Source organism: Pinus tabuliformis, chromosome 3_2, assembly GCF_031772625.1.
Source record: "Pinus tabuliformis cultivar Carrire ecotype Pingquan chromosome 3_2, CPIR1, whole genome shotgun sequence".
Classification (NCBI taxonomy): domain Eukaryota; kingdom Viridiplantae; phylum Streptophyta; class Pinopsida; order Pinales; family Pinaceae; genus Pinus; species Pinus tabuliformis.
The window spans coordinates 493,072,339-493,216,517 of NC_142302.1; the positions used below are offsets into that span (position 1 = coordinate 493,072,339).

The window sequence follows — 144,179 nt, forward strand, 5'->3', positions numbered from 1 at the left end:
CTGGACCTTGATGAGATGATTATTCTTTCTCATATATGTGGGTTGAAGTCAGACTTGGAGAATTGCTACCTTGAATTGAAGGTTCTTTATGTGAATGTGTTGAATTATCAACCATAAAAAGGTTGCCATCCTAGTGTCAGAATGTTGACAGTGTTGAAAACTACCAACATACATGGGGTCTCCTCGATATGAAGTCCCAACTAGACCTCACACCACTTGGGATATGAGTCCCATTTAGGAAATAGGCTCGATTGGCATTATTATGTTCTTAAATATTTGCCTTGGCTGCAATTTATAACATAAGAGAGCATGCATATACTTTTGAGATAAGAAAGTAAGTAATATTTTGTGATACAAACGGTTGTAATGTGCACAAAATACTTTCACGGAGGAGAAACGAAAGAGTGATCGTTTAGAAGAAAATTAATAGTACTATCTTAATAAAGACAAATGCATACATGTACAAAGAATCTTTGATTAATCTACGAAATAGTTCACAAGGTAACAACAATAATGAAAGAAAATAAGAATGCATGATTCAAATATGTGTACCAAAGCCAATGAAATAGTTCAATTTCTTTAGAACATATAAAGCACAAACATACATCACAAACATGAAAGAATAGTCTTACAACATTAACGATACAATCATGTATGTGCACCGACTCTGAGAGCTTCAAAACATTAAGTGAAAGTTCCAAGATACACAATTACAATGTTGCATCACTAGCTCCAATATTGGAACATTAAGCCACCCCTTGCTCCTGAAAAGAATGATCTTCTCTCCTATGCCTAGCTTGAGAAGCCAAGGTTAAAATTCCTTTGCTTGAGCTATGGGGATTTATTTATCACAAATGAGGTGACCTTTCACCTCCCATTTGACTTTTGACCCCCCTCATGACTCTTGATCTCGCATGTGACTTTTGAGTTCCTACATGACTCTTGGAATTCCTAATCACTCTTTACATTCCATGTGAGACCCTTGGGCTTCCACACATTTTAAATTTTCCAATTTTCAAAATTACGTAATTAATTCTACGAATGATGTGGCAAAAATACACGAGAGAAAACATCACTTTTTTGTTGACACTTTGAAGAGATATAATTTGGCGATTGTGACATGAGACTTTATTGTAATGCATTAATGCCTAGTTCTTCTCTTTGCTGTTATGTCTTTAATCCTTCATGATAGATCTTTCTTGGACTTTGTCTTTACCCTCCAAAGGGTCTGGTTATAACATTGGAGTCTTCCAAGTCATCTTGGTTCCAATCTATTTGTCGTAGTCTAAAGTTCCTTTATCTCCATATATGATGGTCTTTTTGTGTCTCACATCCACAAGTGTCTTCTTGCAACCTCTCCTTGATGACCTCCTTAAACATTATTTTCCATGTTAAGATGGTAGTGTTATCACTCAGATTTTCCTTAGAAGTTATGGCAAGAAGGAAAGGGGTCCGAGGTAAACACAAACCAATATTTTAAGTGCAGAATCTAGCCAATTTGTACTCAGAGAGGGCTCTCTCTTTAAAATTTGGCTTTGTTTTTTGGGACATTAGGCTAGTTATGATAGCATGGGGGGTTGTGATTTTGTTTGGTGGTGGAATTCAGGAGCAGATGGATAGAGCAAGGTATTTCAGGCCATTGGGCTATGGAGTCAACTGAATGATGGCTTAACTGGATCAGGTTGATTTAACAAAGGAGAGTTTCACAGGGCAAGATAGCTAAACAAAAGACAAATGATAGCTTCAAATGGGTGAAATGGTCTTGAATAGGGAGGAAGGGCAACTGAGAATCCTTCAACAGGGTTCAAGATGATGGAAAGGGGGTGCTCATTAAGAAAAAGCAATTAAGTATTCTTTGTTAAATGGTCACAGTGATAAACTATGAAAGCAGGGAGCAATTAAGAATTCCCTACCTATAACAGCCTAGAAGAAAACATTAAGAAAAATAAACGATTTTAAGATAGAATGCAATAAAGCTATTTCTGAAATATAACTTTTCGTTTATCATTCAAATATGAAACACATATGAATATTGATTAAACCAGAAAAACTGTAAAAACACAAGATATAGAATACTTATTTGTTTCTCATTTGACACAGGTATCCTGTAAAAGTCCTTTGCTTTATTACTTTGCTCCAGCCAGCCATACAAAAGTTGTTCAACAACACTTCAATTCCAAAAGTAAATTGTCTACAAAAATGTCTAAGAATCCACCTCTAATACTTTGAATGAGGAAGTATTTATACAAATGTTTGCGTTAAAATATCTCCTAACTAAGAGAGATTTATTCTAGGAAAATATCTTCTACATGAATATAGAGACAGATGGTCTCGAATGTAGAAACAGAATGTGAACTGATTGTTGCTGTCCCTGTTTTTGTTGAAGGAGCTGGAGGCAGGTCCTATGAATGTGCATCTTGCTGTCGTGCTAGCAACTCTGTGCTGGACATTGGCTTTTATCTTTTCACTGATATTCTTTACCTGTGTCTGATACTCTTTACATGTTCACCATTGTTTATCCTTTTTACCAAAATTTACTGTGGTGAATATTTCTATTTACCTCACTATTTACCATGGTAATTTATAGGATGTCTGTCATGTTGGTCCACCAATCATCCTTTGGTATATTCATCCTTGTCAATTTTCTGTAAATTTCATCAGCCTCAGTATATTTCAAAAAATTGGGTTGCACTGGGAATAAGTGTTTCACTTCATGCTCAATGTAAAAAAGGTTCTCCAAACCATCATAGAGAACTTTCCCTGTGGGCAATGCCTTGACTGTAGATGAACTAGCCTGACTGTCAACCTGCTGATGTAATTTGTTGATGTATTCTATCTGAACCATTAGCCTATCATTGATGACTAAAGGGCTTGGGAGTCCCTTATTCCTTAAGATGTAAATTTTTTTCATGAACTCATCTATATCTTCCTGCATATTTAGACATCTGCGTTCCAGGCCTTGCATCATATTATTTTTAGTCAACACTTTCTTTATTTCGAGGATGGTAGCAGTACTATCCTCAATGTCTAATTGCTCTAACTGTTGCCTATTTTTTTTTTTTTTTAGACAAAGTTCGGTTGCTGTTCATTAACTGAAAAAAGATGAGGCTAGAGCCTTACATAGGTTGCTTCTGGAGCATTGTTGGGCCAAGGAATTACAAAAAGGGATTTTTCCTTGGTCCTTGCCTTAACTAGACTGCTACTAGTGCTACTTAAGCTACTATAGATATTAACATACTGCTGTCCCCAAAATTTACATTTACAAAGCATGATTAGTCGATCTCAATATGACTCATTTTTCTTGCTGTTGATCCTTCTGGGTCCAGATCGACTTCAATGGGCTTGACACTTGAGGAGGAGGTGGCTTCTTTCTTTTCCAGCATTTTCTTGAGTGCATCAATCTTTTCTTCAGCATGGATGCATCTTTCTTCAGCATGGATGCATCTGTTGTGCAGATCACTGTATTGTTCATGGAGGGTGTGGACCCTGTGCAGAAAGAGATTCATTTCTGCTCTATATTTGTCATGGAGGATCTTGACTTGTTCCTCCAGCCTATTCTCCAGAATGCGGACTTTGTCCTCCATTCTGTTCTCCATGCTGCGGACCAGGTCCTCCAGTGCTCTTTGCTGGGCTCGAACTTCATTGAACTCCATGTTCAGATCGCGGCAGTGAAAGCAATCCTCTGGGCGCTCCATATTTTCCTTTGGCTGAGTGTTTACTGTATTCTCTTGCTTTTTCCCTTGGCTGTGTCGATTCTCTTGGTTACTGATATGGTTTCTGCTGAGACTCTCTGCGGCGATGGGAGCTCTTAAGAGACCGCACGAAGGGTGCCTGAGACTGCCACTGATACCCTTTGAGTTTTGATGAATATCAACGACGCTCCCACTGTGTAACAGAGTGAGAGCAGAGTTTCTAAAACGCTCTCCAATCTTGCTTATATTCTTCTTACTTAGATGGCCTTCATAACCGGCTTCACTCTCGAAGTTGCAATGGGATTTTCCAGATGTGAGTTGGAGCGTATGTGCTGAAGGGGTACTTAAGGAGTTTCTCCGGCTATACTGGCGGGAGAGGGGTCTCCTCATCCCGATGCTCCTTTGAATTCTTCTGCGCATATCTTGGTTGGGATCCCCTGCCCTGTGACAAGGACGATTTCCTGGGCTGCGGATCTTAATTCCTCTGCGTTGGATTGTGCTTCTATGCTGTCTGCTGATACCATTGCTGTCATTCTTATCTGCTCTGACCTGTGATCCTTTGAATTGGTTGCTGTGGCAGGTTCTGCTGGATGGGATACCGCACATTTCGATTAGATATTTGTGTTTCATGGCAGCGATTGGGTGGATACGCCATCATTGCAGCGGAGCTGACCTTTGGGTTGGTTACATGCTTGGTTGGCGTGGTGGTCCGCCTTTTTATTGAGACCCCTTAAGATGTGAAAATAGTGGGCTTCTTCCAACATTTTGTGTAAATTTTGATTTCTATTGTTGATTTGTTGCAGTAGAGTATTTGGTGAAGTTCGCTTTTGCTCCATAAGCCGAATGATAATTGCTGAGTCACCAAAGACATTCACTTTCTTTATGCCCAGTTTGATGACCTGATTTAATCCTTGGTATAAAGCCAGCCCTTCAGCCCGATTGTTGGATAGGTCACCCAATCCCCATTCAAAATACAAAATAGTTTTGCCATTTGCATTGCATATAACACCTCCGGCGCCTGCGAGACCAGGATTGGATTTTGAAGCCCCATCGAAGAAGAGACAATATTTGTTGCAGTTGCTCAGCCAGAGGGCGAATTCCTCTTCCTTAGGTCTCAGCTTCCATGCTGTAGCTGTCTCTTTTGATTTTGAGTTGTCCTTTTCTTGTTCATAGGTACTGATTAGGCAGCCATAATTGATCAGGTTTCTCTCTTCAGCACTGAAGCTGCTGAGATTGATTTTGCTGTGGGAGCGAATGGTCACTGCTTCTACAGCTAAACTTATAGCTTTGTGACACATATATCTAGAGTTGTGGTTTTTATCTTGGAACACCTTCTTGTTTCTGGCTATCCAAATGCTCCAGAGCAGTGTTAAAGGTAAAGTGCTCCATATTCTCTGAGATAATTTGATCTTCTTACTCTTCCATGGGCAAAGTTTCTTCCAATTTTTGATTGCCTCTGCTATGTTTGGGTTAGGATTCCATTCTGCTCCTCCTACAGAAGCAAGATCTTTCCAACAATTTGCCGCCACTTGACAGTCCATAAACAGATGCTGTATAGTCTCTTCTGCTTGAAGACAGATTGGACACCTGGAAGGGCCTAGGATGCCCCTCTTTTTGAGGTTTTCAGCTGTTAAAATCTTTCCTTTCAGGAGGAGCCAGCAAAAGAATTTAACTTTAGGAGGGGCTTCTGCTTTCCAAACCAGTCTCCAATAGCTCCATGTGTCCTGTGGAAAGGTATTGGCGCATAGATGATGGTATCCTACTTTGGTTGTGTATTCAGTGCCTGAGGGGTCCCATCGAAAGCTGTCTCTGACACCCTTCTGAATAGGGGCCTTGCTGTGCAATTGGTCTTTAAGAGCGATGAAACTTGATTCCAGATCCCTTGGGTAGTTCGGCAAATCCCAGCCAGTCCATGCTTGGGAGGAACTTCCCCACTTGGAGATTTGAGCTAGATTCCAGATTCCTTTGTTTTGTAACCAGTTTAAAGCTGGGATTACTTCTGTTTTGGATTCTATGGGGCTCTGGCCAAGGATTCTATCTTTAGAAATGCTGATGTTGCTTCCTTCTCCAGGTACTTTGGAGACGTGCTGGGCCATGATTGGGATAATTTTCTTGCACAACTTCCAGATATTGGAGCTGTCTCTATTGGGTATGTTTACCTCCAGGAGCTTGTGCCTAGAAGTGCTGAGATACTTGGCTTCTAAGACCGATTTCCACCAGGCAGAGTTCCCCGTGATTAATCTCCAAACAATTTTAGCCCCGAGAGCTAAATTCAAGAGATATGGAGACCTTATTCCGAGACCTCCTTTTTCTTGGGGCTGAATGACACTTTTCCAACCAACCAGATTGAATTTTTTTTTCTCAGATTTCCCTCCTTGCCAGAGGAAAAATCGAAGGGCCTTTTCCAATTTGTGATGGAAGTTCATTGGCGCTTGTAACAAAGTAAAACGATAGATGGGGAGAGAGGTCAAACCTGATTTGAGAAGAACAAGACGGCCTGCTGGGTTCAGCCACATGGTTCCCCAATGTTGAATTTTCCTTTTGATTTTATCAAGAATTGTGTTCCAAGTTTCGATCTTCAGAGGGCCTTTGCTCACTGGCATTCCTAGATAAGTGAAATGATTCCAATCGACCTTGTAAGAGACCTCTAAGATATTTGCAATACTTTGAATGGTGTGAGCCGATGTATTCCATCCGTATATGCAGCTTTTGTCTTGGCTTACTCTTCCTCCAGAACAGTCCATAAATTGATCCAGGATCCTTTTGAAGCGCCTAGCAATGATAGTCGAAGCACCACCCATCAGAAGGGTGTCATCAGCAAATTGGGAGTGGTTGATGTTCTTTGTGCCCTGCTCGAATTTGATACCTGTTATTAGTCCTGCTCTTCGATTGTAATCCAGTGCTTTGCTGAGGGATTCGGCTATGAGAATGAAAAGGTAGGGGGAGAGGGGGCAACCTTGCCTAAGTCCTCGGGAGGATTGAAAGGCTGTGCAGGGTCTTCCATTCACAAGAGGCGAGATCCAAGGATTAGAGATACAGGCTTTGACCATGTTAATGAAGGTAGCATTGAATCCTAGTTTGCTCAAAACAGCATAAAGGAAGGAGTGTCGGACTCTATCGAAAGCATTTGCTAGATCAAGTTTAAGGATAAAGCCCTTTTCCTTTCGGCTAAGGCTAGAGTGAATAGCTTCTTGTACCAGAAGGATAGAGTCCGAGATGTGCCTGTTTGCTAAAAAACCACCCTGATTTTCCGAAATTAAGGAAGGGAGGAGAGGCTTAAGTCTTGTGGATAGGATTTTTGTGATTATTTTGTAAGCAGAGTTGCACAGGGATATTGGCCGGAATCTAGAGAAGGAGGTTGGCCGATTCTCTTTTGGGATTAGGGCTAAAAAGGTTGAATTGGTATAGCCGCCTAGTTTGCCTTTCCTGAGGACCCAGCGTATCATCTTGAGAATGTCCTTTTTAATCAATGACCAAAATTCTCTATAGAAGCTGATTGGGAACCCATCTGGGCCTGGGGCCTTATCCGGATGAAGGCTCCATATCGCCTTTTTAACTTCCTCCTCATCGACTTCTTGTGTGAGACTGATATTCATTTCTTGAGTGACTTCTCTGCTCATGTGTTGGAGGAAGTTTGAGAAGTCCTCCTCATTGTTGTCCTCGGTCAAGAGAAATTTGAAGTGGGCGGTTGCAGCATCCTTGATAGAGTCTTGAGTTTCATGTATGTTCCCTTCTCCGTCTCTGATTGTATTCACTGTGTTTCTTGTCTTTCTGATTGTGGCTTGTTTGTGAAAGTAAGAGGTGTTTTTGTCACCTTCACGCAACCAGGTCTGCCGAGATTTTAATCTCCATTTGATTTCTTCGGCTCTAACAGTTTGGGTTAACGCTGCATACAATCTGATCTCGTTTTGCCTTGCTTGCTGAGTGAGTCCTTCCGCTTCAATACTTTGCTGTAGTTTTTCAAGGTTCTGTTTGATTTCTTTTTTAGCTGTCTCGGGTTCCTTGTAATTGGTTTTTGCCCATGCCTTCAGCGCCTGCCTTGTTTGCTTCAGTTTTGATTCCCAAATGAATATGGGGGAGCCTTCCACGTGCTGTGACCATGCCTGCTTGACTATGTCACGGGCTGCTGATATTTGATTCCAAAGGGAGGAGAATCTGAAAGGGAGGGCGCCAAGATGGCTTTGACTTTGCAGGGTAAGAGTGATGGGGAAGTGATCCGAGGCGGATGAGTTGAGGATGTCAGACTGCCCGTTAGAGAAAGAGGAAAGAAAGGCGATATTGACAAGGAAGCGGTCAAGACGCTCCATAATATTACCTGCCCCCAACCGCCTATTGCTCCATGTATATTTGCGGTTCTTGGGCTTTAAATCCACCAAATCTTTTTCTTGCATAATGCGTTCCAGCCGGTTTCGACAGTGGTCAGCAGTGAAGTTTCCTCCCCTTTTTTCATTTGAGTGCAAGATCAGATTTAGGTCCCCTGCTAGGATGAGGTTGTTATCACTATCTCCATCTAGTTCTTCCTCTAAGGTGGTCCAGCAGACTTCTTTTTCCCTGAAGTGGTTGGGAGAATAGATGTTGTAGATTTTTACTTCTGTGCCATTGTCCTTGTTTTCCAGTTTAATGCTTATCCAATGCTGCTTTGTTTTGACCACACTACAGCTCCATTTGTTGACATTCCACATTGTTAGTATACCCCCTGAAGCTCCTCTAGCTTCACTGGTACAACCCTCGTACTGCTTTTGTTGATCAATAAGCCTACTGATTTCCGGCTGACTTAGTTTTGTTTCTTGTACAAGTAAGATATCTGGCTTTTCGCTGTGGATTAACTCCATGAGGGCAGCTTTTTTGGAGGGGTGCCCTAGTCCCCTGCTGTTCCAAGACAGCACTTTCATCATTATTTACCTGTGGTATGCAGAGGTGCTCGCCTCTCTTTGCCTTTGAGGTTGTTTTCCTTGTCCGAAATTCCTAGTATGAAGGTTTCAATCGGTGTCTGTGATCCCATTGCTATGTCCTTTTGCGCACTTTCTTCTCTATGTTGTTTTGCCGACTTCCTTCCTGGTCCATGTTTTTTCTGAATCTCACTAGATACTCCTAGATCCTTTGATAGGCTTCTTGTGATTCTGGTTGAAGTGTTATCCGGGGAAGGCTGAGAGGTATGAGGGGGTGAAGTGATATGTTGCTCAGGTTCTTGAATGGGGTCTTCCTCGGATAGGGTTGCAAAAGGGTTTGAGGATGGGGGGATGGAGGGGTCAGAGGACCGTGGAGGGGAAGGGGGAGAGGGAGGAGTTACTTGCTGAGAGGAGGGGGGTGGAGGTCCCGAACTGGATGGGTGCATGGAGGAGGAGGGTGTTTTCGATGAGGGCTCAGCTGGATCTTGCGGAGGGTTTGCTTTTTTTTTTTTTCCGGACTATTTCCCATGCTTCCTCAGGAGCTTCTTTGCTGCTATTGTCTTCTGTTCTAGATTTGCTGCATCTGTTAGCAAAATGACCATATTCATGACATACCTTGCATTTGAAAGGGAGCTGCTCGTAGTCCACTTGCTGAATGTGCGTCCACTGGTCTACTTTGAGTTTGACTGCCTCTGGTAAGCCTTTGCCTAGGTCCACTTCTACGCATATCCTCGCACAAGCATACATATTCTCCTTTGGTTCCGATCTGTCTACATATTTCCCAACTGCGTTTCCGATAGCGCGAACGGATTCATCTCCCCAGCAATGGAGAGGGAGATGTGGCAGACGAACCCATACCGGGACCGCGTTAGGGACATCCATTTCTGGATCGAAGTCAGGAGTCCATCGATTGAGATAAAGTCCTCTGGTGTCCATGAAGTAGGGTCCGTTTCTAAATATGAGATTGCGATCTTCCACTGATTCAAATAGGAAGGTATAGAATCCCCTTCCACAAAATCTTATAGCGATTTTCCCTTGGACCATCGCATTCCAGTTTCTTTCCACCCATCTTTGCACCGTGCGAGGGGAAGGCCATAACCCTGTGAACTGTCCGACTAATCCACGATCTGCCAGAGCTACAGCAGCTCTTCTTGGAAGTGCTGAAGGAAGAGGGATCTCCGGGATTTCATCCAACTTTTTAATAAACTTTGAAGCTGTGGGACGGATCCTTTCCTTATTGGTCTCAGGAATGAGCGAGGCGAAGGCTTTCTCCATTTCAGCTTGCTCTTGAGAAGGCTGAGCCATGATTCCACTCAGTGGCGCAAGAGGGCAGCTGGGGGAACTGGCGGTTCGAAGGAGAAGATGGCGGAATGTCTTGAGAAGGCGAAAGGTTAACAGGGGGCGCAGACAGCCACTGGGCTGCCGCGGGGAGGGCAGGAGGCTCAACAAGATCGAAAGCCCGAAGCTCGGGGGAGTAGGAGGCTCAGGCCGAAACCAGAGCAGGGGCTGCGGCCCAGCAGCAAGGCTGCCAGGCGCGGCGAGCTCAAGAGATCAGGGGCGAAACCAGGGGGGGCTGCTATCCATCTTCTCAGAGCGCATTTTTCATCCCTTAGTGATTGGATTTCTTCCCTCAGATGTCCTTTAACTGTTGCCTATTTTTACTGTTTATAAAATTTATTAATTGGATTGCCTCTTCAGGCTTCCTACCCAATTCCTCTCTGGTCTTCTGAACTTCTTCAAGAGCTGGCTTAACCAAATCAATCTGTTCAAAAACAATTTGAATGGATGGCCACATATCATTGATGGAATCAATGATATTGGTCCACAATATTTTCCTGATTTCTGTCAAAGGCCTATCAAATGTCAGGTCCTTCTCCAATGCTTTAATTTGTTGGGCCATGCCTTTGTTTTTCCTCATTTCTTCTGCATAATTAATCTTTGATATATCATATTTCTGCTCCAAAGTAATGAATTTCTCTTTCACTTTCTATAGCTCTGTGACTTGGAGTTTCATTTCCTCCATGGACTTAATCAAGTCCTCTGTGCTCTGTGTTGATGTACCTGTCTGTGTTGTACCTGTTGTTTCCACTGGTGTGGCTGTTGCCAAAGGAATGTTTGGTGCTAAAGCAGGTGCCAGTGTGGAAGGGACTGCTGTTGAAACTATTGGCACTACAGTTTGAGGCTGTGTGGTTGACTCACTCTGCCTTGACTGTACTACTTTTTCCAATTCCTGCTCTGTCTCTTTTAATTGCTCATTTAGCTTAAGGACCAAGTCCATAAGCTCTTCTTCATTTTTCTTCTCAATCACTTCAACAGTTTGAGGGTGAATGAGTGGTGGAAACTTCAACTGTTTTCTGAGTGCAGCTATATCTTCATTCTTCTTCTTTATTAGGCTCTCTGTTGCCTTGACATCCTTTGGGTCATGGCCCAACTCAATAATTAACTCCTCCAATGATTTGATTCTATTGTCCTTTGCCTGTGAGGAGGCCTTCTCCAGTTGCAATTGGGCAGTAGTGTTGCTCAGTGAATTTTGCAACCTATGTGCCATCATTGCCTTGCTAGTCAGTGTAGAATAGACCATCTCCCCTGTTTGCTTGTGTAATTCGATTTGGTCTATTGGGTGGATGTCTTTAGCCATGACTTCAAAGTCAGTTTTGAGATAATCTGCCAAAGATTTTGGCTGCAGCACTGTGGGCTTTAGAAAGCTCATTTTCATTTTGCCTTCTTTGATGTCAAAAGCTGACATCAATCTGGTCTAGTTTGTAGGGGCCATCTTTAAGTACTGAGCATAGGCTTGGGCCTTCAGTTGCTCATTCTTTGTCTTTATCTCCTTGAACTTCCCCTTTATGTCTATAATCTTCTTAGAAGAAGACCTAAGGGATGAAACTTCTATGCTTTGTTGCCTTTCCAGTTCTTGTCTCTGTGAGCTTGAAGGTGTCCCACCTGTTGGGAATGTATGTGGACTGTCTGCTCCTTCCTTCCTTATGCTTTCTGTGGTTTCTCCAATGAATTCCTCCTCTGAATATGGGTTCATCCTTTGCCTCTTAGCAAAGGTTTGATCTGCAGGTTTGCTAGAAGGGGTAGCTACTTCCCTATCTCTTTTCAAGTTCTTTTCCTCATTCAAAGGAGTTTGCACAACTGGGGGATTTCCCATGTTTGTTGGAGTTGGATGTGGCTGGGGTGGAGCTTGTTCTTCAGAGATTTCAGGCTGCTCTGATACTTCTGGCTGTTCTGATGTAGATGGGCTTGTTTCCTGAGTTTGTCTCTGTGAAGTCTCTGTTGTGGGAGCACTGGTTTCCTGGGCTGGCCTTTGGGAAGACTCTGCATGCACCTATACAAAGGAGTCTAGGTCAAGTCTCTTCTCCAAATCTTTCATTACATTTTCAACTTCAACTTTGTCACTATCTGGTTCTATCAGTGTTCCTTCCCTCCATTCATTCAAATTTGCATACTGTTCTATCTCAGGGATTCTGTGATGGATATAGGGTGACAACTTATGTTTGGTCCTTCTATCACAGATGAAACTATGAGGATCATATGTCCAAGCAAAGCTCTTCTTCAAACACATATTCTCTAAAATCTCTTCTGCTTCTTTCCCTGCTTGTCTATTGTTGCACACAAATGGGCCTAAGTGGTCTTTGATCCTCAATTGGGCTTTTTTCTTTGCCTTGGTGAAATGAATTTGGTTAGAGTTTATCATTTGCCTGTAATATTCCAAGGCAAACAATCTCATAGGGACATACTTAGGTAGCTTGAAAGGAGGGAGCTCACAACCATAGATTCGGATCTCAGTGTGATTCTGGTACAAGTACCAGTCACCTATCTTGTACTGCTTTGACAGTTGCAGGATTCTCTTGATATCATCACTGATTCTTGGGGGAGAATGTCCTGTCAGCATGGTGGTTACAGGATAGACAAATTGATCTATGAATTCATTGTATGAATAGGGAGAAGTGTATGAGTAGTGGAAGATGGAAGTCCAGAAAATGACTGATCTGGGATTACCTCTGGTATCAAGCTTATTCACAGAGAATGGGAATTTGTCAGTTTGATAATACAAGAAGAGGTGATACAAGACTGTGGAATACTTGAACACTCTCTCATTTTCCAATCTCATGAACTGATCATGGATTTTGTTAGCTATGAATGTAGCATAGTCATACTTGGCAACAGGGGGCTGGCCAGGGGTGAAGATAGTCATATAAGCAAAGGTCATTTCATCCACATATTCATTGGTTGTGAAACCAAGAATACAGGCAATCATGGTGATAATATCCCTCCCTAAGCTTGTAAAAGCACCTGTCATGTAGGGTGGAGGGTTTTCTAAAATGTATTGTTCTAACATGAACATTTGGCAAACTCTGGAAATTTCTGAGCTGGATAGTTTGGAAGATTTGTCAAGTAAATCAACAATAGACAGAGGGGTGAGGTTCTGACTAGGTTGCAACTGCAATATTTCATTGATGGAGTCTGCTGTAATGGTAAAAAGGATTTGCTGGTCGGGGGACATTACAGCTCTGAGATTAGGGTTGTAATTGGCATGGCACTGGTGGACAATGTCTGGGAAAATGTGCACAGAAGGGAATTGATACTTTGGGAGATTTGATTCCCATAGACCAATATTGTCAGCACCATTGAGGTAAAGGTCTCGATATTTACAATGCAGTCTCAAGGGGGAGTCATCAAATGTGAGGTCTTTGATTTGGAAGTCCCTATCAGTAAGGGAAGGTGGTCCAAATCTTTATGGGGAGCATTGATTGGAGCTACGTTGAGGGCCACGGGGGTTTCCATTTCTGGTTCTTGTGGATTCATAAATGAAAATGGGGCTTTTTTGAGTGAGATAGGTGAAACAGGGGTCCTGGGAGTTCTTTACTGTAAGTTTCGTAACTAAATTACACTGGAAATTTGGGTTTCAACTTAATTGTAGCGGAATTCTAGTATTTAACAGGGTTTCTGGGAAAAACTGGTAAATACCTGTATTTGAGTGACTGGAAATAGTGTACTGGTTGACTGGAAGCACTTCGTGGACTGGAGCGACGTCGGGCAGCAATTTTCAGGGTGGTTGATGATTTTGGTATGAGTTGGTTGATTTCTACGTACTGGCTGCATGCATAAGTTTTTCAGAATAACGGATGAAAATGGATTAAGCTCTATTTTTTAATGCAAAGTCAATCTTTTGGCGGGTTTTGTGAAACGGACAGGTTGTGTCAGCGTGGTGATTTGACATTTTTTGTCGTTTGTGGGGAGGCAGTAAGCGAGTTTCATCGCACCGCTTATAGGTGGGAAGTGGTTTTTAGGAGGTTCTGAGCGATTCCACACATCTTTCGACACGTAGCATCGACACTATTTGGGAAAACTCTCTCATTGCACGCTAAATGTCGACCCAAAGGTTCGTGCGACATGCACGATGGCCATCGGATCTGAGGGATCAGATCGGATGGTGGTCGGGGTGCTGAGGTGACTGATGGATAACGGAGGGCGGGCCCGATATTAATTAAAGGATTTATTCATATCGGGGGCATTTTGATTGGTCACTGAGTTATTAATTAGTCCAGGTGACTAATTAATCCTCATTAGTAGGGCGGGGAGGTTGGGTTCTTAATTAACTACAAATTAGCTAATTAATCCCGTTTATTATTTGATTTACGGTTATATTTAACCATCGGGGCGGGATATATAAAAATTTGGGGTTTTAATAATAATATGGGCGCGGGTAGTGTTGTTGTTGTTTTTTTTAGGAATTACATAATAATAACATTAGTGGTTAATATGACCAAATGAATGGGAAAGCGCTAAGTCTAATGTTTTCCGAAAATATTTCATCATAGAACATATTAACTTAGGCTAAAATGCATAAAAGGGTTTTTATGAGGAATTATTTCAATTTCCCTAAGTAAAATAAGATTTTACTTAGGAAAAGTTTTATCAAAGGAATGAGTGATTTTATGGGGGGTAATGTTGATGAAGGGGACTTAAGTACTTTAGGCATTTCCAATTATTGGGCCGAGGGTCCGGTCCCTCCAAAAGTCAGAGAAATGCTCTGAGCCCCTCTAACTATGGTAATACCTTTAGTATTTGGGGTAATTAGTGAAAATTTAGGGGAAATGAGTAGGGAAGTTAATTATTGTGACTTTGAATGTTGATATGCCTTCCATGTGCTACATGCTCTTGTCAGTGATGAAAATTACAATTTTTAAGCTTTGTACTTAACCATTTCATCACAAATTTATTTTTGCAACCATCATCTACTTACCCTACCTACTTAACCTAGCATTTTCACTTCTTTATTAGGGTGCACTTAGATTGGCAAACCCTTTTCAAACTTTCTTTTCTTTTACATAGTGATATCTATCTAAATCTACACTTATTACATCCAAGGGCTCAGATTAAACTGTTGAGCTCCTTTTATTCACTCTACCTATCTATTTATCTGCCAAGATTACATTGTTTGGTCAGATATTTATTCTCTATTTCTATAAACATGAAATTCAAAACATGGAATAACCAAGTTTAAACTGTTTGGTTACCATGGATTGTGGCATAGATGACAAATTGCACACAATCTTTATTATACAAAAAGTAAAAAAGCAGTGGCATTTGGACTTGCACACTTTCATGGTCTTTTCTTTTTGTTGGGGTTCATTTTCTTTCATTTTTTCTGACCTTTTTTTTATTCTTTTTACCCTTTTATTATTTTTCTAGGTATACCCTCTTTACATTTTTTAATTTTTTATTTTTCATAAATATGGAAAACCTTTGCAACAAGTAAAGGTATGAACATATTTCAGAACTAGGCCAAGTCAATCATGATATATGACACCTATTGGTATAGGGGCATAACAGTGGCTCCACTTGGGGATGTCTTTTCCTGGTGGAAAGTCAAGAACAGTAGATCAGTGGCCTCCGAATGACTCTGACTGTGCTCTGCAATCTTCCTTTTGCCTGCTGCTTTATGTATATGTATGATAGTAATGCTTCTGAAGCTTAGGGCCTTCTCTTCAGGCTTCAACTCCACAATCTTACCATCCAATCAACACTGGACATTACAAAGGATATAATATGTACAATTAGGAACATGGTAGTATTAGTAGCTAGGATCAAAGTAATGCTTTAACATTCGACCATTGATTTGTCCTCCTTCAATTTATGTACCATCTAACTCTTTAAGAAAATATGCATTGTTTCCTTTGAAAGCATAGATGATATATGGTCCTTTCCACATGAAGTCAAACTTCTCATGTTTTCCTTTGTCCTCTCTTCTTTAATCCCATCTTAACACTTTGTCTCCCAGATAGAAGTCTTATGCTTTGGTCCTTTTGTCAAATATCTTCTTGAGTTTCTCCTGCATTACTTGGGATCTTTGGTAGACTTCCTCTCTGGTCTGCTGTAAATGGATAGTCTGATTAATCCTCCTCTATATGTCATTGGGTTCCACTTGGGATTCTTGCAACAATTTCATGACTGGAACTCCTAGATATGAAGGAAAAACAACTTCCATGCCATAGACTAGTTCATAAGGACTGGTTCCAATTGATTTTTTAGTTGTAAGTCTGTCTGCCCACAAAGCATTGGTAAACTTCTTATTCCAAGTTTTCTTATTTTCCTCCAACAATTTTTTGATGATATTAATTAGACTCTTGTTGGAAGATTCTGCAAGTCCATTCCCTTGGGGGTAGTAGGCTGTGGAATGACCTAATGTGATATGGTACTTGTTACAGAAACTAATCATTTTCTTTGATTTGAAGGCTGCAACATTATCAGTAATGATTTTAGTGGGACAACCAAATCTAGAAAAAATATTGGCCTCTAGAAATCCTTCTTCCGTTGCCTTCTTGGTCCAAAAATCCAAGTATGCCACACCCTCCAAGAGTGCTCCAAAAAAACTCTAAGTATCCAAGAGTATGAGAGAGAGAGAGAGAGAATAATGGGAGAGCTCCAAAACTGAACTGACAAAAGGTTACCAACTGATCCTCATAAGCCTTTTTACGAGTGAGGCCTCTATTTTCTTCATTTTCCATTATTTTCCTTCAATTTCCTCCTCACATGCAACCTGTGACCTTTCACCTCCATTTTCTCCTAATTTCCATTATTTTCATAAATAAATGTGCCAAAAATGCCATTTTTCCTTTCCAAAGCCTTAGTCATTTCCTTTGCCCATCTCCTTAGCCATAAACAATCACAAGTGATCCCCATCATTAGGATTCTGCCCAACATTCAACTTGGAATAAGTGTCTCATCATCCATGGTTATTATTTTTCCTTTATTTACTTTTATTACATGGAATTTTCACTAGGGTTGTTACAGGCTCTAGGGATTGCATAGGTTTCCACTGTAGGGGTCAAGAGATGGCCCTATTGTCTAGTGAGAGTGCACAGTGGGCAATACATAGTAAGATTTGTAGGTTTTAACCCCGTATAGAAATTACTTGTATACAAATTCTAAAAATAGAAAATAAACAATGACGAGAGCATAACACATAAAACAAATATACACAGAGATTTTCCCCAAGATCCCAAAACTAGGACTACCAGATTGATTTTTCATTATGTTCCTTTCAATGTTACAATACATACATATATATATATATATATATATATATATATATATATATATATATATATATATATATATATATATATATATATATATATATATATATATATATATATATATATATATATATATATATATATATATACATGCCGAAGCATCCATAACCCCAATCCATTAACCCTGGATTAGAACATAACCGTAGTTCCCTTGACTGGATCTACAAAATACCGTGGCCCAAAAACCATTATGCCCAAAACCATGTGCGATGCACAAAACCATCGGTAGGTCTAGCCACCTAATATAGGGTCTAATTTTTTTTTTCCCGGGGAGTTGCCCCAGACCCCATGCAGGGGGCTACCGCCCCCTTGCTTACCCCTCGACAATGCCCAACACAACGTACAGTGCCAGCTAACTCCCCCCTGTAACCCCCCATGCGCGTGGGCTAGTTTTAAAAAGAATATCACACAACCCAACAAGCCTGATCAAGGCTTGAATAATGGGAAAAATGTAAGCAACAAGGTTGAGTGATTGTGCTCTAAAGTTGCTTAGTGCACAATGAAGGAGCCTACCCTGTAGATGGGCATAGTGCGCAAGTCCAAAAGGTAAGGGTCTCATCACTAAGGCTTAGGAATGCGCAATGTGGTCATAACTTGGCTAGAGGTTGAATGTACTCTTGACTTATGCAAGATGAGAGGACAAGGATGAACTCCAAAATTGACTAAGTATGGGATCAATGGGACAAGAGAATGATAGTAAGAGAATTTGACATGAACTAAACATGATAACACACACATATACAACAAAGAACATGACAAGAAGATGAAAAATACCCAAAACCAACATGCATATAGTGAAATGACAATAAAGCGACACTTATCTCCAAGTGCAATAGTTAGGGTGTATATCTTTATGCCACAAGTGTCAACTGTAGTCAAAAGGTGCGCTATGCCATGGGAATGTGTCCATCTCATGTTCTAATGACAAGAAAGATCAACTAATGCAAGAGAGTGTGTTGGAGCTGCCTCTTAAAGGTGTGTCAGGTTTGCTTCTAACAAAAGATGACATTTTAGAATTCTTTAGAAAGGAACTTGAACACTTAGAAAAACTTAGAGAGAAAGTATATAACAACTTTAACGACTTGAAACGACAGTTCACACGATCAATGGGAGGCTGCAAAATGTGAATGTAGGCAAAATTTGGAGGGTTTTGTAGCAACTACAACACCACACCACTAAACATGTCTAAAAAATGCCTATATGAATCATAAGCAAAGGATTCCCCACTTTTGGCAGCCAAAGCAATTACAACCTCATCATTAAGCTCAAGTTCAACACAATATCTATCATACCAGGCATTAAAATTTATACACAAAAGTACACAACATATTTTTAATGACAAAGGAGGATAACCTGCAAATGAAACTAGCTCTTTACTCATGAAGTTGTTATTTGTCTACCTCTAAATCACATTGTTTTGAACAAAGAAAAATTTCATGTTATCCAATTATGTAAAAGATATTGAATTTTTTTTCTATGTTGTTTGTGTGACTAAATTCCTTGAAAAATTAGAATATAAAATAATTCTTTGACAAAGGAAGTGTGGTAGTAGTTAAGCAGGTTACGGGCTCTCCATCTGCTATAACTATGAAACACTCAAAATCAACTTTAATCTTAGGAGTTGCACTATTCAATTTCATGTCCAATTTGGTCAAGCTACAAATGTTTTGAATTACTTCAGCTCTCTTTCTGAGTCCATATCCTTTTTCAACTCTAGCTTCTTTTACAACCTTTCTTATGAAGGCAATTGAACAAGAGCTTCCAACTTTTTCAAATGCTCTAGACATAGGTCTCATTAACACTGGTTTAGTTGTTGAGATGCTTGCATTGGGATCTACCATTTGGGCTAGGAAATTACACCACCTTTAATAATCATTTCGGGGTTTGCACCAAAGAACCTAGGGTTCCATAAAACAAGATATATTATCTTTCCAACATCAATTGAACCAAGAATTTGAGAGATACCATGAGAAATAGCTGAATTGATAGTGCACTTTGCTATACATCTCTTAATTCAAAGATTGTCATTCATATCAAACACAACCTATGGGATTTGTCCCATTTATAACTTCATTTTATTAGTAATTTACCATGTGTGAGTTATAACCTATCCTCTATGACCCATAGCTTGAGAATTAGAAGAGATCATATTAATAACTCCCATATAATGTAAAATTTCCTTAACAACTATTATTCCTTCTCATATGCGTGACTCGACAAACTTTACATCTTCTTCATTGTCTTTGTCTAAGTGATGACATACCATCAAAATCTCAAGGTGTTCATCAATAATTTTGTGTGTGAATGAATTTGTAAGATTAGTTGAGGATGGAAGAACATTCATAGAACCACAAAATTTGATCATATCTAGAACATGGCCATCACCTGCACCTTTACTGTGGTAGGTGTGTATTGTTTTATCGCGAAGTGAACCAATCAAATGCTCAACACAACCAACCTAATTCAATGTATTTGTGTGAATGGTCACCTATACATTATACATATCAACCACATTAAGACATGTGTTAATAAAAGTAGGACAGATTCCCCAATATTCATGAAGTTTTAAGCCTATAACTCCATCCTTTATAATTTCATCTAAAATTCTGCACTAGAAGTATTTCCCATAGCTTCAGACTGGGCAGACAACAATAGAGACTTAAATGGATCACTAAGAGTAGCATTCATATCATTTTACATTGTCCCGAGGCCCTCCAATACCTCTTCCCATAGACCTTTTGGAAGCTCATTTCCAGTATCTAGATATTCTTGTCATGCCTCTATTGAGATTGTGAAGCCTAGAGGTATACAAAGGCCAATGCTGACTATTTTTGCCAGGTTTACACCTTTTCTTTCCAATAAATACTTCATATTCTGACTACCCTTTCTTTGATTCTTCACGAATTGGAATACCCTTTGTTTGGTCTTTGGATTCAGAGTTGTAATTGCTTGGAAATGACAAACACCAAGAATTGAAACCAAGCTAGAGTATCTCCTTCCTTTCAAATGCATAGAATTTGCGTTCAATGGTTCTAATGTTCCCATAATCCCAATTTTCTCAATCTAAAAGTGGATACTTTCTGATTGGTCCAAGGTAGAAATCCAACATAAGGATCTACACAAGAGAATGTATGATATGATTTTTGCTCGAACTTGAATTCCCATCATTTTCAGAGTTTAGCCAGCTTCCCATTGTTTCTAAAATGCGATGCAATGTAAAGGGGAAGTTGCAATCTAAGGAAGTAAGTTGTGATATGAAAGGAAGATGAATTGAAGTATGGGGAGACAATTTGCGATGACGAGAAGGTGAATCACAATGTGGTGTGGAAAATTGTGATATTTGCTGGAAAAATCATGGCGTATTGAGTGAGGATGCTATTAAAGAAAGGTCACATATTATCTTCCCTACTTGTGATTCAACATTATTTGCCTCTTTAATTTACAATTAATCATGATGATTGTGAGTTTAGCGGTGGTGGAAAACATGGGTCACAAGAAAATGTGGTTTAATTATGTTATTATCATAGAATTGGGCATGATGCCTACTGTTGAAGGCTGCGTCAAGGACTCATTCACCTCCTTGCTTTGTGACTATATCACACTTTGTCTTGTTTCCTTATGATTGAGTCACATTCTTGCACAATTATTTGTGCTATGTTCATATTCCTGATCGATGATTCACGTTAGAGTTGCATCCATACTTAAATACTTGTGATGTATCGCATCTTAATCTGAATTGGATCATTATATTGTTTTTCATCCATCTCAATGCATTTGGAGAGGAAAAAGTGGAGGAATCAGCTCACGTGACCGTTTTTACTAGCGGGACCGAGTTTGGCGAAACAAGGTCTGAAACCTTCTAGGAGTGTTTTGAGGCATAAAATGACGTTTTTGGGGGTAAAACTTTGCCACTTTAATGCAACACCTTTTCATGATATTCTACACACAAAGGCCTTTCCAAAACCATAAGAAGCACGCCAATCAAAGTCTATATGCAAAATTTAAGCCACTCAAAAGTTGACCATCCTGTTTTCACATCTATAATTCGGGAGGATGTCATGTCTGCCCCCATTATTTATGGAAAAGGGGCTAGCCACATGATTATGATGCAAAAGACTCTAGAAGATTCTATTTTGTAACTCTAGTTAAGAGTTGATGTCGTCAAACTTAACCACTAATAGACTATCAGGCTGTGTTATAACCGAGCCACTAGGAGGAAGAGGCATTCCATTCTTTCGAGATAATTTTGTTCCATAGTTGAGCAAAGATAGCCAAGAGAGATAGGAGGTAGAGCACACAGAGAGGATCTATGCACTGTAGCAGCCCACGGGCGACATACATTACTTCTTTGTACCTGCAACCATATTTCTAGACAGAGAAAGAGAGCAAAGTGACCTCACCTTCCAGCTAGTTTTTTCTCTCGAAAGAGTTTCCAAGAGAGCATATCTCATGTATTGTGTGTGTGTGTTCTTATTTGTCATTCTCTACTTTTCTACATCATTTATATTCACATGCATGCACTAATTACAATTAAATCCATAGATCTTAAAGTTTAATAAACTGTAATAGTGTAAAATTTCAGTTTTTTTAATATATTATTATTAGATCTATTGTGACGAATTGTCTAGTGGAATATCCATGATAGTTCATGGATAATTTGGTATCAGAGCAAGTTTCTTTGGGTATTTGTGGATATTTGTAGGGGATCTAGGTCAGTGGGGTTGAAAACCGTAAAACCCTAATCATGGTTGACGAATCTGTGAATGAACCTCATGATCCTGTAGAGGTAAGGTTTTCGCGGCTCGAACAACAAGTTTTGGATATAAACTGCAATGTAAACCTCCTCATGGTGACCCTAAGCAATAAAATGGGGATATTTGGAGAAGATGGGGGTTCGAATATAGAGGAAAAATCAGATGGGGGATTGGGAGATCAAGAAGACATGAAGAATGAGCTGAAGAAAGAACTTGGAAAAGATCAACACAGTTCGAGTGTCGTGAACCAATCCCTATTCAAAATGGAAACAAAAGTCGATATCAAGCTGTACCATGACGATATCGATGCTCTGAGGATGAACCATTGGTTGCAGCAACTGGAAGTTTATTTCAACATCCATGAGATCGAGGAAGGGCAAAAGATCTCATTTGCGAGGCTGAAATTAGAGGGCCATGCACTAACTTGGTGGGAGAGCCACATGAAAACCCTAAGGTTGGAGGGAGAACATCCAATGACTAAGTGGGAGGATTTCAAAACCCTCATTAAGTCATAGTTTTATCCCATTGGGTACGTGGAGGACTAGTGGATCCAATGGCATTACTTCAAGGAAAAATCAGGCCAAAGCGTGTAAGAGTGCACCATAGAATTCAGAAATATGGCTATAATGTTGGGTATCTCCCCAAAGAACCCAGATGTACTCCTCAAGTATTTGGGGGGTCTACACCGCCATTTTCATGAGGAAGTGATGCTGTTCAAGCCCAAATCGGTGGATGAGGCTTGTGTACAGGTACAATACCTTGAGAACACAGGCCTGAAATAGCATAATTGAGTGGATCGAAGAAGAAGGAGCAACATAAAGCCTCTAAGGAGGGGAAGAAGAAGCAAAAATGGGGAAAATATAAAAAGACAACAACCATAACACATTAGTGCAAAGATCCTAGAAACCACTGCAACCACTGCAACATTGATGGCCATACGGAGGAGAAGTGTTGGAAGTTGCATCTAGAGCTAAACCTGAAGAACAAGAAGAAATATAATAAGAAGAAGAATCTCATGGCCACTGATTTGAGCAACCAAGTTGAAAGAAGCTTAGATGTGGATGAGAATATCGTCTGTACATTAGTGCAGAAGGAGGTGAATCTAAGTAGCCTTCAACAATAGGAAGAGAAAGAAATGACCAAACCCTTCCATATAAAGATACAGGTCAGTAATACAAAGATTGATGCTCTGTTTGACTCAGGATCGCAGGCGAATCTCATTGCAGGAGAGCTGGTCAAGAAGTTGGAGTTGGAAGTTCGTGATTATTCGAACCCATATCCACTGGGATGGGTAAATAAGGATGCAGAGCTGAAGGTAACAAAACAATGCAAAATTAGATTTGCTATCAATGTTGATTTTATTGATGAAGTAGATCTGGATGTGGTTCCCCTTGATGTATGTGGAGTTGTGTTTGGGAGTCCATACATGTACATGCATGATGAAATATTCATGAGGAGATCTAACTAGTACCGACTCATCAAGGATGGAAAATCATTCATCATCAACGCACACAAAGGCAAGTCGAAAATTTCACTGGTAAGTGCCAACCAAGCCAAGAAATTGATTAGTTCCAACAAGAAGTATGTTTTATTGTTTTTAAGAGAAAGTCAGTTTGAAGAGGAGTCAATAAGAGGCAAAGCATCCCTGGAGGGGTGTACTAAGAAACAAAAACAATAATTGGAGGAGTTTTTACAGGCATAAAAGGATGTGTTCCGAGAGCCTAAAGGGTTACCACCTAATAGAGAAGTGAAGCACAAGATCCAACTATTTCCAAACTCCCCATTTCCAAATATTGGGCTATACAAACAGTCTGTTATAGAAGCAAGTGAGGTGAAGAAACAGTTGGAACAAATGGTGGAAGAGGGTGTCATTCGACTAAGTATATCACCATGTGGGTCACCCATCATCATTTTTCCAAAGAGGGAACGGACTTAGCGGATGTGTATAGATTACAGGGCGTTGAATAAAATCACGCTCAAGAAAATATACCCCCTACCTAGGATAGATGATCTGCTAGATTAATTGTAGAAAGCAAAGTATTTCACCAAGTTGGACTTGAATTCTGGATATCACTGGGTTCGAATCAAAGAAGAAGATACATGAAAGATCGCCTTCAAAACTAGGTAAGGTTTGTATGAGTGGTTAGTTATGCCATTTGGCTTACGTAATGCACCGACTACATTTATGAGATTAATGAATGATATGCTGTGCCCTTTTATATATTCATTTGTTATTGTATATCTAGATGATATACTAGTACATAGTGCTACTTAGGAGGAGCATATTTCACATTTGACGCAGGTGATGGAAACATTGAAGAAGCACTAATTGTTAGAAAATCTCAAGAAATGGGAGTTTGCGCAACAGCCTTTGGTGTATCTGGGGTATGTGATCGGTGGAGGAGATATGAAGATAGATCCTTCCAAGATGGAGGCCATCATGAAATGGTCAGTGCCTACTAATGTTTCTGGGGTCAGGAGTTTCATTGGGGAAACACAGTACTTAAGGAAGTTCATAACCTCATTTTTGACGGTAGCAGCACCGCTCCATGCCATAACAACAAGTGGCAAGAGTTTCCAGTGGGGAAAACGTTAGTAGAAGGATTTCAAGGAGCTAAAGATGAAGATCATTCAAGCACCAGTTCTGGCATTACCAAACTTGCAACGACCCTTTGAAATGGAGACAGATGTAAGTGGGTATGCTATAGGAGCTATCTTGATGCAAGGAGGAAGGCCCACTTGCTACCATTCTGAAGTATTTCATGGGGAAGTTCTTAACTACCCCACTTATGATAAGGATCTCTATGCCATGGTGTAAACTATGAAGAAGTGGAATTACTATCTGATGGGAAAGAAAACAATAATCCACACAGATCACCATCCATTACAATACTTGAGCCAGCAAGGTACAACAGACCAGGAATTGCAAGTGGATGGGGTTTTTACAACAGTTTCATTTGGTGATCAAGTATAAGAAGGGAAACACAAACAAGTTAGCCGATATGCTTTCAAGGCCACACACATAAAATAATACAGTCTTGGGGACTCTTATGCACATGGAGCCATTCACCCATGATGCACATTTAGAAGCCGAGGACTTCAAGGAGGTGTATCAATAGATGCAGTGTTAGAGTCATGTGCACAATGGCAACAATACCGTTGACTACCATCTCCAGGGTGGGTTACTCTATAGTCTAGATAAGCTATGTGTTCCTAAAGGTGAACATTTGCATCTGATTAGAGAGGCTCACACCTCCAAGGTTGCAGGGCACTTTGGTGTAGGGAAGACTGTGGCTAACTTGCAGATGTATTGGCCCAAGATGTAAGAGCAGGTAGATAGGTTCATAAGAGGATGCATGCTTTATTGTAACATGCGTAGCAACATGAAACAAGGTCTATGTCATCCCCTACCTGTACCTACTCGTCCTTGGGAAAGAATTTCCATGGATTTTATGGGAGGCTTACCGAAAATCAAGAAGGGACATGACTACCTATTCATGGTAGTTAACAGGTTCAAAAATATGTATGTTCTGATGCCCTGTAAAAAGACCATCAGTGGACAAGAAGCAACAAAATTGTTCTTTGGACAGGTCTGGGTGCACTTTGGGATACCAAGGAGCATCATTTCAGACAGGGACACAAGATTTCTCAGTGCATTCTAGACTACATTGTGGGAGAAGATGGACACAAAGTTGAAGAGATCTACAACATTCCATCCACAGACAAATGGGCAGACAGAAGCAGTCAACATGAATTTGGTGCAGCTTCTAAGGGAATACAACTAGAAGCATTCAAATACCTAGGATGAAAATATGGTATATATACAACATTATTATAACAGAGCAGTCCACACTTCTATAGGAAAGTCCCCATTTGAGACTTGTTTTGGATATTTTCCACCTTCACCTTTGGATATTGCATATGGGTAGCAAGGAGGAGTGAGGGAAGATCTTACAGGAGATGCTTTGAGGGCTGAAAAATTTATAGAGAAGATTAGGAAGATCCATCTACAGGTACAAGAAATATTGTAGAAGTCGTAGGAGAAGTATAAGGCTAGGCATGATCAACACATAATAGAGAAATCATTCAAGGTGGGAGGCAGAGTATGTCTATAGTTGAACAAGGAGAGGCTGCATGGGCTTGGTAAGAAAATCAAGGATTTAAGGTATGGTCCCTTTGAGATACCAGAAAAGGTGGGTGATAATTCCTATCGACTCATTTTATGACCATATATGCGCATTTACTTTGTTGTGAATGTAGAGAATTTGAAACTCTATGAGCCTTCTAGGCTAGATCAGGAAGAGGAACATGTCCTACCTGCTATGGAGGATTTTCCACCAAATTATCAAGCAGAGTTGACAGAAGATACAATTTTGCAGAAGAGGTCTAGAACTATAAGACAAGGGCAACATGACCTTTGGTAGATTGGGTTGAAGGGACAACTTCCAGGCAAAGCTAAATGGTCCGCTAGAGAGAAGGTGGAGGAAAACTTTCCTCACCTCATTCAATAAAAGCTTTTAGGGACCAAAAGCCTCCAAAAATGGGAGGTGTGATCTGAATTATATCATTATATTGTTTGTCATCCACATCGATGAATTTCGAGTGGAAAAAGTGGAGGAATAAGCTCACGAGACCGTTTTTACCGGCAGGGCCCAGTTTGGCGAAACGAGGTCTGAAACCTTTCGGGAGCATTTTGAGGCATCAAATGACATTTTTTGGGGGTAAAAATTTTCCGCTTTCACTTTCACGTAGCACCTTTTATTAATGCTATTCTACACACGGAGACCTTTCCAATGGTCCAAGAAGTGCAACAATCAAATTCCGTATGCAAAAGTTATGCCACTCAGAAGTTGACCTTCCTATTTTCACACCTATAGTTCGGGAGGATGCCGCGTCAGCCCCCATTATTTATGGAAAAGGGGCTAGCCATGTGATTATGATGTAAAATACTCTAGAAGAGTCTATTTTGTAACTCTAGTTAAGAGTTTATGTAGTCAAACTTAACCACTAGTAGGTTATCAGGCTGTGTTATAACTGGGCCACTAGGGGGAAGAGGTATTCCATTCTTTTGAGAGCATTTTGTTCCATAGTTGAGGAAAGATAGCCAGGAGAGATAGGAGGTAGAGAACTCAGAGAGGATATGTGAACTGTAGTAGTGCATTGGCCACAGACCACACTTCTTTGTACCTGCAGCCATATCTTCAGATAGAGAAAGAGAGGGAAGTGACCTCACCTTCCAGCTGGGTTTTTCTCCCAAAAGGGTTTTCCAAAGAGCATATCTTTTGTCTTGTGTGTGTGTGCTTATTTATCATTCTCTACTTTTATGCATCATTTATATTCACTTGCATGCACCAATTACATTTAAATCCAAAAATCTTAAAGTTTAATAAACTGTAATAGTGTAAAATTTCAGTGTTTTTAATATATTATTATCATATATGTTGTGATGAACTATCCAGTGGAATATCCACGACAGTTAATGGATCACATATATATTCCAATCCTTACAATGTAGCGCTAAGAGTATTCACTCTTTATGATGTGTCACTAAGAGAGTTCGTTCTCTGCAATTTACCCAAGTTCTAATGGCATTGTGGTTTCATGAATTCTCAACTTCTTCAACTTCTCCCTCCTCAGTTAAAACATGAGTAAGGTGTGTTAATGGAGGAACAAGATCCAAACTATCTTAACCTTCAACACAATGAACATTTGAATGTGATCTATCAATATCCATACCCTCCATTGAGATTGGAATGAGGAACTGAATTTCATGTTCATTCTAACTAATTAGATTGTATCAATTACTAAAATCCTTGCAAAAGTAAGAGTTTTGATTGTGTATTTGACTATTTAGGTGGCGGTTGGCCATAAGATAAATGAACTCAACAAGATCTTCATTAGTGAATTGCATATAACTTCCACCTTGTAGCATTTCTTCCTCCTTTTGTTCGATGTACTCATTACTTTCATTGACAAAATAAAGCCCCAGTAGGGAAACATTATCATCATAATACTTTAGGGACAAAAGGTTCTGATGAAGCTCGAGATCTAAAGAAGGAAAATCATGTAAATAGTTATGATTTTATTTGAGCTTACTCCAATAATGTGGAAAATGTAATGTCAACCAAAATCCCTTCAAACATTGCCTTTCCAAGATTTTTGACAAGGGACTCAAAATATTGGAGATGTTTAGGATGTATTATGCTTGATGTAGGATTTTGATAGAGCATATGATTAGCAGTTTCGTTGAAAAGTCCATAATGTATATCAAAGTTTGTTTTTGTTATGTTTTTCCATAAAGTCTTTGAAAATACCACTCCTGTCAACACTGGGCTCTTCAATTCTAAATTCATTCACAAATATTAGACGAAGCATTCTCCTAAGTTCTTCTATTTTCAATCCATTTAGTTCAATGAAGGCATCCTCAACAACCTAGTTCCATCTTATCCTGGTTTGGTGCCATATAAAGGGTGTGCAAAAATTATTATTTTTTTGCTAAAACTAATTGACACTAGCATAGATACGCTTATTATTAGATCTCAAACATATTGTCATGCATAACAAAAAACCAAAATAACAAAGAAAGATCTATATATCAATATGCATGTAACATTAAACAAAGAAAGCCTTAACCAAATAAATCTAGCAAGAATCCAAGAGACAAATCCTTGTGAATCAATATTGATCACATGATTTTGCAATTTAATTGCATAGATCTTCTACCATAGGATACTAGAAAAAAAGAAAAAAACAAAAAAAAGAATCACATTTGTTGATGGTTAAGGAATTTCAAAAGGATTGGTTTAAGGCATGTAATAGGGATGACTATTAAAGCTTGTAAAAGCAAAGGGGGACCCAAAATTTTAAATGTATAAGGTGAAAATTTTGGGGGGTGTTGTAGAGGCTACATCAGTGTTGTAAAGCTTGGTCAAGGATTAGACTCTCTGTTTAGGGCAAGATCCTCCCCTCACCTCATAATAACATACCCTACAATGACTTCCACCCTTTTGTCGTGGCATAACTAACCACCTATACCCAATACTAGGACTCTTAAGGTGATGGCTAGTAGCAGGAGTGACATGATAGTAGGGAGAGTGATGAGACAGGATATAAAAGATGAAGGGAGTGGTCTAACCCAAGCACATGAAATTTTAAATGAATAGACTCAAAGTTTTGACAAAGCATAAGATAAAAGAAGGGTGTACAAGAAAATGAGGCAAAAGTAGAGGGATTACCCAACAATTACTGTTAAAATGAACCCATGCATGTTATGAATTGTATAGGAGAAAACAAACTAGAGTAGAAGTGGTGATTGCGAGTCCTAGAGGTTGCACCGAAGAGATCGACCACTTTGACAGTAGATGAGATATAATGCTAAAATTTAAAAAATGATAAATCCAAAGGAGAAATGTTAGGTCCCTATAACACTAGTGTATTCCCTCATTATTATTGTTAGTATAGCCCCTTTATTGTTATTGTTGTGCCCATGTAGTCCCCATATTGTTAGTATTGTGCCCCATAGAAGCCCACTATTGTTATTGGTGCGCCCTTACATTATTATTGTTATGTCAACTTTGATTATATTGTGACCCCTTATACTCCTAATATAGAAAGGAGGTTTTGTCATTTGAATCATCCAATAATTGTTCATTTATGTAATGTAAAGGAGGTTTCCCCCTCAAAGAGGATATTTTTTAAGTCGTTTATCTATCTATTTGTGAGCTTGTTGCATAACATTTGGTATCAGAGCTTTGGATTCTAGGGTTTCGCTGCTTCAAATGGGTCATCATGGTATGTTTGCTATAACTTGTTTTCTATGAAGCTTCAGAAGCTGAAATTAAAACCACGTGGAGACGAAATCTTGGTTAACTTCGTATCCAAATTTCAGATATTTTCTCTCTATATTTTCAGATATATTATTCAAGGAAGTTAGGGTTTTTGCAGGCTCCACAAATCTGTCTAAAACAAGTGACCTAGGGAAAATCGTCACAAATTTCATTTCAGGCATCAGATTTGAATTATATAAAAAGTGGCATAAAATGCACAAACTATAGTTTGTCGTGCAACAAATTCAGGATCGAAGGTTTAAGCAATGACACGTGGAATCGTGTACAACTTCCCTCTACTGAACTAGTCCATAATCAAGTCATCATGGGAGATTTGACATAACTCTTCCTTGGATAATCCAATCTCGATCATACTTATTGGGTTGGAAAGAGGACTCCTAGGGATACAACATGATGAAATTTCAAACCTTGGAGATCCAAAATTACAGAGATACAATAGATTCAATATCGAGCTCCTACAAAGCAAGAAAAATGTGAGTATTTTTTAAAAATTTGCATAAGTTTTGTTTGAAAAATTAGTTGGAAGTGATTCAAATATAATAATGAAGAATAAATATCATTAATTCATGACCCTAAGAAAGAAAATGGAAACACTTAGTAAGCAACTCGAAATCTCTATTATGACGCATGAAGAAGAAGAAGAAATTCAACGTGATATATCGAAATTACGAGACCAAGTGCAACACATTTCTCTCTCACAAAAAGTAACAAAATTTAAGATGGATGGTTTGAAGAATGGCATGGAAGGTATAAAAAGGGATGTGGGAGTTTTGAATGATTGTTTAAAATCAGACATGGAAGCAATTATGAATGTCAAGATAGAGGGGTTGAAGGAAGGTTTGGCAAAGTTGCTAGAAGAAAGGTGTCCTAGTGGTGACAAGGCAATCCATCAAAATCATGATGAAGACAAAAGGAATATCAATTACAATTTTAGAGACTCCAATGTGGGGTTTAAGAACCACCACATTCCAAAGATAGATATGAGGAAGTTTGATGGCAAGGATCTGGTAACTTGGATACTACAGATGGAGCAATATTTTGATCTACATGATGTTCAACCCTCACAAAAGTTACGTATTGCATATTTATATTTAGAACCCAATCAGTTTGTGTGGTATACATGGCTTTTTTCTCATAAACCACTTGTCACCTAGTCAATTTTTATGGAGGAAATGATGGAAAATTATGAATATACAAAGAGAAACGCCTTCTTTAGCCAATTGATAAATCTCAAACAAAAGGGTTCAATGTCAGAGCACATTGAAGACTTCCAAAAATTGAATATTAGGGTAACCAATATTCCAGAGGGGCATAGGATTGATGTCTTCATAGGGAATTTAAAAGATAACATCCAACACGAGGTTTTCCTTTGGGAACCTGATTCATTGGATACGACATTCAGGGTGGCAAGAAAAGTTGAAAGAAAAATTATGGCAACAAGGAAGTATACCACTCACAACTATAAAGATGGAAGTGTTGTTGCTCCTAGTCTTCCACAACCTACAATGTTGACACCACAACAATTGGAGGAAAATAGAGCAAAAGGGATTTGTTAAATTTTTGATAGCAAATACACTAAAGGTCATAAGTGTGCTGAGAAGAAATTATTCTACATAGATTGTGAAGAGGAGGAAGAAAAGGAACAAGAAACATCAAAAGAGGAGGATACACTCCAGGAAACAACCCCATAGAAAGAAGAAATGAATATGACCATATCTTGTAATGAATTGGCAGGAATTACTACTCCTCAAAATCTCAAGATATAAGGATATATCAAGAAGAAAAAGCTAATAGTGTTGATTGATTTGGGTAGTACCCATAATTTTATTCATTGTAAGATAGCCAAGGAATTGAATTAATTCCTATATCCAGCACGAGAGTGTCAAGTGATGGTTGAAAATGGAGGAACTATAAATTGCTATAAAAAGTGCCATAGTATCAAGATAACCATGGGGGAATATGTATTGAATAGTCCAATGTTTTCCATTCCAATGGGTGGTGCTGATGTTGTACTAGGAGTCCAATGGTTACGATCTTTGGGGACAATAGCTTTCAATTTTCAAGAACTTTTCTTGAATTTTTTTGGGAAAGGAAAGGAATTTGAATTAAGGGGTATCGAAGGGAAACCAATAAAGATAATTAGATCTAATAGCATGAAAAATCTTCTAAACAAATAACAAAGGGGCGCAATTGCATAATTATGCTCACTAGGGGTTCAAATATCGAAATCATCTATTTCTCCAAATCTCCAAAAAGTCCTGGACAATTATACCAAGGTGTTTGAGACTCCCAAAGGCCTCCCACCTATTTATGATCATGATCATGTGGTTCACTTGATTCCAAGAAGTGTTCCTCCAAACATAAGACCTTACAAATATCTTTATGCCCAAAAGAGTGAAATTGAATGTATGGTTGCAAAAATGCTAGAGGCTGGTATAATTCAGCCTAGTCAAAGTTCTTTCTTTGCTCCATTAGTATTGGTGCACAAGAAGGAGGGATCATGGCGCATGTGTCCAGATTATAGGGAGCTCAACAAGCTCACTATTAAAGATAATTTTCCCATTCCTGTCATTGATGAATTATTGGATGAATTACATGGAACAATTTACTTCACCAAGTTGGATCTTCGTTTAGGATATCATCAAATAAGAATGAAGACTAAAGACATTCCAAAAACAACATTTATAACTCATGAGGGTCACCATGAATTTTTGGTCATTACTTTTGGCCTTACCAATGAACCTTCTACATTTCAAGGTTTGATGAATTCCATTTTCAAACCCACCCTTAGAAAATTTGTGTTAGTATTTTTTGATGATATACTAATCTACATCAAGTCCTGGCAGGATCATGTTCAACATGTGGACAGGGTGTTCAAACTATTGAAGGAGAAACAATTATATGCAAAAACCTCCAAATTTTTCTTTGGAGTACAAGAGGTGGAATATATGGGTCATATTGTATGTCATGAGGGTGTTAAGCTAGACCCAAGAAAAATTAAAGTCATTAAGGAATAAAAAATCCCCACATCCATAAAGCATCTGTGCGGATTTCTGTGGTTGATAGGGTATTCTTGTAAGTTTGTTGAGAATTATGGGAGAATAAAAACACCTCTAACAACATTATTTAAGAAAGATGCATTTTCTTGGACTCTAGAAGCAACTAAGGCCTTTGAACATCTTAAAGAGGCAATGTGCCAATCAGCGGTCTTAGCTACGCCAGACTTCACAAAAACCTTTATATTGGAATGTGATGCCTCAGGAAATGGAATTGGTGTTGTTTTAATGCAAGAAGGAAAACCCATTGCTTTTTAAAGTTGTCCAATCGAAGGAAAGTATTTACACAAAGATATTTGTGAGAAGGAAATGTTGGCAATACTACAGGCACTTAATAAATGGCGACCTTACCTAATGGGAAGACACTTCAAGGTAAAAACAGATCATGATAGCCTCTTTTTAGAACAAATATTATCTTCATAAGAACAAAAAAAATGGGTCACAAAGATGTTGGGTTATGACTTTGAAATCATCTACAAAAAGGGAAGAAAAATGTTGTTGTAGATGCAATATCAAGAAAGGATGAGGATGTGAAAGCATTGCTTTATGCCATTTCTGTTATCCAACCAGATTGGATAACCAAAGCAAAGGACGAATGGAAGAATGACGAAGAAGTGTGGGCACTCATTCAAAAGTTGCAACAAGATCCCAATACATATGATACATTTAGTTGGAAAAATGATTCATTATGGTACAAAGATTGCTTATACCTTTGTAAGAATTCCCAACTCAAACACAATATTCTTCTGGAATTGTACACCTCTCCCTTAGGAGGGCACTTAGGTATTTTAAAAACTTACCACAGGGTTATGAAGGATTTTTTTTGGGATGGACTTAAATCTGATATTCAAAATTTTGTGGCGGAATGTTTGGTTTGCCAACAAAATAAAGTTGAGCCAATTAAGACCCCGGGTCTGTTATAACCTTTATCCATTCCAAGTCAATGATGGGAGAATGTTTCAATGGATTTTATCATAGGTTTACCCAAGTCCGAAGGAAAGAGTGTCATCATGGTGGTAGTTGATAGACTTACCAAGTATGTGCACTTTTGTGCATTATCTCATCTATTTAAAGCCAATACATTTGCTACTGCATTTATGGAAACAATTCAAAAGCTATGTGGAAACCCAAAGATCATTGTAAACGATAAAGATCCCATTTTCATTGGAAATTTTGCAAGGAATTATTTTCTTTTCTGGGTACTCAATTAGATCATAGCTCATCTTATCATCCTCAATCTGATGGGAAAACTGAGATAGTGAACAAATGTTTGGAAGGATATATTCATTGTTTTGTATCTGATAAACATACATAATGGGTCAAGTGGTTACCTCTGGTTGAATGGTGGTATAACACCTCCTTCCATAATGCAAAAAAAATTACCCCATTTATGGCACTTTATGGATATCATCCACTATCCATCACATCCTCTTTAAGAGAAAATTCTAAGGTTCAAGCAGTGGAAGATCGCATTGAGCATCAACAACAAGTTCTCCAACTCTTAAAGGATAACCTCACTTTGGCACAGAATAGAATGAAACAACAAGCATATCAACTCGTAGCGAAATAAGTTTTGATATAGGCGACTGGTTATTTTTACGGCTACAACCATAGAAACACATGTCCCTCAAGCAAGCTAAGAAGGATAATAAATTATCACCAAAGTATTATGGTCCTTACAATGTGTTGCAAAATATTGGTACTATGACATACAAATTGGAGCTTCCTACATCTTCCCAAGTGCACCCAGTTTTCCATGTTTCATGTTTAAAGAAGGTTATAGGTGACAAGCTCCCAGTTCAAACAATATTTCTAGAACTTGACGAAGAAGGAAAAATCATATTGGAACCTGAAGTCGTCACGGAAACAAGAAGTCGACAACTACGAAATCGATCAATTTAAGAGTATCTCATCAAGTGGAAGAACTTACTCACTGAAGATTCCACATGGGAGGATGATATTTTTATACAGAAGCATCCAAAACTACTCGAGCGTTGAGGACAACACTTTTTTGAAGGAGAGGGGCATTATAGGTCCCTATAATACTAGTGTTTTCCCTCATTGTTATTGTTAGTATATACCCTTTATTGTTATTGTTGTGCCCATGTAGTCCGGGCCATATTGTTATTATTGTGCCCCATAGAAGCCCACTATTGTTATTATTGTGCCCTTACATTATTATTGTTATGTTGGCTCTGATTATATTGTGACCCCTTAGACTCCTATATATAGAAAGAAGGTTTTTTCATTTGAATCATCCATGAATTGTTCATTTATGTAATGTAAAGGAGGTTTCCCCTTGAAGAGGATAGCTTTTAAGTCTTTAATCTATCTATTTGTGAGTTCGTTGCATAACAAGAAACATAACTACATGCAAATCCTACTAAAATATAATTTCCCCAACATGGAAATTATAGTTGAATGGTGATGATTCAATCTTTGAATCATGATCTAAGTTGGGAGTGTGTCTTCCACCATATGGCATAATTAACATTGGGGGGTCATGGGGGAAGAGGTGGAAGGTTGCTTCCTAACACGTCCTCTCCCATTAATGCTGAGTGGGACGACTAGCATGCTCCCTCCCACTTGTCGCATCACCTCCCACCCCATATGGGGTTAATACTTAATGTTATTTCACATGTAATATTATATTTTAAATTTTATTTTATATTCTATTTGAGGCATTAGGTGCTTGGGAAGACTGCATTTAACCCTCCCTAGGAGCTTAACAGAGTCATTAGCCATTGTAGGAGAAGGGCCACAACCATCATTTTCATATTGGGCCATTAACCATGAGGGACACCTATAAGGAGATGTTAATCGTTTGGACTGGTCAATGTCTCAATGACAACACTTGAGGGAAAAAATTCCGCCCTCGTTTTAATAGAGGTGGAACTCCTATTTTAAATTAAAAATAAAGACAAAATACAAATAGAAAATGCCTTAGATAGGACCAATATTTATTTGAAATGAGTATTAATAATGATATAATAAATAGGCCATGATAGTGGAAGGAAACTATTTCATGTTTTTGAAGAAGAAGCTAAACCCTGAGGATGAAGAGTTTTACCAAGTCCCAATCCTGGTACGGGAATTGCTAACCCTCATGCCAACACAACCAAGGAAGCAAAAGGAGCAGTAAGTCTTGCTCAAGGCTCTGGCTTGTCTGATTGTTGAAAAGGAGGGAAAAGCTATGTAGGACAAATCATGGTAAGATGTACCCCTTTTGATTATAACTTAAAAGACTAGATATGTACACTAGGCTCTTCCTAAACCATAAATAAAGAGTGCATATTTATTAGACATCATTTTTCAACATAACAAAAAGTAAAGTATCACATATTTGGATAGATGAGATAAAGATGGACCACATTTGAGAGAATTTTAAAGGATAATTACATTTAAACTCATAGGGATAAAATGAGTTACACAATTGCAATCTTAAACTTAAAACTCAAAATAAAAAAAATCACACTAACCATGAACTCCTACTAGCTCTCCGTGGAACCTTTTAAAAATACATAGATTTTTTAATAAAAGATTATAACATATGATGAATTAAAATGAATTCATCCATTTAAGGACTAGGATTGAGCTCCAAAAATCCATATAAATAGGAAAAGATAATTGGAAGAGAAAATTACCTGAAATTAGAAATTGTGCTTAACACCCAAAAGACTCCAAGGTGAAAAGGTTGAATGATTAGTACATGGGAAGAAAGAATGAAGGGAAGGAAAGACTAAAAGACCCACCATTTTTTCACTCAATAAATTTTATATGTATTATTGGTATCTCTTGAATAAAACCTAACCATTGCAACTATCTTTGAACCGTTGAAATTAGTTAGCCTTCAATGATTTTCTATATTGCACCTAACCACCGTGTGATGAATTCTAATGAAAGTGCTACAATAATTTCATCTAATTCGACACTTATTGATCATTATTCTTGTTGGCATATTCAACTAACCACTTTTTAATATCTTGTTTTGAAAATTTTGTGGTTGTTTCAAAAGTCAACCCATAAATACACATTTTATCTAACTTTTCTTTCATTCTTTCTTTTTGTTAATATGGCGTTAGTCACCATATGTGGACCATTTAATTCTTTTTCCAAAACAAGTTTAAAGAATATATCAATCCTTCTCGTACCAACATTGTCATAGTCAATAATAAACTATTTTAGAGAATTAATTCTTTCATTTTAGCAAGCCTTCATGTGTTTGAAATATGCCTTTGAGGGAAAATTCTATTATTTTCTCCACTTCACATCCATGTCGCTAACCTTGGCAATAAAAACACTAGGAGTATTTTTAATGAAATAGTCATTAGACTCCATATACCTTTGTAGAATTTCTGTATAAGAAGTGATTTTAGAGGCAATAGTAAGTGAACTCTCTCCTAATTCCCATGATTGTAGGATTACAACGTCTTTTCTTAATTTTTTAGCTATAAATTTCCTTATCTTTGCCATTAGACTTGATGCTCCTTTCATTATTTTACTTAGTTCAACAAATTGTTCTATTGGTCTCAATGTACTTAATGGTTTAGTAAATATAGGTCAGCTACATAAAACATCTTCTAGCTCATTTATTTTCTCTTTTAAGGTAATAATTTCCTTTTTGTGCTCAATTATTGGATATTCTAAAGCATTCAATATAGCCTAGTGTAGCTTGAAAACTAAAAAATCTTGGATTTCTACAATGTTGATGTCAAATTTCCATTATCCCAACACTTTCTTAGTTTTTAGACTAACCTTTCCTATTTATAGACTTTTTGAATGCTTATTAAAATTTTCATAGTGTAATGTAATTGATTCTTCCTAAAAATATTAGGGTCATGAATAGCGAGTCCTTCAACTAGATTTTTGTTTTCTAGTATTTGTTTAGGGACTTCAATAAAAACATCAAAATGGATATGTTCCTCTTGAATTTCTTTAATAGTTTTTCCTTTTTATTTCCTCTTTATTTTTGAACTAATAGAAACAATACAATTTTTTTCAATCAAATTTCTTAGAGGGTCTTCACCTCCTCCACCATTAGCACTTTCTACATTGCCTCTTTTTCCTTGAAATATATTTCCTTTATCTTGACTTCTAGAGATTGAAGAGCTCTTGCGAGAATTACCAGGGGAACTATGGTCAATACTAGTTGTAGGTCATCCCCATTTACTTTATCTTTTGTTTGTACTAACTTAAGTATCAACATGGATAGGGTTGTTTGCGTGTTCTTCTTCTCCTAGATTCTAATTGTATCTTCCAATGGCTTACTAAAACTTAAAACACACGTGATAAAAATCATATTTGTATAAGGTATTTCATGTGGGTAAAAATCTTTGTGCAAGAGTTGAGTTTACTCATTCTAAAAGTATCAAAATATGGAGAAATTTCATCCAAATAGATAATAGATTTGATCATGCAATCTCCAATTTTGAAAGGAGTACAAGTGCATTATTTTTTCCTCCTTTGATTATTGAAATGTGACCAATGCTTGTATTCTCGACATACTTCAACATGAAAGAATTTATCAGAAACATAATTCAAAAGGAGAATAGGTATTTCTTTAAAGCCATAGAGTCTAATGTAAGATTTTTTTCCTGGCTTTCAAAAATGTCCTTTCCCAAGAGAAAATATTTGGCGTCATCCATGAGCTTGCTTTTATTAGGACCAAAAATCATTTTCATGAATTGTGTAATGAAATAAGTTTGAACGTGAAGGAAATGAAAGGAAGCCTTGTGCTTAAATAATACAGTATACAATAATAGAATAGAGAGCACATTTATATTGATAGATTCCTTCATTTATTGAATGATGGAGAATGTAAAGATCATATCATGGTACATGTTTAGTAAAATCCCTACTAGCAATTCTTGTTAATAGCCATTCAAACTCTTTATAGGGGTAAATCAACATATTTACTTGAATTTGAGTAGAATCCATCAAGGCAAGAGAAGGCTTCTTTAGAAAACTTCTTTAAAGTTCATCACATCCTCCTTGGCCTTTCATAAATTCATTTACCTCAAAGACTTTAAAATCCAAATGTCGAGTGTGTAGTCTTAACATTTTTTCTGAAAAACCTTGGCTTTAAGTGCACAATATTTTTTTGATCTATTTGTTAAAGGTGAGCCACCCTTTTATGCTTATCAAACTTCATTGCACATCATGAAATGAATTTTGTGGAGTTATATACTTCAAGCATATAACCTACTTTCACTATTCCAATCACCCAAGCTTGGTTGGAACCTCCTTTATCTTCTAGTAACTCAAAATACCACTTATATGCATTAGACTAGTGATAATTATGGTTCTCTCTTGCAAGTGTATTAAGAGTATCTCTGCAATAAGGCTCTTTCCTTCTACTCACCATATTTTTTTTTCAATAGCCTCAAGGTACTTAGTATGATAAAATTATAATATTCACTTAATGAGGAGAATTAGGGTATATATTACTAACATCATCAATAATACTTGTCATAGTATCACAAAATGGTGCTTCAATGATGATATTTTTCCTAAGGTAACAACCATGTGATCACCTTCTCGAAAAACATGCATAATTGCATGTTGAGATCAAACTAAAATTAAGTCATGGTAGTAAGTTTTTAATTCAACTCAAAAGTGATGCTTTATCAGAAGTCGGGGTGCCAAGATGATGATGAGTCAGGATGGGATGAGTTGAGAGGGATAAGTAATCGGGAGTCGAGACTCATGATAATTAGGTTGGTTGGAAGTTGCGATAATTGACAATTAGAATAATTTGGAGTAGGGATGGATGAAAATGTTTGAGCAGAGTTTTGGTCATATTGGCATCCCATTTTTTGAAAAGTGGATAAGTATGAAAATTGAGAAGTCGAGATCAAGATGGATAAGTAGAGCAATAAGTCACGCCGCCATATTGAATCTTGGAAAATAGTTAAATATAGATTGTTTCTTCAAGAGAAATCTTATGTTAGGGACCAAATATATGTATAAAATAATATGGAAACCAAAGGTTCAAAATTTTTAGTGTAATTTGAAAATTTTGGTCAACAACAGACAAAGGCATTCATCTCTCTAGTTTGTCATATGCTTCTAAGAAACCAAAATCAACCTCATCCACAATGTTTTTCCAAATGATTGAAATACATACATAAGTTGGATCTCCCATTTCCAATTCCAAGAAAGAAAACCCTAATTTCTGTTTTTATATAAAAAGGTTTTGGTTGGGAAATTTATAGGCCTCTAGCCCAACCTAAACACTGTGGAATCATAGGTAACAAAGAAATGGATGCAAAGATTAATGGGTACGTAATACCATTTACCTATGGTCGGGGTTATTATATCTTTATCTTTTTTAAATAAAAAAGAGCGAGGTTTGATATTCATATCTAGGCCATAATTCATGGTTTTTTAGGGAATGTATCTCTCCCCATGGACCCTTCACTTTAAGCTAGGAAAATAAATTACAATAGCACCTTTGTGGGTTATATTACTCCACTTTTTTTAATCTTATAGGATTATTTCTATCTTATAGAGACAAGAAACAAATTGAGTCATTTTATTGATTAAGTGAAACAAAAAGGGGATTTAATATACTCTTGTGCAAGAATACGCGTGGAGGTGGACTTGGATAAGGGATTCACAAAAGCTTTATAAAACAATGCAGGTGGGTGGATCCATCATCAAGTGCTTAATTATGAGCATATCACATTGAAGTGTAATGATTTTCACACTTATGGACAATTTACTAAAAAATATCCAAAAATCATAGAAGAGTAACCACCTTCAAAATAGTAGTTAAGAACAAACTCTGAGTCCAATATGGTTCCAAACAAGTGAGGTACTTTTTAGTAGAATGGAACATCTCATTGAAATCCATCACAAGAGGGTCCATCCATGTTAAGCAACAACAAATTTGGAATTCTTGAGAGCTTAGAGGAAACAATAAATTCTAGAAATATGGATAAGGAGACTGAAGAGGAACATACAACAAATATTAATGTTTAACCAACTCATCTTGGTAATGGTACATATCCATCCCTTGAGGATCTAGTATCTAATGCTTAATAATAAGAGAAGGAAGCAAAATAAGAAGTGGAAAATGAAGAATATGGAAAAGAGTTAGAGGAAGAAGATGAGGAAGCAAAAGAAACATAGGATGAATGTAGGTTAGGAAGAGAAAAAATAAGTAGAGATGGAGTCCCATGCCAGGCCCTCTAGATTCATCTCCTTTGTTGAAGTCTTGAAGAAGGATCTAAATCCTTACCCTCCCCTTACAAGGGGAAGTAAATCCAACCAACTGTTAGATTACTCATGACACAAAAATGAATATCTATCTAGGACATTAGGCAACCCTTGAATTTTTTGTAAGAAAGTTATGCTATGTTTCTTTATTTCACTTTATAATCAGTTTTTGAGAATTTACCCATGTACCCAAGAAATAATTTGAAAAACCCAACTAGAAAAAAATGATTTCTTTACCCCCTGTTTTACGATGAAGGGAGACTAGAAATCAATAATATTACAATTATCACTACCTGTGTGATTATTGTTGACTATGCTACAACATTTTCTATAATAAATTATTAGTAATTTTGATTAAAAAATATTACTAAAGGTTATCAAAAGAAAATTGCATTTTTTTCTTTTTAACTTCATAAAAATAAATCAAATACAATTATAAATGAAATGAGTTTTCTTAAAAAACTATATATATATATATATATATATATATATATATATATATATATATATATATATATATATATATATATATATATATATATATATATTAATACTGTATAAATTTATATAAATATAAGTCAAATAACAATAAAAATATATATTTATATTTGACAAATAAAAATAAACATCATAAACCAAATCTCTTGCAAACTCCATTTACAACATAATCCAAAGCTTTTGCCAACCCTTTCATTGTAATGGAAAAATAATCAAATTTAAATATAAATATCTCATTAGCTATAACAAAGGAAGGTGATCTATTACCAAGTCATCTCATAATGTAAGGAAGAAATATGTAGGGAAGAAAGAAAATTTGGGATATAAATTTTATATTACCAAGTCATCTCATAATGTGGGGAAGCAAGAAAATTTGGAATAGAGATTTTAGATTACCAAGTCATCTCATAATATGGGGAAGCAAGAAAATTGAGATAAAGATTTTAGATTATCAAGTCATCTCATTATGTGGGGACGCAAGAAAATTTGGAACAGAGATGTAACAACCCCAGGTTAAAAGTTCATGTAATAAAGTTAATAACTGCAAAATAAGACCAAGGTCGTGGGACACGTATTCCAAGCCGAATGTTGGGCAAAATATCTTAGCACGCATCACTTGTTGTGTATTATGGATAAGGGGAAATTAGCAAATGCAATGGCAAAGGCTTTGAAAAGGAAAAGAGGCATTAATTGGCATTTTATTAATGAAAATAAAGGAAAATAGGAGAAAAGGGAGGTGAAAGGTCATAGGTTGCATGTGAGGAGAAAATTGAATGAAAATAGAGGAAAAATGAAGAAATTAGAGGCATCAATAATTAAAAGAGATAAGAGCATCAATTTGGGGATTTTTGTTAATTTTGTTTTGGAATTAGTCTCAGAGAGGAGAAGAGCACTAAGAGGAGAAGGAAAGCAAGCAAGCAAGCAAAGGAAGGATAAGGAAACAAAGGAAGGACAAGGAAAGTAAAGGGAAACAAGGATCACGCAAGGAAAGGTTGGATCAAGAAGCTTCAACGAGAATACTTGCAGGTAACAAGTTGCATGTATGATTTCCTAGCTGGTTTTGGCATGCATGGTATGTGCATGTGTGTATTTGGTTAATTTGTTGTCATTAGAATGGGTTTTATTGGGTTTCAATAGTGGTTTTAGCCTTGCCTTGCCATTTTCAGATAGCCATGGTGTGATGGGATAATTTCTTGGTTGAGATTTGGATTGTCGGAAGGTTTTGGATCCAGGTGAGGTGGTCTCAGGAAAATCCAAAGGGTTGGGGGTGGAGATGGTTTTCTCCGTGAAGCCCTCAACAGGTGGGTGGAGACAGGAAAATTCCTTAAGGGATGGTGAAGAAATTTTGAGGCATTCAAGCTTGGTTTGGTTTTGTTATCTTGGGATCAGTTTAGGTGAGATCATGATATGATGAGGGTGGAGGTGGTTTAACCTATGGATTCCATTTGTTGTTTATGGATTGATTTATCCCATGAGATCCCACATTCATGCTTGGAATATGGCACGGGGGCGATTGGTTGAAAGAAAGCTTTGGGTCAACCAATCTATGGTCAGGCGGTACATGGAAGTCCTTGACTTGGTTGGATTTTTCATATGGTTAATATGATCTAAGTTCCTCTTATATTTTATGAGTAGTTATACTTGTTATTATGTGACTTTAATGGTTGTTCTATCATTGTTATCTACCTGGTTAGATGTTGGTGATAAGCATGGTTATATGACAGATCTAAGTATGGATCTTATCACATCTTAATTAATGAATGTTTGGTTAATGAATGCATGACTTAATTGGTGTTATGAAAACTATTGTGAGAAGGCATTGCTCCTTCTTGTTAATCCTCAAACAAATTTCAGATCCCTATGTTTAGATATGAATTCATGACGTGTAGGTTACATGTTTACCATGTGTTTGACAGAATGCATGTCCTGGATTGGAGGGGTCAGGTCAAGTCCTTGCTCAAGTTCTTGGTTTAGAAGCTTCTTTTCTATGTTATTCATCATTTCTTGAATTTTCATTGAGTTCTAAGCAAAGGCTTGAGTCCTAGCCCTGAAAAAGTGTCTTAGAATTCGGGGTCATTGGCACAGAACTGACTGGAAAGGTCCACAGTTGCTGGGAAGCAGGGCTATGGGAGAAAATGGAGGCTTACAATCACTTGGAGGCCTTGTTAAGGGAGCGATTGAGAGCCTAGGTCAGTGAAAAAGAGAGTTAGCTCAGGGGTTGGACAACTAGAGGGGTTGGGTAGCTCCTGTAACACTTGAGGGAGGTCAGTGAGGTCTTAAGTTGTTGACTTCATTTCCTTAAGGTCATATAGGAGGTTGAGTCTTATCATAGTGACCCTCAGATCATGTTTACCCTAGGAAAACCGGTGAAAGTGGGTAAATGTGGGAGGAGGCGGTTACAAGAGATTTGAGATTGTGGATCTTAAGTGGTCACTTTAAGTCATCCACATTGATAAATATGAATTTATGCAATCCATTAAAGTGAAGATATAATATTTATGTCACTCTAATTCATCCATAAGGACAAGGATGAAGTCATGTAATTCACTAAGATTAATATATAACATTTATAGAGTAAAAATGATAAATGACAATTATAAAGAATAAAATTTAGATTATAAGATTTGATTGAATTTAAAGGTAATCTAGTGCATTGGTTAAAATATTACTTATTTATTTATGTTAAGAATTTATAGTTTAAGCAGTTGGGTGGATTGCTTGTTTTCTTCCTACTCGAGTTCAATTTCCACAAATAATATGTTGGCCTGTTGTAATAAGGATAGAGGGGTAGGCATCCCCTAGGATACAGGTTCCACTTCAGTGGATTTAAGGATGTCTCATAGCTTGTTAAATCACAAGTTATTGGTATATTTGATTTATATACTATTGGATATACACTTGGGTTATAGTGAGATCTAATAAATTTAATCCCAAACCTAATCTATCCCACTCCAATAAATTATTGATTCTCATAATTTGACAAAAAAAAAAAATTACTATTTATTTATATACTCCATAAACGATAATTAAAAAAGGAAATTTGATTTATTTATACATAATTATCACATGCATGTAACTTTTGACATATTTATCATCAATTTCACTTTGTAACATTTCATTTTCTCATAATACGATGGCTTCAATATCGACATGTCTAGACCTAAACATTTGCTGAATTGTAGTTTCATTATAAGTTATCTTCTATTAAATGTGTTTGAATTCATAGCATTGTAAGATGGATGTTAGGGTTGAATTGTGTTTTTTTGGTTGTTCGTAGACATAGTGTCATTTTATTTTGAAAAATTAGTGATTGGTTGGGATTATCTTTTTTTTTGTGGGGTAAATTATATTCCTTCAAAACTGGGAGGTATAAAGTAATACTAAGAGTCTGAGGTCAGTCTATCATAGGGTAGATCCGACCAAAGCCAAAAATAGATTCTCCATAGAGAGGTACATGATATTGATGTTAGAAATGTGTTGTCATTGATGGAAAATGTTAAGAGGATGAAGGCAAAAGTAGAGATGGTTTCAAGAACAATGAAGATCAACTGAAAGTACAATAAAGGAAAAGATGGTGAAGGTGCAGAGACATTAGATTCAAATCCAGTTCAGAAGACCACTTGAAGTGATTTTATAAAGTACTTAGATGGATAGAGCCCTGAAAGAGATTTCTAGTGGTACATGGAAGTCTTAAAAAACTCATCCTGTATCAAAAGTTATTGTCAGTCAAAGATTAGTGTCCCCAAGTCAAAGATTAAAGCTATAAACTTTTAGTTGGTGCTAGATTTGGTGTCTTGGCCATACTCAATGGATCCTTGGTGCAGTAGCTATACAAAAGGTTGGGAGGACGTGGCTTGCAACACAACGTTAGAGCAATTTTTTATTGGCTGATGGTGGAGCCCATATTACACAGCTCATCCCGACACAGTTTCCCCAGATAATGCAAAAGGCAACGCAAAGTTTGAGCGCCTCAGATGACTATGCACCAAGAAAACACGAAGTAGTGGATGAAGCAACATAAAAAGAACTGATTGGTGCATTGTTGCAGCATAGGACAGTCCCATAGCCTCATCACCCTGGGAGGAATTCCCCAGAAGAACCAAATTTGCATGCAAGTTTGAGCATCTGGGATGACTATGCACCGGGAAGACATGGAGTAGTGGATGTAGTAGTGGAAAAGGAGTTGATTGGTGCATTTTTGTAGGGCAGGGAGGTCCCATGACCACATCACCCTAGGAGGACTTCCTCGAAAGAACCAAAGGTGCCTGCAAGTTTGAAGTATGGGATGACATTAGATCTGGACACTAGTACAAATGGGGCAAAAATATAATGGCTATTAGTCGGATATGCAACTTCTTAGCATCGACTATTTGACACATTGGTGCTCATCAAATCATTGCTGGAATTTTTTCAAATAGTCGACAATTTAGTTCACTTCAGATATTAGATGGTACAAATGTCAATTATCTGACTCAAAAAAGGCTGAAATGGTCATAAAAAAGCCAACGTTTTGAAGTCGGTTTTTCGATGCTATAAATCGTTGGATATACGACGCACCAAACATCGAATATCTGAAAACTCTAATGACAGTTTTTCCGTCATATATTCGACACATAGTTAGTTTTCCTGACAGGAAAAACCTATGTATAAGTGTCGGGTAATCAACAGTATACGTAAATTGTGCGACATGGGTGTTATCGCTTCGATGCTCCCTTTCGTCGGTTCTGAACAACTATTTCGACGTATACGCATTGGATAACTAACATTAAGTTGAATCATTTCAACAGGAGTTTTGAATATCTGACTCGTCATTCCATCAGTTTGGGGCACATAGGCCAACTCTGATGTGTCATATATTCGACAGACGAGAGTTCTGTTAAGAAGGAGTGTAAAAAACCGACACTTCTATCCATCGGTTGTGGCGTCGATTATCCAATGAGTACGCTGAATGATAGGAGTCGAATATTCAACGAACAGCCTGTGCCATCAAATATTAATATATTAGAGATATTAATATTAATATTAATAGTTATTAATTATATATTAATAATATTATATTTAATTATAATATTAATGTTATATTTATTTTAATTATTTAAACTGATCAATGTAAAGCGGTCCCATATTAAATGTTGTCAGCGCAAAAAGACATTAATGGTGGAATTGAACATTATGCAATGGTTATTTTCCATTTGTCAAAAATTGGACAACACATTTTCATATTAGATATAGTATTGGATATACGATGGTAAAATAACTTCGGTCGGCTATTCGATGACATGAGGGATTATAGGAAAAACGTCAGATAGTAGATGGGATAGGACATTTAGTCGAATATTTGACCGTTAAAGAACTCCTGTTGGATATTCGATGGGGGTCGGGATTTTAGAGAAAAAAAAAAAAAAAAAAAAAAAAAAAAAAAAAAAAAAAAAAAAAAACATTTAACTTCCAACACTTTTTCCAATTTTATCTGTTTCATTGGATTCCGCTGTCGGAATTTATGCCTAAATGTGGTAGTGGGAGGAGTCAACAGGCGGTTAGGTGTGATGATTGGCTGAAGCATTGCAACACGGGTCCCCATGGGACAAATCACCCCGAGAGACCTTCCCTGAAAGTATGAAGTTGCACTCACATTTGAAACAACCGAGATGACACACAACTAGCAAATGTGGCGAAAGACTCAAAACTCGATGCAACAACCCATACCCTTTTAAATATTTTATAAAGGGAATAAATGAAAAACTAAGGCCTGGGAATCCCCTTTACCTTTGTACTATATAAAATAGGGATGCCACTTGGTGTGATTACATTGGATCATACAAATAATATGGAATACATAGTGGCCTGATGACATCAACATGATGTCATCCTAGGGGTGAGACGTGGCTTGCGTTTTAAGCGCTTTCAGGTGGCCAAGTGGGCCAAGCCCAGGTCACACGTGTCACCACTCAAAAGGAACCATGTGGTGATAGTGATGTAAGCATCATGTCATCTTGAACAAATCACCCCGGAATGGTTTCCACAAAAGGTTTAAAAAGTGCATAGGCTAGGGCATCTAGGTTGATTCAGCACCGGGAAATGGTGGCAGATGGCATGGTGCAACAACTCATCCTGAAATGTTTATGATTGGTTTGTGTGTTAGTGGTGGTTCCCACTAGGACACATCATCTCAAAACTAGTACCCTGGAGGTTTCAAAGTTTGAGCATGTTAAGATGCTCCAAGATCATTAAGGTCTGAGACAGGAGGAGTACACGACAACATACAAAGAGGCAACAGAGGACTGGTGATAACCATGCATGAGGAAAGAAATGGTCCCATAAGACACGTGACCTTGAAAGGGAGACCCTGGAGGTATTTAAAAAAAAATGCTGGGAAAGAAAGACTGAGGGCTAGATATTAGGCCCCGAGACTTGATGCTATATGCGGCATTGTGACAAAGGGTGCAAAGGATTATAAAATTTAAATAAATCCCTCAGAGCTAAAGAGAAACAAGTCTGATGAATTGATATTTGATAGTTTAGAGCGCTTTGGGCCTATAGTTGAAGGCTTATGTATGAACGAGTCAACAACATGAAATTGGAATTTATGCCAAATACACTGACAATGCTAAAAGTGATATAAGGAAGGCTTGACTGAGTTGGCAGTAGTATTTGGTGGCATGGACAGTTTAGAGGAAAATTTAGCATAATGGCTAAATTTAGCAATGCGCCAGATTTAGAAAAGCTCTGCTAAAGCCTGATAAAAATTCTAGAACAACAAAATTAAGTAGTTTAACTCTGAATTTCTTGCAGAGACAGGTAAGAAGGGTTTGAATACTTGAATAGCACATTCAGAAGACATGATTGAAGCAAGAAAAAGGCAAAAATAAATATTCATGCAAGCATAAACGTACAAGATGACTAAAGTTCAAATGACTAAAAATATGAGTCCCAATTCTTTAAAAGCATAATCAAATTTGTAAGATTGTGATAGTGAGTATGTGTGTTGGATTAATGTTGTTGGTGTGATTGGTGGTTTTATCAGTGATGAGCGATTGCTGAAGGTGTGTGTGGTAAGCGTTTGAAGAAAAATAAAAATTTAATTGTTTGTGTAAGGAAGTGGCCTTCATGATTTGAGTATGAAAATTGTATGAAAGACGAATCATTGAGGTTAAGAAAATGGTAGCTTGAAGATTAGGGGTTGTAGCTCCTTCTAGTATTTTTTGGTAAAAGTTAGGGGTTGGAGCTCCTTTTAGTGGTATATGATAAACTAGGGGCTATAACTTCTTTTAGTAGTAGCTGATAAATTAGGGAGTAGCAACTTCCTTTTTGTTGTAGCTAGAAAACATTGTAACAACAAGTAGTAGCTTTCCTTTGTGAAGTTGAAGAAAAGTTTGAAGTGTGCTTCTTATACTCATTCTTTTGAAGCTTATATGAATATTCATTGAAGTATTCATTGGTGTCCTAATATCTTTTGCAAGTGAAAGAAAATTTTAAAATTCCTACAATATTGATTCACCTCTCCTCTGAGTATTGTCCTGGTTTCTAACAATTGGTATCAAAGCAAAATCAGGTTACTTTAGATCAGTTTAACAGTTGGAAGAAATATCAAGGACCATGGCAAAACAAGAAGGAGGATACACCAATAAGGCACTTATGTTCAATGGAACAAACTATGTGTTTTGGAAAGTAAGGATGAAGACCTATATTCAATCACTTGGAGCTGATGTATGGCATGTAATTGAAGAAGAATATAAAAAGCCTCCAACCATGGTCACTAAAATATCAAAGTATGCAGTTTAGATATAATGCTAAAGCTATGAATTCTCTGCTTCCTGGCCTACATGAATATGAACTTATCAAGGTCATGGATTCCTCTACTGCAAAACCTATTTGGGACAAGATGAGCAGTTACTATGAAGGTGAAAACAAGGTAAAGCAAGCTAAAATTAAAGGTTTTAGAATGAAATTTGAGTCTTTGAAGATGCATGATTATGAAGATATTTCAAAATACTTCGTAAGAGTTAATGAAGTTGTGAACACTATATAGGTCTTGATGAAAAATTAAAAGATCCCAGAATGGTTCAAAAAGTGTTAAGATCTCTCCCTAAGAGATTTAATCCCAAGGTTTCAACCATTGAGAGATGACATAGGTCAAGACTCTCACTTTGGACCAATTACTTGGTACTCTCACTGCTTATGAGATGATAATTTCTAATGGTAAGCCTACAAAAAATGAGTTAACCTTCAAAGTAGATAAGAAGCCTAAGGAAGAACATGATGATTCATGTTGTGGATCAGATGAAGAGGAAGCCAAGTTCGCGAGGAAGCTCAAGAGAGGCTTAGAGAGATACAAAGGCAAGTTACATTTTAAGTACTTTAATTGTGGTAAATCTGGTCACTATTCTTCCAAGTGTCATGAAAAAAAGAAGAATGAATATGATCCTAGAGAGAGGTTCAGGAAAATTCAAAAGTAAAGAAAGAAAGATAAGAAGAAGAGCTTCTACACCCAAGATGCCATCTCCTCTGAAAGTGAAGGCAACCAATATTCAAATGAGGACAAAGATGATGAAGGTCCAAAGGAATTTATGCTCATGGCTATAGGCAATATGGAAGTAGAAGGTATTAATTCCGACGGTGAAGATACTAAAGTTGATTTAGAAAGAGAGTTGGGCAATGCACTTGAAGAGATTGAGAAGATGAGGAAGAAAAATAAAACCCAAAAGGAATTGCTGATTAAGGATAAAGATGAAGCCATTGAAGCTCTTCTCCTGCAAATTGAAGAAGGCAAGAAGATTCAAGATACTTTAAATCAACAACTCAGAGAGAAAAATAAGGCTTGTGAGAGGTTGGAAAATGAAATTATTTTTCTAAGTAAAGAGTTGGAAAAGGAAAAAATCCCATCGAGTTTTAATGCAAAATTTTGAAAGGGGACTAAAAGTTTGAATGAGATCCTTGATGCTCAAAGGGTCTCAAGGAATAGAACTAGTCTGAGGCCGAGTCTAGCTCAACAACTAATTTGAAGGAAAGAAGTCAATAACATTTGTACAAGCAACCAAAAATGGTGACAATGAAAAAATAAAAGATGGGCCAATGCAACCACAGAGAGACAAACCTATTGTGCAATCCAAAAATCAACAATATTGAATTAAAAGGAGAAATTTCACCCAACAAAATTCAAGCAACAATGGAGAAGAAAATCAAAATACATAGAGGGTAGCCCAGTCAATGTTTAGAAGTTAGTTTTCTCCAAGGTATGAAGGAATTTTTCTAGGATATTGTTTTACATGCACAAATTATGGGCACAAGTTAGCGAATTGTAGGGTGAATTTATCATACAGATAACTCAGGCCAAGGAGAAGAAATTATCAGCCAAATAATTGGTCAATCAGACAGAGGATGAGTAAATCCAGGTAAAACAATCCATTTACTCTGGATAATTTGATTCAATGCTATAACTATCATAACTTTGGGCCTAGAGCAGTTGATTGTAGACTTAAGAATAAAATGCCTAATCCAATTATTGAGAAAACAAGTTAGGAGCCCAAAGTCTGGAAAGAAAAGGAAAGCATAGAGTAACGTAATATTTTTTTATATGCTTAGAATGAAGGAAGTCATTGGTATGTTGATAGTGGTTGTTCCAGGCACATGTTAGGAGACAGAAGTAAGTTCTTATGATGGAAACTAGTTGAGAAAGGCAACATGACTTTTGGAAATAATGCACCTGGTAATATTGTTGGTAAAGGAGTCACTAGTCTATCAAATGGAAAAGGTAAAGCCAAGAATGCGTTGTATGTTGATGGGTTGAAGCATAATATACTCAGTGTGACCAAGGCTTTGATGTGATTTTCAAGGCTAAAAAGTGTCAAATCAATTTTGTAGGCATTGGAGAAGTAGTAGCTGAAGCTGTGAGAAAAGACAACAATGTTTATGTGCTAAAAGAGAAGACAAAGAGAAGTTGTTTGCCAAATATTGATGAGAGCTAGCTATGGCATATGACACTTGGACATCTGAAATTTGATCAAATAGTCAAGTTGGGAAAGAAGAACAATTTGAGATATTTGCGAAATCTTTCAAAGCCTGAGAATTCTATTTGCAAGTCTTGTTAGTTGGGAAAGCAAGTTCGAATTCCATTCAAGTCCAAGGAGAACTCATCAACCAAGACATTGCAACTAGTTCATATGGACTTATGTGGACCCTCAAGAATGAAAAAACCCACAGGTAAATTGTATTTTATGCTTATTATTGATGATTTCAGCAGGATGATGTGGGTTGCATTTTTAAGAGAAAAATCAGAGGCCTTTGAGAAGTTTAAAGACTTTAAAGCCATGGCTGAAAATGAGACTGATTGTAAAATCAAGAGAATAAGGTATGATAATGGAGGTGAGTTTACTTCAAAATAATTTGATGATTTTTGCAAGAAACATGGCATCAAAAGGTAGTTCACAATAGCAAAGACTCCATAGTAGAATGTTGTAGCAGAGATAGCCAATAGATCAATTCAACAATTATCCAAAGTTGCGATGGGAGAAATAAATTTTCAACAAAGATTTTGGGTTGAAGGAATTCACACAACAATGGTGATTCTCAACAAAGCACACTTCAAAACAAGCTGTGATAAGACCCCATATGAGATTTTGTATGGCATAATTTACACACTCAAGCATTTCAGAGTGTTTGAAAGAAAGTGCTATATTAAAAGGAATGATGACAAGATTGGTAAGTTTGATGCAAGGGTTGATGAAGGTATTTTTATTGGATACTTTCAGAATAGAAAGGAATATAGATGTTACAACAAGAACACAAAGAGGATAGTTGATTATATTGATGTTAAGGTGGATGTTCACATTTAATTTGAAATATATCAACCAGTAAATACCAACTCCAATGATCCAGTCAACAATGATGAGAAGGTTGATGATCCACTTTCAGATGAAGATAATGAAGATCCTCTCATTCCTCAATCTAAGGATCCTTCAAGGTATGTGCAAAAACACCACCTAGCCAATCAAATTATTAGCGATTTAAATTCGGGTATACAAACAAGAAGAATATTGCTAAATCCCCCTACTCAAGTGCATGTTTCTATCTTATTAATGATGGAACAAATCAATTTTGTGCAGGCCAACCAAAATGATAATTGGTTAAAAGATATGCATGGAGAGCTTGACCAAATCAAGAAATATCATACACGGGATATTTTTTCTAGACCATCAAATAAGAATGTTATTGGTACAAAATGGGTCCTCAATAATAAACTGACTGAATGTGGCGAAGTGGTAAGAAACAAGGCAAGGTTAGTTTGCAAAGGTTATGCATAGATTGAAGGGTTAAAATTTGATGAAACCTTTGTTCCTGTTACTTGATTAGAGGCTATAAGAATGTTTTTGGCATTTGCTTGTTTCGAAAAATTGAAAATATATAAGATGGATTTCAAATATGCCTTCTTGAATGGAGTTTTATTTGAAGAAGTTTACATTCAACCAAATGGTTTTCAGTTGTAAGAACAACCTGATTATTTTTGCAAGCTGAAAAAGGCCTTGCATGGTCTCATGCAAGCTCCACGGGCTTGGTATTCCAAGCTAGATCGTTACTTCCTCAAGTGTGGTTTTAAAAGAGGCGGAACTGATAGTTATTTATATGTTAAAATTTTAGATGGAAAATTAATAGTGGTAGTTGTCTATGTTGATGTTATCATTTTTATGAGTGATTTAGATCAACTAACTTGCCAGATTGTAGTTGATACGAAGGCCGAATTTGAGATGTTAATGCTTGGATAACTTTCTTATTTCCTTGATTTATAGATTGCACAATATTTCAAAGGAATATTTATCTCAAAAAGCAAGTATCTCAAGGAAGTATTGAATAAATTTGGTATGGAGGAATGTTCTTTGGTGAGACCACTAATGGTTACAGGTTGGAAGCTTAGCAATACTGATGAATCACCTGAAGTGGATATGAATTTATATAGATCTATTATTGGAAACCTCTTATATTTAACAACCTTAAGACCAGATATTATGCATGCAATTGGTATTGTTGGAATATTTCAAGCAACCCCCAGACAAATCCATCTTCTAGCAGCAAAGAGGATTCTCAAATATCTTAGAGCCATAATGGATTATGGACTTTGGTACCCAAGAGGTAAATATTTTTCACTAACTATTTATACTAATGCTGATTGGGAAGGTGATGTAGATGATCAAAAGAGCACTAAATATGGTGCTTTCTTTCTTTGAGAATGTCTTTTTTCATTGTTGAGAAAGAAACAAGCTTCAATCTCTCTCTCTCTCTCTCTCTCTCTCTCTACTACTGAAGCAAGATATATAACAAAATATTCTTATTGCACTCAACTCTTATGGATGAAGTAGACTCTACAAGATGTACAAGTATTATATGATCATCCTATTCCTATCATTTGTGATAATACAAGTGCCATCAACATGTCCAAGAATCCTATTTTTCATTCAAAGACAAAGCATATTCCAATCAAGTACCATTTCTTAAGAGAGCAAGTTGCAAATCAGATTGTCAAGTTGGAGTATGTACCTACAAAAGAGCAAGTAGCTGATATATTCACCAAACCTCTCCCAAGAGATAAATTTGAGTATTTAAGGCAAAGATTAGGAGTAGTTCCTCTTTCCTACCTCCATTAGATCTTCCTCAAAAGGAAGCTAATAAAGCACTCACCATATCAAAAGAAAGCTGTTAGGTCCACAAGATAAACAAGACAGGGGGAGATTGTTTACAGGGGGAGCCCAATAGTTTCTTTGTCATTGATGTCAAAGGGGGAGAAGGACCTCAAACAAAAAGGAGGAGAAGTATCTAAAACAAAAGAAAAAAGGGGATAGGTGCACCAAATAAGGAGAAGTACATCACTTGAGCAGAACCACAAAGTACCAGTCCATCAAAGGCAAAAGTACACCACTCACTAGAAGTGCATCAAAGGGGGAGAAACATTCACAAGAGGAGAAGAAGAGAAGAAAAGTAAACTTATCTTTGCTTGATTAATTGTGATGTTGTTTTGTTTGAATGGTGTTGCCATCAATGCCAAAGGGGGAGAATATTAGAAATGTGTTGTCATTGATGGAAAAGGTAAACAAAATGAAGGAAAAAGTAGAGATGGTTGTAGAATTTCCCACTGTAGATCAACAGATTATGCAATATACTAAATCAAAATACAAGATCTACTTCTACAACAAACTTGCGGAAGCTTAATCAATTTTGAGCAAGATAAAATAGAACACATATAACTGAGAATGCGAAAGCAATTACACATGAACACAGAAGAATACTATGGGGAAAGCCTCAGCTAAAAAACCCCGCTATCTGTATTATCATACAAGTGTAAATATTTCTATATTACACAAATGTTTAGCTCACAAGCTATCCAACTCTCAATACAATCCCTTTGCTGCTCATAGATAGTCTAAGGCTTCTCATAAACCTTCTCCTATGCCCTCCAAGCCTCATATTTCCTTCGCTGTTTCTCCTGGGGTCCAATGCTGCCACCTGTGTCAATTTACCTCTCACACTGCTCACTAAACTTAGAAGTAACTGCACAATATTGAAGGAGATAATTCCTTCTGCATGGATGAGTTTCCTATATAAGAAAAATCCTCAAACTGATTGTACACTACCCCTTCCTCTGATCTCAACTGGGTCTCTGTCTGAGTTGACATGCATGAGTTATTTATGAGAGAATATTCAGTTATCTGAAGTGTAGCAGTTACATGCATGCATGCATTAACTAACTGAACTCACAATTAGTTCCACAAATTGTTGGAGCTAATCTAACTAGACTTAACTCAGATAACTGAGCTAACTAATTACAACTCAAAGTACAACTCATCCTGATCTCCTTTTATCAAGGGATAACTTCCTCAATCAATGGAGAAAATTTTGCATGTCTTCACATAGACTTCATGTTTGATTTCCTACAACTAATTAACTTAAGATGAATTAATTAATTATTTTACAAACAGCTGCTAAGATCAAATTCGAATTTTAGTTCTCAATTTTAGTTTAGGGACTAACTAAAATTGGAATGTATCCCGAAATGCTATTTATAGTAGTGCTATTTTTAGCATTTCTATTTTATCATTCCTTGTTGCTATATCCAACACTGGTACCTGAGATGCTATTTATAGCATTTCTTGTTGCCATTTTCAACAATGGTTGCAAGAATAATGAATATTAGCTCAAATTATGGTAAAGGCAAAGATGGTGAAGGTGCAAAGAGTTTGGAGCCAATTCTAGTTCAAAAGATCACTTCAAGTGCTTTTGAAAAGTACTTATATGGATAAAGCTCTAAAATAAATTTCCAGTCGTATATCGAAGTCTTAAAAACTCCTCCCAGATAAAAAATTATTGTCATTCAAAGATCAATGTACCCAAGTCAAAGATTGCAACTATAGATGGTGTTGATATTTTAGTTGGTGTTAGATTTGGTGCCTTGGCCAAACTTATCAGAGCCTTGGTAGAGCATTTATACACAAAGTTGGGAGGATGTGGCTTACAACACAACAACAGATCAAGTTTTTATTGGCCGATAGAGAAGCCCACATTACACTGCTCATCTTGACGATTTTTCCCGAGATGGTGCAAAAAGAAGCACACGGTTTGAGAATCTGGGATGACTATGCACCAGGCATACATGGAGCAGTGGACGCAACAATGGAAAAGGAGTTGATTGGTGCATTATTCCAGCGTGGGGAGGTCCCACAACCACATCACCTTGGGAGGACTTCCCTGAAAGAAGCAAAGGTGCACGCAAGTTTGAACGTATGGGATAACTATGCACCAGGCAAACATGGAGCAGTGGACAAAACAACAAAAAATGAGTTGATTGGTGCATTGTTGCAATGTGGGGTGGTCCCACAACCACATCGCCCTGAGAGGACTTCCTCAGAATAACTAAAGGTGTGCACAAGTTTGAAGCTTGGGATGATGTTAGACTGAGATGAGTTAATAGGCGGTCAGGTGCGAAGATTGGTAGAAGCACTATAGTGAGAGGTTCACATGGGGAAACTCACCTTGGAATACCTTCCATAGTAGTATGAAGTCACACTCACAATTGAAACAATTGAGATGGAACACGCCCTGGAAACGTGGAAAAAAACTCAGCACTTGACACAACAGCCTAAACCCTTTAAATTTTTTAAAAAAGGAAATCAATGCAAAACCAAGGCCTGGAAATCCCCTCTGCCTTCGTAATCTTGACAACAAGGATGACACTTGGTTTGATTACATTGGACTGTACAGATGACAAGACTAACATAGTGTCATGATGATGAGAACATGATGTCAGCACAAGGGTGACACATGGAATTGTTTTTGATAGTTTTAGGTGGCCAAGTGGGCCAATTCTGGGTGACATGTGTCATCACTTAAAAGACATCAAGTGGTGAAAGTGACATAAGCATGACATCTTATGGTACACATCACCCTGAAAGGGATTCCTTGGAAGGTTTAAAAGGTGCACAAGCTATGGCATCCAGGTTGATTAAGTGCTAGTACATGGTGGGACAAGGCATGGTGCAACAACTCATCCCAACAGATTTATGATTGGTATGTGCGCCAGTGGTGGTTCCCATTGGAACTGGTACCATGGAGGTTTCAAATTTTGTGCATGTTAAGATTCTCCAGGCTAATTAGGATTTGAGATAGATGGAGTACATGGTGGCAAACAGAGAAGCAACAAAGGACCAATGATAATGGCGCATGAGGAAAGCAATGATCCCACAAAACACGTAACCCCGAGAGGGAGACCTTAGAGGTATTTATAAAAACGTGTCAGGAAAGAAAGTTCTACAGCTAAATATTAAGCATCAGGACTTCATGCTATGTGTGACATTATGACTGAGGGCATAAAGGATTATAAAAGTTAAATAAATCCCTCGGGGCTAAAGAGAAATGGTTCAGATGGATTGATATTTGACAATATAAATCAATTTGGGCCTATAGTCGAAGGCTTATGTATGAACTGGTCGATAGAATAAAATTTGGCATTTATGCCAAATGCACTGGCAATTCTAAAAGTGATATAAGGAAGGATTGAACAAGTTGTTAGTAGTATTTGGTGGCATGGAAAGTTTGGTGGAAAATTTAGCATAATGGCTAAATTTGGCAATGTGTCAAATTTAGAAAAGCTCTCCTAAAGCCTGCTAAAAATTACAGAACAATAAAATTAAGCAGGTTAACTCTGAATTTCTTGCAGAGACAAGTAAGAAGGGTTTGAATATTTGAAGAGCACATTCAGAAGACATGATTGAAGTAGGACACAGGAAAAAACAAAGATTCGTGCAAGCATAAAAGTACAAGATGACTAAAGTTCAAATGACTAAAAATATGAGTTCAAATTCTTTAAAAGCATAATCAAATTTGTCATATTGTGGTAGTGAGTATGTGTGTTGGATTGATGCTATTGGGTGTGATTGGTGATTTTATCAATTATCAAAGATTACTAAAGGTGTGTGTGGTGAGTGTGTGAAGAAAAATAAAAATTTAATTGTTTATGTAAGGAAGTGCCCTTCATGATTTGAGTATGAAAATTGTATGAAATATGAATCATTGAGGTCAGGAAAGTGGTAGCTTGCAGATTAGGGATTGTAGCTCTTTTCAGTAGTTGATAGTAAAAGTTAGGGGTTGGAGTTCCTTTTAGTGGTAGCTGATAAACTAGGGGGTGTAGCTCCTTTCAATAGTAGCTAATAAATTAGGGAGTAACAACTTCATTCTGGTTGTAGCAAAAAATATTGTAACAAGTAGCAGCTTGCATTTGTGAAGTATATTGAAGAAAAGTTTAAAGAATTCATGTGTGATATTTGTGCTTCTTATATTCATTATTTTGATGTTGATATGAATTGTCATTGAAGTAGTCATTGATGTCTTAATATCTTTTTCAAGTGAAAGAAAGTTTTAAAATTTCTACAATACTAATTCACCTTGTCGCTCAATATTGTCTTGGATTTTAACAATTGAAAGGAGGAATGATCAAAATAAAACATACAACATAGAGTAGTAGGCCTAATTGGCCGAAAGTGAGAAAAAAGAGAGAAAACAAGATGAAAAAACCATGACATATAATCAATCAAATGGATCTAATTCTGTGGCAACCACCTAGATAGGGTCCTTATTATCTTCAAAAATGCCCCCCATTGAGGGAGGTGTTTCAAGGTGCTACTCGATGAGGTCCATTTGTCAATCCAGGTCCTTCATGTGTCACTACGGGTGCTCAAGAGAATGGAGGATATCAGTCTTATGATCATGTCGATCCAAGAGAACCCTAGCTAGAAGAAACTTCATATGCTAGTAGAGGTTGAAAATATGCATGTACTGATTAAATCCGCCATGTGTGTGTCTAATATCTGCTACCCAATCAACCATATTGGCAAGGAATTTCATGTCCAAGATATGAAGTATATGAGAGGTTCCTTCTCCCTCAGCACGGGTGAGCTCACCTAGATGGGCTTGGGAGTGACGTCGTGATAACAAGAGGCTTCTTCTAGGTGCTCCCCTATGAACTCAAGCTCACTAATGAGGCATGGTGTTACCGGGAATAATGTCTATGCAGAACTGCTAATCCCACTAAGGCTGGTAGCTACCTTAGAAACAAACAAACTAAAACTACTTTCGTTTTCCTTTATGAGAGATAGATGAGAGAAGAATAAAGGAGACCAACCTCTATCTTGCGCTTGGTTCCTTGCTCGATTCCTCTCTCTTCTGATAGTCCTTTGCTACTTGCTTTCTTGTGTACCCAGCTTCACAAGGTACTTGTAGAACCAAAGCAGCATAACACTATACAAGAACATAGATCTATTATCATAAACAATATAGGATCAGATGTAAATTGACCATACAAATGCATAAAACATAAATCATACAAGAGTATGGAGGAAAACTTGAATAACTTTATTGATAATCAAGAAAGAGCCAAGAGAATTACAACCAATTGTTCTGACCCAGCATCATCCTCTCAGCAAGAAGCCCTTCTTCACCTCATGAAAAGATTAGATCACCCAACAATATGATGTTGCACCAAGAAACCAACAACACTTCCTTATAAGATACCAAATTCCAGCCTCTGGATCTCTGGGATGAGGGATCCATATATAGATGTCTGCAAGGGAGGTGAGTCAGCTTGAGATTTGATTAGTGTCTTCCCTCTGATAGTTCTTGATTCCACTTGGAGATTGATGATCTCTTACTCATCCCTGGTTGAATTCAGAGAGGCAAGTGTCACAGGAGAAGTTTCTGGAAGATTCCATGCTCCTCCACCTTGTGGATTGACCCTGCCATTTGTCCCTTCTCGCCCATCGCACCCCATAGAAGGGATTTTTGACATGCAACACACCTACTGTGTGTATTCAGGTGGGATGCAACGCACTTTGCCTATGGGGCAGGTGAAATGGTCCAGTTTTGACCAGTTTGAGTGGTTTTTCATGGAGAACTTCTAGGAGAAGCTGTAATCAGTTGACCTTGTTCTTTTAGGGGTTGGAACAACACCTTTAGGGACTTAGGAGCCCTTGGTTTATGGACATTTATGCTTGGGGTTGTAGTGCCCAAAAATGTCTATAAAAGTTTCCCCCTAAAGCATGAGGTCGTTAATCTTTTTGATGTCGGGTGAAATGCTTTATCATGAGGATCCGAAGTTCTTTCAAGCTGGAAGGAGACCTGTAATAAGATACAATACAATACATTATCTTCATAATATTTTCATGATCTAGCTGAGGCGGGCATTCCCATGCTCAGCTTTATAAATTCATTTTTCATGTACATGAGAGAGACAATCGTCTGAGTGTAGACTGATGATTCTGGTAGAGCCATCATCCCTTAGATTGGATGATTATCTGTGCAACAATGATGTACATTTGATGTCTTTATTTTCCTAAATATATATCGCAGCCCGGATGGATGAAACTAGATCCGGGGTCTTCAATCTCGTTCGATCTTCACTCAAAGTACAAGTCGATCCATGTGAGAGATGTTCTGGAGTCGAACATGGAAAGACATCACCTGATTACCAGCCAATGATGTAAGCCGTTAACAGGCGCGAGAGGAATCACCGATAATGATGATGACCCTCAAGGTACTACAATACAATTTACGTGGTGTGAATAAAGGACTTGGCGTCGAACACCATGCAAAATATTTCGGTCGAAGGCCATTGATGTAAACCTGTCGCCGGAAGTGAGAAACTTGCCATTGAGGCATGCAAGCTTCAAAGTACTGGAAGGGTTGTTCCTAGATTGACTTCTTGGATAATGAGCTAATGTCGACAAGAAGCGATCTGTCATAGGAGGGCCTTAGTGAATCCCACATCAATGACACGGAACAGAGCAAATGATTTTAATGGAGGTGAAAAAGATCTGGTGATATAAGGTTCAGGGTGACGGTCATGAAAGAATGGAGCGTAAATGTATTGCAGTGGGTGAGACATAGGTGAATTCTCTGAGCGACTTCTTTTGAACATATCGGCGACACTGACATGATGGATTGGTAGCATTAACCCCAAATGTGGATGGTGTGATGGAACCATGGTGATGTGACCAGTGAATGGAACAACCCAACCCGACCTGGATGCGGAGTGAAAGTGTCATGTTAAAGAGCGACTTGCTACCAACAAAGTTTCTTCAAGTTTTCTTCCCAATTTTTCCCCAGTCATTGCTGACCAGTACCTCTTTATTTTTGTCAAGCTTGAGGAGGATAACATATGCTTGTTCTATAATTTTCCCTTCGGGCAAACCCATCGCTATGTTTTAACGAGCCTAGCAATAGTGAAACTCGTTCTTGTCTGTTATAGACAAGTTTGTCGCTATTAGGTTTTAACGAGTTTAACGACAAAGATAACTCGATCCTTTTCAATTTTAGAGAGTCTGAAAAAGGACGTAAAGGAAAATCCAAAAATCCTTTTTCGTCATCTAATCCCTTAAGTCCGAAAAAGTATAAAATAATACAGAAGGGATGAATTTTCGGTACTTTTAACAAGCCGAACAAAACAAGCGCTCGATCTTTTTGTGTAATAATCCCTCAGGTCCAAAAGATTAAAATTTAAAGGAGGGATAGCACTTCCAGTCACTTTAACGAGCTGGAGAGGCCAATGGCTTGGCAATCTTTTCATATTTTACGACTCAGTTGAAAAGAGCTTAAAGGAGACTCGTCTTTGAGGAACGAGTGATAAATTCAGGTAGCAGTTGATTCCAGGTAAGGTTTGGAATTTTCCAATCACGGCAGTGTTACAAGGATGGCTAACAGGATCACTCTTCGCAGATGTTCCTCAAAAGGGGTAAACAATCAAGTGGAGGTGAATGATCGGCCACTATAGAGTGGAGGTGATGATGAGAACACGACCAAGGCTTCAAAGGCTGAAGTAATACATTCACGATGGTTATTTACCGTAAATTGGTTCATTTTTTATTTTAAAATGAGCTTAAACTCTGGAGGAACATTTGCTCATTGCTTATGTTTATTTTTTAACGAGCCTGAAGTTCGCGTTAAAACTGCTCGATACGGGTTTATTTTTTAATGAGCTTTAACCCTACGGTAACACTGCTCATGATAAGTTTACATGTCCCCAGCATAATAACGCAAATTGAGGTGCATGCCCCCCAAGCTTCATTGCATTCAACTTGGTGGCTGGAATGAAGGTTTACCTTTGATATCTTTGAAGGACTCGAGTTGGATTTTATGAGCTCGTAATCAAAGACTCGATTTGGAAAGGGAGTTGTTTCATTTTTTAACGAGGTTGATTTAGTAAAAGAACTATCCTCATAATCCACCGTATTTACAGTATTTGATAGAAAATAAAAAACTGAAGGATGATTAAGGTCGCGGGAATAATCTTCGTGGTAATTCGGAAGATGGGAATGATGGTGGTAATCTTCCCATGGTGCCTTTCCTAACATCATTGACTGAATGATTCCTTTGTCTGTAGAATGTACATGCGACCAAGGATCTGAAGAGGTACCATATTCCTTGGACCTATCTATCCAAACACTCGATGAGCGTTGATTTGGGTTTGCCCCCAAGGCCAAGAAAATTGATTGCTACAATATTTCTATTAGGGCGATGATCCATGCTGACAAAATGTTTAGGAATCTTCCGAATCCATTAGATATAGAAGATTTCATATTGCAGGTTTCCACTGTGGCTACTTCCGCTAGATTACTCGGAGGCGGTAGGGCAAAAGTACCCATTAAGACAGGGTCTTTTAGGAGACCTACTCCGATATTTTGAAGCGAATGATTGCTTCCATGGATCATTGGAATGCTTCCTGTAACTTGTGAACTGTTGGGGAGAAATGTTTGTTGGTCGACGATTGTAATTCCTCCTTGAAAGGGAAATGCAATCTTCCTGAAGTAGGTCGACACAACTATGGCCATGGTATATATCCAGGGCCTTCCCAGTAGGATGTTGTAATCGAGGTTTCCGTCGATTACTTCAACATCAATTTCTACTGTTTTTCCCCCTATTTCAACTTGCAAGTTACTTAAAATCCCGTATGGAGTGTATGATCATCCATCAAATGCTTTTAACATTGTTGACGATCGCAACAAGGGTGGTGAGCCTAAATTTTTCCAGCAACTCATCGACATAATACATGTAGATGCCCCCTCATCAATAATTGTTCGATGAATAGTTTTGTTGAGGGCTTTCACTTGAATAAGGAAAGCTAGTTGAGCTGGTAACTGAGGGTCATATCCTTTGTGATTAAAGGATACAAGATTGGAATTCGTTGGGTCAATTCCACCTATTACTGATAATAGATCCTGCTTTTGGGAGAGGCAATTTTGCGGTACCTCAAGTGTTGACATAGCGGACGGCAATTGGGCCTGGTCCTCTACTATATTATAATTTTGTGCTACTTTGGCACGAGGATTAAATGTCGATTTGTGTACTACCCCCTTTGGCGGCCTTATCATTGGTTCAGGAATGATGGGTGGCACAACTTCGGTCAAAGTTGTTGTCGAACTACTAGGTTGTTCATTAGCCTTGTTATTCGACAGCTGTGGATTCCCGTAATCTTTATTCCTTGTCAAAACATCATTTTGCTGCTTTGAGATAGACAACATAAGCACTTGGGATCGGGAAGCATTTTGATTAGCAACCAGTTTGGTTCCCGGGCTTGGAAACGGATCAGTCAATACTGCTGAGGTTTTTGAACTCTTAAAGAGTTTCTTAACTTCAACTTTATGTGGACAATCTCTTGTCTGATGATCCTCATCGCATATCTGACACCTCGCAGGGGGTTTCCTTTGCCCAGAAGGGTTTGCAGAAGGTTTTTTAGGAGATGACTCATCCTGCTTCTTTTTTCTCCCTTTCTTTTTCTTCTTGCCCCCTGGTTGCTTCAATTGTTTGCCCTTGTCGATCGACATGGCATTTACCTCTGAGGTGAGAAGTTCTTCATTTGCATTTTGATCAGAAATCTTACGGGCTTTCTTAGATGTAGCCTTTTTCGATTTCGTGCTTGTCGTACCTATCACACCATCGCTGGCATGAGATTCTTTGTTTGATTTAGGAGGGGGAGGAATGGAAAATTCCGGTCTAGGAGCATCAGGTATTTTATCGTAGAGCATGCCAGACTGAGTATAGATCAAGTCTAGATATTGTGCACGAGCAATAACTTGCTCTTCAGTGACAACTCCTCCCTTTGCCACATCTTCTGTGATAGAAGGTAATAATGACTTAATAAACCATTCAGCTAGCAGCTGATCAGGAACATATGTTTTTACCATTCTGTGACGACGTCGCCACTCATGAATATGATCAGATATGTGAGTGGCCGTTGTCTGCTTGAAATTGGTAAGAAGTTCCATTCCTGTTTCGTACCTTATCGGTAACTGAAAATGGGTTAAAAAGGTTGTGGCTAGGGTAATGAAGTTGTTAAACGAAGCTTTGGGTAATTCGATATACCATTTTGCTGCCAGACCAGTTAACGTCCTCTGAAAAAGGCGAAGCCTAATCGAATCATCGTTTAGGGTGTTCGATGAACACCACAGATGAAATGTCATCACATGATTCGACGGATCTTCACCTGGATTTCCATTAAATTTAGGAATATCTGACGGAAGTTTATGCGGAATCACCGGCCACAAAGGGGTGTAAGCAATTGGATCATTCATCAGCTGGTTTAGATCTGGTAATTCTAGAGTTGCTACAAAGGGCAACTGTTGATTTAGGTTAGGCGAAGCATACCCAGGATAAGATGGAATCGCCTGAGCAATGGGTCTTTGCATACCAGCATAATGTATTTGATGCTGGTAACTTTGATAAGGTTGATGGGCATAACCATTATAGTATGGTTGCTGATAACCGCTTTGGAAATGCAGTTGCCCATTACTTACAAAGACTTGTTGCTCAGGTCCTTGATATGATTGTTGGAATTGCGGTTGTTGAGATTGAACCAGCCATGGTTGTTGGACCATTTGCTGTTGTCCAATACTGGATGATTGACCAAGATGAGGAGTCATAGTACTTGTTTGAGCCTGGGTTGCTCCAGATAAGGAGGCACTAACTTGAGGTCGTGATTGAGTCATTGAGACAAGAGGCTGTTGTATTGCAACCTGAGAAACTTGGGGTTGACATACAACAGGTAGCGCTTGTACTTGCGACGTAGTCACCATAGCAGGTATAGTGGGAATATCCGACATAGGGTGGACTGGTTGTGTTGAATATACAACCCTTGGTTGCTAAGGCAGTATTGGTACCCAACCGCTAGATGTAATTCCAGTTTGACCTGAACTTTGTTGTAAACTCTCATATGGTTGTTCTCCGGGAGGGAACAATGAAAAAGCATACTGCCCTCCATATGGTGGCAATCCAATACTTAAAGGGTAGATTAGCCTTTGAAGACACATTGGATCAATTTGTTGAGTTTCAACATAAGAAATATCAGATGATAATCCGGATGAAGAAATAGGAACTGACCATGTCGTCGAAACAGTCCCTGATTGGACTCCGACTTGTTGTTGATAACTTGCCGAGACAGATGGTATACCGGCGAACATCGTTGGAGTAGCAGCAGGAGGCTCTGCCGCTGCTGCATCAGATGACACAGTCCTGGATGTCGACAGTTGTTCAGACATATCTAGTCTATCCAAAAGATTTCCTAGCGATTCTACAAGAACTTGCGATGAAGGGAGACTAACTTCTAAGACCAACGAGGGAACAGTGACGTTATTCCGATTAAAATAAATTTTAGACGCTTTGACACAACTTGTTTTTTCAATTTTTAAGAGTCGAGAAAAAACAAAAGATGACTCTAGTCACCTTCGATTTTTAATGAGCTTGAAGTGACAAGTGCTCAGATGGACCTTTTCCGTTAAGGAGTCTGAAAAGGAATGAAAGGGACTGCTCTGGAAATCTAGACAGAGGGATTACCAAACCAATTGCAAAACTGTAGAATACTTTTTACGGTATGGCAGTCAATCTTCCTGAATGCTGTGTTCAGTGCATTGTGATTGATAGGGTGGCAGACACGGCTTCCTATGGATAAAGGATAAAGCCTATTGTGGTCTCCCAATATATACTCGACGGTACGTGGGAGCACAAGTCCGTACTGGCACTTGTCGTCTCAAAGTGGAGGAATCACCCAACCAACAGTGAAAGCAACAATTACTAGGCTTTACGATGCCGGAATACATCTCTAGCCTAGACTTCTAGATGTTGTTCGTTAGGTTCCAAAGCGTTTTTAGATTCATTAAATTTATTTTATGGTTGATCTTGCTTAAGAAATTTGCCTTTCAGGTTCACCGCATGATGTAGATTTACAATTCCTAAAATGCAATCTAATATGATAAACAGTTGTTTAGTCTTCTTTTTGTAAATGAAAATCCTAGCTACTAAGGAAAGAGAGATGGCGTTCTTTCAACAAAGAGAAAAGAGCACACACTATATGCACTGTCCTAAATCAAACCAACAAATAGTATAAATGCAAATGCACATGCATGTATTTGTTTTCAGCCTTCTTAATGTGTAAATGATAAAAAGAAAGCTAAGCGCAAATCTGAATTATTTTTTCAAAGCGACAATTACTAACAAGTTTCTTTTCAAGACAAAATGAGGACAATGACAACACTTTGCGATTTGGAATTGAAAACTTGCTTTCGACACTAGAAAAAACTACTAATTCAGATCAAATACAAGAGTAACAGTGTAATCGAATATCAAGAATAATCAGATTCTCTTCTATGACTGAAAACGACACTTGCGACACTTTCAAATCAAGAAACGACAGTACAATTACGCTACTTCTTTATAAAGGAGAACTGAAAATGACTCAAAAAATACATAAAAAAATTTATAGTTCTTTGCACAATGGAGGCAGAATAACAACAAGGAAAGGGGTTTCAAACAGAGGTGTACTGACTACAGGCAGCAAAACTCCTAAATAGATCTAAAAAGAGTGAACACAGAAACCAAAATTTAGGAACAAGTCCTTGTCTGATCAGTGCACCTGTAACACAGTGAAACTGAAATGCAACGCACCTACTACACTCGGGAAGTGCGCTGCATTTGAAGTTCACAGAACAGACAGTGCGCTGGACCAGGGACGAGACTTTGATTGGGTTCCGGGTCACAGTTTGCAGTTCAGTTCAGGGACTTTGGCCGAGCGAGTGGTAATCAGTAAATCAATCACGGGGGTAGATCTAAGGAGGTTACTAGAGCCACCACAAGGGCAATTAGAGAGCTTGTAAATCAATTGTTTAATTCATAAAAAAAACCCGGAGATTGACTGAAGCAGCGTTGATCTACTTTGCACTTGCATAGAAAATGCAGTTCGAAGGCTAGCTGGCTTGAATTCAGGCTCCGTTTGTAAGTTTATAAAGTAAACAAAATGAAAAAACAATCTACTCGCTCCCCAGTGGGGTCGCCATTTTGTTACCGGGAATAGTGTCTATGCAGAACTGCTAATCCCACTAAGGCTGGTAGCTACCTTAGAAACAAACAAACTAAAACTACTTTCGTTTTCCTTTATGAGAGATAGATGAGAGAAGAATAAAGGAGACCAACCTCTATCTTGCGCTTGGTTCCTTGCTCGATTCCTCTCTCTTCTGATAGTCCTTTGCTACTTGCTTTCTTGTGTACCCAGCTTCACAGAGTACCTGTAGAATCAAAGCAACATAACACTATACAAGAACATAGATCTATTATCATAAACAATATAGGATCAGATGTAAATTGACCATACAAATGCATAAAACATAAATCATACAAGAGTATGGAGGAAAACTTGAATAGCTTTATTGATAATCAAGAAAGAGCCAAGAGAATTACAACCAATTGTTCTGACCCAGCATCATCCTCTCAGCAAGAAGCCCTTCTTCACCTCATGAAAAGCTTAGATCACCCAACACTATGATGTTGCACCAAGAAACCAACAACACTTCCTTACAAGATACAAAATTCCAGCCTCTGGATCTCTGGGATGAGGGATCCATATATAGATGTCTGCAAGGGAGGTGAGTCAGCTTGAGATTTGATTAGTGTCTTCCCTCTGATAGTTCTTGATTCCACTTGGAGATTGATGATCTCTTACTCATCCCTGGTCGAATTCAGAGAGGCAAGTGTCACAGGAGAAGTTTCTGGAAGATTCCATGCTCCTCCACCTTGCGGATTGACCCTGCCATTTGTCCCTTCTTGCCCATCTCACCCCATAGAAGGGCTTTCTGACATGCAACACACCTACTGTGTGTATTCAGGTGGGATGCAATGCACTTTGCCTATGGGGCAGGTGAAATGGTCCAGTTTTGACCAGTTCTGAGTGGTTTTTCATGGAGAACTTCTAGGAGAAGCTGTAATCAGTTGACCTTGTTCTTTTAGGGGTTGGAACAACACCTTTAGGGACTTAGGAGCCCTTGGTTTATGGACATTTATGCTTGGGGTTGCAGTGCCCAAAAATGCCTATAACACATGGGGGGTGGGGTAGAGAGATAAAAAGAAGTTGAAAGAAGCCTAAGAGGAGAAAGAGATTGGGGTGGTGCTAAAGGGATGCCATGTAATCATAACAGAGAGGGGAGGGATGCCACAAATAGTTTGAATGACATAGGGAGATACCAACCACACCCACCAATGGAACAGAGGAAAATGAATGGGGATTGATAACATCCAATTGCTAGAGTCTAGGGGGGAATTCATCGGCAAAGCTTTGAGAGGAGATGGGGGAAAATGAGAGAGGGTGAATAGAGTAAGGGAAAGAGATGAAAGGAAAGAGAGAGAAGGGACATTAGGAAGAGGCTTAGGGGATGAGAAGAGAGCTAGAGGAGAATTCTTGGGGGCTTGTTGTAGAGACACAAAAGAGTCCATAGGAGATAAAAGGTCTCGAGCTAAGAAACCTATAAATGTGATGGAAATCTGTAGAAGATGATAGAGTTAAAATGGGAAAGCAAGAAGCAATGGGAAACGAAGTCACCCCCCGCATTGAAATGCAACTAAGACTAAAATAGCGTACTTCTCCAAAGAGAGTTTGTGTCTAGCTGGTGGAGGTGTTGTTTCCTAAATGTGAGGACAAAGGAACCAAGTGGAAGTTGATTGTGGACATAAATTCTACGATACCCTGCTATTTTCAGAAGAGAGATACTATTAGAGAAGCTATAAAACTCGATAGTTTCTAAAGACAAATTACACTTCCCACCGAAAGAAACTGTGTAGAGAATTAACCAAGCGAGATGCCCCAAGGCCATGGATAAATGTTTCCCTTGCTAGAGAGCATGGGAAATAATTCTATTAACGTTTGAAATGTCTGAACTTCCACTAAAGGCTGATGACATGCACCTGAGTGTTATGGATGACATGCTTCAACACAAATATTTAATGATATTCAGAGGGCGTGCTACCATGTCCCCTGATCCTTTGGCAAAGTGGGTCCACAACAACCAACCCCTCTCCACCCCAACCCCCCAACGCTATTTTCAGAAGAGAGTTGCTATCATAGAATCTACAAAACTCGACAATTTCTAAAGGTAAATTATGCTCCCCATTGAGAGAAACTGTGTAGAGAATTAACCAGGCGAGAATCCCTAAGGCCATGGCTAAATGTTTACCCCCCTAGAGAGCCTAAACAATAATTTGATTGACATTTGAAATCCTTGAACTTTCGTTGAAGCTTGAAAACATGCAACTGAGTGTTGTGGATGACATGCTCCAACACAGGGATTGATGACAGTCATGGGGGCGTGTTGCCATGTCCCTTGGTCCTTTGTCTAGGTGGGTAGGCCATAACCCGACCCTCTCCCCCCACCCCCTAAGATTTATCTCAAAAATCATCCCATCTGAGGGATTGGTTTGGATTATCTTAAATTATAATGGATATTCTAATTAAATAGTAAATCTTATAGTATTTTAAAATATTTTTTTGTGCATTTTATTATCTTAAATCTTAAATCTTATATTTAATATTACTTAAGAATAATAAAATAATTGAAACTTAAATAAAAGAAATAAGTAAATGAACACACTATTCACATTAATGAATGTAAAAGGTGACTTGAGAAGCCCAATATATGAGAAAATTATCTAAAAGGTGAGGCATATGTTTTACTTGTTTATTTTTATTTTTATTTATTTATTTATTTATTTTGTTATTTTGTTATTTTGTTTTTAAAATTTAAAATTTTATTTATTTATTATTATTATTTTTAAATTTTTCGTTATGAAATGCAAGTACAAATATGGAGTTGCCATGGACACTATGGTCTAAATGGTTGTTACATAACCTTATACCTCCTCCATTATGCTTCAATACCTCGCTATTTAATGCTATGATCAACCATGGAATAATAACAATAGTAAAAGAATGGAACCCCTCCTTTCTTAGTGGCCCAATGTTTGGCATAACTTAATAACCATCTAGAGTTAGGTTTAGGGTTTTTTCATGCCTCAACCCTCAAATAGTGCTAGGGTATTGGACCCTCTGTAATCTTCTTGAAAACCCACATGTGAATAGCCTAGTGTGTATGAGTAATGGGGGCTAATGTGGCACCCGCTTAGTGCCATGGTGATCAAAAGGGTAATTCAACTTGTGGTAACCATAACTTCCATATACAAACTTTGATCAAGGTGATTTTTGCACTAGTGGAATGTTTTTAGTGTGTACAACAATGTTGAGGGTCTAGGAGCTAAGCTTGCAAAGTTTTGATCCTATAAAGTTTTATTTGATGCCTCAAATTGACTCTATAAGTTTCTAGACCCCAAATCACTAAACTAGGACCTACCCTTAAAAAGGGCCTTGTAATCCACTTTCTCCATTTTTTCCACTAGAAAATACCAAAATAAATAACAAATTATGTAATGATCCATTCTAGATGAGCTCAATAGGACCAAAATATGAGAAACTCCTTTCTAATTAGGAATCAAGTATTAGCATGTCAGAATTCCCTAATGGAATCACTTATTACATTCAATAAATTTGCACAAAATAAATGAGGAGGAAGACCAACCAAACAAATCCATAACAATTTTAAATCTTGATAAGCCATTACGGAGTCAAAATGCTCATTCTAAGCCAGCATAACCTAACATAACTTACCATATCCTCCCCAAAATAAAAAATGAAAGAATAAAATCCTCTGTTGAATTAACAAATTTTAACCTTGTTTGGGAAAATTTTTCCCCAAACATCGCTTAGCCAATACACCTCATGTTAGGGAGAGGAGGATTTTTCACATTCAATACTGCATCATCTTTGCTTCCTTGACAATCCACTTATACGAAAGATCAACAACAATTCCACTAGATCTAACCTAAAATAGCCTCTTGATGTCTAGTGATGATATTGTATATACCTTGATTCCCTTGATACATGGATTTTTCCTGAATCTTACAAAAAATTTTAGGGTTCGCACTCGACTACCATGATCATGACACATGTTTCTAACACATAGATTACCACCATCAACCATGAAAGACAAACAATCATAAAGGGGAGTAAGAAACATTACAGATGTACACACATAAACCAAAAATATTACTTTTCTGATGAATACCATTGCTTGTCGTTGAGATTGTTTCCCCACGTAATAGTGCTATTTGAAAAACTATTATTACTAGAGATGTGAATGATGCAATTGCATTGGATATGAAACCATCCTACCAAGAAAGAAGCTTGTTAGAAATTCTGTAGGAGTTCTTTCTTAGTGCAACTTCCTCTAATTGCCATCAGATGCCTTTTCAAGTGTTGAGGGCATGTTTGTCAAACAATTGAATTCTCTCTTGAATTTTTGACAATTTGTGAGTCATTATGATCTAGTTTAAAAACACATTGTTTAACCTCTTCTAATTAAGAGTTGTATATTCTTTATTGTCAAGTGATACTGTGGCAAAGTTTCTATGTAAAATAATGTTCTTGATTTTCTTTTTTAATTTTTGTTTTTGTTTGTTTGTTTGTTTTTGTTTTGTTTTTTTGTTTTCGTTTGTTTGTTTGTTTTGTTTTATTTTGTTTTGTTTTGTTTTTTGTTTTGTTTTTGTTTTTGTTTTTGTTTTTGTTTTTTGTTTTTGTTTTGTTTTTTTGTTTTTGCTTTTGTTTTTGTTTTTGTTTTTGTTTTTGTTTTTGTTTTTTTTTGTTTTTGTTTTTTGTTTTTTTTTTGTTTTTTGTTTTTTTGTTTTGTTTTGTTTTGTTTTGTTTTTTTTTTTATAAATCAAATTTTGAATTTTAATATTAAATAGAATAAAAATCTACCAGCTCAATAATAAAATACCATTTATTTTTCAAAAGTGCAAGTATATATTTTTCAAATTCCCTCAAACTATAACCGTTAGGAAATTTGATATCCACTTCCCACAGAGAAACACAAAAGGTATTAAACATTAATACACTTTGAGCAATTATCCAATTGGTTGCTGCTCAATCCATCCTATTCATGTAGTCTATGGGGGTAGTGCCATACTTGATCCTTTGTTGTTGTTTCTGTTCACGTAAATAATTATCATTGACAAATTTCAAGGAGTCATCCAATTAGATCCTATGATACCAAGATCACGAGTTAAAGGAATTGTGCCAATACTTCTTCTACCAAATATAAAAGGTGTTATCTAGTTATTATATGTTTTGGAGTTTTTGTTGGAATTGAGTGAAATAATTTTTGGTTAGATGGCAATTTTTTTGTTATTTAAAATATGTTTTTAATTATATATGAATTCATTGCCTCGAAAAACACTTAAAAAATCTTTTTATTACACAAAATTCACAATTCAAATTTGTGATTTCAACAAATCTTTATGAAATTCTAAATAAATTCAAAATAGTGATAGGTCCTTAATACATAAGGACAGGTCCTTACCATCACTCTTTGTTACATTTACTTCAGTCAATAGAATGTCTACGATTGCTAAGCATATTAAAAATAAAAACATATATTTTTAAAGTTAATATTAATATAAGGAGATATGTAACACTGTGATTAAAATAGGTTTGCTTTATGATGTTTAAAAGTTATAATTAAATTTATATATAAAATTTTAATATTTGTTTTTATTCACTTTAAAATATTAGGCTTATTGAGAGAGAGAGAAAGAGTGCTTTGAAATATTATGCTTATTGAGAGAGAGAGACATAGATCAAATTACGTGGAATGGTTGTTATCATCCCCACATAAGTTCAAGTAAGTTGACATGTTGACGCTTTGGAATAGAGTAACTTTGTTGCGCTCCTAAGTGAGTCTATACTAAGGGTTGGCTTGCCTTCTCTCTAAGAGGGAGGCTGAATTTCTTAGAGAGAGAGAAAGAGAGAGTCAATTGAGTCAACTTAGGTGGAATGGTTGTTATCGTCCCCATGCAGGTTCAAGTAAGTTGACATGTTGACGCTTTGGAATAGAGTAACTTTGTTGCACTCTTAAGTGAGTCTATACTAAGGGTTGGTTTGCCTTCTCTCTGAGAGGGATGCTAACTTTCTTTCTCGGGAAAAGATCCTAAAAAATATATAGAAAAGATAATAGTATATTGAACAAATATGTTTGTTGTTTTAATTTTTAAGCATTTTTTAAAGTAGAATTACAATGAGTATGTTTATGGTCAAAAACACATGTTTCCTCCTAAGAGGTCACAAGTTCAAATCCATAGTGGGGTTAGAGTATGTATAACATTGTAGAATTTTAATAGTCAAATTAATAAGTGGAAGCAGGTCCCTTGTTTCAAAAACAAGGGGTTATCATATATTATTATTATATTAAATTCATGGGAATCTCTACATATTGTTGTCTTTTTTTCTAAGCTAGGATTATATTAATTTCCAAGAAATAAAATTATACTTCTCAAGAAACTAGTCCATGAGAAATGGAATAAGCTTTAGTCCATATTTTCTAAGGTCACAACCAAAACACTATGAAAGTTTTTATGCTAAAAAATGCATCTAATATCCCAAAAGGAGCTAAGGGCCCTAATAATAACATATATAGGAACAAAAAACATAGAAATAGGAAGAAAATAATCTATTATACAAATGGAAATACCCGATGGGGGGGTTGAGCCACAATTAGCAAAAGTATTAGAGCATAATTGGGGGGCATAATTGCATTAACCTGGATGAGTAGAGTTTAACAACCTAGAATTGATATCATTCAACTACAACTAAAGTTCATCTAGTTGTAACAGAATTCCCCCCTTAGCCTCATCATGTTCTATTAACAAATTTGACATATGTGTCTTCATATGCTAATACAAGTCCATTGTTTTCTAGTATTTGGTGTCCTGCACCTTAGAGCTCCCTCTGTCATGGACCTAATTCCCCAATTCAACATTAATGTCCCAATCATGGATTACACCATGCTCCCCCGAGATTTCATTTTCCACAGTCTTTATCTCTTCACATGTGGGGGTAAACCTATTCCCAAAAGACATTAGTTGATTCTGTAGCTTGATTCTACACTTGCATGGAGGAATTTCCAACTTGCATACCCCATAGCTCATTGAACCGCCCTGTCCTTGGTAGCCAAAGCGTGAAGTCCAGCCATGAGGCATGGCTTCACTTGCATAGATCTCCCACCTTGCACCATAAGACCCATGTCTAATAATGAATGTTCTCTTGACCATTCTAGATGGATGAATAATGGTAAGAGGTAATATAGAGACCTTGGCTAACCTTGTATAGCCTGGTGGTGCTTTCTCTACATTGTGGTTTCCATTAATGTCCCATATATCGCTCACTTCAAACCATAACCACACAACCTAGCATTTATGTCTAAGGATACACGTCCCCATTCACCCCATCCAAGGTCTATAATATTCCTAAGCTAGAGAAAAGAATTTCTTCATCACATAGTTAGAATTGGTGGATGACCATCTTTGATTCAAAGCATTATCTATTAGCAAGACTCCCTCATTAGCTAGATTGTTCACTATTTTATTTCTAATATGCTAGACACAAGAGGGAATTACAACCAAAATTTTGGGAAGAAGATATTGAATACACTCGAGACTACTTTCTAATCTCTAGTTCTTTGATTTTTTACTTATTAGAAATCCATATTGAATTTTTTTGAGCATATGAATGATTAATTGAGAGTCCCCTTCTGCTACAAGTTGGGAGAAACCCTCCTGGGATTTAATTTGAAGACAATATTATAGGATAGTGAGCCCTGTTACATTTTTTTTTGATGTTAAGTGGATCGACATAAATCCAAATGATCTCGCATAGGTTGTTGCAGAATACTTCTCCATAACATTTTAGACTGAGGATTTATTTGGAGGCCCCATAAAAATTTAACTTAATGAAGTTAGTATGGGGAGGCTCTCAACTATGTGGGGAATTGGATTGCAACTTCTTAGAGTGCAAGGATGAAAGATCCCCACCAGGCATAATATTAAAGTTTTGTAAGATGAAAACTTATAGTGATATGTCTTGCCAATCTTGTTCAGACTAAAGATAAATCATAATTTTTTCTTTTATGCACTGCTTGACTTGGCTCAAAATATCCACTACTTCCATGAACAAGTTTTTAGTTATTATTTGATTGATTTATTTCCAGAGTTCCCATAGGATAAATTTGGGAACTAATTACCAAACACTACTGAGAATAGGATTGGAAAAATAATTTGGTCTCCAATTAGCTATTGTTTCAAACAGAGTGGCCAAATATTGATCCATTTGTCTAAGGATAATTTCTTCCTAGTCCGAGAGTATATTTGAAAATGGGCACTAGTTAAAATGATGCTATTTTGTTTCATTAACTTTCCTATAGATGTGGAAGTAAGAGGGACCTTATAAGCCTCATCTAATCAATTTCTCCCAAGTGAGGGTTTTTCCTTGAGCTAGAAGCCATAGAAAAGTGGGACTTTAGGCCACAAGCTTTGCTTCCAAATTTTATGCCAAATTTCATTATGGTTTATATGCATATGACCGATTGCTAATATATAAGCTTCCTTTATAGTGAAATCCCCCTTTGGAAAGTATCCCCATCTAAATTTAACATTTCATTCATGAATTTTTATTTTATGCTCAAACAAGGCCCTCTAAAATCTATCCCAATCAAAATCCTTTAGACTGGGAGGCTAATATTTTTGTGAAAGACATGTATGATAGATATGTTTTGGATGGGTGGGATCTCGATAGTGAGAAATTTTGGTTTTATTATGATTTTACATGGATACTTAAATTGCATGGTAGTGCAGATTGACCCTTTAGTTGGGAAGTTTCTACTAAGAACATTCTCAGAATAATGTTGTTTTCCCATTTCAGATTTGCCAAAAATTGTGCTATTGAATAAGGTGTTTGTTCTAATAGGAGACATTCCATATTGAGAATCCTATAATTATTCCCTTTAGTCTAAACTCTCACTACTATTGTTCATACCATACTTACAATGTCATATTCCCCTCCATAACTCTTGTCCACTATGGATCCAACACCACCATGCCTTTGCTCCTATTGATGCACGAAAAGTTTCTAGATCTCTTAGTCCCAACCCACTTGAAAGCTTGGAAAGAAAAAAATTCTCCTAAGCCATAAGATCTCACTTCCTTTCTTTTAGTTCTCTCCCCCAAAGGAAGATTTTCTAAATATTTCAAATTGCTTTGAAGATGTACTTTTGTGTAGCTAGGGTTGAGAATAAATAAAGAGGCATATCTTGAAGAATATATTTTAAGAGGATTAAGTGACTAGCATTGTTGAGAGAGTGGAAGGTCTAGCTAGATAGTTTTGATTCTAATTTTAGAATTAAATTCTTCCAAGATGCCCCATATAAAGTGTTGGAAATAAAGGAAGCTCCAAATATTGTTTTGGACATAAGGGAGCTTCTCTAAAAACCCAAGATTCAAAAAATGTTGTTTTAGAAAACAAGGGAAGTATTAAAAAAAAATATTTGAGACTTGGCCGATAAGGGAAGTATTAAAGAAAAATAATTGAGACTTACCTTGGTTGATAAAAGTGCTTGAAACCTCCATAAAGTCCATCAATACTTGTTTTATAGCCTTTTCTTCTGTTATAGTGGGCAGTCCCATTAACATTGTATCATCTACAAATTACTAGTGAGATGTTACTAGATCTTAGTGAGTTGTGGCTAGATCTTTCCCAAAGAGTTTTAGAACTTGGATCTTAGAGGCTTCAACTATTTCCATTAAGTGAATTTTGAAGTCCTTCCACCATTAAAATGAAGAGGAATCACAAAGGAGAGTTCCCTTGCCTTATTCCACTCAAGGGAAATAAGGTAGTTTAGGGTGATCCATTGATTAGGATAAAAATAAAGTATGAGGAGGTGAGTGAGAGAATCCATTGCATTCATTTCTTAAAGAATCCAAATTCCAGAAGAACATGTTGAATATATTTCCAACTTGATGAGCATGCCCTATTTTGAGATGTTTCAAAGTGTGAATCACTTCATGGGATATAATCATACCATCCAAGAATTTCCTTCCTTCCATATAACCCATGTTATGAACCTTGCACTATAAAAATGATAAGAAGCTAATAATTAAAACACTCTTTGAGGGGGAAACCTCCTTTTACAATGAATACAAACATAAGATAATATTTGATGATTCTAAGACTAGGTATCCTTATATATATAAATATATATATATATATATATATATATATATATATATATATATATATATATATATATATATATATATATCTGAGACAAAGGGTAGAATTATAAGAAAATGGAACCATGAGAGGTTCTAGTCTACATAACAATATAACAATAGAAATGTAATAACTCAATATCTAGGGCTTAATAAGGGATTTTAGGGTGAACATGGGGTTGTCATATAGGGCTTAACATGCCCCTTCCCTTCAAAGAAGTGTTTTCCTCGACACTTGACTATTTGTGGGTGTTTATGAATTAACAATTCATCTTCCCATGTTGCTTATTCCACTAGTAGGTTCATCGACTTGATAAGGTAGTCAGGAATTACTATATTTCCTAGCTACTTAGTCCTTGTTTCCAAGATTATTTTTGGTTCTAGTATTATTTTCCCTTCTTCATTAATCTTTGGTATAATAAGTTTGACTAAGATCTTGTCACAAATTACCTTCTTTAAGAAAGTAACATGGAATACTAGATGTACAAGTGAAGATGGAGGTAACTCCAATTTGTAATTTATACTTTTAATCCTCAGCAATACCTTATACATGCCATAATACTTTGGTGCTATTTTATTTTCCTTCTTTTCTTTTCTCAAGGGACATTCGTTTATATGGTTGTAGTCTCACAAATACCTAATCCCCCACTTAAAATTCCCTTTCATTGCAATGTTGATATACTTGCTATTTCATCCTATTTTGTGCCATAACTAAGTTGTAATTCAATAGTTTGAGAACCTCTCACTGGTGTCGTATGTGGTCCTATACTGCTTGAGCCTCTATAGTCCCTTTCAAGGGTGATGTGATGGATGGAGGATGATATCCATAAAGTTCCATAAATGGTGACATTTTTTACATGGTATGGAAGGACGTGTTGTACCACCATTATGCCAAGGGAAACAATTTGACCCATTGTGTCTATTTATCAGATGCAAAGAACATATATATCCTTCAAAAAATTTATTCACAATCTCAATTTGCACATCAAAATGAGGATGGTAAGATGAGCTATGAGCCATTTGAGTAAGCAAATAAGAAAATAATTTAGTCCAAAAGTTTCTATTGAAAATTGGAACTTTGTCTCGGGTGGAAGAAGGGGGAGGGGTGTTACATGACCTTAAAGAAAAAAAAGTAATAGCGTATTCATGGGGCCTTAGATGTATGTCAAACAACCTAGCTAAAGATTATGCCCTTCTTCAGGGGATTTTGATTTCCAGAGAATATTAGATCACCTCTCTCACAGTACTAGGGGATTGTATCCTCCCCTTTCAACACTTGGTGAGAGGATCTTCTCCAAAAGATAAAGCATTGGTCAATCTCATGAACGAATTTGGAAAATAGTGGAAGGGATATCCTCAATATCATATTTCCATGTGCTTCATGAGCATGATAAGGAGGTGGATAAATATGCTAATTAAGGGTGCAACCTAGGACTGAGTGATCCAAATTTAAACAGGAACGAAACAAATTACAGATATAACTAAAAATACAATGATGCGGCAGAAATAACACTTCATTTCATTAATATCAAATACTGAAATATGCTTACAAAAAAAATGGAAATAAGACTAGCTTGGGCGATGGTAGCTTATCTTTGAGAAAAGATGTGGCGGCTACATGCCTTTCAACTGTGTCGCAATGAGGCTTAAGGGCCTATTTATTATTGAAAAACATGAGAAAACCCTAAACAACCAAAACCCTAACACCAGGAGACGTAACGCTAGGAGTTTGTGGGCCTCGTTGGGGTTAGTTGGGCATCCGACTTCATGGGGTCATAACTTGGTCATATTATCTCCGTTTGATGCATACGATACATTGTTGGAAAGGTTTCTCTGAGTACTATAGGTTTTTCTGTAGGCCTATGCCAATGGATATGAGCTTGCAATAGACCTTAAAAAAAAACACTGTTTAGGGGGTCAAAACTGCTCCTGAAGTTCGGGACCCGAAAAACTGCTAAAAATAGTAAATGCTAAAATACACAAGGAACGTTTCAACTAGAGGTATAGGTGGAATAGGTGGGTAGCCACCAATATCCACCTAGATCATTCCTCCCCCCTTGGGAAGCAATGGTCCCCATTGCGGAAGAGCCTCCATGAGTTGAGGAAATTTTTGTTGAACCTGGTCCCTCGTGAGCCACTTGCCTTGGTGCAGGAGTTGACGAACTTTGACAACTCGATATAGTTGGATATTTTGTTGGCGAGTGTTCTTGACATGTGTGTCCATAATCTGATAATTTGTGGCCTATTCCATGTAGTCCGAGTTTAACTATATTTGTGTGAGCTGTTCTGCAATGTCTGATGTGTTCAACAACGGCGGGAAGTATGGCCAAAGGCGACCACATTGAACATTGGGTGTAGGACACAAAATGGGGGAATGCTAAGCTCAAAATAATTGTCTCCCATAGCCTTGGTAATGGTATAAGGACCATATTGGAGTGGTCTAAGCTTTCGATGGGCTCCGGTAAGGTGTTCTTTTTGCAAATGCAACCAAACTTTTTCGCCCACCTGGAACTTGTGTGGCACCCGATGTTGATCATGTCATTGCTTGTACTTGGCATTTGACTTCTCCAAGATGTCATGAACCCGCTGGTGGATGTGTTGGATGCATTCAACAAAATTAGTTGCTTTATCAACCTCAGATAATACATGAGTGGATTCTATCTGTGTAGTCGCATGAAGCACGACAACATCAATCAGACATAATGGTTGAAATCCTAGACCCACTTGAAAGGGAGCTATGGAGAGCTCTATTATAACTATGCTGCACATATGGAAGACTCTCACCCCAAGTTTGAGGATTATTGGAGTTGTACATGCGAAGTGTGTGCACTATCATCCTATTGATGACCTCCATTTGGTCATTAGTCTGGGGATGGAAGGCAGTCGACTTGGTGAGCTTGGTGTCCAATAGTGTCAAGAGGTTTAACCAAAATGTGCTTAGGAACCTGCTATCTCGATTTGATATAATGGTCTGCGAGATCCCAAAGTGTACCCATACTCGTTCAAATAAGTGTTTGGCAGTGTCCTCTGCGGTGATACTCTTCTTGCAGGCTGCCAATATAGCCATATTAGAAAATTTGTCCACGACCACGAATACATAGTCATTACCATGCTTGGTAGAAGGGAAGCCAGACATATAGTCCATGGAGATGGATTCCCACGACTGGCTGAGAGTAGGCAGAGGAGTGCACATGCCTTGCTTCTTGATGGTTGGCTTGGCGATGGTGTAGGCTGTGCATGATATGATACATTTCACAACATCTAGTCAGAGTTTGGGCCAATAGAAGTATTTTTGTAGTACAACCACAGTTTTCACCACAACAAAATGTCTCATGACCCGACTATAGTGCGCCTCCCAAATCAACTTGGTATGCCCATTTGAAGGAACACAAAGGTGGCCTAGGTAGCATAATAATGCATCCTAAAGATGGAAATTTGGAACTTGCTTTCCATCTACTAGCATCTAATATGTGGAGGTGAACCTTGGATAATTTTTTTATAGTTGCAACCATCCAAAGGTGTCATGACCACAAGAGTTGAGAATAGTAGTTAGTGCTGCAACTAGGGGCCGACTGAGGCAGTATGTAACATAATTGGTGCTTCCCTTTTTGTATTTAATGTTCAAGTGGAATTGTTGCAAATATGTAGACCACTTCTGATGGCGATTGTTTTGCAACTTCCCTTGTGTCTGTATAAACTAAAGAGGTTGGTGATCAGTGTGGATGAACGTCTCCATCCTCAGAATGTAGTGATTCCACTTCGGAAAGCTTGCACAATGGAATACATCTCTTTATCATAGGTGGGGTACTTCCGAATTTTATTGGAAAGTGTCTTACTATGATAGGCCACTAGATGCTGTTGCTAGGTGAGGACTATGGAAATAACATAGTCTGAGGCATATGTATCGATTTCAAATGGCTTCTGCAGGTCTAGCAGTGTGAGTACTGGTGCAGAGCAGAGGTGTTGCTTCAACTCAAAGAATTCCTTCTGTTGGGTCTCAAACTAAGAAAACTTTTCTTTCGCCCCACCCTTAGTAATCTAACACAAACCTCCAATAAAAAATTTCAAGGCCCAAAAAGCTGCAAAGCTCCATTAGAGTGGTAAGGGCCGGCCAATCCCGAATGAATTGGATCTTAGTCAGGTCCACATGCACACCATGCTCATCTATGATGCAACCAAAGTATTGGACCTGGCTCATGCCAAAGGTGCATTTCTCCAAGTTGGCACAGAGTTTGTGCTGTTGAAGGGTTTGAAGGACCTACCGAATGTGTTGCAAGTGTTCTTCCCAACACTTGCTGAAGATGAGGATGTCGTTCAAATAAACCACCACGAGAGTTGGTGAAGGGCCACAAGATGTCATCCATTAGACTCATAAAAGTAGCAAGGGATTTTTTCAACCTTGGTGAAATACTTGGCCCCCTTGAGGTTGTCCAGTAGGTCATCAATCCGTGGGATTGGATACCTATTCCTGACAATGATTTTGTTTAATTCCCAATAATAAATGTAGAGCCTCGAGGTCCCATCCTTCTTTTGTACAAGTACAATCAGGCTCCCACAAAGGTGAGTAGCTTGGTTGGATGTGCCCTTTTTGTAGAAATTCCTGTATTTTCCACTTTATCTATTCATTTTCCATAATGGAGCGATGATATATCAGCTTGTTGGGTAGACGTGCTCTAGGAGTCAAATCGATTGAATGCTTGACCTAACAATGCAAGGGTACCCCTGTGGGTGAGGAGAAGATGTCCCTGTATTCTTACACAACCATATCCACCTGCTTCTGATGCTTGGAGAACCCTTCCCAGGGGCCATGGATGTGGCCACGACCTTCCCCTTACTTTGAGATAGAATTAGAAAGAAAACAAATTTCACAGTCTGGGAGATGTCCTTACTTCATTGCTTAGTAGAGATGAAAGAGATGACAATATGTGGGGCTACCTCCGGTATCTTGTATAAATTAGTATCCAAATAAATAACAACAGAGTGACGTCTAGACTCATATACAACATGTCACTTCCATAAGTATGGTTGTCCTAATAATACATCACAAACTTCAAGAGGAGTGACATCACATAGTACCTCATATGTGAAGGGCTTGATGTTGTAGTGAAGGTGGCACCGCTGGATTACGTGAAGATCTTGTCCTTGGTGAAGCCACTCGATGGTGTACGACTGCGAATGTGATGTAGTCGACAGTCCCAACCGCTTCACGACCTCTATTGAAATGAGGTTCTTTTGGCTCCCGCTGTCGACAATGAACTGCAGCGGAGAACCCTTCACCCACATTTGTGAGTGGAATAGGTACTCCCCCTCTTTTGGATCTTTAGGCTCAATCTTCTGGATCTTGGTGGTGGCCATAGTGGCACTGGGATTTGCGTCAATGATCTACTTCCCTTTGTCATTCCCCTTGTCGGGTTCTGACTCAGAGTCAGAACATGTGTCGGAGTCAGAAGCCTTAAACTCAACCACTAGTGACTTCTTGGACTGACACTCACTTGTGTTGTGAGTGGAGCTCTTATGGAACTCACATGAATTTCTCGTGTCCTTCTTTGTCTTTGTGGTGTTGCTCTTTGCTTGCAGCTTCGGCAGGTTCTCTTGGGTCGCCCAACCTTGGATTTTCCCTTTGATTTGTGGTTTGAGGGTGCCTTTCCCTTGCTTCAGATTCATAGATCTAAAGCCTCATTTTTTCTGTTTAAGCTTCTGCTCAATCTTGAAAGCATATTGGTATGATGTACCGAGCGAGGAGATGTATAGGAACTCCATCTCATCCTAAATGTACCTATGTAGGTAACCATGGTACTTGAGTACCAAAATTTTCTCAGAATCCTTGATACCCAACTTCGTGCAAAGAGTATGAAAAACATTGGTAAACTCTGGCACATCTTGGTCCCTTCCCTGTCGCAGTGTGGTCCACTTTATGCATATATCCTCATAGCTCCAAACAAGGTAGTACTGCTCCTTGATGGTGTTCTGGAATGAATCCCAAGTGGGTGCAACTAAAAATAGTGAAGGCATACTTTCATCCTTCTGCTCACAGTAGGTTTCCCACCAGTCCTTGACGTGGGGGGTGGCTTTGAGAATATAGAAAGTAATCTTTCCCCCATTGGAAAAGTCATGAACAAAAAAATATCCTTCTAGCAGATTTAACCATTTATCTACGACGTCCGCATCTATTTGACCCTCAAATATGGATTGTCAAAGTTAACTTCTACCTTGAAGGGTGTGGTGCTTCAAGTGTAGCTGCTAAAGGATTTGGGAAAAGTTGTCCATCATCGTGTTCCTCTCTCGCTCGAGGGATTCTTCAAGCAATATTTTGAAACAATTTCCTTTCCCCTTGTCTTTCCTTTCTTCCACCATGGGAGGCCGCCAGGATTTGTGAGGATGGTATTGCAAAGGTTTGACCAATTCAAGCCCTAACTCCTTATATTCTGACCTTATTGGGGACATGCAAAGAAAAATAGAGAAAGAGAAGACCGTTCTGATATCATTGATTCAAATTTAAACATGAACGCAACAAATTATAGATATAACCAAAAATACAAACATGAAGCAGAAACAACACTTCATTTCATTAATATAAAATACTGAAATATGCTTACAAACAAAATGGAAATAAGGCTAGCTCGGGCGATGGTATCTTATCTCTAAGAAGAGATGTGGCGGCTACATGCCTCTGAACTATGTTACAATGAGGCTCAAGGGCCTATTTATTATTGAAAAACATGAGAAAACCATAAACAACCAAAACCCTAACCCCAAGAGATGTAATGCCAAGAGTTTGTGGGCCCTGTTGGGGTTAGTTGGGCAGCCAACTTCCCGGGGTCATAACTTTGTCATATTATCTCCGTTTGGCGCATATGATACCTTGTTGGAAAGGTCTCTTTGAGTACTATAGTTTTTTCCGCAGTCCCCTACCTAAGACTTGGGCCTGCAGCAGACCTAAAAAAACACCGTTTAGGGGGTCAAAACTGCTCCGGAAGTTGAGGACTCGAAAAACTGCTAAAAATAGTAAATGCTGAAATACACAAGGAAACAAATGAAATCGACTGGAGGTCTAGGTGGAATAGGTGGGTGGCCACCAATATCCACCTGGATCACTGGGAAACTTGATCATAAATTAACAACTCAGGTTCTCCCTGTTAGTGTCAGTATCTCCATACTTCCATCAGGGATCAAAGCTGCTCTTTACATTTTCATTTTAGGTGTCTCATACTGAATTTTTTGGATCATTCCACTAAGTCATGTCAAAATGGTCCACTGATGGTTGTCTTCTTATCGGAAATGAAATTTTCCCTCATGAGGTACATTTTCTGACCCATATCCATGTTGTATTCAGTTATGGTTTCTGTTATGTTATTTTTAGAGTCGAAACAATTATGTTTCCATTAGGTCTTAGGGTTCATTTCTAAGGTCAAAAGCATAGTTTCAAGTGTAAATAAAGGGCAACAAAGGTATGAGGATGACCAATAAACAAAGAGTGATTGCTAATAAGTCATGGTTATTGTACAAAGATCTTATTTCACTAATGTAATTTTCATCTCAAAAACATGTTTTGAGATGAAAACAGAGTATTTTAGTTGATTTATATTTTTTTGATGTAATTCAAGTCATTTCATGTAATAAGTGTTCCCAGCTGCCCCAAGCATTTCTCCTTGCTGCAAGAAAATGAAACCATTGAAGAAATCAGTTCAATCAAAGCATCATCCACCTGTCAAGAGTAAAAAATGTCAGAAAGTAAAAAAGGCATTAAAGTGAGAATTTGAAAATGACAAAGAACTTTAGAAAGTGGGTATGCAAAATCATAAATTAAAGTCAATTCAAGTATAAAGCCTCTCAACGCACTCATGAAATCCTCATTTTCACTCTACCACTCTCACAAATCCTTAGCAAAAGAAAAGTGGCGATTTTTAGGTGAAATTAGGCACAACAAAGCAAGAGGATGCATTCAGCAAGGTCGCTGCGCGTTTAGCCTAGTCGCTGTGCTACAGGTCACTGTACGTTTGTCTAGGTCACTATGCCTTTGCCCGGGTCACTGCGCGTTTGTCTAGGTCGCTACGCCTTTGCCCGGTCGCTGCGCATTCACCTGGAAGGAGCCAAATGTTCTAAAAACCCTCCCTCGCCACCAAGTTTCCAGGTTAATCATCATTCACTCCAGCAAATCAGGTTGGTGGAAGAATTACTCACTCCTACCCTCCTTTGTTTGCCTACATAGGGTTTAAATTGTTTGTTGTTTTTCCTAAGATCTAACCCTAGCCATTCATTCCCATCATCTCACAAGCACATTTCTTAGTTTTCATCACTATTCCTCCCTCACTTAACGACTATTCCCTATCATCTCCCTCATTCCACATATCCCCATCTCCTCTTCATCATCTCTCCTCACATCATTCCACATTTCCAATACCCACAATCCATTCTATCATTCCCCTAGGGTTTTAAAGGCAACAAATCATGGCAGAAGAAGAACACACAAGTCAGAGTGATGGAGAAAAACAACAAAGGAGGAAATATAAAAAAGGAGGGAAAATCATTAGATATGAACCAACCAATACTAGAGAGCTCATGGCATCTCCCATCACTATCACAAGCTTTAAAAATATGGGTTGTTTTGAGTTTTGTGAGAAGGTGGAAAGGACACAACATCATTTTGAATTGACCAGACAATTCATTATCAACCTCCATGACAATCAAGCAACCTTGGCGGGTGTCACCTTTACCATATCTTCTGCTATCATATCAGCTGCTACTGAGATCCCAGATGTTGGGGAAAAGTGGTTTAAATAGGAAGATTTGGATTATTGCTATTATGAGCCATATCTTAAACCCAACCATAAGAATGAAAGAAGGAGGATTTTTCCTTTCTCTTACCTCCTAGATAGATATGTTCCTATGATGAAAATCATCATGAAGTACTTTACATGTGAGGGTAGGTTTTCTAGGCTCTATTCCTATCATATTCGGTTACTCATGCATTTTACAAGAGTCAGAATGCTCAATCTGCCCTACTATCTTTACCGGGATATCGACAAGATGTCATACATTGCCCGAAGGAAAGATCATGATCATCAAATGCAGAGCATATTTCACCATTCTCTCATCAAAATGATAGTCCTACACTACCTTGATCAGCTTAACATTGCATGGGACACTTTCATATCCAATGAGGTTTTCACAGTCCCACCTATTCAGCATGGCCAAGAGGCCCCTTCATCCTCTCATCCACCCACCTCCATTCCTCCACCTCAGCCTATACATCATTCATCTTCATCTCATGAGTCAGCCACACCATCACCTCCATCATCACCATTTCATCAACCTATTCATTCACTTGGCATAGATAAAGGAACTGAGCAGGAGCATATTGAGCACATGGAGAGCAGCAAGCCCAAAAGGGCTGGTTTAGGTGCCTTGGCACATATCTATCAGAGAGGGCATAGGCAAGTGTTTTCCCCACTAATTGTGGGAGGGGCCTTGCCTTCTTCATCGACAAAGAAAGTACATAAGGGTAAGGAAAAAGTTGTAGAGGCAAAGGTCCAGCAGCAGGAGGAAGACCTCCGTGAGATAGAGCATGATTTTCAGTTAGTTGAGTCAGATGAACATGATGACAGTAAAAGCACAACTATTGTCATCAAGGAGAAGAATGCACTCATAGGAGAGCTCGAGGTCAACTTGCAAAGGGCCAAATGGATCATTTCCTACTATGAGCGGGAAAATAGGCAGTTTGAGGTAAAAAATGAGCTCATGGAGATTCAACTCAGAAAGGCAAAGAGAGAGGCTGAAAAGGAAAAGGCCTTACTTGATGAGGCATATGGGCAGTATGGTGAGCCACTTGATGAACAGGTGCCAAGAAGAAGGCCAAGGACTAGAGGCCTGAAAAGATCCTTGGAGTAGGAAAGGAAAAGGTAGGAAGAAATGGCTAATTAGCTCACCTTGAATGAGAAATTTGCCAAGATGGTAAATGAAAACCGAGAATATTAGCTTGAGAAGGTAAATGATCATCTGGAGAACCTCCTAGGCAAGGCCAAGAAGGACAATGATATTCGAAGAAGTATGGCGAAGCACTATGCTATGAGAGACAAAATTGCAAGAGCTAAACTCAAAAGAGCTCATGCAAAAATTAAGGCTTTGACCAAGAAAGAGGAGAAAAAGAGGTTGGATATCCTTGCCGAGGCATCACTCCATGCCTCAAAAATATAGCCATCTATCAACCCACCAATTTTGGCCATTTTTGAACAATTTTAGCAAGATGTGTTTTGCTGTGTTTTTTGAAGAAATTTTGGCACAATCAGCATGGTCAAACACGCAACACCTAGGACGCTGTGCTTTTGTTTGGGGCATCCAATGAGAAAATGGTCAACATTTTTGGATTCAGAATGATGAGGACATGCACCTTATACTTTTTCTAAGAATTTGGAGCAAAACTGGTTAGCCAAAAGGGTCAAAAACTACCAAAAAATCACCTTTCTACCTCTTTTCTGGCCTGGTCACTGCGTGTTTGAGAAGTCTTGGGAGATTGAAATTTTGGAGGGGTAAATGAAGCCCATTTTTAAAACCAAGGGAATTTCTGGAAACTAGACAGGATAAGATTTCCAATGAGCTATCCTGGGCTATATTTGGACATCGGGAAGGCGGTCAAAAGTCATCTTGAAGAGGACACTATACGTTTGACCAAGGTCGCTGCGCGTTTACCAGGGTCGCTGCGCATTTGACAGTTTTCCACAATTTTCACTGTTTCATTCTAGGTTGACTTTTATCTATGGGAAATTCAAGTTTTACCTATGTAATTGATCTAGATGATGTAATTATCATGTTTTTACTTTTACCTAGGGTAGATACATCAGTTAGATGGCCTATGTGGCATGTAATGAATCAGTTTGCTAGAGTGAGGGATGAGTCACTTTGACCACCCTACACTCCAGCTATCAGTTCAGCCTTTCTTGCAACTACTCCTCCACTCATGGATTCGACCCCTGATGCCTAGGATGAGTTGGTTGTTGGCCTATATTATGTATTTTCTCAGTCATTTTACAGGTTGGACTTAGTGGGATGCTTATGTTTTAATTAGATATCATTTTGTATCAATTACAACAGGAGATTAATGAAAATTGCAGCTATTTCTTTGGGATCCATGTGGTATGGTTCTTAGTTCAGTTTTTCTTTTGTATTAATGTGTTAGAATGTATTGTTGACTCCATTTCATCATTTCATTGCCTTTATGTGAATGTATACAAGTTTGAGATACAGAATCCATATCTTTTATGCTCTGTTTTGGGTAGACATTTCACAGTCTGTGTTTTCTTCAGTTTAGGAAGAATCCATGTGGTTTACATGCTCTTTCTAGCTCCTCACTTATCTTTCCACCTCATTCATAAAACCCTAAAGTTCTGATCATTGTGCCTACCTTTCCCCATTGAACACCCTGCAGCTTTGAACTAATTTCCTTGCCCTAACTCTTTGCCTCCTCTTGATACACCAAAACCCCTTCAAAATCAAACCAAACCTTGTGCTAATATACCTAGCCTAATATCCGTTTCTAGATCTAGTCAATTTGGCTGAGATCCTTATGGAGAGAGCCCTCTCCTGGCCTAGTAGGGATAGTTACTTGGCTAAACGTGATTTGTGGTTACCCTGGCATTGCCTTCCTTCAGCCCAAGGTTCAATCCAGGTGCTAACACTCCCAAATCCCATAAGAATCACAACTATGCATTTTAAAAAAGAGACAAATTCTATGAGTCATAACCATATGAAGACATGTATTAAAGAATAAATTGGAGGACCTAATGGAAACATGACCTCCCCTCGGGAGGATAATCATGTAATTAACAAAGAATGTAACACCAAATCATCACATTCAACCTCACAAAGCACCTCAGATAGCATGGCACAAAGAGAGTTTACACTTTGTATTGAGTACATTATAGATCAGACCCAAGTCTTATGGCTTTGTGTCAAGTCAGGTGATGGTATTATTATGAAGGGAGATGGGAAGGGAAAAACCCACAAGTGTGGGGTTAATGGAAGGAGGATGCCACCTCTCTTAACACATGAGTGCAGTGAATTAAAGGGGAGTGTGATGCAGGTGAGAGGAATATATGGTATTGAGCAACAATGTTCCTTGGAACATGGAGCTTTTCTAAGGAGACCATTATATGTTCTTGGGCAGGAGTTATGGAAGCCATCCTCTCAACCAGGGAAGAGACCAAGTCCTTTTCAGCCTAAGTAATATTTCATGTGAAGGTGTGGAAGGATTAGTGTTGAGGGAAGGAAAAATACACTCGACAAAGACAAGTGACAAAGGTGGTGTGTTGGGCGGAACATGTAACTATTTATGCTTGGATGGAGTTATTAATTATGTTTGGTTCAGGGTGTAGTTTTTGAAGAATTGTGGGTAGATAATTAGGGGAGGTTTGGCTGGTATTTATTACAAACCCAAGGAGAAAGAGAACTTCAATACTTGTGATGTGTATGCAAAGGCACAACTGAAGAATGGAATGGAAATATGAAGTTTAATCGTTTCAGCAATAGGGGAACAACAAATGATAAACTTGTTTACTAATAAAATGGATGCTCTTCAACTTTATTTTCTCACTTTGAACCTGAAGTGCAATGAGAATTTGGCTACTGCAACATATCTCATGGGAAAGCAATGAAAGTTGGAAGTAAGTTTAGCTGAACAAGATGACAAGTTGGATGCATGTGATGGAAAAATGAGGACATGAAAGAAGTAATAGAGGCACTCAAGACACATGTGAATAGCTTGGAGGATTTTCATAATGATTTTGGCAGCTCTAACACTTGCTATGTTCTACGTTCTGACTTAAATGAGCCTACTCATGATTTGAGTAGGCTCATTTACATAACATACTCAATATTTAAAGTGATATATGAATTACAAATTTTTCTCTTTTGGTTAGCAAGTTTTGTAAGGTATATACCTACAAAAATCCCTTTTTAAGTACAACATGGAATATTTGTTGAAAATTTTATAGTTTTGGTAGACTAGATAGATAAGGAAGCAGTATTGGATGCATAGCCATGTATCTTTGGGTGAAAAAGTTGTGAACCCGATATAATTTTTGATACAAATATATATTCTCATTCTAGTAAAAAAATAAAAATAAAATTGGAACTATGTTAGTTACAATAATCTTTGGTATTCCATATAGATTTTGGAATATTTCTTTGAATTCTTCTTCCATTGTTCTTGTTTTAAAAGGATGAGCAAGAGAGAAAAATTGGGTATGCTTTTTCTTTGAATCTATCACAACCATAAAGACACTCTTTCCTTTAGATTTGGGTAAACCTGTAATAAAATCCATTAAAACTTCTTCCTAGTGCTTTCTTACTATGAATAATGGTTGAAGGAGCCCCAGGGCTCTGATTATCTCTCCCTTATTTTATTGGCATACCACACATTCTGCCACAAAATTTTTCACATCTACTTAAGAAATTCCCCAAAAAAATCTTTCTTGATATTATGGTATGTCTTCAAGAACCCCACATATCCTCCTACAAGAGAAGTGTGGAATTCTAATAGGACCTTGTCTTTGAGCTGAGAACTCTTACATAAGAATATGTGATCTTGATACCATAACAAATCATTTTTCCACATAATTTTTTTACTGCATTGGAGTTTTCTTGCAGTTGTTGAATGATCTTTCATATCTTCTCATCTTGATTCCATTCTATCCTTGCTTCTTCGACCTAGTCACATTGCGGAAATGAAATAACATATAGTAGACCATTTATTGTTCCTCATTACTTAAGAGTTCATCAACCACAATATTTTGTTTTCCCTTTGTGTAGATAATTCCAAAGTCATAACCCAACACCTTTGTGACCCATTTTCATTGCTATTTTAATTATAGTATTTTCTCTTGGAAGTAATTCAGACTATCATGATCCATTTTTACTTTGAAGTGGCGTAGTATTAGGTATGGATTCCATTTCTTAACTACATGTAGTATGGAAAACATTTATTTCTCATAGATGGGTTTGAGTAAGTTCTTTCCTTTAAGTTCACCACTTTCACAGGCAAGGGGCCTTCCTTCTTATATAAAAATTGCACAAATGCCATGGCATGCAACATCACACTCCACAATGAAGTTTATTATGAATTCAAGTGTCAAAAATATATTAGCTATAAAATAGCCTCTTTAAGTTCTTGAAAATCATTGATTTCTTCTTTAGTCCAAGAAAATGCTTCCTTCTTCAATAATTTGCCAAAGGTGCTACCATTTGACCATAATTCTTGACAAACTTGCGGTAATATCTTGTCAATGTTAAGAAACTTTGAGTTTCTTGAAGGTATTGGTAATTGGCCATTCCCTCATAGCTTTGATTTTGTGAGGATCCACCTTCCACCCAAACATTCCACTTCTTGAACCCCAAAGGCACACTTGGAAGGATTTGCATATAGTTTTTTCTCTTCCAATAGTGTTAAGACCCTGTCAACTTATTTGAATGGTTGAAGTTTTTCTTGGTATATATTTGATATTTGAGTCCTTCTATATTTAAAAATTTTGTTTGTAATACTCTAACATGTCTTTTCTAGAATTCCACAGGTGTGAACAAAACTTGACAAGTCGAGTGAAAGTTACGGTAACTTTCCCAAAACTTGCTGATTTTTGGTCTCTTCCCATTTGTAAACCTATACAGCATGCCATGTGCCCAATTCTTCAATATAATTCTAAAATGTGTACTTGAGGTATTTCTATATGTCTCCTAAAATCTTGAGGATTTCACAATATGAAAAGTCCTAAAAAATAAGCTATAGGAAAAATACCAGGTTGACTTGTTTAAAATTTATTTCAAGAATGTTCACAAACCCTAAATTTCATAGGGCATAAATCCAAAAGTATAGGGAACTAGATTATGAAATCTAAATCAGATGTTCCCCAAAATTTTTCTTTAATATAGTCCAAGTTTCACTACCTAAAACCTCAGAAAAAAATTATTGTGAAAATTCCGAACTAAATTGTTTGAAATTGATTTTAGGATTCACAAACTGATAATTCTATGGATCATATATATGAAATTATAGAAAACCAAGATCTGAAATTTGAAGAAATGTTTATTGAGATTTCCCACAATGTGGTCGAAGTTTCACGACGTGAAATCTCCCTTAAAAAGTTATAGCGAAAATTATGAAATTGAGTTGTTTGAGAATGATTTTAGAGCATTCAGGGACCCTAACTTCCTTGGAGCATATGTATGAAAATGTAGCAAAAGAAGATATAAAATTTGAACTATATTAGTCAAGATTTATAGTCAACATTGTCCAATTTTCACCATCTGAAACCTCCTAGAAAAAATGTTTTAGTGAAAATTCCATGATGACCTATTTAAAGTGACAAAACCCTAGGATCATGAGCTTTGATACCAAATTTTATGAACCTTTCACCATAAACATGAAAATTATCTAATAATTATAGTCCTCTTTGAGGTGGAAACCTTCTTTTACAATGAATACAATGCAGAAGAATATATTTGATTATTCTAGGACTAGGTCTCCTTAGTATATATATAGGAGAAAAAGTGTACAATTATAACAAAATGGGACCATGAGAGGTTCTAGCCTACATAACAATATAACAATAAAAGTGTAATCACTCAATATATAGGGTTTAATAAGGGGTTTCAGGGTCAACATGGGGTTTCTATAGGGATTAAAAACAAATTTTATCTAGAGAAATAAGTTTAGGAAGAAGTGCTTTTAATTTATTGACAATGATTTTTGTGATTATCTTGTATATTACATTTTAGAGAGATATAGGCATGAACTTACTAGTGTCTTATTCCTTTTTCTCTTTCATAACCAAATCAGTAAAGTGGCATTGAGAGTTAGAAGGATAATATATACTTTGTGTGTGTCTTCTACTAGCTCCCCCACATATCGCTGAATGATAGGCCAACAAGCTTGGAAAAAGTATATTAGGAAACCCATCTGGTCATGGGTATTTCCCTCTAAACATGTCCATTATTGCTTAATCTACCCTTGTTTGAATAATTTCCTTGATTAGGGCTTCATTTTTGTCTTGAGAAACTAACTAAGGTATATTCCTTATGATCTTCGCAATTTCTGCAAGTCTGGCTAAATGTGGTTTCATTAAAAGTGTTCTGTAACACGATAATATCTCCCTTTTGATGTCTTTATGATTAGTTAGTGGGGTACCTTGAATGTCATTGATTCCTAAAATACTATTATGTTGTAGGTGTTGTATCATGGTTCTGTAAAATAATTTTGAATTTTTTTCTCCATATCTCAACCATTTGATCCATGCTTTTTGTTTCCTAATTTCTCCTTTTGTTGATTTTGAATTTCCAGCTGAGAAAGCAATGAGGTTTCCTTTTGAATAAGGGTCTCTATACACCCTTCAAAGATTTTTTTTTGCTGAGTAGATGCCATCCAATCCTCAAGATCCCTTTGGGCTATGAATAAATCAATGTATTTTTTTTTATTCCACTTTTTGAATCATGATTTGAGATATTTTATACATTGATGAAAACAATACATCAATGATTTGTGCTTGGTAGGAGCTTGGAGGGGATATCTATCCAAAAGGTCTCAAAGTGTAAAGCTATAATTTTAAGACTCCCTTGCAGGTCTAATTTTAGGCACATTGGCCAATGATCAAACACTACGAAAGGTAATATAGAGGCATCCAAATCTACACCTAAGATCATCAAATATTCTAAATAAGGAAATGATCCAAGCACAAGGATACTTGATTTTATCCACCTCTTATATTGTTCCATATAAACACTCCATTCCTTTTTTCCAAGTCAATCAATTGAAGCTACTAAAGAAACATTCCAAAGAAAAGCTAGTCCTCAAGTTGCTGCATGTTCATCATTTGCAATTTACTGACAACCTTTCCAATAGAAGAAGGTTATTTTGAACATAGATTAACTAGAATACTTAGTTTCTTGTAGCATTGTCACAATTGGTTGTTCTTTGAATTTTTATTTATTTTAAGAGCATATGCTTGATTTTCCCATTTAGACCTCTAATATTCCATGATATGAGCTTCATGATGGATGTGGGGGGATGGGTTAAAACTTATTCATCATGAGCTTGATTCGAACTCAGGTGACCAACATTTCACCTGATTTTTTCAACATTTGTTTATTACTCCGCCTACCTCTTTTCCTCTCCTCCTTGGAATATTTTTGAATACCGTTTTTAACACTAAGAGAAGTGGAGGTTGTTATCTTACATGGTATCGGTTAGGTTGGAATTTCCTTGATTTTGAGGAGGGCTTGTTACAATAATTGAAATTATTGTTACAGAATGGAATTAGGGTCCTTGCTTCCCCAAGCCATTGTGATTGATTGCAAGTATAATTCATTATTCCCATATATTCTATGTCATCTAATTCTTCCATATTTTCATCCATTTGGCTCATTTCTTCATTGTTACCCTTATGATTATTAATTGTCTCATTACTTATTTTTATTTTTATAATTTGGTTTACCAAATCTATACTGTGCTCCTGAATATCTTCATGTTACTTCAGAGTTGGAATTTCCTGATATGTATTATTAGGGTTAGCTACATAATATTTATATAGGTTTTCATAATGGTTGTGGTTTTGAAGCCCTATAATTGAGATTATTAAAAATTGTTGTGAATAATCCCTTGGAGCCCAATTTAAGAATGACTTGCCCCTTTGATTTCCAACAAGTTTTATAGACTAGACAAAAGTCATGTCCATTGTCTAGATACCCATAAACTTCCCAATGAGTGCAATGCCATGCATATGTTGTATGTACTCAACCATTTGTGGAATTGTAATCTCATATTTGGCGTTTTGATCTACAATGGTGATGCATATTCTTGTTGTTCAGGAGGAAATTTTTCCCTAACTCATTCTCGGACATGTGTGTTCATAAGATGCAAGGGGTTTGCTATCCCTACCACACCTAGAGAATCCTCTTTGTATTTCTCTCATCATAAGGAGAATATGTCAAGCAACCCTTATATAGTTCTTTATTGGCCATAATATTAATAGAGGATGGAATATAGCTCCCTCTAACACTGCCATAATTGAGATTGTGCCTTGACAACTATGAATCCTTGTTACACGTGCTCTAGGAAGAAATAATAAGTAAATATCTACAAATTGTCGTCTTGATGTAATATTATTGTATAAAATGATAGAATACTATAATTGGTTTTTCCTTTTAATACTTGATAAATTCGTACTTAAAATGGATTTAAACCAATTTAAATGAACATTTCCAAATGTTAAATGAACATGTTATTATTTGAATAGTAACCTTTATTGAAACATTAGATACAATTGAAACACCGAATCTTGGGATAAAAGCATGAAATTATTAATAAGTTTGGTTTGATTGAAGGTACACTAATGAACTTGAGTTTATTTTCATTATATATTTAAACACTCAACAAACATGGAGAAAATAGTTGACTTTACTCCATAGCAATTGAATACACAAAATGCAAATGAGATAAGGAGGGATACCAATTGGATATGCAAAATGTAATTGAGATAGATATGCCTCATTAATGACACCAATATTTGTGATAATATTCAATACATGAAAACACCTACCCTATAGCTAGCATGATTAGGGTCTATTTTCATGTATGTAAGAAAAAGTCTCATTGTCTCATGTTGAGGGGTTGACAAGCCACTGTGTCCTAAACTACTTTAAACACCTTAATCCTTGGTTCACTAGTCACTCTTATTATGAATTTGGTCCCATAATTTGGCTTGATAAGAATAACATCATATTATCACCCTCAATGATATCCATCTTGCATAGGATCTTATGTGCATGGATGTAGTGTCTTGGTTAATTGAACATGCTACTAAATAACACATGCAAAGGACATGTGGATTAAGGATTCAAATAACATACCGATGTATAATATTCTAGGGGATTATTTCATATTGAACAAATCACACATAAAGATATGACTATGTTAAATAAAAACCATATAATTTACATTTAAAACTTGTAAAATTTGGTGAATATTTCAGTATTTAAGCATACTTTAAGTAAAAAAATGTGAATTTTTTAATTGAAAATGGCTAACTAGTGAATGCATTTTTTGAAAAAAATGACAAAGAATAAATGATTAGCTAACTTTACCCCTAAAAAATACCTTGGGTGAGGGAAATCTACAATTTCATTATGGATGAAACTTGGCATAAAGATAGACATCCTAATTCCTACAAACTATGTCCATGACTTGGATAAAGAGTTAGATTCTCATGGATAACCAACCCATAGGAAATTAAGGTACAAGTGAAAGGCCTACTAGAATCCAAAAGCACTAATCATCAAATTCTAAAATATGCTAGACTTGTGGGTCTACATCATGATAATCATATCTCATATCAATAAAGTTCTAATACTAATGCACCTTAAGTGTTGGAGTTAAGGCATTCCCCTAAGTGTTAAGAAATGGTTTCAAGTTTAGAATCTACTCATATCAGACTACTAGGGCATTATGATAAAGATGGGTATGGATGGATTTGAGATCAAAAGAGGCATCTCAATAATCAAAAGTATCATGGTTCATAACCTTTCTTTGTACATCAAATATTATTTACATGTATTGGTCCAAAAACTTCCTTAGAATACCCATCATAAATAGGTTATGACACCATTCCAACAACTCTAGAATCACCTCCTTTGGAATAAAACCTTCCATTCCTCACTAGGGTACTTATCATAAATTGGACATGATTTTGAATTAGTAGTATCTATAACATGGGAAACACTAAGAGCATAGACCTTACTAGGGGTAAAAATCAATTATGAGAATAGGTGTTGGTGCCCTATTTTGTCCACAATTCCACTGTTTCCCACCTCCATTTTTGTCATTTTTGTACTCCTATACATAATCTCCTATCACTTTCATTGCCCTCAAAACTGTCAAAATCCTACCATGAGGTAAAGCATTTCATTGTGTCATTTTACTGTTTATTGGTTAAGTTTAAGCGAATTTAAGTTGTTACTAATGAGATAAATAATTGATATGATTGAGTGTGAATATTGCAGCAGCTTGAGCAGGATAAGATCAGGAGAGTGCTTGTCCATGAGCCGTGTTCCACCATTTCTATACTTAACAACCATTTTAGGATCGGTACTCAACGATATAAAGAATGAATAGGCTGCATGCTTCTAGATGATCGAGCCACCTACAACTGTGATCGAACAAGTTCAATATCTTCCATGATGAATATCTTCACTATCCTCGCTGAACTTAGTTGGTGCCAATATTGGGGTTAGTTGAGGATTTGTTATGCTAAATAGAACAGGTTGTTCCAGCAATCTAATCTGGAAGATCTATTTAGCCAAGTCGTTAGACTTGCTATGTATGGTCTAGTGTTTTTTTAACTAAAGTTGATGCCTATAAAGGCTGATCTGTAATAACTAGGAAGTTAGTGAGCAAAAGAGAATATTGTTATTGTATCTTTGAAGTATTATCTCCAGACATATTATTTTTAATTGAAGACTGTTATTATGGCCATGCATTAAGTTCAGATCGATTCACTTGATGGTTTGCTATGAGTTCATGAATTAGATGTGTTAAAGCTTTCCATTTTTCTGTAAGTAAGTAAGCTTCCCCAGGTGTGCCCGGGTCCACCATCATCTAGGATTAGCTCTGTATTATTTCTTAGGAAACATAGTTGTGTGTCAAGTATCGCTGCTTCTCATTGATTTCTGGTTTGTATATTAATTATTTATATGTTGCGTGGAGGCTTTCGTTGATTTGGAGTGATTTAAGTGTGCTAACCATTATATGCATTTTCAGATCTTTGACTTTAGCAATTTGAATGTGTAGTTCTTGTGTGCATCACAGAGATTGACACTCCTACCTTTAAGACAGATTCAGACTCTATTCTCCAAAGCAACGAGTTGTATTGTCCTGACTATGCTGTTGCAGTCATATGAAAACTTGTTTCAATCACATTGTAAAGTGGTGAGCTGGTCCCTTTGTTGAAAAAGCAGAACGAATCCTCAAATGCTGAAGCCAATATAGTTCATTGTGTAGCAAGGATTGATATGGTGTGGGTTTAGTTGTGGGGAGTAGGAAGCCAAATTGGTAATATGAATTGAGTGGGTTTCAGTTACTTCCGAATAGAATCACATTACTTGTTTCTTTCCATTATCAAATCGATTGGTTTTCCTCTAAATTATTTTCATGAATGTGTGTGCCATAGGAGTACTTCTTTCCAGATTGATTAATCAGAATAACTTAACTTATCATAGTTTAATCTAGTCTTGTTTCTCAATAGATTCTTAGTTTCTTAATAAAGTTCGCAGATTGATTTTGAAGTTCAAGTGAGTGATTCAACTTTCAGTGTGATTCCTTTTGCTTTATTTTGAGTGTTTGAATGATGTACTGTAGCCTAGAATTTGATACTATTGGTTGAAATCGTATTTTCCAGCCTGAGGTAATTTCCATCAACATAGCCTTAGTATAATGTGTGCTTGATTAGATTTCAAAGTAAGGTTGCAATCAGCTGTGTGATTTACCTTTTTCATTGAGAAGACAGAGTGTTGGTTTACCAAAATCTCAAGTAGGTTTGCTTGAGCTTAGTTTGAGATTTGATTCATGTTAAGTGCAACTGTAGGATAGCCTCTTAAGTAAAATTTTTTGTGTCTTATAACAATTCATAGTTGTCTTATTTGCTTTTCATTCTTGAAAATAGAATTAGGGTTTGATATTTGAGATTGTTCCTAAGGTTATTACAGATTACGTAATATGTATGCAGATTAGTTGAGTGTGAGAGATAAAGTTGCTTGGTTAAGTATATGAGATAAAGCATTTAGATTAGACCCTAACATAAAGATCTTTACTTGTTGTCAATACAGTGGAATTAATGTGAAGCCTTTTTCATTCTAGGGCTTTGAATCAAGAACAGTTATTGAGTGCAATATTGATTGCTTAGTTTAAAGTTGAATTACCATTGCAAGTAGATTAGATCTTTTAATTCTTTCAAGTGTAAATTGTAAGGGTAAGAAGATAGGATTTGGATTTCAAATGTAACTGTTGAGTTGATGTGTGTAGCCTATTTGATTAGGAATTTACTTTCATAGTCTGTCAAAGTGGAATCCGTGGTAAAGAATTAAGTCTTCATTTGAGTCCAGATTTTAGTTCAAGAACATAATAGGTTAAATTTATAGAAACTTCAAAGTCTTTAATTTGAATTTGATTGTTGATTTTTCCTGTGTTAGTAAGATGGATTGATTTCCTTTTTGAGTTGTGTGTTTACAAGCATTTGTGTGTTTGATTACTTAGCTGATCATTATAAAGGAAACATTAAAGCATTGACCAAGAACTGAATGTAGAAAGCGTAGTACAACTCGTGTTTACAAACCCAGATTGACATATAGATGCAGGAGAATTAATACACCTATTAAATCTCTCAACATTTTGGTGCTGTTGCCGGGGAAGTTGTAATTTCTTATTCAGGTAACTATTATTATTAGAGTTTCAGGATCTTGCAGGACTATTAGAGGGCGGAGAGTGTATGGTAAGACGTGAGTGAAGAGCCATGCATCCACTTTTGTGGGGTTGCTCCAAAGTCTGACCGATCATTGCTTGTTCTTGAGTTTCTATTTCCTTATATTTATGCGTAAGAGTACAAGTAGACCTAGAGATAGTAAGGGTAGATGTATTTCTAGTTCTAAATTTCCTGCAACCTTTGGATTAGTTAATATACCTCTTCTTAATGCTTCTAATTTTTATGTAGGACTGAGACAAGAAGGAAGAAGTGTTGATACCAAATTGGTTTCAGATCAAGAATTCTTAGATCAAGGAGAAAATACCATTCGATAGGTTGTCTTTGAAAACCTTGAAGGGATCGAGGTAGAAGATCCAGTAGAACTGCAAGATAACATGGACGAACAATCAACCAACATCAACCGTGTTCCTGTACCTCCTGTTCATACTATAATCAACAAACCTCTTTGGGTGCTCGTCGCAGATATGGATCGCCACGACGGGGAGAACAAAAACAATGAAGAACACCATGGAGAGGGAGAAGGCCCTCGATGCAATGTTAACTTCTTTGGAGGGAATAACTTGGAAGGCCTAAGAGGAGGACCAAAGGAAGATGACAAAGAGACTAACTTCGGATTCCCTATCCTAGATGTGACTCGCGACATCAACATGAAAAACATCCCAATGACATCTCTTCTGTTATTCTACGGTAAATCATCTAAAGATCCTGACACATTTCTTTTTGAATTCGATATTTTATGTCATAGTTATAATTACTATGAGGATGCACATAAACTTAAATTGTTTCTCGCCACTTTAAAATATGCAGCCCTTAGATGGTTCATGAGTCTAGGGGAACACACCATATACTCATGTGATGACATGAAATCAACCTTCCATAAAAATCATCAAGATTTTTGCAAGAGTAGGGACATCAATGATATCCTTAGGATGCAACAAACATAAGATGAAAACCTAGAGGAGTATCTTGAACTATTCCTATAAAGTTTTCACAAATCCCATGGGTCAAACTTAGATGAAAACACTGTCAAACTGTGTTCCTAAAATGGCTGAGGGATGATTACATTGAAACATTAAACTTTCTTGGTGGTGGGGACATCTATAAGAAGCCATTTGCTGAAGTTGTTGAGCTCTGTCGTACCTATTCTAGGAGCTAAGCTAAAGTAGGCAAAAAGATTCACTAACTCAAAGATAATTCCAGAGACTATGTGACAAAGAAAACTATGGCTAATGTTGCTACGAGAGTTGAATTGGGAAACTTGTTAGAGAACTTTAAAATCGATATACTCAATACAATTAGTGACCAACTAGACACTATGAAAATCAAACAAAAACAAGAGGTCGAAAAAAAAGCCATGGCAGTCTTTTATTCCAAGTGTATGCAAAAACATGTAGATAGGGAATGTCCCTTAAATGCCATTAAGATTTGTGGAATCTGGACTCTAGAACACCCGACCGAGAAGTGCCCATCACTTTCTAGCCTTTAGGCTATCTACAAAGGGAATGTTGAAGCCATTGACCAATCTCAAGCCACCAAAAGACCCATCTAGAGAGGCTAGAATCAGAATGTGTTTCCAGATCCAAATTCCCAAAGTTATGGTCAGACTCAGCCGTGGACTTTCCAAGCATCTTACCCTCCTTGGGCTACTTTGCAACCACAAAACACTGCCTGGAGCCAGAATTGGAGGAAAAACCCTTGTACCAACACCTATCAACCCCAGACCTAATTCTATTTGCCTTACCCAAATATGCCAAGCACCTCATATAATCTGACCATGCAATCCTATCAGCAAGGGTATAACCCCAACATGTATCAACAACCCACGTTGCCACCACCTCCTTTACATCAGTGGTTACCTGCACCTGCTAACCCATCATCTTCGCAGGCACCTGCTACCTTAAACCCACCCCGACCTACTGTTGGGCATGTAATCCCCCAGAGGCATGTTTTGGGGCTCAAAGCCCATGTTTTGACTGAATGATGTTGTAAAGCCCCGCGAATTGTGGGCACAGAAGTATGTTAGAGTCATAGGGTTGTCCGCCCTAGTTTGTAATGCAATGTAGGCTTACCCATGGTCCGCGAACCATGGGATTGTATAAATAGAGCGAGGCTCTAAGTGTAAAAGATTGTTAGTGAGAGTGAAGTAAGAGTTTGAGTAGCTAAGTGTGTCTTGGGTCGTAGAGTAGGAAAAGACTCTACAGTTGAGTGCGCAGAGGCCTAGTTGTCCGCAGCTGAGTGTGTGGACCCTTGTAGCTGAGTGCGTAGGGCGGAGTCACGTCTGTAACTGAAGAAGAGAATAATAAAGAGAAGTTTTATCCATATTTTGTGTATCTTCTCTTGAGTTATTACATGTTTGATATCAATTGAAAATATACTGTTTATTTACTGCGCGCACTTGTATGAATGATTTATATTGCTAAGCATACTTTACACATGCAAATAAGCTAAGTTAATCAACTAATGGTGGAATACTAGTAAGGACTTGAGTAATAATAGCATTTGGCCCCCGAGTAGGGCTATGCGAAGGCAACATCTCAGGCTGTGAGGTACAGGTAAGTGCGCGTAGCGACATGCATGCAGGGTCGAACTGCAGACTACTTGAACTCATCAGATATCTCCAAGGTGCGGAAACCTGGTTCTAGCACCCTCCCATACTACTTCGGGTGAGACCTCAGTCCGTGCTCCATGGACTGTTGCCGAAAGGGCTAGTAGTACCGGGATTTGTTTGGCTAAATCACCTCTGAACCTGGTTCAGGGCCCAACAAGCCAACACCTACACTATTGCCTGCACAACCCGTACCTAACCCAATTCATAATAGGCTAACTCAACCTATGCAAAACATTGTTATCTAACCTTTTCCTACATACATGATCACTTCCATTCCTATGAATGAAATCCAATTACGATAATGAAAGACAGTTAACAAAGGAAAATCAACGGTTGTTATCCAAGAAGAGGTGCCCTCCACATCATCCAAAAACCATTTGCAAAACGAAAAAAAACAACAACCATAGAAAGAAGAATCAAACGAACCACCATATCCGAAAAGACTGATTGTAAAGAAAGAAGAGATCCCGCTTGAATATGATTTGGAAAACGAACTAAGAAATGTCTGCATTAAAATTCCACTTTTACAAGCAATTAGAGACATTCCCATTTACACCAAAATTGTCAAAGATCTCTGCATTAAGAAACCGAGGAGAAAGGGGCATAAGAATCAGAATGTTAAAATCATAAGCCAGATGTCCACTATGATTTCCAACTTGCTTGCGAAGTACAATGACCCTGGGAATCCCATTGTCACCATTGAGATAAACAAAGTACTTCTGCCAAATACCCTCGTGGATTTAGGAGAAGCAATAAATGCAATGACCTATGAAACAATGACATCGTTACAACTACTTGGACTTAAATCCACCCCTATCCTTTTAGAAATTGCAGAAAAATCCGTCGTCAAACCAATGGGAACCATAGAGGACATAGTAGTCATTATTGGCTCTTGGAAATATCCCATAGATTTCGTGGTCATTTCTCCGAAAACCTCTAGGCCTGGACACCTTGTGGTTTTGGGATTACCATGGCTGGCAACTACTGATGCCGTAATAGGATGTAGAAACGGAGAAATGATTATTTCTAATGGTCCCCACAACCAAACCTTGTCTATTCTCCCCCTTGCCCAGACAACTGTTGAAGTACCGTTATGGCTCGAAAACCCATATGGAGACAAAGGCTGCATGTTTCCTTTATTGTCATTAGATCAGTCTAGAGGTCTGAAGGAGCATTCTGACGAACATGTTTTGCAACAGTTTTAGCTGATAGCTCTTGTATCGATTATCCCATCTCTTTTAATGGTTATCCACATGTATTTAGTGATGAGTTTTAGGAAACCTTCCATCCAACTCTCTTCACCTCTTTTGTAGCAATGGAGGAAAGCCATGAACCCACAACATAACCTGTAGAAATTTTTGAAGGAAAGATCTTACATATCAGTACAGGATTGACTGTAGAATAGAAGCAATCATTGATGAGTATGATTCGCGAACAAACTGGAGCTTTTGCTTGGGATTACTTGGACATGAGGGTCATACATCTAGACACCTGTATCCACCACATTTATACAAATGAAGAAATGAGACCTATTTGGCAACCACAGAGGCATATGAACCCAACATTAAAAGACATTGTCAAAGATGAGCTTCAGAAACTCTTGGCTGCAGATTTCATTTACCCCATTTCTGACAGTAGGTGGGTGTCACCTCTGGTAGTGGTTCCAAAGAAAAACAACAAGTGGCGTATCTGCATTGACTACAAAGAATTAAACAAGGCCACATTGCGTGACTATTTTCCACTATCCTTCATTGATCAAGTCCTCGACATGCTTTCAGGTAAGAAATATTTTTATTTTCTAGATGGGTACATCAGTTACAATCAAATACAAATCGCTGAAGAAGACCAAGAGAAGACTACCTTTACATGCCCTTGGGGTACTTATGCATATAGAGTCCTTCCCTTTGGTCTTTGTAACGCCCCCGCCACTTTTCAAAGAGCTGTACTTTCCATTTTCTCTAATTTGATCCATGACCGTGTGGAGGTCTATATGGATGACTTCGTAGTTTATGGACATGACTTTTCACAGGGTTTGGCAAATCTAGAGAAAGTATTGATTCGTTGTCAAGAAGTTGATCTAACCCTTAGTAGTGATAAATGTAAGATGATGCAAACTAAGGGAATTTTTCTAGGCCATCATGTGTCATTAGAAGGAATTCAAGTTGATCCAACAAAAATCGAGGTAATCTCGCGTATCCCTATTCCTAGCTCACAAAAGGAGGTAAGAATTTTTTAGGGCAAGCATGATATTATTGATGATTTATTTAGAACTTCACTAGAATTGCAAGCACCATTATTTAAATTGTTAACTAAAGACGCTGAATTTGTATGGAATGTTGACTGTCAACAAGCTTTTCAGGTACTAAAGGAAAAGTTGTCCACTACACTGGTATTGAGAGGGCCAAATTGGTCCTTAACTTTTCATATTTGTACAAATGCTTCAGATATTGCACTGGGAGCGGTCTTGGGACAAAGGGAGGATAATTTTCCCTATGCTATTTATTTCGTCAGCAAAAATATTTCTCCTGCTGAATTAAATTATATTGTTACTGAAAAAGAACTATTAGCAGGTGTGCATGCTATAGGAAAATTTAGGCATTACATTACTAGTTATGAGACAGTATCCATACTAATCATTATAGATTTTTAATGAATAAACCTATTACTAACGGTAGGATAACTAGATGGTTGTTGCTTTTACAAGAATTCAATATAACTGTAATTGATAGGCCTGGAAGGGATAACTTGGCAGCTGACTTCTTATCTCGTTTAAACATTGTGTAGGGAAGCATGTCAACACCAGTGCCTGATGAATTTCCAGATGAAGCATTATTTGCCATTTCTACTATTACTCCTTGGTTTGTGGATGTCACCAATTATCTGGTATTAGGAAAACTACCTCAAAACATGTCGGCCTGAGAAAAGCATAATATAGTGCAGCGTAGTGCTAATTTCTCTTGGATCGAAGGGATCTATTTTATACCTGGCCAAACTTGATTATGAGGCAGTGTGTGTAGGAAGATGAAATGTATGATGTGCTGAGAGCCAGTCACAACGAGCCTTGTGGTGGCCATTTTGACGATAAAAGGACTGCATACAAAGTTCTCCGCATTAGATACTATTGGCCTACACTTTTTTAAAGATGCCAAGAAGTTTGTTTTATGGGGAGACCCGTTGCCTCCGATGAAATGCCTCTTCAACCACAAATCGCCATTGAACCTTTTGAGAAGTGGGCATTGGACTTCATAGGGCCCATCTCCCCAATGTCAAAGAAGAAAAAATATATCTTGGTGTGCACTAACTATGTCACCAAGTGGGTGGAGGCTAAAGCATTGTACGCTACCACTGAAAGGTAGTAGAAGAATTTTTATTCAAGGACGTCTTTACAAGATTTAGTGTGCTCGTGAAATCGTCACACACCAAGGTACACAATTTAAATCAAAGTTGGTCAAGGCACTCACGGAGCAGTATAAAATTAAGCATCGCAAATCGACTCCTTACCACCCCTAGGCTAACAGGAAAGTGGAGTCCACGAACAAAGTTTTAGAATCTATCATCACAAAAACTATTCAACTGCATCATATGGATTGGGCAGATAAGTTACTGGAGGCACTATGGGCTTACCGGATCACTTGGAGAAATGTGATAGGACACACACCTTATGAGTTAGTCTATGGTAAACAAGTGCTCTTTCCCATTGAGTTCCAAGTAAAAAAATTCAGGACCTCCACCCAGTTGGGCATGAATCTAAATGAAGCTCAAGAGTAGAGGCCGATGCAATTTAATGAACATGATGAAATCCAACAAGATGCCTACCATGGAACTGCATTGGTGCAGAACCACAGAGCTCGATGGCACGACAAATTTATCAAGAAGAAAGTCTTTCACCTAGGTGACTGAGCCTTGCTATATGATAGTAAGTTTAAGCATTTTAAAGGTAAATTTTCTACCAGATGGTTAGGACCGTATGAAGTAAATGAAGTTTTTTGATAACTATTCAATTCATATTTGTACTATCGATGATGATAAGGCTTATTTTGTAGTAAATGGTCATTGGCTTAAAGTTGACCACAAACCACTTTCACGTGATCAGTTTTTTGCAGGAAGTATGAAAGGATCCAGGGTTGGAGCTGATTCATGCAAATGACGAGCCCCTTGCTGGTTCAGTTGATTAATTTCTTTATATTTACCTATATATACATCTATATATACATCTATATATATATATATATATATATATATATATATATATATATATATATATATATATATATATATATATATATATATATAGATATATATATAGATAAACCAGTGGGCTATTATTTTTCATATCTACAGGTGGTTCTCCCCACAACCCATGTAGAATAAAGGAGGAATTCACCAGGAGCAAGTTTATTCCTTTATCTAGGCCTGGTGGATTACTGATGGAAAAGGAACCTGTGGAGTCTTCTTTGGAGGCCTTCAGACTCTCTAAACATGAAGCTCCCAAGCATTGACTGATCCAGGCTCGCAAAATGATATGGACCAGTATTAGTCTAGGGATTCCTTGAGTATAGAATTGTTCTTTTCCGGGCTCAAGGAAATGTTTACGGAAAGGAAACTCCCTAGAGTCCACTATGGGCAACTCAGAATCTCTAAACATGAATGCCTCGAGCAAAAACTACTTTAGGCTTGCTAAACAATAAAGTAGTGGTAGTTTAGGGATCCTTTGGGTATTGAATTATTCTTTTCTGGGCCCAAGGGAATAATTATGGAAAAGAAGCCCCTTGGAGCTCTCTTTTCGGACATTTCCAGCTCCCTAAATAAGAAATGCCCCAGGCAGTTATCATTCCAGGCCTGGTTAAAAATCCATGGGATGATAAACAGGTTTTTCTGAAGAACAATAATCAGCATGTTATATGGCATCGAGTAAGAGGATCTCGAAATTATGTATTCCATACTCTGTGTTTAAGTAGTCTTTGTACCATACTCTGTAAAATTTCAAATCTACTATCACAGTTGTGTTTTGAAAAAGCCTTTTTGGAATCATGAAGGGATTATATTTTTGTTTCACAATCAGTACTCATCTCTACCAGCAGTTAAGGATGATTGTCTCTACTGATTGATATGCACAAAGACTGATCCACAGGATCTATACTTAACCTGTAAAAATCAAAGATCCTATTATTTGAACTTTATTTCCAAAATAGTGATCACAGAGCACAGTTACGGCTTCAACATGATTCTGTTAGCATCGTTTTCATTCAAATACTTGGGCACTACATCAAAACAAGGAAATCTCCATGAAATCACTAATATCTTAAGTGGCTCAGGTATGCACTTTTATTTGCTTGAATTTGATTAATGAATAGTTAAAATGCATGTTGTGAAAATGCACCTCTAAACCTATCCTTCATTCTAAATTCTGCTCATAATCCTATTCTATATCTCCCTAACATTTCCATCCCCAATCCCACATTGACTACATTCTGGCACGCTCGGTGAGACATGAACCCACAATCACCAATGATATTTGCTCATAATTCCTACCTCGCTGTGTAATGATATCCGCCCCTGTCCTCGCTTCATCATCGCCTCATGACACCTCCCAGCAATCATGAGTATGTGTGTGCCGACTCTCGTTTGGCCATGATGTTCGCACTCTACACCAGGTACATATGGGACGATCATCATGATGATTATCAGTATCATGCTCCCAATTCATCATGATGATTATGCGATCATTCATCTAAATTTTAAAATATGAGGGGTATCCAAGACCAAGATTATAGAGTCAGTAAGCGACCGAGAGGCAACAAAGAGTTGGCAGGAGCGAAATTACAATTGAACGCAGGTGCTGAGAAAAATGGGAGCTGATCGCCACGAACCCACCTTCGGCCAGTTTGTGCGCATTCTAGAGTATCAGTAGTGTAGCAGCGTTTTGGAAGAGAAAGGATGGACAACCTTTTTGCAGAAATTCCAAGGTTACAACAATTAGGTTGCCTTGGCATTTGCATGAAGTTTTGATGGGGAGCATGTCTAGGTGGGAAATTTAAGTTTTAGAGTTACAGAAGAGTCAATGAGCAGAGCCATCAGGCTACTAGTGGAGGGTGAATAGTTCTTTAAAGGAGGGCAGTTGGACATTCCGAACTGCGCCATGTTTTTGAAGCCCGCTTACAGGTCTCTCAGCTGGGTGAAAGGAGTATTATGAAGTTGCATAGAGGAACGATGGCACCCGCTGCTCACAATGTTGCAATGTTTTATAACTTGCGAGGGAAGGTATGCGGTCATGTTCCTTTATCATATTCGGTTGATGACTCATTTTACAGAAGACAAACAATTAAACATTCCCCACTTCTTGAAATTGAGTTTGCATAAAATGGCTCAAGGGGTGCAGTCTCAGAGTAGGAAACCTAAGACCACGTTGTATCACCATAGCCTCATCAAAATTCTGTTGGTCGTTGAGCTCTGAAAAAGGAAAAGGTCATGGGAAGATTTCTTAGTTGGGGATTTTCCTGGGCAGGAAACTCAAATGAAAGGATGAAAATGAATAGTGGGTTGATCACTGAAGTAGAACGACACTACTCCTATGTCTAAATCCCAATCAACACCTGCCTCTCCTACCCACTCCCCCATTCCTATTCATGAAACCCCCCAGGCAGCTGATAAAACCTTGAAGGATAGAGAAGAAGAAATTTTTGTGGAAACCCAGGTGGGCACAAAACGAAAAGGGAAAAGAGATAGGGTCAAGTTGGACCGACCTGAGTCAAGCCCCATAACAAAGGATGAAGCATTAGAGCCCTAGTTGGAGCCTTCCCAAATTCCTGAGAGTGCCACACCCAAGCCAAAATGTAGGCGACCCCTTTTTCCCATCAATAAACCCCTCACTTCTCTAGCCGAGACCTCTGCTCAGGGCCGACGATGAACTCAGAGTATGGCTCAATCCCAACGATCCAAGGTTGAGGGCGCAAGCTCCGAGCACGTCCAAATTTCGTCATCTCATGATTTTTATGCACAAAAGTTTGAAGTATCCTTTGAGAGAGCCCCCATGGCCACATCCAAAGAAAATATCCTTGTAGATATTGCATGGGACATAGAAACCTTATCTCCCTTCTGGCCATCAGTAAGAAAGAGTGCTACTAAGGCAAGTCATCATATTTCTTCGCCAAGAGGACGCAGTGGGAAATCGCCTGAAGGCAGTGCATCTCAGCAGTCAACGACACCTACAGGGCTCCCACTTATGATGTAGAGGAAAATCTAAAGATCCGACTCATCAAACTACAAAAGACGATTGCCAAACTCAGAGAGCAAGCTAATAAGTATAAGGTTTTATTTCATTATGTCAGGGAGGTCAATCACCAAGTGAGAGACTCCAATTTGAGGTTGTATGCTCATAATGATGAACTGAAGAGGAAGAACAGGCAGCTACTGCGTTGGAAAGCATCGAGGTATAGGCCTGTTAAAAAGTTGAGTGCACAGGGGTTAGCCCTCCAGTTCCAGAAATGTTCCCCACCAGTTAAACATGGGATAGAAGTGTTGATTAAGACTGCTGGTCTTTGACCACAGTTCCTTTTGTTTGGCACATTTTTCCTTTTTGGCGAATGTAATAGATGCATGAGGACATGCATCCAAATATGAGTGGGAGGATGTTGGTGCCCTGTTTTGTCCCTAATTCCAATGTTTCCCACCTCCATTTTTGTCATTTTTGTACTCCTATACCTACTCTCCTATCACTTTCATTGCCTAAAACTGTCAAAATCCTACCATGAGGTAAAGCATTTCATTGTGTCATTTTACTATTTATTGGTTAAGTTTAAGTGAATTTAAGTTGTTACCAATGAGCTAACTAATCGATATGATTGAGTGTGAATATTGTAGCAACTTGAGCAGGATAAGATCAGGAGAGTGCTTGTCCATGAGTCATGTTCCACCATTTCTGTACTTAACAACCATTTCAGGATCGATACTCAATGATATAAAGGATGAATAGGTCACATGCTTCTAGATGATCGAGCCACCTACAATTGTGATCGAACAAGTTCAATATCTGCCATGATGAAGATCTTCACTATCCTCACTGAACTTAGTTGGTGCAAATATTGGGGTTAGTTGAGGATTTGTTATGCTAAATAGAATAGGTCGTTCAAGCAATCTAATCTAGAAGATCAATTTAGCCAAGTTGTTAGACTTTCTATGTATGGTCCAGTGTTGTTTTTAACTAAAGTCGATGCCTATAAAGGCTGATCTGTAATAACTAGGAAGTTAGTGAGCAAAAGAGAATACTGTTATTGTATCTTTGAAGTATTATCTCCAGACATATTATTTTTAATTGAAGACTATTATTATAGCCATGCATTAAGTGCAGATCGATTCACTGGATGGGTTGCTATGAGTTCATGAATTAGATGTGTTAAAGATTTCCGTTTTTCTATAAGTAAGTAAGCTTCCCCAGGTGTGGCTGGGCCCACCATCATCTAGGATTAGCTCTGTATTATTTCTTAGGAAACATAGTCGTGTGTCAAGTATAATTACTTCTCATTGATTTCTAGTTTGTATATTAATTGTTTATATGCTGTGTGGAGGCTTTCATTGATTTGGAATGATTTAAGTGTGCTAACCATTATATGCGTTTTCAGACCTTTGACTTTAGCAATTTGAATGTGTAGTTCTTGTGTGCATCACAGAGATTGGTGCTCATACCTTTAAGATAGAGTCATACTCTATTCTCTAAAGCAACGAGTTGTATTTTCTTGACTGTGCTGTTGCAGTCATATGAAAACTTGTTTCAATCACGTTGTAAATCAAATGCCTGTGGTGAGATGGTCCCTTTGTTGAAAACGCAGAACGAACCCTCGAATGTTGAAGTCAATATAATTCATTGTGTAGCAAGGATTGATATGGTGTGGGTTTAGTTGTGGGGAGTAGGAATCCGGTTTGGTAATATGCATTGAGTGGATTTCAGTTAATTCCGAATAGAATCACATTGCTTGTTTCTTTCCATTATCAAATCATTTGGTTTTCCTCTAAATTATTTTCATGAATGTGTGTGCCATAAGAATATTTATTTCCAAATTGATTGATTAGAATAAATAACTTATCATGGTTTAATCTAGTCTTATTTCTCAATAGATTCTTAGCTTCTTAATAAAGTTCATAGATTGATTTTGAAGTTCAAGTGAGTGATTCAACTTTCAGTGTGATTCCTTTTGCTTTGTTTTGAGTGCTTGAGTGCAATACTGTAGCCTAGAATTTGATACTGTTGGTTGAAATCGTAGTTTCCAGCCTGAGGTAATTTCCATCAACATTGCCTTAGTATAATGTGTGCTTGATTAGATTTCGAAGTAAGGTTGCAATTAGCTGTGTGATTTACCTTTTTCATTGAGAAGACAGAGTGTTGGTTTGCCAAAATCTTAAGTAGGTTTGCTTGAGCTTAGTTTGAGATTTGATTCATGTTAAATGCAACTGTAGGATAGCCTCTTAAGTATAGTTTTGTGTGTCTTATAGCAATTCATAGTTGTCTTATTTGCTTTTCATTCTTGAAAATAGAATTAGGGTTTGATATTTGAGCTTGTTCCTAAGGTTATTACAGATTAGGTAATATGTATGCAGATTAGTTGAGTGTGAGAGATCAAGTTGCTTGGTTAAGTATATGAGACAGAGCATTCAGATTAGATCCTAACATAAAGATATTTACTTGTTGTCAAGATAGTGGAATTAATGTGAAGCCTTTCTCATTCTAGGGTTTTGAATCAAGAACAATTATTGAGTGCAAGATTGATTGCTTAGTTTAAAGTTGAATTACCATCGCAAGTAGATTAGATCTTTTAATTCTTTCAAGTGTAAATTGTAAGAGTCAGAAATTAGGATTTGGATTTCGAATATAACTGTTGAGTTGATGTGTGGAGTCTGTTTGATTAGGAATTCACTTTCATAGTCTTTCAAAGTGGAATTTGTGGTAAAGAATTAAGTCTTCATTTGAGTCCAGATTTTATTTCAAGAACAGAATAGGTTAAGTTTATAGAGATTTCAAAGTCTTTAAGTTGAATTTGATTATTGATTCTACTTGTGTTAGCAAGATGGATTGATTTCCTTTTTGAGTTGTGTGTTTACAAGCATTTGTGTGTTTCATTACTTAGCTGATCATTATAAAGGAAACATTAAAGCTCTAACCAAGAACTGAATGTAGAAAGCACAATAAAACTTGTGTTTACGAACCTGGATTGACATATAGATGCAAGAGAATTAATACACCTATTAAATCTCTCAACAGTAGGGTTGGTAGCCATAAGTTAGAATTGTTGGTAAGTAAATCAAATTTTGGACTTCCAACTCCCAAGATCCAAATTATGTCATCATACTATTTTTCATCTAGTTTGATACCTTTTGGGTGGAAAAATAGTATAAGTTGTCTTGTAGGGCCCATTTTAGTGGCAAGTCCCAGTTTGGAAAATTGGGGTCCAAAAACTTCCAAAGCCGTTTTGAGGCACTGAAATGACATTATTTGGGGTTAAAACTTTGTAACCATAACTTCGTCCCCATGATGCTATCTTACACTCAAATATATTTTCAATGGTTCAAAGATCACCTCAATTGTAGCTCTTATTTGGAAGTTATGTCTCTCGCAAGTTGACCTACCTAATTAACCACCATGGTGTGAGTTGATCCATTCCAACCCCTCGTTACTCACACACGTGGTTCTATGCATGTGAGGAATTTGAAGAATATTATAAAAGGTCCCAAAACTTATCACATTGAGGATTGAGGAAGTCAAACCCGTAAATCTAGATGGCTATTAGGTTATGTTAAATTTTAGGACATGAGGAGGAGAAGGGGTTCCATTCTATTACATTGTACTAGTTCCATAGCTGAGCAAAACATTTGAGAGTGGAATTTTTGAAGCATAACAGAGGAAGAGGAGGATTTTGTAGCAATCATTCAAACCGTAGTCTTAGAGGAAACTCCATAGGAGTGCTTATTCTATTATATGTTCATTCTATAATTTAAGCAAAGAGATAAGAGGACGTGCCTCACCTCCTAGCCGAGTCTTCTCCCATATTGGGTTTCCAACGATAAATCTTGTGTTTATTTGTGTGTGTGTATTGTTTTTATGTGTATGTTCTTTCAATTTCTTATTTTAGTTATTTCATAAATTTAAACAAAGATAGTCATTAATTAATATGGAATCTAAGGAAATAAATATGCATAATCTAAGATTTCAAAATATTATAAGATTTGTTGTCATGATCCATTCTAGTGGAATATCCATGGAAATTTACATGTCACTTAGGAAAAATGATTTTAGATTGACAAGTGGGAAAAATTGTGGGTAGGATAACAAATACATATCCTCTCACAGCTTCTATTTACAAGCTAATAAGAGGCTTATTATCAAACTTTGGTGTCACTTTCCTTTTAGCTTCAATTTCATGAAAGGTTTCACTACCAACGGAATCATTAAAGGAAACATCTTAGAAGCCACATTCCACATTGAACCTTAAAAGTAGCATCTGGTTTGTATCAAATTAGAAATTTCATTATCAATGGAAATAAGGGGATTAATTTTGCATTCGATTCATGTATCGGTAACCTAATAATCATAAAAAGAAAAGTGCCAAATGCAAATTCATCAAAAACCTTATCTTTAGGGATGAATCCCATTGAGGATAATTGAATGAATTCCCTATTTATATAAAAGTGAATATAGAAGACCCAATATGGTATTCTATCAAAGATGGACATAGGGAAACTCACTCCTCATAATTTGATAGGAAAGTACTAGTGGCACTCACTTATCCTAAGAGAAAAAGGCTTGGGTTTTCCTCATATAACTACTGAGTTTCAAGAATTCTCTACAAGTCAGAATATCATGATATTTATGACATAATTTATTGCATGGAGGGATAGGGGCAACTTTAATAAAAACTTGGATGACTTGGACATCCTGCATAACTTATTCAACTAACTCTAAAAAAGGGTAGAGTATGGTTGCTAGCCACTCCTCCCTCCGTTTTTGTTTAGATGTAGTTTCCTCTTTAAAGATGATTTAGGGGAAGTGATTCCATTGGTAAGTAGCTTGGTTACTTATAAGAGGTTGGAGAACTAGGCACTAAACTAGACTCCTTAATCTAGATTCTAAATTGATTTCCAGTAACCACCAACTAGAGAAAAATATTATAAATATTTGATGAGATAAAATCATAATAACACATGAAATTACTACATTTATTCATGCTCTTGTTCTCCATCATTTTTTCTACTCTAAATCCTTTGATGCCTCCTTAAGTGATGGCATTATATACTTTGATATACATAGGATATGGCTTGACCCATAAATGACTTGGACCTTTAACATCTTACCATTGAAGACATTATGGTTTTGAACACACCTTCCATGATCAAACCACCTATTATTGAAAAATGGTTTATCACCATTGACCATCATGGACAAAAATAATATATGGAAATGTAAGAAATATTATAAATATCCATATATTTTTGATGAATGACATTTCTTGTTGTTGATATTTTGTTTCCTATGGTGAAAGGTTTTTTTACTAGAGGAATCGATAACTAGACATGGATTGTACTCATAAAACACGAGGTTGATTTCAATTGATACCGCTATAAAAAATAGGTGAACCACATGCGCCTCCATACATGGCTCGTGGGTTAATCAAGGGGATTTGAACATTGGATCTCATACTTTACATGATACTTGATAACACAACCATCACCAATTGAGCTGTGCTGTTGGAGTGTTTTCTTCTCGAAGGTGTACGAAAAAAAACCACCTTAGATTGTGGATGACAAACAACCTCAACAGTAAAAATTACTGTCAAACAGTGTAGATCTGCAGAAAATGATAGAAACAAATCCTGCCAAATCCCTGATATATGCAACAAAATGGAATAAGAAAATAAGCGCAAGTAACTCCAATTATCCAATGGAAACCAAATATATGAAGAATATATTTTATTAGATGACACCTGTGAAGGGAACAAATAATGTTACCAGTCCCCCTCTATGGGATGGGTTCTTGGCTATCCTCAATGTCTTCATCTTTTGTAGAGTCTCTCTCCTCTATAATGTGTAAAACCCAACAAACAAAATGTTTGAGCTCAATGAGAACTCAAATGGAAAAGAAAATGGTGTGTGACAATGATAATAATCAAAGTTACAATAGTGAGTACAACAATAAAAATGATCGAAAGTGAAGAATAGATGTAAAACCCTCCAATTTATAACAAAATATTAGGTTATTCTCGAATAATGGAAAATAATAAAATATTATTAACCAAATTCTAGAATTAACCGTTTGGAATATTTTATTATATTTGGTTGGAGGAAAAAAGTATTTAAATTGGTTAAATACTTTTATTTAGAAATAATAAATAAATAAATGATTTATTTATCATTTCAAGGAATGTGTTTAAGGAATAATAAACAAATAATGATTTTCGCCAAAAAATCTCTCACAAAAAATAATGATTTTTGTAAGTATTCCTAGAGGATTTAGTCAAACTTGACAAGGAATAATAACTAACTAATGATTAAGAATTACTTTATACTTAAATCTAGTGTTAGCTTTGGATATTATACTATAAGTGTTTACTCTATGTCCATGAGTGTTTCATGAGATTTAGGTTACATGATGTATATCTAACCACTAATTTTTCTGTCATGATCTTGCACATTGGAAGTGACTTATGTAATGGTTGATTGACCGAAGTTGGATATTTTCATGACATTCTCCATTAGATCATTTGTGATATTTAGATAACTTGAAGAATTCTTGCTTGAAAGGACACCCTACATTGGAGTAGAGCATTTTCTATTTGGGAGGAAGGCTTTAAGCCATAGAAAACATGGGCTAACTTGGATTCTTGCATGGAGGTATGGAGTGGATTTGGTGACACCTAACATCACAGACCTAGAGTCTTGCCAAAATTTTATTTTAAAAACTTGGGGTTTCCCAACTTTGTTTTAGCATCTAAGTTTATGTGGCACTTCCTAGCCTTAGCCAAAGGAGCTTAGCCAACATGCACTTACTATGACTAGTTCTCATAAATATGCCTTGAGCTATCCTTAGTTAGATCTATAACTAAGTTCAATACAAAAATGTTAAAAAATAAGCATACATCAAATTGGTCTTAAACCATCCCAGATCAATCAAACATAGTAAAAAATTAGTAACATATCCATTCAAAATAATGTGAGGAAAAATATGACACAAAAATAGTAAATAAACCACAACACAAATGTACTAGTGACACCTAAGGCAGTTCCTTAAATTTCTTTGCATGAAGAACATTATAGATAACAATAAGGGAGTGTGATGTCCTAGCTTCAACACTATTATAGATGTACAATATATATAAGGTAATATACCTACTACATACTACCCAAAAATATTGCATAATCTAACCCTTGAAGCATCCATAAGATTGCCTCTTGTAGGTCCTAACTCTTCCTCAATTCACTTGACCAGTGTCCAAGTAATCTGCTATTCCAACCTAGAATTAGCACAATGATAGAGATGTTTGTCCACTTTCATGTGAATGACCAAGGTTGAATGAATTAATTTACACTTTGAGGTGTCCATTTTATATATGAGCCATGGCTTAGGTTTTTCCTCCTTCTAAGGTTCCCTACAATTCACTCCATGTCCAAAGTGTATCCAATGTGAAATCCACCCATCTATCCACTAAGTATTTGAGCCCCTTGGGTCTATAGATTTGGCTTATGCAAACTTAGGTGTCCCTACTATCTCATGTGACGAATGATCATTTGTCTTACTTGAACTTTTTTCATTCTCTAAAGTCAACTGCTCATACTCATACACCCATCCATGATCAACCCTTCAATCACTTTGCAATGCCATTGTCAGAATGATTGTACAACTACCCATTTCTCAAAATACCTTTGAATGTAATTACCTTTTATTATGTCTACCAAACACTACTTCTTGGATGTCCATGCTACTACTGTTTCCTTCTACCACCATTGCATAAATATTTGTGTCCAATGCTACTATGATTTATACTATGATTTCATACTACTATTGCTACAACTCAATTTTCCAATATTGCACTTATCAAGATTTCTGTTGCTTCAATACTTCCCATGACTATTGTAACCTAGGAATCCCCAATTAAACTCCATGAGAATGAACTTCTTCATGCCCAAAACATTCACTTTCTTCTATACTTCAATTTTTTTGTACAACCCTACTATACTAAGAAAAGGATGCTACCTTTGCCTCTAAGCTATCAAGTTATTTATGCAACTAAAATCTCATAAATTCTTCATTGGAATTGGATCCTTATATTAGTGTGCTTAGGCTCCACTACCATCTCTTTAGTAGTAGGTTGCACTAAGGCATAAATTTAATGAGAATAAGGTGGTAGATGTCGACCACAACCATTGCTCTCAACACTCTAACAATATATCTGAAGTCTAATAAGTTTGATAAACCAACTGAAATACATCCATTCCTCTTGAGAGAACCATATCTATATTGATCCTACTCTCACTGTTGGCTTAGTGGGTCTTGACCCAGGTTCAGAGTTAAGTTTGCCAAACAAATCCCTACACTACTGGCCCTTTCGGCATCAACCTGCGGAGCGTGGACTGAAGTCTCACCCAAAGAAGTATGGGGGGATGTTGGAACCAAGTTTCCACACCCAGAGATTAGTGTAATGTCGTTTTATGCCCTAAACCTGCCTTCACACAGATCGATAAGCCTTTAGGGATTATCAATATAACTTCCCTTAATTAGATGTTATACCTACACAAATGTTCTCGACCGTCCTTCGCGGACCCTAAACAGGTGAATCAACCACTTACGTGCCTCTATGATTGCCCTTAATCCCGTATTTACCTAGATCGGCTTAAGTGTTTGATAACTTTAACATGCAACAATATATTATTCGCGTAAACAGTATTATTACTTGCGTCCATATAATACTACAAATCATGTAAAATCGCACATCAATACAATATTGATTCATAAACCCATCATTCATCATAACATAATAGAAAATTCATTCATAACAGAAGGAAATAGATAAACACAGGAATTTCAGGAATAATATCTTTATTAATACTTAAGTTTTGCTTACAGACTCAAGACTTCCCTGCGCATTCAGCTTTAGGGGTCCGTGCACTCAGCTGCGGACTCTACTCTAGGCCTTTGCGCACATAGCTGCATAACCTCTCTTCTACTCTAAGACTTCTTCGATTTTCTACCTACTGACCCATTACATTCATCTTCATCATCTTCATTCTTCGTCATCTCTTAGACTCTCTAAGACTCTCCTACTTATACAATCCCATGGTCCGCGGACCATGGGTAGGTCTATACAAGCCGACACAACTTACATAAAAGAAGGGTAAAGCCCTTAATGACACTTTATCTATGCTTCACGACCACAACTTGCAGAGACTTTACAATATTTACAACAAAACTTGGGCTTTTTGCCCCAAAACTTGGGTTTTTGCCCCAAACTTGACCCTAGGGGATCCTGTCCTGATAGGCCCGCAACACCAATATTGTGACTTGTCCTCGAGTCACGTTGCTGGCGCAGAGATCTTACTGCAGAGACCTCCCAACTCTACATGTGCCATTGCTACCTTAGCCGCGCTTTACATGGCTGCCTGTTTGATTTGCTCCACTAGCTGCTCTGTTGCTGGTCTTGCACCGTCTTCCTTGATCTTCTATTGCATTCTTTGTAGGCTTGCCAACTTTTCCTCAATGTTGGCAGAGATAACATAGGCCTCATCCAGCTAAGGCCCCAATCTGGCCTTGAGTATTGCCTCCTTCTTTTGCGTTGCCTCCACCTGTTCGAGCAACTTTTTTTCCACAGGCAACTTGGCCAATCACTGTGCTATAACGATGGTGCGCGCCGTTGCTCTTGCTTCATCATATCGCCGCTGCAATTAATAGGCTTCTGTGTTTAACCTCTATAGGTTAGGATGTTCCTGCAGTGTTGTGACTACCTCCATGGATTTCTCGAAAAGTGTGGTGCAATCCACCACCGTGGCATCCACTGCTGCAACTCCATCCTTCACAACGGATTTGCGCTATTCTCTGACCTCTAGCGGAGTTGAAGGCTGTGACTTCAAATCTAACTCTGTAATATTCATGTTTAGTTCAAACTGAATCTTGGCCACTTCCATCTTTGCATCGTGCACACCTGCATCCAACTTCTTGATCTTCGCGTCCATTGGCGTTTCCTCCGGGATATGTAGTTCAGGGACTATTCTGCATGCCTCGGTCACCACGGTTGCAGTTTGTTTGTTTCATGAATGAAATTTCTTGCATGCTTCCAACACTGTTGATTTTTCCATGAAATTTTTTTCGTTGTTGACTTTATACTCGCTGATCATGCTCAACGCGTGCTACTCCTAGGCCTTAACTTCTGCTATCACACCTACTTGCAGTGTGTGAAGGAACTCACTAGGGAGCGTGGACAGGTTGAGGCCAATATTCTTCAAGGAGATGAAAATAGCCTTATTAGCAGCCGCCTCCACGCTCAAAGCTCTATCAGGAAGCGTGACTGCCCAAAGATCCATTGAGCGAACCATCTCTTCTTCTTGAGTGGTCCCCGGTGCCAAAATGGTTGAGGCAGCACTGCTCTATCCTACACTTGCCTGGAGTCTAGTCGTTTGGATATATAGCTTGCGCAAACCCATCTGTATGGCAATCAAGGCCTGCTTTTGCTACTGCTTAAACTGCTGCAGTAGTTCTGCTATTTTATCCTACACCTTATCTCCAATATCATCCAAGTCACCCTCCGTCAAGGTAATTGGATCTAGCGATGACTTAGTGGCTTTTGTCTTCTTGTGCGGTCCTTCCTTTTCCTGCTCCATGTACCGCTTCACTCGGAAGGGAGTGCTCTCCTACTGATCTCCACCGCCCTGCTCTGACCACTCTTCTTCCTCCGTTTGGAGCGAAGGAGACTTCTAACTTCTTTCGAAGCCGCGCTCTTCCTGCTCTGCCTATTCCTTCATGGTGTGCTCGTTTCTACATGGGCCTTCTCCTTGACCTCTTTCTTCCTCTTCTCAGCCAACTTCAAAACCTTCTATTTGGCTGCTTCCTTTTTTCTGTTTCTCCATGGACTTGCTAGTCCCAATGGCCACATCAGATGCAGAATGCCACTCTGTTGGCTAGCGCTTGATGATCTATGCAATAGCGTCATCTGTAGCCAGATAGGGTAAGTCGAACCATTTCTGCTCGTGGTCCTTTCACGCCTGGATATAGACATGGTGGAAGTCCGCTTTGAACTCCGCGTATCTGGAAATTTGCTCGAACACGGTTGGTGATAACCACGACTTTTGGTTGATGTCCATGCGAATGTTCACCTCCATCAGTACCCAAAATATTTTACTCTCTATGACCCATGCAACATCTTTGGTGGCCCAGAGAGATGCAAACTTTGCCGCTTCTGGTAAATCCTTCTCCACAGGAGGAAACTGGCTGTCCTCCAGCAACTCCCACGCGACGGGCACAATTAAGAAACAACCATGAATAGTGAAAGGTCTTAATATCGTCCTGTGCCTCTCTGCAGTTCGCGAGGAACTCATTACACAAGTAGTGCTCCCAGTTGAACTGTACATCCTCTGCACACCGAGCCGCTGACGTTGTGTCAGCATCTCATCCGCACGACACTTTCTCATCACCTTTCCAGCCAAAATTTGCGTGGCAACCTTTACCGTGGGGTCAGTAATGTTGATAATTGAATACCCATGCGACTTTTTAACAAGTTTAAACTTTTCCTTCATCTTCTTACCGTGGTCACGCTCAGTTATCTTTCCGTCAAATTCCTTGGCTAGATTTAGTCCATAATGGGGTAATAATGTGATCCAATGGATCAAGATACCTGTGATAGGGATCGACTTGTTCAGCCACTAGCACCCGTCATGCACCAGGCACAACAACTGCTTAATGACAGTCAGCTTGATATTTGATCGATGGTAGTGAGGGACCCACAATAGGTTCAACAACCTCGACTTATTTACTCTGCGAATACATTCTACCGACTCCAAGGCGATGACACCAAACTCCTTGTAGAAAACCATCTGCATGAAGGTGTTGGTAGCAAGGTGGGGGAACCGCTCGTGGTCCACCAAATCCCAGTCTTCGAGCTTCAAGTGCGGGACCCGCGCCAAGTACGACCTTCAAAGGTGATGTTCTCTGGCAACAGGGGTGTGTTGAGGGAGAATTGTCTGGCATCTGGGTCCTTCAGGACCTTCACCTTGCCCTTACGCAAAGGTATATACTCTGGTAGCTTAGAAATAGGGTCCACCCCCTCAATGTCGATATCTTCCGCGCCCTCCTCAACCTCCAGATCCACCACTTTCCCCTTCTCCTTCGCACTTAGTTTTTCTTTTCTCTGAGCTTGTGTAGCTGCATGTTTCCTCGATGACTTGCACATTAGCACTGACTTCTTTTGATTGTCCTTCGTAGGCTTAAGGACCTCTCTCATCTGTGTAGGCTTCAACCTAGGCGAACTCAACGCTATAGGCAATGCTGCTAGAATCTCCATACTCGCAACCTCTGGAGCAACTCCCTCAGAGGAAATAGTCCCTCTAGTGCTTACAATTTTTGTGGGACTTGGTCCTAACATGATGTCGCAGATAAGCTTTCTGTCTGACTCAGGATACTGATCAAACACGGGGCTTGCGAGCAAATCCTCAAATAACTCACGACTCATGCACAACAGATAACACAATACAAAAATTCTTAGAATGCAAAGTGTTTCTCATTGGAAAACCACACGCATTTTATAGGCAGATTCGAATTAAAATTCAACCGTTCCCCCCAAAATCCGTCCATAAATGCTAGATTGGTGGCAGATTTCCAAATATTTCACTCTTAAATTCAACCTTAAATTCCTTAAATGCTGGCAGCCCGCTCCTCTTAACCATATTCTAGAAGTCAAATCATGAAAAGTGATGGTAACGGTCACTTTCTGGATACACTACGTGGTCTCCCCTCCTATAGCGCAACTCCCTTCACGCTTCTTCTGGTACTATGACACCCTCCTGTTTCGTGCAGACCCCTTGTCACACAGCTCTATAAACCAGGCAGTGTAGTTTATAGTCCCGTGCCTCCTTGCAGCTTCCTAGAGTGCTAAGACTATGCTACCATCATGTAGTCATTGGATCGGATCCCTAGTGTATGGCTTCAATCAGCTTCCATTTACCTTTCCCGGAAATGGATCTCCATTCAATTTCACAAGCTGAACTACTCCACCATCGGTAATCTCTTTGATAACATATGGCCCCAGCCAATGCATCTGAAATTTTCCTGGAAACTTATCAAACTTACTGTCATATAATAAAACTAAATCATTTACCTTGAAGGTGTGCAGTTTGATGTGCTGATCATGCCATGCCTTTTCACGTTCCTTTTGAACCTGCTAATGGAATCCAACCAAAAATCTATCTTCCATGAGCTCTGCTATCTGCATGAGCCATTCTCCTAAGGCTATGCAGTTCGCATTTCCTATGAACACTGCTATGCATAGACTAGGCACAATGTACTCCATAGGCATCACAGCCTCTATGCCATAGACCAGCCTAAAAGGTGTCTGACCAGTAAGCTTCTTACAAGTAGTTTTGTAAGCCCACAATACTGCTGGTACACGCACGTCCCAATCATTCCTCTGTGCATTGCAAACCTTTGTTAGTGCATTTTCCAATATCTTATTAAACGCTTCAACCATCCCATTGGCCTGAGGATGATATGGCGTACTCTTCTGGTGATAAACTTGGAATTCTTCTGTCAGCACGCTAATCGTTTCATTGAGGAAATGCATACCGCGATCTCTCATCAAAATCTATGGGAAACCGAACCTGGTCAACACATATTCAAACAAAAATTTTGCTGTTGTTTCCCCTATACAGTGCTTTATAGGCTGAGCCTTCACCCATTTGGTCAAATATTCGGTTGCGGTGATGATATACCGTGCACCTGTCTTCTTTCCTGGAGGCTGAATTGGTCCTACAAAATCAATTGCCCATTTCTCAAATGGCTGTAATGATACCTGTGGATGTAAAGGAAGCTCATCCCTCTGTGATGGTCTGCTAGTTCGCTGACATGCATCACACACCCTATAATATGCTTTGGAATCCTTATGCAATGTTGGCCACCACAACCCAGTGCATAAAATCTTCTGCGCTATTTCTTTTCCTGCATAATGAACTCCCGCAGCCCCTCCACGAGCTTCAGCTAAGATACTGTTTCATTCAAAATCAGGCACATAACGTCGCAATATCTCATTCGATCCCATCTTATACAAGTGACCTGAAATAACAGAAAAATATACCGCACACACCACCAATTCCTTTTTCTGTTAACTCGTGTATCCTTCTGGAGCTATTCCTGTAGTCAAGAAGTGGATAATGTCTGCAAAGTGATTGTCGGCTATACGCACTGCAAAGAGTTGCACGTCAGGCAACCCTTCTTCTAAATTGGTAGGCTCCTCTCCTGTTTCAATGCACAACAGATGGTCTGGCCCTGCATTCAATTTCCCTGGCTTCATAATTACTTTGAAATCATACTCCTAAAACAACAACAACCATCTGCATATTCCCCCCCCAACACAGGCTTGTTGACTAGGTATTTTAATGCAGAATGGTTTGTATACATCTTAAAGTGTCCGCCTAGCAGGTAATGTCTGAACTTCTGGAGCATGTACACCATAGCCAACCCTTCGCGCTCTGTCGTCGAGTAATTATTTTTAGCCTTAGACAACTTCCTACTTTCAAATGCTATAGGGTGATCCAATTCTCCTTCACTGGCCTGCGTCAGTATTGCTCCCAATGCAATACATGAAGCGTGCACATGCACATGAAATTCCTTTTTCCAATATGGGAAGACTTGGATTGATGCGATGACCATTTTATCCTTCAATACATCCAAACATTGCTAACATTCTTCATCCGACCAAAACGTAGCATCCTTATTCAATAGTTTTTCCATCGGTGCGGTAATCTGAGCATAACTCTTGATGAAATTTCGATAGTATCCAGTATGACCCAGTGTTGTGCATAGCTATTTAACACTCCTTGGCACCTCCAAATTAATTATGACCATGATCTTAGCAGGGTCCACCATTAATCCTTGTCTACAGACCACATGACCTAGCAAGATTTCGAAAGGGACACAAAATAAGCACTTCTTCAAGTTTAGCTCGATCTGATACCTCTGACATGTATCCAACATCAAGCACAAACTAGCTACGTGGCGTTTTACTAGTCCAAACACTGTCCAATAATCAAAATATACCTCAAAAAACTTGTGAATGAACTCTTTGAACACCGTGATGACTACGTGCAAGAAGATTGCCGACGTATTCTTAAGTCCAAAAGGCATTACTGTATACTGAAAGCATCCCCATTCAGTCAAGAAGGTAGTCTTTCTCTTGTCTTCTGGCATAATCTTTATCTAATGGTATCCAAAGAACCCGTCAGCGAATGAATAGGCCTCCTGTCCACCCACATTATCCAATACTTCATCTGTGAATGGAGTTGGAAAAGGATCATGAACGCAAGCATCGTTTAGCTTCCTGAGATCTATGTAAATCCTTATTTCATCCTTCTGCTTCTTTTCCTCGATGACCATTGGACTCACCCAATCAGATTCCTCCACTGGTTTAATAATACCCGCTTCAAGAATCTTGTCCAACTCCAAGCAGACATTTTCCTTGTACTTAGGATTAAGGCGATATGGCCTCTTCTTAATAGGCTTCGTGTTTGGTTTCAAAATTATTTTCATCACTCCCAAATCACCTATGATGTGTTTTAATTTTGAAAACTTTGCGGGAAACAAATCCTGATATTCGCGGAGCAACTCAGAGACCTTTTTCACTGTGGCATCATCCCAATAGTCCCCAATCTTTGCAAAATTCAACTCTGCTTCTGTGCCAATATTCACCTGTCTAGTCTCTAGTGGCGTGGTGATATCTAGATTCTCTATCTTCAGCCCTTCAACTTCGCGGTGACCTTCTACCTTTGGGATGTTAATGTTCCTTGGGTCCTCATCTTCTTCTTCAGCAGTCACATTGCAACACTCCAGTGCATGGCGTAGCTGGGTGGTCCAATCTGGTTGAATCAAATCCAAGGGATCCTACGTTATTCTAAAGATCGCTACCTTGACCTCTTGCAATGCTTCATCGATGCATTCGAATCCATCCTCAAAGCTTAATGTCATAAAAAATCCCTGTCTCAAAACATCCCACTCTTCAGTGCCATGGCAGAGCTCTGTTTCCAGGTACCAATTCATTGGTATTACATCCAAAGTATGACAAAATAAATGTACCCACTCAGGTTGTGGCTCTGCTCCGTAAGTGTTAGTCCATTTTGCTAAGTGATCACGTGGATCATTCCTCCCATCATATTTCTCTATTAGCTACACTTTTGGGTGACTAAACCACAACCTCATAATTCTTCTATATTCACGCCATCCATCAAAACTGTCTTTATGTGTACCCCACCACCTTGAGGGTGTAGCACGTAGCGCCAAATCCAGTGCTTGGAAGTGATGCTTCTCAGGAACTTCCCTTTCAAATGCATCCAAAAATTTATCTACGTTAGTTAGACCATCATAATAAGGCAAACTCCTTACCTCTGATGATACACAACGCAACGATTTAGTCATCATGTTACAATGCAATGTAGATACTTCATGCAACCTATTCTGCCAATGTTCCAGCTCCTCATATGAATCTGATGTATAGGAACTTTCACGGTCCCATGCAATGCGTCCATCAACTGTCGGATTCACCCAATCTTGGTCTCGTGCTGTTATTTTGTAGATCTGGTCCAAATCATCGTCACTTTCGTAATCGTGGACCGGTTCAGTATAGCGCAGTCCTTCTGCAAGGTCTAAAGGTACTACTACATGGAGCGATTTCCTCTCAAATGACATTGTTCACTTCTTTAAATTGATCACCCGGACCCCATTCATGTCAATAGCCTAATTGATCCTGAGGAGCGCGGGGTCTCATCGACAATCTCTATCACTTCGAAATCAGCCAATGCGTTCACGCCTTCAATATCTATTGTCACTCCCTACAATCTTCCCATGGGGATAATCTTCTGTTGATTTTCCATCCTCAATTGAATCAGAGACCACTGCAGCACAGGTCTCCCCATTCTTTCCCATGTCTGTTTAGGAAAAACATTTGCATCCGACCCAAGATCCAGAATAACTTGGTCCATTTCATATTCTCCTATTTGCGTGGTGAGCCTCATCTCACGCCCAGTTCTTTCCTTATGCTTACCAATTTTTTTGACTATGCGAGGTCCTTCAGGAGCATTTTCTTTTCCGACACACTTATTTATCAACTCCTGTAATCATTTTACGACCTTGGTGTCATGCAACAACTTCATACAGGTTTCCAAGAATGTAGGAAGCGTGTAGGGGTCCATTTCTTCAAACAACTGATCCTAGCTTCCTGAGGTAGAGGCCTCAATGAAGATTTTCTTCACTTCCATGAATGTTTCTTTCGTGCGCTCCAAATCAAATCCAACCTCCCTTTTCGGGGTTTTGCAGACCCACTCACTTTCTTCAGGCTGCTTTCCTTTATACTTAAATCTATTGTTAGCTTTGGATATTATACTATAGGTGTTTACTCTATGTCCATGAGTGTTTCATGAGATTTAGGTTACATGATGTATACCTAACCACTAAATTTTCTATCATGATCTTGCACATTGGAAGTGACTTGCATAATGGTTGATTGATCGAAGTTAGATATTTGCATGACATTCTCCATTAGATCATCTATGATATTTAGATAACTTGAAGAATTCCTAATTGAAAGGACACCCTACATTGGAGTAGAGCATTTTCTATTTGGGAGGAAGGCTTTAAGCCATAGAAAACATGGGCTATCTTGGATTCTTGCATGGAGGTATGGAGTGGATTTGGTGACACCTAGCATCATAGACCTAGAGCCAAAATTTTCTTTTGAAAACTTGGGGTTTCCCAACTTTGTTTTAGCATCTAAGTTTATGTGGCACTTCCTAGCCTTAGCCAAAGGAGATTAGCTGAAATGCACTTACTATGATTAGAATACACCTCTTCACTTAAGGTTTTCTCATAAATATGCCTTGAGCTACACTTAGTTAGATCTACAACTAAGTTCAATACAAAAATGTTAAAAAATAAGAATACATCAAATTGGTCTTAAACCATCCCAGGTCAATCACACATAGCCAATAATTAGTAACATAGCCATTCAAAATAATGTGAGGAAAAATATGACACAAAAATAGTAAATAAACCACAACACAAATGTACTAGTGACACCTAAGGCAATTCCATAAATTTCTTTGCATCAAGAACATTATAGATATACAATAAGGGAGTGTGATGTCCTAGCTTCAACACTATTATAGATGTACAATAAATCTAAGGTAATATACCTACTACCTACTACCCAACAATATTTCATAATCTAACCCCTGAAGCATCCATAGGCTTGCCTCATGTAGGTCCTAACTCTTCCTCAATTCACTTGACCAGTGTCCAAGTAATACGCTATGCCAACCTAGAATTAGCACAATGATAGAGATGTTTGTCCACTTTCATGTGAATGACCAAGATTGAATGAATTACTTTACACTTTGAGGTGTCCATTTTATATATGAGCCATGGCTTACGTTTTTCCTCCTTCTAAGGTGCCCTACAATTCACTCCATGTCCAAAGTGTATCCAATGTGAAATCCACCCATCTATCCACTAAGTATTTGAGCCCCTTGGGTCTATGGCTTTGGCTTATGCAAACTTAGGTGTCCCTACTATCTCATGTGTCGAATGATCATTTGTCTTACTTGAACTTTTTTGATTCTCTAAAGTCAACTGTTCATACTCATACACCCATCCATGATCAACTCTTCAATCACTTTGCAATGCCATTGTCAGAATGATTTTACAACTACCCATTTCTCAAAATACCGTTGAATGTAAATACCTTTTCTTAAGTCTACCAAACACTACTTCTTGGATGTCCATGCTACTACTATTTCCTTCTACCACCATTGCATAAATATTTGTGTCCAATGCTACTATGATTTATACTATGATTTCATACTACTATTGCTACAACTCAATTTTCCAATATTGCACTTATCAAGATTTCTGTTGGTTCAATACTTCCCATGACTATTGTAACCCAGGAATCCCCAATTATACTCCATGAGAATGCACTTCTTCATGCCCAAAACAATCACTTTCTTCTACACTTCAATTTGTTTTTACAAGCCTACTATACTAAGAAAAGGATGATACCTTTTCCTCTAAGCTATCAAGTTATTTATGCAACTAAACTCTCATGACTTCTTCATTGGACTTGGATCCTTTTATTAGTGTGCTTAGGCTCCAATACCATCTCTTTAGTAGTAGGTTTCACTAAGGCATAAATTTAATGAGAATAAGGTGGTAGATGTCGACCACAACCATTGCTCTCAACACTCTAACAATATATCTGAAGTCCAATAAGTTTGATAAGCTAACTCAAATACATCCATTCCTCTTGAGAGAACCATATCTATATTGATCCTACTCTCGCTGTTGGCTTAGTGGGTCCTTACCCAGGTTCAGCGTTAAGTTTTCCAAACAAATCCCTACACTACTGGCCCTTTCGGCATCAACCCGCGGAGCACGGACTAAAGTCTCACCCGAAGCAGTATGGGGGGATGCTGGAACCAAGTTTCTGCACCCAGAGATTAGTGTAATGTCATTTTATTCCCTAAACCTACCTTTGCACACATCGATAATCCTTTAGGGCTTATCAATATAACTTCCCTTAACCAGATGTTATACCTCTGTGAATGTTCTTGACCATCCTTCGCGGACCCTAAATAGGTGAATCAACCAATTACGCGCCTTTGTGATTGCCCTTAATCCCGTATTTACCTAGATTGTTTAAGTGTTTGATAACTTTAACATGCAACAAGATATTCTTCGTGTAAATAGTTATTATTACTTGCATCCATATAACAATATAAATCATGTAAAATCGCGCATCAATACAATATTGATTCATAAACCCATCATTCATCATAAAATAATAGCACATTCATTCATAACAGAAGGAAATAGATAAACACAGGAATTTTGGGAATAATCTCTTTATTAATACTTTAGTTCTGCTTACAGACTCAAGACTACCCTACGCATTCAGCTGCAAGGGTTCGCGCACTCAGTTGTAGACTCTACTCTAGGCCTCTGCGTACACAGCTGCAAATCCTCTCTTCTACTCTAAGAATTATTCGCTTTTCTGCCTACTAACCCATTAAATTCATCTTGATCATCTTCCTTCTTCGTCATCTCTTAGCCTCTCTAAGACTCTCCTACTTATACAATCCCATGGTCCACAGATCATGGGTAGGTCTATACAAGCCGACACAACTTACATAAAAGAAGGGTAAAACCCTTTATGACACTTTACTATCTACACGCTCCGCGACCACAACTTGTGGAGACTTTACATTCTTTACAACAAAACTTGGGCTTTTTCCCCAAAATTGACCCTAGGGGACCTTGTCCCAACGCTCACCTTTAACCAACAATCCCATTATCTCTTAGTCATCCTAACAATCATAATCAAATTTTCCAAATAATTTCTCCACCTCATGCTAAGTTTCCATATATGAAGGCGGGTGAGGATATTCTTAGTTAACTTGGCGTATTTTCCATTTTGAACCATATAAGTTGAATGATCATAAATCCTTGGTCACGCCCTTTACTGTCTCAATTTTAAACTTCAAGTTGAATCATCTTGCTTCTCTAAGAAAGAATACAATACTTTGGCATTGTTATAATTTCTAAGTGTTAATTTTTGATAGCTTGGGAGGTACTCCAAGCCCTAGGGTTCGGGGTTTGGAAGTTGGAGCACCAAAAAAGTCGTTTGTGGGCTTTAAACCCAAGATTTTGGTTTTGCAGCCATTTATGTTTGGGCCAAAACCATGGATATTTTTGGACATGTGATGGATGGATATGATAGAGGACATTGAGAGGAATTCAACGCAATGAAAATCATCAAATTTGAGTTGTCTATGATGAGTTATGAATTTTTGAATGTAGAGTGTGGGCTTGTAGCATATGGTTCATGTAGGCTTGAGTTGGACAAACCACATGACAAGTTGAAAACTCACTTTGGAGGCATTCGATGTATCCCTTCTATTGTGTATAAATAGAAAGTGAGAGAGGATCATTTAGACACATCCAAGGTGCATCATAAAGCAAGTGAAGGGGTGGAGAAAGGAAAATTTAACATGGTTTCAAAGCATGTCTAAGCTACTTTGAGAGACAGTGAATCAAAAGAGTGCACAACAAAGTAAAACTTAATAGGGAGTTGGTCACATTTCAGGTGAAGGGCTCACTACAACGTCGAAGTTGTAGGTTGGTATTTGATATGAGGACAGGTTGGAAGGGTTGTCCAACTCATGGTCAAAATATAGTCCTTGGAAGGAAAGGATCAAGTTGGTATTGTAGGTGAACAGGATCAGGGAGTTCGACGAGAAAGAGATCAAGAAGCTAACCAACCCTAAGGATCTAAAAGTGTACAAGGAATTGGGTAATATGGTGACGTTGATCATCCTTGATGGTGTGAAGGATCCCCTAATGCCTCCTTTGTCTTGGAAGAACACTGCACATGAGATGTGGATGGCTCTTTAGAATTTGTTCCAGAATAAGAATGAGAACTGAGTACTGGTGTTGGAGGATAAGTTGAAGTCCACCAAGATGACATAGGGTGAAGGAGTGAATTCGTAAATGACGAGATTATCTTAGGTCAAAGATGAGCTTACTGTTGTCAGTGTGACTATTTAAGATTTATATATGGTGAGGATCTCTTTGAAAGGGCTCACCGAGGAATGGAATTCCTTCATCAAGGGGATCACTTCTAGAGAGAAGTTGCTAGAATGGAATAAGATGTGGGATGCCTTCATTCATGAACATTTGCGAGACGAGGATATTCATCTCAAGAAGAAGGCTTCAGATGATGACATCGCAATTACAACACGAATAAAGGGTAAGCAAAAGAAGGGCTTGAGTAAAGTCAAGTGTTTCAACTGTGGCGAGATGGGTCATTTTTCGTCGAGATGTCTGATGAAGAAGAAGGCGGGAGATAACGAGAAGAAGAAAGAGAAGCAGGTCACCGACGTTGCCACTTTTGCTGAGATAAATTCTCTCACCAGAAGGTTGGATGAGGAGGAATTTTCTACGATCTCTCATTTCTCAGAGGGTACCATCGATGAGGATGAATGGTACATAGATAGTGGCATGTCGAAACATATGACAGGTTCATAGGAGGTATTCAAGACTTTAGTTGAGTGGGACTCAAGGTTGCATATGGTGTTGGTCAACAATATTTAGAAGGAAACCCGAGGATTGGGAGTTGTGCCATTCAGGATGGAGTCAGGACGAGTGATGTGGGTCCAAGATGTACTGTTTGTATCGAGAATTAGATATAGTGTGATATCTATCTTAGTGATCGAGAAGAAGGGGTTTGAGGTCTTGTTCTGAGATGGGAAGGCAAGACTCAGGCCTAGAGGGTCTAGCTCTGCAAGTACTGTGATTGGATTTAGAGAGCATGGTATATACAGGTTAAAATGCAAGCCTATGGATCATGAGAAGAAGCAAGAGGAGGACCAGGAGTAGATGCATGCTTTAGAGGAGCAAGTATAGGTTCCATAAAATAAGGTTCAGGTTCTAGAGGCTTAGAGGGAGTCGAGTTCTAGAGGGAGTTTGTAGGTTCAGAGGGAGACTTTGTAGCCCTAGAAGAGCATGTGTTCAATGGGGAGAAAGGGTTCTCCTACAAATTCCAAGAAGGAATCACGGAGAGAGTGGAAGACATTTCAGGAGAAGAAGAAGAAGAAGGATTCTTCCAATGATAACGACACTTCTGAGAGAGGCGTAGGTTTCACTACAAGGATTACTATAGTTGTGAGTTCCAAGAGTTGGGCGAGTGTTGCAAGAAGTGATAATGATGATGAGTTACTTCCTAGTCTGGGTAGTAATTCCCTTTCTAAGAGGAAGTGTTGATTTTTGATAGCTTGGGAGGTACTTCAAGACCTAGGGTTTGGGGTTTGGAGGTTAGAGCACCACAAAAGTCACTTGTGGGCTTGGAAGCCAAGCTTGGGGTTTTGCACCCATTGATATTTGGGAAAAAACCATGGAGCTTTTTTGACACGTGATGAATGTATATGATATAAGACGTTGAGAGGAATTCAACGCCACAAAAATCATCAAATTTTGAGTTGTCGACGATGAGTTATAAATTTTTGAATGTAGAGTGTGGGATTGTACCATATGGTTCATGTAGGATTGATTTGAACAAGCCACATGAAAGGTTGGAAACTCACATTGTAGGCATTTGAAGGAGCCCTTCTATTGTGTATAAATAGAAGGTGAGAGAGGATCATTTAGACATATCCAAGGTGCATCACAAAGGCAAGCAAAGGAGTGGAGAAACGAACTCGTTGGGGAGAAAAGGCATATCTGTTTTGGGCCACAGGTTAGGGCTACTTCAACAAAGGAAGGAGGGGCGTTAGGGCCTCTCCTAAGATGGTTTTGGAGTGTGAGATACTAAAGAACAAGGCCACATAGGAGAGAAAATGTTATGGGCTATTTGGTGATTGGTATATGGTAGGTTCTCCCTTGGATTGAGGCTGTTTGTCTATACAAAAGTCTAAACAGGGGCCAAGATATGTTTCAGAGGTTGTAGAGGAGTCATAAGGGTGAATAAGGGCTGGAGTTTAGCCCTACAACTAGCATACTACAACAGCAAGTCAAGGAGACAAGGCCGCAAGTGTTTGAAGTCTTTAGGAGCTAATTGGTGGGGCTAACAATGAACTGTTGGATGCCCTAACCAGGTAGCCAAAGTGACAAAATTTTACACCATTCTTAGAGTATCTAAAGGTATGTCATTTTCTCCATGTTTTATAGGTGTTGGATCCTAGTTTTGGATGGGATTTGTTTGTAGCTTATAGAATCCAAGTGGAAGGGTTTACTTGGGTAGTTAAACATCCTTTCCTAGGAGCATATTCCATAGTGAAGTTTGGGCACTTGAAGAGTTGTTGGAGGGAAATGTGATAGTGCCCAAAGTAGCCCTAGAGAAACAAATAATAAGGACTTTGGAATTTTGCGTGAAGTATTGAGCCTAATGTGCATCTCTTTGATGGGAAAATGAAGCTAATAAGAAGGAAGATTGATGCTCAGGTATTGGCCAACCTAGAGGAGCAGATTGGATCAACCCATGTTCATTATAGTAGAAGTAACTTGCAACAATGATAGGTAGCAACCCTCCTAGAGTCTATATGTGTTGTTTCTTGATGGAATAAGGGGCAACTAGAGAGAATATTAGAAGTGAAGGATTGATAGAATGAGACATGACATAGAGGCTGTGATTGTGCACTAGAGAAACAATCTTTTCATTGTATCTTGTATTCTTGTACTTCTGGATATTTGAGGGCCATTATCCCTTGTATGGGAGCCCTATACTGTTGTATTATATATTGATAATATAACAAAGCTAGGTTACATATATTATTGTTGTTGTTATTATTGTGCACATGATTGATTTATTGCATTATATTGTTTCATTGTGCAAAGTAGATTTGTTGATATTCTTGGTTTGGTAGCATCAAAGAGTTAAGATTTTATTCTAGGCACTAGGGTCATGGAAATTTAACACTAAGAAAAAGAGAGGTTCCAACTTTTCCTCAAATTTGTCAAGTCACCTCTTGCAACTCAATAATTATTCCATGCCCATTGTGTACTTCTTGGAAAATAAATTTCCTATATGGCCTCAATGTGAAGAAGAGAATGATCATAATTGATTTATTTCATCACAAGTTTCATCTTCTTGATTAAACAAGCTTCCTCCTTCATCTAACCTTTTTCTAAACTTGACACCTTTATCACTACCCTAGGATCCACTCATTTCTCTTAGGTAGAAATACACTTATGTCATTGATCAATGAAAGGAAAATGATAGGTGGTTTCCAAGGCCACTTATAATAATTATGCTAATAACATAATATATCACTATGGGGTTTGACCTAGTGAACTTTTTCTCCATTTTTTTCAATGAACTATTGTTCACACAATGCTACATAGAATCCCCTCTTGAATCTCCATGCATTACTCCTTCATCAAATCCAAAATATTCATGTCCTATTTTGCAATTTTGCATAGAACTTGAACATTACCTTGAACAATGTTCAAGATCATCATCTTGGTGACAACATCCAACTACCTCCTTACCACAGAAATGACAAAGGGTTTTTGGCCTAAAAGGTTGATTAGACTATCTAAGTGGGGCATGTGTGCTACCTTTTCTTCCCCCATGAACTATGTTTCCTAACATTCTACCAAAACATGCTTAAAAATATTGTTAAGGTATCCGAAACATCCATTTCTACCTTTGAATATTATTGCACCTAAACTTATCCCAAGGTTACAAGCTTCACCTTCAAATTTGGTTTCACTTAAAATCCTTCCAATTCTTCTAGTTTTGCTTTCAATGGACAATTAATAGAAAAAATGTTCTTGTAACAATGTAAATAATCAATACCCTTACCTTTGGACTTAAGCAATTTTGGTCGCTTCCTTATTGTGATGCCACCATCATCTTGGACATCCTTCCTTAAATGATCCCAACTTAGGCTACAACTTTATCATAGCTTGAAACTTATGTGTTGTCTAGGTAAATCCTCTATGCGGACAGAGATGATCCCTCTGGCCCAATGAGTGGGTCTAGCAACCAAACTGACGATATACTAGACACTTTCCTAAGTTGCAATTGAAAAGAGAGACGAAGAAGATGACCTACCTCATTCTGATGCTATCTCAACCTCCTTTGTTGAAGACATTGAATCACTCGTGTCACGAGCTCGTTCCTGCTGCTCTTAGCGTTTATGCACCTGCACAAGATATCAAGACACAACAAGGAATGGAAATACAAATAACATATTCAAAATCAACCTACTTAACTGATCAAGGAATGTTAAACTAAATGATACATGAACATACACATTTAGGGAAAATGAACCAACCGCTGTATATTAATAGAAAATAAGGGGAAGCATACAACCAAGCCTTGACGTTGATAGTCTATCCTTGAATGAATATCCAAGTCCAAGCTAAGCTCTCCAAGCAATCATTCTCCAAGCCAAATGAGTAGCATTGTCGGGTGGATGAATCGTTCTTGCGGACAAGACCGATCTCCGTAGTATCTAATGATATCTAGCGACAAGCAAACCAAACAAATTCTATCTTTCTCTAAATATGCATTGTGCAACTTATAAATAAAGGCCAACAGGTGTTTTAGGCCTACCTCAGGTCCAGTGCTAGTTTGTGGAAGCCACTCTCCGTTGATCCAAATTAGCTCCTTTTTAAAGAATCTACAAACACAAACAAGCACACATATTAAATAGCACCTGCATAGCCAATATAATAAACCATACTTATCATGATGATCAAGGAATTCATGAAATAAATCATAGAAGACAATTTATTGAGAAAAATGAATCTGATTGTATTAACTTTAATCAAAGAAGAACTTTACAACCTTGGTGCCTTGATGCTGTACAAGCTCCTCCCAGGGTCTAGCAAGAATCTCCTCTACTTTGACAAGTTTCACTCTCTTCCCAAAGAAGCCAAAAGGTATGTAATCTCTCCTCTCAAGCTTAACTAGGAAGTCTCAATTCCAACAACATTTACCCTAAAAAATGTTCAGCTTTCAACCTCCCTAGCAACCAGCCCAATGCCTTAATTTATAGTGCAGAGGAGGGAAGTTACTAGTTCCACCTTCAAAGGGATAGAGCCCTCCTTCAAAGGGATAAGCTCCTCTCATCAAGGGGTTAGCTCCTTTAGTTATGGGATGCATGAAGCACCTAGGAGCGAACCAACCACGTCAAGGTTCCTTCTAGAAGCGTCCAGAATTAACCCAAAGTGAGTTTTTAAGAATAAACTTGCGCCTTTTTAACTTTCACAGGGTTCCGCACCCACTCCTTTAGAGACAGAGCGGGCAAGTCCGTAGGTAACATGACCAAGGGGTGCGGGACCGCAAGTAATGATAAGAGAAAGTGCGGAACCAGAGTTTTATAGATTTTTCAAAGACTTTCTCTCATTTTTAAAGCTCGACATGAAGAGCTGAGGTTTGAGACTTGCAAAGGATGACAGCATGAGTGGTGATAGACTCACACTGACTGCAGAAAGTCATGGTGACAATATTTTGTGTAATAGATTTCCCCCTAAAGTGCGAAGTCTGTAGTAGATGAGGATTTCATTTATCATCTAAGAAGAGTGAAGTACTTTATCATTTCGAGGATCATCTTGTGGAGAGCCTAGTTGGAACCTGTAAAAACATTCAATATAAAATATATATATGAGATCATATCATTGCTGAGGTAGGCATTCCCATACTCAGATCAAAACTGACTAGAAAACTAACTAAACTGCTATGATATAGGAATGATCTTGTAATACATCACAAGTATAGACTCATGTAGACATAGTATGGGTGCAACCATCTGTTTTATAAATACTCTACTGTATAATGAATACAAAATTCCTCGCAGCCTGGATGGTGGAAACTAGATCCAGGGTCTTGATTTCTACTTCCCGAAATAGTACGATTCTATCCATGTGAATGAATGTGTCGAAGTCGAACATGGTAGAAACCACTTTATTACTAGTCAATGATGTAAACTGTTAACAAGTGTGAGAGAAACCACCATTAATGTCAATGGATCTCAAAGTACTCAGTACAATCCATGAAATGTGAATAGATGTGTTGATGTCGAACATGTCACGGAATCCTTTGATCGAAAGTCAATGATGCAACCTATCGTCAAAGGCGAGAAACCTTCCATTGAGGCATGCAGATCCCAAGGTATTGATGATTTCTAGATCATCTTTCTAGATAATGAGCTGAAGTCGATAGAAAGCGATCCGTCGTAGGCAAGCCCACAACACGAAATCATAGATCAAGTTTGAAGAAATATAGTTGCAAGGACTGACTCAGGGATGGTCGAGATGGATGACAGATATTTTGCAGATGAATGGTTTATTTGCACTGACCTCTTGAACACATAACGACACTGCAGATGGTTTGGTGACAATTGACCCAAAGCTAATACCTAGAAACCGACTGAAGACTTTCAATATGGTTTGATTAACTGTTAGGCAAAGGATTTCCCAACCCAGGTGAACAAAAAGTGTTGTGTTCAAGAGTGGTTAAATGTTTTTCTGAGACACAAAGTATGACAAGCAGGCTCATTTTTCTCTCTTTTCCCCCACCATTTCTGGCAAGTACCTCTTTATTTTTGACAAGCTTGAGGAGGATAACATTTTCTTGATTATAAGCTCATCCTTCGCATGAGTCCAACTTAGTTTAAATTCAAACCCTAAGAAGGAGTGGTCCGTTCCTGTTTGTAATTGAACAGGTCCTTTACTGTTAAATTTTAACGAGTCCAGTATAGGAGAAACTCGGCGTTTTACAGTTTTAGGGAGTTTGAAAAAACTTAAGAAAACTCCATGGTTGTCCTTTTTCGTAAATTTTTGTCTCTCAAGCCCGAAAAGGTATAAAATAATACTTGAGAGAACCGCTTGACAATTACGATCAAGGAGTACTTTTCATAATTAGTGTCTCTGATCCAAAAAAGTAAAAAAGCGATCAATGACACGTCGTTTTATAACCAATATCGAATTTGAAACGACAAAAATCCGGCAATCTTTTCATGTTTTTACGGTTAGAAAAGAGCTGTAAGTGGACCATCTTTTTAATTCCATTTTAACGAGCTTAAAAAGAAAAACTCGGAGATCTTTTCATTTTTTAGGAGTCAGAAAAGAGCTTAAAGATGACTCTAATGTTTTTGTCGAAAATGATCAATTTTGCCTGAAAAATCTGTTATCCTGCACAAAAACTCAAACATTACTCATACCTATTTAAAATAAATAAAAATGCTTCAAAAGTTACCTCTTTAAAGTGAAAAATAAACAAATTAAAAATTCATTAATTCAAAAAAGCTTATAAAAAGGGCTTTTGTAAATTCATTTTTACTGTTTGACTTCAAAGTGATAAAGAGAGTTTTTGGGTAAGAAACTTCCCATGAAGATTGCGGAAAATCCATCCATTGGAATCGAACACCGTCACCTCCAGGTAATCCACATCACCTTACTCTTGCATTTCAACCGTTTGAAATTTTGTTTTTAGGTTTATATTTTGATTTTTTGGAAAAATTTTTGTTTAAAGGTCCGCACGCGGGGGTCCGCAGGCGCAACATGTGAAACCTGTGGACCCCGACTTTTTCGCATGTAGAAAAAAGTCAGGGGCCCGCACCTGCTGTATAGCTAGAGTGCGGACCTACGCACTATCTCTAACATAGAGGGTGCGGTCCCCGCAGCATATGTTCTAACATTCCAAATTTTCAAATATTTGCCCAAAAACTTTGATTTAAGATGTTCTAATCTGCTTTTTCTTTGAATGTAGGGTATACATTATGCTTAGCTGGCGGGAATGGGAGCATGAGGATGTGGATGCTGCCGCACTAAATCATCAACCCTCAATAGATGCATTGAGGGCATGCGGGCTATATAAATTCTGGGCCATACCTGGCATGAGGGCCCAAGTAGACTTTTTGCAGTGGCTGGTAGACAGGTGGAATGTGCAGGACCAGTGTTTCATTATTGGTGGCCACCAGCTCGAAATGGAGCCGAAAGACATTTACTTTTTAACTGGTTTGCCTAAGAGAGGTGAACAATTGACTCTATTCAGGACTAGGCCAGGTGGCCAGTTTGTCGATAGCCTCCGGCTAGAGTTTTGTAACGACCAAACCAAGGACAAAGGGATTGATATCAAAACCATTTCCCATCCTGAACTCAAAGTGATTTCATTTACTGTCACCAGGCTCTGCAGAAGCGCAACACTACATATGGCCACTGGATCCCAAATACGGATGGCAATAGACTGCTTTCGAGGCACCGTCTTCAACTAGTGCGAAGCTGTGTTGGCTAATGTAAAAGGCCAACTGACTAGAGCAAAGAACATACAATTGAAAAACTTTGGATATGGTTTCTTAGTTGTGAGCTTTGGTATAGAGAGGGTCCCAATGTTGGTCCCACAACATCTTTCCGTTGAAGCAGGTCTTCCCCAAGAGCCCAAACTGATGCATTGGGTTGTAGTTATGGCCCGTCATCCTGAGGAGGGAACAGAGGTTGTTCGATTTCCTCCTGAGTATTTTCATTGGTTGGAGAACCAAGTTTTTTCTATTCAGGATTTTCCTTATGCTGGGATGGATTATCGTGGGGACCCAGACATGGCTCTTCCACTAGGAGAGCAATGGGATGACTCTGGTAAAGTCATTTTCAACGTTTTCTAATTTAATTTTTTTTTGTTTTTAAATCGTCCCAAAATTGATAGTAAAAAGTTTCAAATGCAGATGTAGGTCCACGAGGACCAGCCACTCTCCGACCTTATGAGAGGAAATAGCCAGCTGCAGCAGCACCAGCCCCACAGGACGAATCTACAGAGACCTTGGCCGAATTGGAAAACCATCTAGAGCGTTTGACAGCAGACATTCCAGAGACTAGCATAGATGACATTCCTCTTAGGCTACAACGCTATGTGATTGGAGTCCCAGGACCTTTCAGGAGGTTCCTTTGTAGGGTGGCCCGTACAGTGGTTTCTTATCGTGACCATCACCAGTGATAGGATGATCGCCTGTTGTAGACTCATATGACATTTTTGCTTTTTGTACTATCATTTTTGCCGATCATAAGATGTTTTTCAACCTATGATTGAAGACGATGTATATTTGACACACTTCTATGCTATGCTATATCACTATTACCGGCTATCTTGTAAAACATGTTATGGAATGTTTTTAAATTTACTTGTTTGATTATTGCAAATGTCTACTTAACATTCAAGAAGCAATTGCATTTGCTAATGTATTTAAATATCTTGGAATATGCTGATATTCAATATAGTCAAATTCACATTCCAAGAGACGAACTCTCAAAAATAATCTTAATAACACTGGATTTCTAATGGCATACACTCTATTAAGCTGTAACACAACGAGTTCAGAATCTAACCTCACAATCAAACTCCGAATCCAAAATGAGATGGATTCAGATAATAACTCAATCACTACACTATACTCTGCAATGTTGTTCGTTGTTTGACCGAGGCTTACCCCATGCATAGATACCAACTCATCAGAGGGTGAATAGATAACCCAAGCTGCGGAAGAAATGTTCCGTGTATTACGACAAGCACCATCAGCAAAACCAATGTATGTTTGGAGAGACGTCGACATCTGCAATATCAAGAGTAAAATAAAGATAAGCAGGAATAATGACAAAAACACTCTCTAAACTAAGCACACTTTTCTAATCTAAAACACACCAGTTAGAAAGAAAACTAACCTAACTAAAAATCTCCACACCCAGATTTAAGCATAATATCTCTTCAGGTAAAGACCATTTCTGGGTTTACCTAAAGAGACTCCGTCAAAGTCTACCAATTCATAGGCCCCTTTTGCCAGCTTTTGCTTAAAAACATAAGGACCATGCCACATGGGTACGAATTTTCCAGCCCCTAATTTATCATTTGCTTGATCGTACAATAAGACTAGGTCTCCTTCCGAAAAATTACGAGGTGTAACATTTCGATCATACTGAGCTTTAATACGTTTGGCATGAGTTTTGATTGCTAGTGTAGCATCACGTCGATTCTCATCTAGCTGAGCCAAGTACAACAAACGTTTCTCCTCTTTGGAAGTGGCTGGAAGTAATTCTATGGCCATTTGCAATGACGGGATTTCGCATTCAATGGGTAACACAACTTCCAAACTGTAAACTAGTTGGAAAGGAGTGAAACCGGTTGATGTTTTTACTGAGGTTCGATATGCCCAAAGCGTTGAAAATAACATGTTATGCCAATTCGACCTATGAATCCCAATGATTCATCGGATCATAATGACTAGAACTTTGTTGATGGCTTCAACCAGACCATTAGCCTATGGATAATATGGAGTTGAACTATCTTGACGTAGGCCAAGTTCGTCTATTAGTTCAGTCGTCATAATATTTCGAAAATGACACCCATGATCAGTGATAATCACTTGTGGAACACTGAACCTAGCAATTATATGATTGAAAACGAAAATCGCAGCAGTTTTGTGGTCTGCCAAGAACGTAGGCATCGCCTTGGCCCACTTGGTAAAATAATCTACTGCAAGGATGATATACGCATGCCCCCCGGCCGAGTGGGGGTTACATGTAATAAAATCGATACCCCATTTCGCAAAAGGACCAACGGAAATTATAGGGTGGAGAGGAGCAGGTGGAGAGCACATATTTCGATCAAAAATTTGGTAGTTGTGGCATTTTCGGACCGCGTTAATACAGTATTTAAACAAAGACAACCAAAAATAGCCAGCGCGCAATATATTTTGGGCTGTGGCAAACCCAGACATATGACCGCCACACGCTCCAGAGTGACAGTCATTTAGAACCCTTTCAGATTCCTCATGAGTTAAACAACGTCGGAAAACAGAGTTCGCCCCACGACAATAAAGTGTATCTCCAATAATTTTGAATTTTTGGGATTGGAATCATATTTTCCGACGCTAAGATCTTGAAATTTCAGGCCGAAAGGATTGGGTTTGGAGATAAACTATGATATCTCCATACCATGGATCAAGAGTGCTGATTAGAAACAAGGATTCATCCGCAATGGGCTCTTCCGCCACAGTTTCAGTATCAGCACGCGGGAAGTCACACATCAACTCCACAAAAACTAAAGATTTCTTTGACTTAGATTTTTCAAACTCCAAGTCAAATTCCTGTAGGATAACAATCCATTTGGAATACTTGCCCCCTAGCAATTGTTTGGTCAAAATATAGATCATAGGGTTGCAGTCAGAAATTACAGTAGTTTTGCGTAGTAAAATGTAATGACGAAAACGTTGGACAGCTTGAACAGCTGCCAGGGCCAATTTCTCCACATGTGAATATTTTAGCTCAATCGGATTTAAGGTTCGACTAAGGTAATATATCACATGTTCACTACCGAATTCATCTTCCTGAACTAATACCATTCCGATGGTGGAATGCGAGGCGACGAGATATAAAAAGTAGTCCTAGTTGTAGTTGGGAGGATGCAATAACGGTGCATGGGTGAACGTGTGTTTTAGTGCATCAAAAGACTTATCAGCTATCTCATCCCAAAAGAATGCAGTTTTCTGTTTCAACAACCTAGTAAAACCCTTTGTTATCTCGGCGTAGTTAGGAATGAATCAGCGTAAAAAGTTTGCTTTCCCTTGCCAACTTTGGATTTGGTGAAGAGTCGAAGGAGGAGGCAATCTGACAATAGCTTCAACCTTCGAGGGATCGACACGAATGCTAGCTTTCGAAACAACAAATCCCAGTAACCGACCCGTTTCTATACAGAAAACACACTTGTGTGGATTCAACCTAATTCGATAATGCCTACACCTCATAAATATTGCTCGTAAATGGATGAGATGATCGGCTCGATGTAATGAATGAGTAGGTAAATCATCGAGATAGGGTTGCACAATGTGCTTGATGTCATGAAACGTGTAAGACATGGCTCTTTGAAAAGTTGCACCGGCATTCTTAAGCCCAAAAGGTAATTTGCAATAAGCAAATGTCCCCCATGGACAAATGAAAGCTGTTTTTGGTTGATCAGCAGGTAGAATGTTGATTTGATTGTAACCCGAAAAACCATCCATGAAGGAGAATATTTCACTGCCGGCACAATCATCAATGATTTGATCGATATAGGGAGTTGGGTAATTGTCTTTTGGATAGGCTCGATTAATATCCCTATAATCAATACATATTCTTATTGTTCCTTGCCTTTTGTTAACAGGAACGATATTCGATACCTAATCCGTTAAGGGAATTGGATAAATGAAACCTGCTTTAAGTAATTTTTCAACTTCTGCTTTAATAGTAACAGCTTTTCGCGGGTGGATCTGACGCAAACGTTGCCAGACGGGTTTAGCATCTGGGTAAGTTTTGATTTCATGAACAACAATTGCTGGGTCAATTCCTGGCATTTCCTCATATGACTAGGCAAACACGTCGAATTCTTGAAATAGGGCCTTATATGTTTGAATTTCATCTTCCATACAAGAGGCACCTATATGAATGTTTTCAACAATTCCAGGCTTAATTGAAATGTCAATAGGAATAGTTCGAGAAATATTTCCCAAATTTAACTCAGAATCAGGATTTTTCAATGGATTCTGAGGTTCCTTGACATAATCAGTTGTAAAAATAGATGAAAAATCATTTTCAAAGCGATCAATCTCAGGTAAAAATGAAGATCTATGATGAAGATCTTCCCATGGTAAATCATCAACAGACAAGATTTCACGAATTTTCTCATCAGTGTGAACAAGTTCGGAAAAAGTTGTTGAATCTAAGTTTGATGTTGAAAGTGATTCTTCATGGACCACAT

At 38.0% G+C, this 144,179-nt stretch overlaps 1 pseudogene; it reads right to left on the minus strand.

Moving 5' to 3' along the window:
* Positions 1–18,698: 18,698 nt before the first annotated feature.
* On the minus strand, positions 18,699–119,883 carry LOC149181449 (urease pseudogene; annotated as a pseudogene).
* Between the last annotated feature and the right edge of the window lie 24,296 nt (positions 119,884–144,179).